At 40.6% G+C, this 121,896-nt stretch overlaps 2 protein-coding genes across 2 annotated transcripts; one reads left to right on the top strand and one right to left on the bottom strand.

Moving 5' to 3' along the window:
- Window positions 1-5,176: 5,176 nt before the first annotated feature.
- Window positions 5,177-82,505, top strand: Sim1 (SIM bHLH transcription factor 1). The gene is made up of 12 exons (XM_059272424.1): window positions 5,177-5,447; window positions 5,931-6,540; window positions 15,369-15,451; window positions 18,522-18,611; window positions 19,075-19,183; window positions 19,320-19,405; window positions 19,937-20,136; window positions 20,324-20,430; window positions 21,103-21,250; window positions 51,472-51,640; window positions 78,121-78,520; window positions 80,771-82,505. Exons 2-12 carry the CDS (start codon window positions 6,366-6,368, stop codon window positions 81,499-81,501), a joined length of 2,298 nt encoding a protein of 765 aa, XP_059128407.1. The 5' UTR covers window positions 5,177-5,447; window positions 5,931-6,365; the 3' UTR covers window positions 81,502-82,505.
- A 12,583-nt stretch (window positions 82,506-95,088) lies between these two features.
- LOC131918738 (uncharacterized) lies at window positions 95,089-100,577 on the bottom strand. Its single transcript, XM_059272946.1, is given in 1 exon segment — window positions 95,089-100,577. A coding segment is annotated over 1 exon segment (5,259 nt). The 5' UTR covers window positions 100,479-100,577; the 3' UTR covers window positions 95,089-95,219.
- Between the last annotated feature and the right edge of the window lie 21,319 nt (window positions 100,578-121,896).

Below are 121,896 nucleotides of genomic sequence, written 5' to 3'. Positions count from 1 at the left end.
TGAGCACAGCTCTGTTTTCCTGAGGCCAAGGTCCCCACAGAAGAGCAATCTGAGCTAGGGTTGTGGTGCACACCTTTAATCCCTGCACTGAGGAAGCAGAGTTAGGTGGTGTCTATGAGTTTGAAATTTACACAGTGAATTCCAGGCCAGCTGGTGCTACATAATAAGACCTTGTCTTGTTGGGAAGGAAGGAAAGAAGGAAGGAGGGAGGGAGAAAGGGAGGGAGGAAGGGAAGAAAGGGAATAAAGGAGGAAGGAAGGAGAAAAAAGTGATCTGAGTGGATGGCTTGGTACTTCTTTACCCTTGTTTGGGGGCTGTCCTCCTTTCTGAGGAAGCAGCACCCAAACAGCAGTGAGAACAGGAGCCATGTGCAGAGAACCTCTCCTTGCTCATGGGCCTAGATAGCCATATCACTTTATGCTCATGTATCCCTCAGCAGCAAGATCATCACTGGAAACCTCGACCCCTTAAGGCTTCTCAAGGAGTTTCCAAATGTAGTTCCTTTACTAGTCACAGCAGTGCACTTGGTAAGTGACAGTGATGATGGAAGTGGTCTTGGCATTCAATATTTGAATCAACCTGCCTGGAGACTCCCAGCGATGGCACTCCCAGGTCAGAGACAGGCAGTCCCTAGACCTAGGTTAGCAGTCAGGAAGGTTCTCTAGGGGACTAAGGCAACAGCTACTTGAGGTTCCTGAATTAGTGACAGTTTCCTAGTATCCAGACTGGTCCCAGAAGCCCTAAGTGCCAGGCTTGGAGCCGGTGGCCCTAGCTGAAGTCATTACCCAGTTTTTTCTGGCTATCAGACTTGCAGGGGGTCGTATTCTGCTGCCTGCCACAGGATTTCAGATTCTTATATCAGTGTGGGGTTAAAGGACCACGCTTAAACACTTCCTTCTGCCCCCAGCTCTGCCACAAGTTACCCAGACAATTGACTGGGTCTGGAAGTAGGCAATGGGCTTACTTATTAGAAGGGATCCACCACACCCTTACCTACACTTCTTAAAGTGCTCCCGGCTAGGCTGGCAATATAGTTTGGGGTGGGCTGGCACTAGCGGCTGGAAGAAAAACAACTGGGGCTTAGGGAAGGAGAAAACCTTCCAGAAGGCTAACCCAAAGACCCCCAAAGACCCCCAAAGCCCTGAGAGATTGACGTTAGAGTACTGGAGATGCCCAACCTCGGACCCTTCGCCTTTTCCCAGGCCACTGACTTCGCTCAGTCCCTCCCTGCCCGAAATTACTGGCTTGTCTCCGCCAATTTATCTAGAGATCTCACAGTTAAGAAAACAGTTAGTAACCACTTCTCTTGCTTCCCAGTGTCCCACTGAATTAGGTACGCGTCATTCCTAACTCAGTTTCTGGAAAGAGGCAATGCGGAAACGTGTCCACTCTCTGAGCAGTAGGCTCCCATCAGTGTACAGCTTCAGAATGCGCATAATCCCTTTTCATTGCAGCCATAGCTTTTAAACAAATGTTTTGTTTTAAAGCATAAAAGTTGTGCCTGCCTATACAACGATGAACAACCGAAGCAGCACTCACTAGTAAGCAGCCAATTCAAGGTTGTATTTTAGACTACAGTTTCAAAATGTGGATGGAAAATATCCAGAATGTTCAGAGAAACGATATAAAATCCTTACTTGCATTCATCATTCTTGTATTTCAAGTTGATATTTTTTCCAATGTGTAGCCACTGAAGCAAATATTTTTCTGATAATTCGAAGGTCAATTAAGGTAGATATGTGGGTAACAACTCAGAAAGCTGTCTATCTCTCTACCTTTCTCTGCCTCTCCTTCCCACCCTCCCTATCCACTTTCAGAGATTCCTGATTAGAGAAAAAACATTTATTGCAATTTCTAAAATATTAATTTTGACACTATTTTTGGAGGTTTCTTGTTTTTTTTATGACAGGCTCACCCCACAAGAGGGGCAAAGAGTCCTTCAATATCACAGCAACTTCAAAATCTACCTGTAGGTCCAAGATAGGATTAAAATCAGCATGTGTTTGTAGGAGAAAAATGTAACTATTTCTGAAGACCTTAGTATTTTTCTAAATTGTTCCATGGTAGAGAGTTAAGCACTGCATAGAACATATTTAGTTGCTTAACGCGGCCATCTTCAGGGTTTGTATCGATTATGCCTTTCATCCTGATCTTGCCATTAATTATAATCCTTTTGTATGTTCTTTGTACACCTGAGAAGTGCATGTGTATCTTTGGCAGCCTGACAGGAGTCGTTAGGATGTAGATCTAGGATGCGCAGATGATTGTAAATGGCACGAAGGCTTAAAGGAGGCATGAGAGAAGTCTGTGCCCGCTCAGGGGTCAGCACCACAATGCATGCTCGGGCTGCTGCGCTGAAACCCAGATCGGCTAATTGTCCTGGGATTCCCTTCAACGTTCACTTGTTCCTGTACAACCTCAGCTCGAGCGAGCGTCTCTAGCTTGGACTTTATCTGAGATCTGAGATCCAGAAAGGTCAGCCGGTCCTCCCGGTCGAGGCCCCGCCCCGGCTATCCCGACTGGGTAGTTCCCGAATCCACTCGGGGAACCTGCTGTGCCCGCGCGACCACAGCCCCTGGCGTCTGCAGACGAAGCCAGAGAGCCCGCCACGCCACCACGGGCTCCCGCTGGCCAGCTTCCGGGTGCCCTTGCGGAGAGGGACTCCTGGAAGAATGCTGTGGCCACCCCTCCTGGCTGTTAGTCCTACTGAGAGAGGGGAGGAGGGGCTTAGTACGTTTTGGTTTTGGGATCCTGCTCCTAAAATCTCTGTGCTTCGGGAAGCGACTAGATAGCGCAGACCTACGTTTGGCAGCAGTGGATCATGCATCCGCGGGGCTCTTTCTTCTTGCGTTGGGAAATAAGTGGATAGAGATAGCCCTCAGACTCAGGAAACTTGTTTAAAATTTCCCACGCTGGAGGCGAGCGCAAGCACGTGGGTGACACCTGAGGTGGGGGCTCCCAGCTGGTGTCCCTCGCTGTCAGCAGGCGGGGTCCAGGTGCCTGGCGTGGGAGCCAAGGAGGCCAGTTCCAGCTCAAAGATTAGAAAAACAGGTGGTACTTTGCCTGGCTAATTCAGTCTTTCGGTAAACGAAGCTCTGATAGTTGTGTGCTGAAGACTTAGCGAGGGGCGGTCACCTCTGGGTCGGGCATTGACTATATTAAAAGAGATCTCCTGGCTTAGTGGACAGCTGAGCTTCGGGGGGACCGTGGAGGGACTTGACCACATCCTAAGTACACTTGTTTTGCCGTCAAGACTCCCAATCTCATTTTGCCCCGCTTTCCCCTAAGGCAAAATACTAAGTTCCTCTTCAAAGGCGTCCTTTGGATAAGCCTGGCCTCGGCAGACTCCTCCGTCAACCCCCACAGAGGGTAGGTTCGGGTTTCAGACCCCAGAGAGGCACTTCCACAGCCTGCGCTTCGTTTGAAGTAGAGATGGGGTGTGAAGCAAAGGCCGGCTGCACAAATCTTGTCCAGAACACAGAGCAGAAAACCCGCTGCTTAGTTTGGTGGCTGGTCTCATCCTGAGTTCTGTGCAGGTTAGTAGAAAAGGAAGTCACCAAAGGTTTTTCACACACACACACACACACACACACACACACACACACCATCACACACACCATCACACACATCATACAGTAAGGAACTTGACATTATCTGGTCTTAATGGAATCTTGCATGAGAGCCACAGGACACCTCTACCTCTCTGCTCATTTCCCGTTGACAGTGTTTCTTTAGATGGACATGGTCCGAACCCACCCAGATTCCGGCCTCTGAGTGGCCACAGCCACTGAGGAAATGACTCCTCCTTCTGGATTATAGCCCTGTTATCTGGTTCCAGTTTTGAAACACCTACACAGTCTTAGTTTAGTTCTTTTTCTTTCTCCCCAAATCGTTCACATTTTTTTTTCAGGTGTCGCTCAGATGTGTAATTATTCTCCGAACATTGTCCTAGGAGCTTATTGCCACTGGGAGACAAGGAGATAGGAGATCTCTTATTTTTCAACGAACACTTTTAAAGGTGACTCTCACGACTCTCTTCGGAGAATTTATTTTTCTAAGAGGCACAAAGAGGAGCAGAGCCCACGCTTCCCACTGAGCCGCTGACTTCTAAGGCTTGTGAAACCTAGGATGGTGTCTGTGAGCTGCCTTGTCTTAAGGGAAACTTAGCATTTTTTTTTTCATTGCGATCTGTTGTCTTTTTTTGAGATGACCAAAAGAGAAGGCGCTTAAAACTGGAGGGTCTCTAAACTACAGGTTTTTTTGTTTTTTGTTTTCTTTTTCAGAAACAGATCTTGTAAGTTCGTTTGAGAATTGGTGGGAAATGTATACCTTTCAAGTTCACTCAGACTGTGCCCACTCTAGAAGGAATATTCAGATTTGTCTTTTGTTTCTTGAAATAAGACCCGCAGAGTTGCCCAACGGTTTAGATAACAACGCTGTAAGACGTCTATCTGTATGTCAGTCGTTCCAGCATTCTGGCCTCAAATATCACCTCCTTCCCCCGACAGCCCACTCTCTGCTTCCCATAGGAAACTGCCCAGTAGAGCTGTCCATCGCATCAGCCACAAACGCCAATCATTTCGAAAAAGAGGCCCTTTTTGAGAATTAAAGGCAGGTATTTATTTTATCTTGCGGTGAATTCTGTCACAGTGGTGTCGGTAAAAATGTCCAGCGTCGGTCTCCCGCACCATATCCTGCTGGCACTTGGGGCTCTGCCGTGGGCAAATCCTGGCCACCTTCTGGGTTACTGTCGCCTCTCTTCCCGGAGCCCGGGCCGGACAGCAGCCTCGGAACGCTCCCGGCCCAGGCAAGGCCGCGTACTGTGCAGACACCCTAATCCAGGGAGCGCGAGTGGCGCACGGTCCCCGGAAGGCCTCGGGGTTGGGAGCTGCGGCGGCAGCGGGGCAGCGGCGACCCCGTGCCCGGGGCTCATTAGGAGCGGAGCTGCCAGGAGCGTCGTAGGACCCGAGCCGCGAGCCCAGACGCGTCGGGGGTGGCGCGGGGAGCACTCGAGTCACTCAGCCCTATTGGCCAATGAGCGCCGCGCCTTGGGGCGCGCCTGACCAATAGGAAGAAGGAAGGCTTGAGAGTGGCATTGGAGAAGGGCGGGAGAAAGGGAGCCTGGGAGCGAAGTTGAAGCTAAACCCGGTAAGCTATAAAGAAGTTACAGGGGGGCGCTTTTGGCTCCCAATTAGGAACAGTACCGGCTCCTAAGCACGACGGAGGAGGAGGACTCGGAAAACACCTCGCCCGTCCCGAGCCCGTGTCCTCCTCCTCCTGCTACCTCCCCCTCCCCCATTCATGTCCCCGGGAAGGCCGCTCAGGCGCGCTCTGCGGGCTGCCGGTGACAGCAGGGAGGTTGGAGCCGAGACTCAGCCCGCGCGCCGGCATGAGCGCAGTTAGGGGGCGGGAGCCTCGGGAGCCTCCGCGGCGCGCGAGGGCGTAAGGTAAGTGAAGCTCCAGGCGCCAAGAGCGCCAAGAGCGATGCCCGCAAGGGGCCGTCGCGCGTGCCACCTGTTAACCCTGCTCTGCAGTGGCCGGAGTATGACTGCCGGACTCCCCCGGGGCTTGATGCGTAAGCGGCAATTCTCGAGGAACGCCTCAGACGTGAGCCCCGCGCGGGAGAGGCGGCCCAGGGTGGCGGGCAGTGGAGGAATTCTGCGCGGCGGAATCCCGCTTCCGCGGCCCGGGAGCTCGGCTTGGGGCGCGCGGCGGGCCGAGGGCTCTGCAGACGTGCGTTTAGCCGTCGGGGCTACGTTCCGGACGCCGCAAGCGTGACTTGCCGGCGGTCTCCGGGTCTTAAATACCCTGGGTAGCGACAAGCGGAGCGTGGGCGCCGAGGCCCTTTGGGGACGTTTTGAGGAATTGCAGTAGGTGTGAGTCTAGCCAAGCCAAAGATCTCTCATGCTCTGATGTTCTTGTTTTCGTAGTGATCTGAAAGAAGTTAGTTACCTGGGATTCCTGTTCTCCACAAAACGGCTCCGAACCGTCTCCAGCGCCAGAGGGAAGGAAAAGCAAACGTCGGGTATTATTATGTCGATTTTCCAAGGACAGGGGTTCTCACCACAGAACCGATGAAAAGGCTGCCTCTTCAGGAGTCCTGCCAGCATTTTCTACTTACAGCTCGTAGGATTGCCGGGATTTGCTGTGGACCAGCAACTTTCTTATACTTACATCTCACGACTTCAAGAAGGTATTTTGTTTGCTGCACTGTCCAGTTCCTACCACCATTCCGGTCTCCCTGAGCAAAGTTTAGCCTCTTCGTTCAAAGTTATGTGAATGTGATTGCTAATTGAAAGGTAACTTTTGGTTTTGGATGAGTCTGTGGAGTTTACGTTGTAAGAAGAAAGGGAGCCCGAGACACGATGAAAGAAAAGTCTAAAAATGCTGCCCGGACGAGGAGGGAGAAAGAAAACAGTGAATTTTATGAACTGGCTAAATTACTGCCTTTACCCTCAGCCATCACCTCGCAGCTGGACAAAGCATCCATAATCAGACTCACGACCAGCTATCTCAAAATGAGAGTGGTCTTCCCAGAAGGTAAGCGGCTGTGCCTAGATTGGATTTCAAAGAAGGGGTAAGCCTCCCTAGCCAGCACAGAAATGTCCTAGTGTTCGCCCTCGCGGGTTGTAGTCTCTACAAAGGGAAACTTAACCAAGCTATTTGAACAGTCAGCGCCAAACGCCTCGTCTTGCCCTTTTCAGTCCCTCTCTACCTCCCCATACGTTTCTCTCCACCCCACCCGATATGTTTGGTTGGGAAGAAGCCCAATAGCGCTTTTGTCAACACTTCAGATACTTGGCTCAGTTGAAAGCACTATTAATCCAAACATGACTTTCCTTTTTATTCCTCTTATCAGAAATATATGCAGTAGAAAGCAAGAGTACTGCCCTTTGCTTTTTTCTTTTCTTTCCTTTTTTCTTTCTTTCTTTTTTTTTCTAGGTATAGATTAGATTAGACCTATATACATGGAGCTAGGTGAGCCAGATAATAATTTCTCAAAAGGACCACAATTCTGCAAGAAGTGGGGCTTGTGCACGGACAGAATGTCCTGACTCTATCAGTCTCTTGGCTGTTTATAGTAAATTGGTTCTGAGTATTTAAGATGTTTACCAAACTGGAGCTCAGAATACCCAAGATTCAAGAAAAGCAGAGAGAACATGCAGAAATGTATCCTCAGTGTTGGGCTAGCAAAAGAATCCAAACAAATTCTTACACAGCCTAGAAGTTAGAATAACAGAGCATTAGATATGATTTCAAATTGAAATTTCAGTGACCAAGATTCATTGTGAGAAGGCAAAGCAGCCTTCACAGAACATGATTTGTGTGAAATCATCTCTCCTTACCAGGAAAAGGTAATACTCACTGGGGAAGGGACATTTAATCTCCCATTTGCCGGTCCTTACTTACATCCAAATAACAAATAGAGTAGAAAAATATTTTGTTAGGGGAGGAAGTTTTGAGAATGTAAAAGACTGATTACTAGACAAACAAAACTTCTAGAGAAAGATCCGTGTTTATTTACAAATGCGAACTTTTTGACGTGTTTGTTGGTTTTAGGTGTTCGCTGCGTGTTGTTTTTGATGGGGGAGTGGTTATTGCTAGGGGATGAAGTTCACTTCACTTGATCTTTGTTTAAAAGCTTGCAGAAACACTGGGAATTAGTCAGGGCCACCACACAACCTTCTGAGTAGTTGGTTTCCACCCCAACCCCATTAATGGAGTTATATAGTTGATTCTTTGAACATCTCTTTCACCCTGAAATCCAGGGAGGAGAGAAATCACAGGTTAGAATACCTAGAAAGTTTTTGGGTTTATTTTTCAAGAAGAAAGGAGAAAGGACATATACACTAAAAAAAAAAAAAAAAAATTACATTTCACATCCCAATTGTGCTGAGAGTTGCGATGGGAAAATCACCATTGTGCCACACAGCCTTCTGCCTAAAAAAGAGATCTCTTTGTCTTTTATACTGTCAGCGCCTACTTTATAAAAATAAAGCTATTTCAAACTCGGCTGGCTGCACTGTTCCTAACAGGATTATTAGCAGTGATTTGTCAGCTACTGTGGTCTCAGTGGGCTCTCTTTCTGCGTGATTTCTAGTGGGTCTCGTCAATTATCGGTGCCGATGTCGCTGGCTGTTTGATCAGAAGCAGCATATGGTGCTGCTTGTGGGGCAGCGAATAACCGCGGGAGAAGAATAGAGGGCTGACTTCCCCAGCAGTCACTCAACAGAACCCGGGAACCCACAGGCCAGAGACCTTAGTCTGCTCGGTGCAGACCGTGGTAGCTCAGAGAGGACCCGCCTGGTTATTTTTTTTGTTTTATTTTTGTATTTTAAAAGAGGGAGCTTTCTTCTGATGGCTCTAAGTCTTAAAAATTAAAAATTACATTGAAATAGAAGGACCCAAAGTAAATTCTCGTTATTTTTAACAGAGTGCCAGGAAAGATTTTCCATTGAGGTCCTCTCGGTGGCCAGGCCCCTTGGCTACTTTAACCTACAATTGTGCTTTCTACAGCCCCCTCTTCCTGAACCCGGCCCCTCCCACCTCCCCTCTCTTCTACTACGGGTGAGTGTGAGTTTATGAGGAGGAGGGGATGGACGATGTGTGAACTCTGGGCACATCATTTATTTCTCCAGCTTCTGTAGAGTTCATAACTCACCCGCAGCCTCCACCCGATGAGTTAGCCAGGATCATCAGAACAGCTGGCACCAAGGGATGAGGTTTTAATTTTGAGGTTGCTTGAGCTTCAAAAACCCCAAAGCGAAATACAGCCCCTTAAGGTAGTAAAGAAAACAACAAGAACAAACAATTAAAAAACTCAGCAGTTTTCAAAGAAGCAAAATAGTGACAAGCCGCAGAGCCAGGCACTACCTGCAGGGGGTGCCAAATTTGAGATTGGCCTTGACTTAGGGTTCAATCTAAGCATTGGGGAAACTGAACACTTTATATCGCTGTAATATTTTTAGTGATGCTAAATAGAATTCGAAGTTACTTTAACATCTTGAAGCGTTCCTGCTACACAGTAGGTCTTCAATAAAGTTTTATTTTAAGAATAAGAATGGTTATTTTATCATGGTGAATATCCTACCACATGGATTTTTATAGGTTGTCTAATCTCAAATGATTACAAATCTGATGGCGTGGCTACAGGCATAACAACGTCGTAAAACTTGTTTTCCATCTCACCGTTAATTTATAGAACCGTGTAATGTACAACGGTTATATTACGGTAAGTGGACAAACAAAATATGTTCCACACTCATCTGAAAAAAAAAAAAGAAAAAGAAAGGGGGGATAGAGAAAATAGGTCATTCCTGTACATTTACCCCCTTATCAGTATAGTAGCCTTTGTCTGGGTCCATGTTTCAGCATTAATTTGTTTATTCTGAGTGGGTCATACTCAACAGTTGAGTGCGGAATGAGGGAGTGAGGAGGAGATAATGATGCAGGAATAACCAAGCATTGGCATTAAACTGGGCGTGGTGGTGCACACCTGAAATCCGGAAGAGGGGGTGGAGGTGAAGGTAGAAGAAGAGGAAGAAGGGGGAGAAAAAGGCATTGGATCAGCATTAGAGATTTAATAAGAAAAAAGGAAGATCAAGGAAGGGTCCTGGGAGAGCACTGAAAGTGAATATCTTCTGACTAATCACATTTCATTCTAAAACAGTCTCAACAAAGAAAAATTGAGGAATGTAGAAATGTCTAAAACCTTGGTGCTATCAAATACAGAAAAATGGTATTAAGGTATTAAAACAAGGGGCTGGAGAGAGGACTCTGTGGTTAAGAGCACTGGCTGCTCTTCCAAAGGACCCTGGTTCAATTCTCAGCACCCATGTGGCAGCTCACAACTGTCTGTAACTCCAAGGTCTGACACCCTCATATAGACATACATGCAGGCAAAACACCAGTGCACATAAAATAAAAATAAATATTACAAAGGCATTAAAATAACAACAACATGATTTTATTTATGTGCGAAACAGGACAAATTCAATTCTAAAAGAAGTACATATTTGTTACCCAGCTCTAAAGTAATTTTGGCCAGGGGCATAGTGTCATGCAGAATAAACTGAAAGATCAGATATGGTTTCAAATCTCTGCTTATAATCTTGGTAATATCACTACAATTCATTGTCAATATGTCCATGAAAAATAAAAATAATCAGAGTTGAAATTAGTAAATACATAGGGACAAAATTCCCAAGACCTACAATATTCATCAAAAAATCCTGGAATCTTTAATCATTGTATCTTTGAGTCAAAAAACTAAAGAATAAAAAGATCTCAGTTTCTCACATGGAGCTGTGATTTAAGGATGTTTTTCTTGCTGCTCAGGGAAGTGATTGAGCATTGGGTTTCCATGTTTATTTTCTTACACAAGTTTTTCTCATTTAAAGCCTCTTTAAGCACAGTTTACGCTCAAGTCTGGCTTTCTCTGCTTAATTCCACTTTTAATGTTTTTTTAAGTGAGTGCAGAATTAAACTGTGTGCAAGGCAGATTTATGACTAGAACTTGTAGATTTGATCAACAAAAAGTAATTTCTAAGGGAAATTAAAAACGAACAACACCTTAAGCAATGGTGGGATGCTTTCAAACCGGACGCAACCACCCATCTAAAAGCTATATCCTTAAATATGTAAGGATAGATTTTATTTCGGGGGAGGGGGTTCAGTTCTGGGAAATCTTGGTAGCTTTGAATTTTTACAGTCAGATGCAAGCTTCGAATGCAAACTCCTGGATTCTTGCGGTATTCCCTTGTCAGTCAGTATTTCTCAAGAAAGGGAGATCAACAGTAACAATATCGATGGTTTGTTTGGGTGGGGCACATAGTGCCAGTATCTTGGACTGACAATTGTTTAGGATCAGTCCTGCTACTCAGAAAGTGCTAACGGAATGGGAAGAGTAGGGCAAACTTCTTTCGCAGTTTTGAAACGCTGACAGATTTGACACTCTGGCGGTTCCGTTCAGACCCCTGGTCACTTTTTATCTGAGACCCTACTGCGTTTTTTCCACAGCAGAAAGCACGCAGCCCACTAGGTCCGCGTAATATATTTTGTGGCATCTCCCCTTTTAGTCCGGGCATAGTTTCCAAACCAACTGGGTCTTAGGTCCACGCAGAATCGGCGAAGTCTCTACCTTTGGGACAGGCTTTGCTAGACACCAGAGTGTGACACACCCTTTGTTCTGCCCAGCCGCTGATGCCAGCCCTGAAAGTGGTTAAAAGCTCAGGGGAGATAGGATCATCGTGCCCTGTTCGCGGATGGGCTGGATCGGTAGATCGCCAGGTGCGGAGCCACCCTGCTACGAGGCGAGGGTCTTCGTACGGAGGTGACATTGCCAAGCCCCGGGCGTTTCCGAAGACTTCAGCCCTGGACCATTGCGCTTGACACCTTCAGCCTACTTGCAGGACACTGGTCTCGGGTTTTAAGCTAGACCCGGGGAAACCCTGCTGCCCCCAAGTTCTTGTAGTGTTCAGTGACGCGAAGCGGGTGCGGTCCAAGTTACACAGCCTGGTTGGCAGCCTCTGTTCCTCCACCGGAAGCGTGAACTCCGGGGCGGGATGAAGCATAAGAAACGCGACTAGTGAGTGACCTGCGGCCTTGGGCTGCGAAACACACACACACACACACACACACACACACACACACACACACACACAAGCACTAGAAGATTCCGGTCACAACCACCGTGGCTCTGGTCCGGGAGAGGCGAGCACTCAAGGGAAGGGCACCCGCTGTGGGTCCGCGCAGCGGTGCAGGACAGGCCTCGCCGAGGTGGGTCTCCGCAGCCTCCAAGAGCCCACTCTCCCGCAGTGGCCAGGGTCGATTCCTAGCGCTAGTGGAGACACTGGTGCGCTCTGGCGTTGGATAAAGTGCTTTGCCCTGGGACTGCACCAGGAACTGCCCGGAGCAACCATTCGGCAACCCTCTCTTCCCCCAGAGAGCTCTGCAGCCCAAGCGCGCCGAGCCAGAACCTGGAGTGAAAGCCGGGGCAGTCTTTCAGCCAGGGCGCCCTAGTCCTGCAGGGAAGAAGATGTAGTATTTAGGGGTTTGGCTTTCTTTGTCACACACTCCTCCCCAGTAGCAGCTACCAGCCTCTGGGGACCTGAAGTTAGGAGGAATATGCAAGAACTCACCCCCGTCCCCAGTGGTAGACGGGTCAAGGGACACCTCCTTGTTGCCTCAAAAGCATTCTAGGCATTGTGTGTGTGTGTGTGTGTGTGTGTGTGTGTGTGTGTGTGTGTGTGTGTGTGTTGGGGGGGCACATTTCTATGGAGTTGATGACGGAGGAAAGAAAGAAGGGGCCACTACAACAAGCTCTTCTCTTTCCGGCTAGCAAAGGCGGTAATGGTGCCTGGCCTGTAATCTGTATTTTGTCAAGGGCATGAAATTCATTCGAAGGAAAAGCCCGATCAATTTATTTTTGCTGCTTGCAATAACACAGCTGGATGATGCTTTGAGCGCGCGCTAGACTGGGGCTCATCATTCATTCACCAAGAACGGGCCTAAATGGTGCCTGTGGGATTAGGTCAATTTTAGTGGATCTACTTCGCCTCATTTGGTTACTAATTGGTTTCTTGTTTTATAAATCGAAATCTCATTTTCAGGAAATTACAAAACCCGCGCAGTCAGTCCATTGAGGTAATCCTTGGGTCAGGGGGTATTTAAATGGAAATGGCTCAACCGCGCACCAAGGGTAAAGCAACAGTGGAACTTGCTCGGGTTTTCACAGGAAATGTGAGCTAGCCCTTTAGATTCATAATAGAAACATCCTTTCTAATGCTACTTATGTAAATACGATAAACCAGACTTTAAGGGAAGAGAGAGGACTGAGAGAAGCAAAATTTATCTGCTGAGGTTAATGTGGCATATCTTGGAAATCTTCCAAAATAGATTATGTTTTCCTTTGTCTTCAGCCACTTTAGCTGGGGAAAATCCTTTTGTCTGAAACCTGATTTAGTTATCGCCTCCCTCACAGAGCGCCTTTTCTCCTTTGCAAAACCCTGTTCCCTCTGCCTCACCGAGTTACAAGGGAATCTTTAGATCTTGTTCTCACTGTAATCCCGCCGCAAAGAGAGCTGGTTCCTCCTCATTTTAAACAGACAATCAAAGGATTTGCGAATTTTCTGCGGTAGGTCAAGTGCAGAAACGAAATCTCAGCTACCCCCTTCCAACTGAAACCTGGTGCTGGGGAGCTTCACCGAAGAAAGAGGTGAGAGGGTCCGCGACAGCACTTTAAGACTTTGGGGATTGGGGACCTGGAACTGGTTGGAGGAAGTGTCCTCCACACTTTGGAGGGCGAGCTCCTTCCTTGTTGAGATCCACTGGTAGATCAGGGCAGTCATAAAACATTAACCCAGCCCCAACCGTGTGACAGGTTTCCTCTGCCGACAAAAAGAGAACGCAGCCTCTGTGAAACCAACTTTCCTCCCAGGTGTGCGCGTGGGGGGAGCGCAGAGGGGGGAGGGACTCTGTTAGCCCGCACCCGCACCCGCTCGGGCTGATTATTAACCTGTGGGCAAGTCTTATTTTCCCTTGTAGGCGCATGCTAATGAGGGCACAACCCGACAGAGCAAAACAGGCGCGGAGAGTTCTGAGGCAGGGTCCTTTTACACGCCCCCGACAACCCCGCGACCCCACCTGGTGATTTTTTTTCAGGTCTTTAGAGTACCAGGCGGTTCCAGGCGACCCTCAAATTTTTCTATTAAAGACGTTTGTTTGCCGAAAACGCAGGTTTTGCTAGCTCGTGGGGCTGCCGGAGCTAGTCTCTGACAACCGCAGCCTCAGCCCACTAGAGGACCGGCGGGAACGCCCTGCCCCTGATCCCACGAAGCTGCTGGTTTCCAGGGGTTCGCGGGGCCCAAGGTCTACGCCGCCCAGGTCCTCGGTACTCCGAGCAAGGAAGGACTTTTCTCGTTTCCTTAGTGTGGCCAACTCCTTTAAGTGGCCAAAACTCGAGAGGAGGAGAGGGGAGGGGGAGGCAAACCGAAGGGGTTTGTATGGGTGACTGTGACCAGGCCCTTCTGTACTGGTCCACGAGGATGACTGGGACTAGGATCACGGAGTCACTCGGGGAGGGAATCTTAGACGTGCTGGAGCGTCAGGAAGGATCACGCTGCACTTTTAACGGAGGAGGCGGTCGCAGAGTGGAGCCGCAGTATTTGCAGAGCAGTGCGGAAATCGTTAGATTTATTTAGGTGTGCAAACACCCAGAAAGACCCCATTTGAGCCTGAGGGGCGCTTACCGTTACTCGTTGTCAGGGTTTTGATCACTTGCTTAGGAAGCAGGTCCTAGCTAACGCCTTCAAAAAAGTCTACCCGGATGTTTTATTGTGAAAAACTCTTCCACTTTCTATACTACAATTTGAGCGTGTTTGTCACGGTGTACGTTTCAAAGTATTTGTCACTAACGAAATAGATCACCTTAAAAAGGAAAACGGTTAAATCTTGTTAGTGATGTGAAAACGAAAGGATTTAACTATTGAAATAATTTTATCAGCAACATTTAAAAGACACCCATAAATAGTTGAACATGCCTATGCACTTTTTTGGTTATTTTTATTTCATTCTTGATACAAGTAGTAGATCATATTTTATATTACAAATGGGGATTCTTACATAAATATTTCTTAAAGCATATTCAGGAAAAGTTTGTGCCAAAGGCTTGAAAGGTTAATGTGCTAAAACTAAGGGAAGGAACTGCCTGTCTTTGTTGATAGATGATACTAGAGAAGTTGGGAAACCGATTCTAAGTCCAGAATAGAGCGAAAATAGTGTCCAACGGCTGGCACCTCAACGTAACCGACCCCAAAAGAGTCGTTGGTGTTTTTGAGGGGTGCGGGGAGGGAGGGGAATGGGGTGCCGAGGATGAGGCAGAGGGAAGCTGGAAGTCAACCACAATTAGGGCTTTCTCCAAGAATACTCAGGTCAGGCTGAAGGAAACCAGCGTCCAGAAAGCCCGGCAGCCAATCAGAAAGGCCACCTGGGACTGAGCCTATGTGGTCTGTGGCCTCTGGTTTCTTTGGGTGGCAGTTGCATTGGCAAAGTGTGAGGGCTCTCTCGGGCTGCTTATCAGGAGGAGGATGAAAACTTGGGACGAAAAATACTCTTCCCACCAGCTAAACAGAACAGGAACCCACTTCGAAGATAGCGCTGGGATTGTCCAGGCCTGAGGCCACTAGAACTCCTGTAGGACAGAAGCTGCAAGCTGACCCAGTCTCCCACTCCCGCGGATCGGATCCCAAACGGGGCGAATGTAACCCGCGCTGCTTCGGCTCCCGGAGTGAGAGAAGCGTATTCGCACTCTAGTCCCCGACTGCCAGCAGGGCCCGGGTTCTTGTGCTGAAAGTTGTGTGTCTCCACAGGGCTTGGCGAGGCGTGGGGCCACACCAGTCGAACCAGTCCCTTGGACAACGTTGGTCGAGAACTGGGCTCTCATCTACTCCAGGTACAGGCACAAGATTCCCGATCACCTGGGCACCACCCGGGCTTTTGTTTTCTCAGGGGAAAAAAAAAGGGGGGGAGAGGGAGATCACAACAGCTCTCCTTAAATCTGAGTTCTTAATCTAGCTGGGTGAGGATGGGCCAGTGGTGCCTGGGAGGCTGAAGGGGAAGCAAAGTGACAACCAGGACCCTGAGGTTGCAAATCAGCCTGGCAAGGCCCCAGCAGGGCTCCGTCCAAGGGAGGGGATTCCGTTTGTCGCTTTTCGGCTAAGAAAACTGAAATGCGCTGCGCCAGGCCTGGGAGGCAGGACTGAAGAAGCATCTGAAATGAAGAATCTGCAAAGGAAATAACCGGAATCTGCTGTAAATGCCCTCGGTGCTTTAAGCTGGCGCATTCCGGATCCAGCTGCGTCTGCAACTCATTTCTTCTCTTCCCGGTAGTTCCCAGGCGTACTCCTTTTGCCAGCGCCCTTCACTTCAGGCTAGCCCAAGCTCTGTACAAATCCAGCAACACCATACATATGCACCCCCAAAGATGAGTTTAAACAATGTGAGGTGGCCATCACCTTGTTATTTGCAGTGCAGAGGATTTTTAACTGCCTGTTGGCGGCTTAAGTCACAGAGCAAATATTTTAAATAATAATGCTCCCAGTGGCATTTTTCAGTGTGACACTTGTCCCCCACCCTGCACCCTCTATTGTTATTCAGGTCCACTGGGGTCTCCTAGAGTGGTAGCCTGGAACCTGAGAAGCCCAGTGAAGCAACCAGCGGTGGCTGAGTCCTTCACTTCCCTTCTCAGTCCTAGAGACCAAATAGGTTTTAGTTTTCCTAACAAGGAGAGGACTTGGGTTTTTCCCCACTGATCTGGCCTCCACTTTGAATTCATCTAGAAAAGTCCATAGCTCCCTTCACTGAAACATCCTACCTCAGTACCAGCTGTTCCATGCCATCTCTCCTTGTTTCTATATATTTTTTTCCTAGCAATATGAGCAGGAAAACAAAACCTGAACAGCTTTTCCCTTTATACTTTTCTTGGGTTTCTTTCCACTCTTCACCAGGCTTCTGACAGTTGTTCTTTAACACTCTGAAGTTCAAGGGGTTCTTTGCTCTCCTCTCCATTGGCTCCCACTTCCCTGCAGTCTGATTTCCCCCCATTGGGCCCTACACAGTCGCCACACATCTGTTATCAAGGACTTAACTGAGCACATTCAACTAACAGGCACAGGAAGATGAGTGGTGTGCCACAGGAAAAGCCCTGTTTCCATTCTTAGGAGGGCTTTGGTGTTTCTGGTGGTGTGGGTATTACAGAGAAATACCAGAAAGGGAAAGAGGAGGCCTCCTTTCTAAATTGGAATGGGCCTAGTTAGAGAGGACTTGGTGAAAAAGCATCATTTGGGCAAAGAAGGAGGTGACCCTCGTGGCGACACTCTTCTTTCCTGTGTTTCAACAACAATCTCCTCCATTTGTCTTCTTTTCTGCCTGTCTCTTTTTTAAAATGCCATGCCATTGCCTGTGATGTCATTTGGAAAAGTCTTAACTCCTTTCTCCTCTCACAGCTCCAAAGACTCCTGCAAGTCGTAAACTAGCACTTGTCTCCTGAACTGTTTAGTCCCTGTAACTCCGGCTGGTCTCCCAACTAGACACATTTCAGACAAGACTGCATTATCTCCCTTCTTAGACTTCTACTTACGTAACACCCAGGTTTCCAGCTGGAGAGGTGACACAGGCTCACAACAAAATCTCAGTTTCTCTAAGTTTTCAGCCTAGTTAATGGTGCTGCCTTCTGCATAATCTTCTTTCTGAAGTCAGGAAATCAACCTTACTTTCTCTCTCTGCCACCAATTAATATAAAATTTGCATTCAGTGCCATCCTTAAATTAGACTCTTCCCTTTCCTAGATGCGAATTCAGGCCTGAAGCTATATGGGCTCCTCATCCAGACTCCTGTAGATGATTCTGCCAGGAAAAAGGAACACATAAAAACATATTATTCTCTTGCTTAGATTCTGTTAGAATCACAATGCCTGCCAGGGCAATTGCAGGGTCCTCAAATTGACATCTCAAACTCTAAAAATCCACTGAGTATGTAATTATGTAGCCCCATCTCATACCAGTTTCACCAGCTCTTAACACATCAGACCAGCTCTCCCCTCAGTCTTTGACTTTTATTACATCATTTCTTCTGCTTGAGATGCTCTTCTCTTCAGTCCTTGCTTCTTCCTCTTCAGCGGTCTACTGAACTCAAGTTCTTCAAGGCCTCTGTAATGCATAGTTTCTGGGTCTCTTGTCTATTCAGCTCTATCTACTTAATTGTGTGGTCAACACATTTATCTTCAGGCGAGTTGTCCCTCTGAGCTCCTTAAGAGCAGTCTGGTTTATTGTAGGTCTCCATTGCCTCATTCACAGAGATGAAGGGACAGGGAAAGTCTAAGAAGTTTCTTTACAAAGAGCCTGCCAGCTTGATGCATCAGTGTAAACATACACAAACATACAGTGTCACACTACTTTACAGACTGGCTGCTGAGCAAAGCCTCTCATCTCCTAAATCCCCCTCTCCTGACTCTTTCAGAGTCTTGGCCAGCTTCCTTCTGTCTATAACCTCAAATTGCCAGTTCTTCCATGTCAACCAGTGTCTGCTGTACTGGATATTTTTCAAGCCCAGCTATTACTCTCTTCACTGTTGATCACTGTCACCATGGAACCCTTCAATATTGACACAGGTTCTTACTGGAACCACTATCCTCAGGGCCTAACCTATTTCCTGTTCCTGTTGAAGGCTGTGATTCGACTCCCACACCCAGAACTTTTGTGTGCCACAGATTCTTTTTTTTTCCCCCAGTGGGTCTTGAGTCTTTGTAGGACACTAGCCTTGTCCATAGCCTCACTCTGACCTGTCAATGTGCTGCACACTTACGGGCCTGGGAAGTTCAAAGCAGGAGATTCTTGTGGCTGTTCTGTGTCCTGTTTCTGGACCCTCTGTCACAGCCCCATCTGTCTGCACTGACTGTGTCTAACTTCTGTTCCCCTTGCTCGCTTCATTCCTTCAGATCTCTCACTCTATTTCTGCCTCCCCAGACTCTGGATGGCTTCATCTTCGTGGTGGCCCCAGATGGAAAGATCATGTACATTTCAGAGACAGCTTCGGTTCACCTGGGCCTTTCTCAGGTAGGTGAGTGGTTCATCCTTCCAGCCTGCAATGTGCACAGCTGGAATTGTGGGGAGGGCTTCCCAATCATTTTACATCTGCATCTGGACACTGAAAGCCTCTCATGTGACAGGGGGACTCAATCACCCCTACCTGGATTTCCCTCCTCCTTTAGCTTCTCCTGCAGGTTTAAACAATTGCTACTTTTTAGAATTCTTACCATGAGCCAGGCATGGTGGGAGGAGTTTATGTTGTTTTACAAGCCTTACAAGGGATGTGACTGTGACTATCATTGTTCTCAGTGCTACTGATATTTATGATTATTTTACAGGTAAGGAAGCTGAGAGTTAGATAAGATGGACCAGGTAGCAAGCAGCAGAACCTATTCCATCTTTACGGCCCTACAGATGCCCTGATGCAAGTTCTCAGCTTCTTCTGGGGGCATTGTACGACCACAGAGATGGTGATCCCTCCTCTTTACAGGTGGAGCTGACTGGAAACAGCATCTATGAGTACATCCACCCGGCTGACCACGATGAGATGACAGCGGTGCTCACAGCCCACCAGCCCTACCACTCGCACTTTGTACAGGGTGAGTTAGACAGGCCTTAAGCACCTGCTCAAGCCTGTCAGCTTGGGGGCTTTCCCCCAGTTCATCTTGGCTGGGACACTGCTTCTTTTGGCTGCCTGTCTCTAGTCCTGAGCCTTCCTCCTCTTCTTTCTCACAGAGTATGAGATCGAACGTTCCTTCTTTCTGAGGATGAAGTGTGTTTTGGCCAAGCGGAATGCTGGCCTCACCTGCGGTGGCTACAAGGTGTGTGGTTGAGTTGGAAAGTCCACTCTAAGGGTGGCCAGGCAGGGCTTGAGGCTTCTGGGGGTAAGGGAGGTGGGTTCCTGCCCCAGGAACCACACTTGTGAACCACATTTGTAGTGCAGCCCTGAAAGGTCATTAAACTTTGTGGGCACCTGGGGGCCATTTAAAAGACTAAGCCAGGACAATGGGCTGTTTTTAAAGAGGAGCCTTTGGAACTGTAAAGCTTTTGAACCCCCAGTCATTTGGCTCTCAGTGAGTTAAGGACCAAAGTCTTAGCTGCAAGCTGGGGTTCTCTAGTTGAATCTTTGGAGAGCAGGATCCCTGCCCCAATTCATCTGTGGTAGGATTTGGTTTACAAAAAGCCGTTTACATCTCTCTCTTCATTTTCTGTTTTACAAGCTCCGTCACTCTTTTGGGGGCACCTTATGGTTTGAGACCAAGTAGAATCTTAACATGTTTCAAACTCCTCTGCATCCTTTAGGGAGCTCTTCCTGACCTCTGCTGAGTCTCGCCCCTCCCCCTCCAACACAGGTCATTCACTGTAGCGGCTACCTGAAGATCCGCCAGTACAGCCTGGATATGTCGCCCTTCGATGGGTGTTACCAGAATGTGGGCTTGGTGGCCGTGGGTCACTCCCTGCCTCCGAGCGCTGTCACAGAAATCAAACTACACAGCAACATGTTCATGTTCCGAGCCAGTCTGGACATGAAGCTTATTTTCCTGGACTCCAGGTGGGTGGGCAGTCAAGAAAGGGACTCTAAAGAATGACAGTGTTTAGAGAGGGAGAACATTCCCTTGACTTTACTAGCCCATTTTGCAGGTGGGGCATCTGACCAGGTTTTGAGAAATGGGGCCAGGAACCCAGGTAAGGGGTGATGAAAAGTCCTACATTTATCCCTAGGGGATTTTTTTCCCCAGGGTGGCGGAGCTGACTGGGTATGAACCTCAGGACTTGATTGAGAAGACCCTGTACCATCACGTGCACGGCTGCGACACCTTCCACCTACGCTGCGCACATCACTTACGTAAGGCCCCACCCTACTCTCAAGGGAGTGGCAGAGCTGGAGGCCTGAAGTCCAAGCAGATTGCTGGGGGTTCTCCCTAGAGAGGTAGGGGTGGTAGTAGTACGAGAGACTCGGGAAGGGACTGCTGCGGCGACCCAGTCTGGTATCTCGGACTTAATGGAGCTGCTGATACTAAGGGAGTGGGAGGGGCGTTCCTCCAGTGGGGTTTCATTCTTCACCTGCAAACATCACTAAAGACGAGAGAACTGTTTAAACAACCTAGGCTGCTTTCCTCATGCACATTAACTCACCTTGCTTTTGATATAGCTTTGCTGAGAGCTTAATCTCCCAGGATTGAGGATTTAGAGCTGGACTTCCCCCTTATGCAGTAGGAAAAGCTAGTCTGGAAAGTGGGAAACCGTTAACTTTTAGTGTATTCCCCATTGCTAGTGTGGAAGACAGCGGCCCCAGGAGGGACCATACCAACCATTAGCATATAATGGATATCTATTACTGGGGCTCCGGGCCTCAGTTTAGTTTAACCGGCAATCGATTGATTGGGAATTTGCCTGCCACCTCTCCCACCTGCATTGGCGCAGTTGTTACAGCATTGAGGGGCTTTGCACTCCAACCACCAGGCACTTGGACCTGTCTAGGACAGGCTGGTTCACTACCATCTGCCTCTCTTTCTAGTGTTGGTGAAGGGGCAGGTGACCACCAAGTACTACAGGTTCTTGGCGAAGCACGGCGGCTGGGTCTGGGTACAGAGTTATGCCACCATCGTTCACAACAGCCGCTCCTCCAGGCCGCACTGCATCGTCAGCGTCAACTACGTCCTCACGTGAGTGCCTGAGTGCCAGCCTGAGACCCCCTTCTCCAACTGAGCCGTGTGTTTTGTGTGCTCGGTCAGGCTCAGGTCTCCCAGGAGAGGCCTTTTGATGCGGGTTGAGGACTTTGAAGGCTCCCTTTGTCGTTTTCTAGGAAAAGATTTAGGAGTTTCCCCAATACTGTCCATATTTGCTCTCTTTTCAAAATAATCCTGTATTAAATAAAATTTAATGCGGCAGAGAGAGGGAGAGGGAGAGGGAGAGGGAGAGGGAGAGGGAGAGAGAGAGAGAGAGAGAGAGAGAGAGAGAGAGAGAGAGAGAGAGAGAGGCTGAGAGAGAGAGAGAGAAGGATCCGACGCACAGAGCCATTTACTATTAACAAACTGGACATCTGTTTCACTTTTTCAGATCTCGGGTTTGAAGTTCTTAATTTCAAACAGAGTCTCCAATCAAAGTTAGAATTCTGAAAGAGAGTTTTTTCTTTTCATTTTTCTTTTTCCTTGAATCAAAAAGGGGACCTGAGTGACCAAGAGAGTCTAACTTTAACCCCTAGAAAGCAAAGGCTGTAGGTTAGGCTACACGAATTTGTGGGTGCTAGATTGAAATATCTTCTGGATCTGCGGGGCGTGACAGACACGGCAGCTGCTGCATTGGAATCTTGTTCTTTCCAGAAACATACCTTGCAGCAGATGACACGGTCTAGTATGTGCCTGCTGAAGGAGCATATTCTGTGCAGTGTTTGTGAAAGTCAAGTTGCTTAGGGCTGAAGTCTTTATAAAGAAATCTTTTGTGTGTTCATTTATTATTCTTTTAAGAGGTTGAAAACTTGTGATTTTAGAGGACCTCAGAAATTCTTTACTTTGGAAGTATTGACACACCAGATACTTAGCAGAAATGCTATTTTGACATTAGGAAGTTGGTTAAAAGATGCTCTTTGGAATAGAGTATAAAATACAAGATGAGGTTTGGGTTCATTCCACATTGCTTTAAGTTGTCAAATAAAAAATGTAGTGGCTGGAAATATGAAATATGCTTAGCAGTAACATTCAGTGCTTTGTTTAATAAGAAAATTCGGTAGATTCAGAAAATAAATTTGAGTAAGGATTTTTAATTGCTTGATTAAAAATAATAGGTGGTTATTAAGAATATTTTAATTGCTCACTTTTTAGTAAACCATATTAAAAGAAAGATTCGATTTTTGTAATAGCAAGGAGGTAGTGTATTTTAATACAGAGTGAAAACATACCACATACCATTATTTTGGGTATCATGAAACAATCCATCTATCTAATGGGCACGGTCTTTCATATTATTAAAATAAACATGAGAAATTGGCAAGGCATAATTCATATAATAAACCCATGAAGCAGAAGTATTAAAGGGTGAAAAATTATGTCTGCTTACCATGGAAAAGAAAGGAACATTGTTAAGGAAGGTGCTTTGTGTGTCTGAGCCAAAACAAGCATTTTATATAACCTCTATTCTCTGATGGTGCCTGTAGTTAGTAATCATTCTTTATCAAACAACAGGGTATATAGCCACACAGACCCCTACAAATGATCTGAATGAAAGCTCGACCTCCCAATGGGTAAGCTTAATTGTTTGGAGTCATTTTGAAATATTCTGTTTTGTTTTTCCAGTGGGTAAGTGTTCTTTTTCCTTCTGCTGTCTGCACTTTTCTTTACACACTTCTTGAGAGCTGTGGAATTAGACCCTTAACTTTATATCTGATTAAAAAGGAAGTGATGGTAGAAGGTACATGATTTAAGGAAGGAAAAGTAACATTTACTGAACGTTTTGTACCTCAACTGAAAACAGAAGCACACACACACAGAAAGAAGCATGTATGCACAGGCGCACAAGATGGAAAGCTGACGTTGGTTACCCTTTTTATGAGTCTGTGCTCCAATTCTTTGTATAAAAATTCTCAGAACAATTTTTATAGCTGCAAATGTGAAAACTGCTTCAGATGAAATGTCATCAGTTGGTTCTGTGTGTGTTGACAGGATTTCCATAATGAACAGGTTGCCATTTGTTTGATGTGTATATCACACATCTGGCTGGAAGTTACTAATTTACATTGTCTTAGCAAATTAAATACATGGCTATTGATTCTCTATGGTAGTAGTGAATAACCACATTTGTTTTGGGGCTACTTCTTCATGCAGCCAGAGAGTGGTAAGTGAATCCTCAACAGTGCCCTTAAATACTAAGCAAGCTCCCAAATAACCTGAGAGACCAGATGTTTTCCAAATGTAAACTTTTATATATTGTACACTTTGAAGTGATTTTCATGACATGGAAGTGGAGGAAACATTTTAAGTAATCAATCATCAAATGAGAGTGTGATGTTTTGGTAGAAGCTATGTTTATAAGAAGTTTATTTTTCTAATTTTCTGATAGCAAATGTATTGTTAAAATACACTTAGGAAAAAAATCAGTCATTATTATCTAATAAAAGCACCAATAAACCTTGCTTTAATAAGTAGCTGCAATAGTGCATGTAGGGAAAATAGGATGGTTTTAGAACAAGTGATGTTCTTTACCTTGTACTTTACTGGCTTCAATATGAACACCGAATTTTGCAAATCTGGAGAGAAAAATGCAAAGACACCATAGCATAAAGAATCTTAGCTTCTCTGGTGTCTGTGGTGCAATGTAAGACCTACTGTGTTTCTGTTACATTACCACCACAATAAAACAAAAACATGACTAGTTTATGATTTTCTCTAAGACATGCATAATCAAAGAGAGTTTTCTTATACAGCGAGTGCTCACAGGCTTTGAAATGTGTGCTAATGTGAGAGACACCCTGTCTTTAGTATTAAGAGAATAGATAAATTGAGAAAGTAACTAACCACAGTGACTGCTGGAGAGAGGCCTGGGAGTGTAAAATACAAAAGGAAAGCACACTGTCTGAAGACTTGAGTCTGGAACTCATATGTACTTCAGTTTAATTGGTAGTAGTAATTATTCATAGCTAGTTCAGATGGAAAACATTAGTATTTAATGCAAAGAAAATTGAAAATGTGAAACACCCAATAAACTATGAAAAGTAATTTAAAGGAAAATGGAAAATACTGGTTCTCTTTATGATTATAGACATTGTATATTTTAAAATTAAGAAATACTCTTCTACTTTTAAGATAAATCAGTGGAGTCCAACTATCATTTAAAATATCAACATTTTTTCAGACCTATATGTTGAAAGAATAGTACACTGTTGACATTTCCCACATTTCTTTTATGCCCCTCTATGATTGTATGTGGTTGATTTTATGTGTATATTTCCTACTAAATAATTTCAAATAAAGTTATGGACATTGTAGTTATTGCATCCTTACATGTCCTGCCTAGCTACTGTATGTGATGGCACATTTATAGTATTCTGAATTACTGCCTATAGAAGTTAGTGAAGGTAGAGATTAGCATTGGTTTATATGTGCCATTAAAATCAGTCTACTACTACTATTTATTGTGTTCATTGATGGGTGACCTTAGCAAGGTTGAGAGACAGTATTTGCAGTATTTTGTAATGGCTCCTATAGCCCTAAAGGGTATCATATTTTAAACTCGATTTTTTAATAAGAATTATAGACTAATACTATTGTGATATTGTGCTTGGAAAACAAAAGAAAAATTAGATTTTGAATGGTCTGACAGATTAATATTTTCAGCTTTTTTTTTTCTGCTGGTAACGAGTTTGCCTCTGCTTGTTTACTGAATTTAGAATTTAAAACACCGTTTTTAGTGGAAAATCTCAAGTGGTGTTGGAGGGTGATTTATAGATCGTATAGAAGGAAGTAGTTTTCTGTGTAAAGACTTCAATTTCTATGTTACTAAAAACAACAAACAGAGACAATCCAGATTTGTGGCTATCTACTAAATATTTCCGTGATTTTGTAGAAAAGTTGGCCAATGCCGAAGGAGAAACACTTAACATCAGAGAAAAATGTGCTTCGCATTGTAATTAACGCAGACCCCAAGCTTCTCATTCTTTTTTGCACACGGTTCTCAGTTAAATATTGTGAGAAGCCTCATACTTTTCATAATTAAAAAGATTTTAAAATGTTAGCATATTTGGTGAGTAGAAAACTTTATACATTCTTACTTTAACCAATGAACGTTAAAACACTCTCAAATTCATTTCTTCTTTCAGATAGGTTAATGGTGCCAAATAATTTCAGGGTTAAGATTTACATTTTTAAGTTTATTTAAGGACCAATGATATTTCTATTGCTAATAAGATTTAAGCAATACATTTTAAAACTTGGTGAATAATATGTAATCATCAAAATCATTCCTCTTTTATGTTGCACACGATGTCAGATAAAGGAAGGCCTTGCTGACTTCCTGACCTACAGTAAATATCAAATAGTTCCCTCTTATGCCTCAGATTGGTGGAGTACTTGTATAGATTTAATCTCTTTGATGGTTCAAAAATAGTAACCATGGACAATATATACCCATAAAATAGAGCCCATCCTTAATTGTATTTAATATGTACCACAATAATATTGAACATCAACATTATCCACAGATGATCCTTTATGTATCTTAATAATTATAGAAACAGATTGAAGGCACACTGGTATTAATAGTAATTTGTAACTACCAAAATACTCTATTAAAAGGAAGACCTAGGAGAGCATCAGAGCTGTGAGGTTCAGTCCCCTTTTTATGTACACAGCACTAATATTCATTTTAATCTTAGTCTTTATAAAATTTTCTATTATATCTTAATTAAAATGATTATTTTGTTTGTTTTTTCAAAACAAGGTTTCTCTGTGTATCCCTGGCTGTCCTGGAACTTGCTCTGTAGATGAGGCTAACTTTGAACTCAGAGATCCACCTGCCTTTTCCTCCTGAGACTGGGATTAAAGGTGTGCACCACACCCAGCTATCTTTTTTTTCCTTTGAAAAAGTCTTACTTTGTAGCCCTCAAACTACAGTTCTGCTTAAACTTTATGAATGCTGGAATGTAAACATGCTCCTAGTCATATTTTATTTGAATTCATCTTTTTTAAACTTGAAAATTTAGTGTTCTCTGAAGTAACAAACTCTGAACACACATTTCTTTCAAAGTATGTCTTAGTTGCTTGATTGGTTTCTTGAGTGTTCTGTGTAGTGGTAGGATCAGAGATCTAAGTTCTCATTTGCTGAGTGAGGAAACTGGAACTCACATAGGATAAGTGATAGAATCAGGGATTAAGTTTTAATCTTTAAAATTGTTATCATTATTATTATTTTATTATCATGGACCATGTGCATGCAGTATGCAGTACCTGTGCAGGCCAGAAGAGGGCATTGTTTTTCCCTGGGACTCTAGATAGAGCCCGTTCTGAGCGGCTATGTGAGGGCTGAAACCAAATCCAGTTCTTCTGGAAGAAGAGCTGTGCCATTACTCCAGCCCTCAAAAACCAGGAATTAAGAAAGAAAGAAAGAAAGAAAAAAAAAAAGCACTCGTTCTTTGAGAATTTCTTTGGTTATATTCATCCCCATCTCCCAACTCCTCCCAAGTCTACCTTCTTTCCCTTGACTTTCCTATTCACCCAAAGTCTGGGTTTTTTTGTTTTGTTTTGTTAAAAAAATATATATATATATACCATTCAGCCCAATTGTGTTGCTCAACTGTAACATCTTAAAGAAAACTGTCCCTCTCCCAGCAGCATTTGCTATCAAATGCCAATCGTTTCTAAGCTAGTGGTGGGATTCCATGCCTACCTCCCTTCACTCACGCTGAGATTGTATCTGGCTTGAACTTGTGCAGTTCTTGTGTGTGCTGTCTCAACCGCCATGAGCTTATATGTGGAACTGTCTGGTTGTGTCTGAAAATACACTGTTTCCTTGAAGTTATTCATCATCTCTGGCGCTCAACAATCTTTTTGTACTATTTTCATAGAAGGGTGTGACATCTATGTCCCATTTAGGGTTGAATGCTTCATAGTCTTAGGGTTTCTGTGTCAATAGCCATCTACTGCAAGAACAAACTTCTCAGTTAAGGGTTGAGAGATGTTCTGATTTGTGGGTATAGCAGTAAGTCATTAGAAGTCATTTTAATACTATGTCCATTTAGTAGAATAAGAGTACTATGTTTTCCCCTATGGTCTATGACTTATCTTGCCATAGATTCTTGGCTTCAATAAAAATGAAAGATAGATAGGAGTTCCATCTGTTGGAGTAGACTGTAGATTCAATTAAAAAGTGGTTGGATACTCCCATAACATTTGTACCACAATTTCACAGTTGGAATATCTTGTCAGGCCCATCATTATTATAGCTTGCAGGGTTCTCAGCTAGATGAGCTATCTATTACCTCAAATACTTACTTTTTCTTTGTGGTGACACTATTAAAATCATACCTTAAAGAGTTTTTGAAATATAAGTTATATTGTTTTTTTTTCTTTTGGTTTTTCGAGACAGGGTTTCTCTGTAGTTTTGCGCCTTCCCTGGAACTCACTTTGTAGACCAGGCTGGCCTCGAACTCACAGAGATCTGCCTGCCTCTGCCTCCCGAGTGCTGGGATTAAAGGCGTGCACCACCACTGCCCCGCATAAGTTATATTGTTAACTGTGACTACCCTATCATGTAATTGAGCATCAGAATTTATTCTTCCTATCTTCTTATAACTTTATGCCCATAGACTAATCTGTCCTCATTCCTTTTATGACCGAAAGCTAGAATTAAAGGCTCTGTGTCAATGACAGCATTTCGCCTTTCTCTGTATGAGGGTGAGAGTGGAGCTGGTTTAGGGGAGGAAAAGTCAGAGGGGTAGAGTTGAGTTTAAGTAAGAAAGGCCTATAGTGGTCAGCCCATCCAACTTCAGAGTGGGCTTTAATGTGAATTCATGGTGGAAGATTAAAAAGCTGCCTTGACATTGCAGCTTCAGAACTGTGCATTCAGATATTAACATTTTTTGTTCCTAAAGCATAGTGATGACATCTTATCAGTGATATTTAATTAACAGCATAGAATTTCCCCCTCAAGTCTTATTAAGGATATTTTTAATATTACTATAATAGTAATGTAGGTCATAATTTTTTTTTATAATTTCTTGCATCTCTCTAGATTACAGATATGTTGTTGTTATTACTCATTTCATTTCTGCTACCAGGTTTAACATTTTATGTTCTTGTAAAACATGTTGAATCAGATGTTAGTGATTTGCTAATATAAGTAATCCTGTTTATCAGATTTAACACAAGTTATCTTTTGTGGTAGTGGGATATTTCAAGACGGACTATGTGTGCTTCCATTTCTTCCTTTGAGAGAAATGGTTCGATGATAGCAGTTGTCCCTTGTGGTTGTACTTGAGTGTTGGGAACGTCCACTCATTCCTTTCGTTACTGTGCTACTGTCTGATTGCTGGGAACTGCCTGATTCCTCCTTCCCTTCTGGACTCCACTCCTCCCTTTATTGCTGCTGTGACATAGAGGATATAGACTCACAGACCTCCCCTTCCTTTCTAGGTGATGACGGCTTGGTTATCTACAGGTGTGAGCAGCCTTACCTCTTCTCTGGCTTTCTCGTTTGTTGACGGGAAAGGGTTCTGGTCTTTGAGTCATATAATAGGAAAGCATGTGTCATTGCCTTATTTGGAGGCTGAGACATGCAGAAGTGGTTCAGAATTCAAAAGGAGCTTTATTTCAATTACAGGAAAGTGTGCTTTTGTTTCCTTACAGTCTCGTTTTGGGGAATACTGTTATATTTGGTATAAGCTCTGAGTCTGTAGCTGGACCTGGTGATATAAACCTGCAGTCATAGCTATCCCAGAAGCTCAGGCAGGAACATCACGAGTTCCAGGCCTGTCTGGGCTACAGGGTAAGTTCAAGTTTAGCCCTGGCAATTTAGTGCAATCTTATATCAAAATAAAATACAGCCTGGAAGTAAAGTGCTTGCCTAGTATGCCTGCAGCACTAAGTTCAACCTTCAGTGTGTGTGGCTCTGTGTACCTTAATAATTTACTAAAAAGCTGCTACTGCTCTTCTTAGTGTTTCTCTCTGTGCTTTATGCCCATTGGCTTATGATACTTGTCTTTCCAGATGAGCAGGTAGTGATAGAAAATTCCCTGGGTTAAAGTGCTGTGTGTTTACACTGTTATACAAAGATGACTTGGCTGGGGCTTAAATGAAATGTGGAAATTTCTGATGAAGACCTGTAATCAAGAACCTGCACCTTTTGTCTTGGTTGAAGGACACCGTTCTTCCTTTCCTGTGTTCTGGGCATTCCAAGTTCCAAGGATCTGGAAAGAAAAGGATTGTCTATGGTGATGGCAAAGCCCAGAGGGTTGAGAAGAGGCTTATTTTGTGTAGGACTCTGATAGTGTCTGGGGTTTTACTGGGTCTTGAATTTTTAAGTCCATAAATCCACAAAAAATTTGGGTATTTATAAACTTCTTCTTTCTACACAGTTCCTTAACTCTATAATATGAAGGCTGTGCCCCTGTGTGTGGTTTCTATGGTTCATTTTGGCTCAGCAGTTGTTGCTGTTGCCATCATGAGCAGGATGATATCTGCTGGGTGGGAGGGTAGCCAGGGTTTACTCAGGGCCTTCTCTGTACTAGGATGGCTGAGAGCACGGGGCAGAAGTTACTTTCCCAGAGAGAAGGAACATTTAGAGGAGTCAAGCTTTTACTATGTCTCTCATTTAATTGGAACCAGTGCTTTTTTAGTAACTGTAGCTCACTGCTGTTAGTAACTATAATTTCAAGTGCGTACAACGTGAAACATTTGCCTTTTTTTTTTTTAAAGATTTATTTATTTATTATATATACAGTGTTCTGTCTGCATGTATGCCTGCAGGCCAGAAGAGGGCACCAGATCCCATTACAGATGGTTGTGAGCCACCATGTGGTTGCTGGGAATTGAACTCAGGACCTCTGGAAGAGCAGTTGGTGCTCTTAACCTCTGAGCCATCTCTCCAGCCCCACATTTGCCTTTTTGATGGTGTTCAGTGGGGCCTTTTGACCTCATTGTTTTACATCACCTGTGCATGTTCTGGGCATCACGAAAGCTCAAGCAGTCTATAGCTGGTTTAGCCGAACCGAAGAGACCCACCTAGCCTGAGAAGTCGGGTTGGCCCAGTTTGAAATGGAGCTAGGAACACTTGTTGTTTGCTGAAGGCACAGAGTTCAAGGTGATGGCGAATTTCCAGGGAAAGGCATAGGATTTAAAGGGTTGGAAACAGCGTTGGGATCCTTTGAAACAGGGTTAGGATCTTTTGACATGGGCTAGTGAGTTGTGTCCATTTGCAGCATGGCTCTTCTCTGCTACTGATGAAAGTAAGCATTTCTGCCCTTCTCTCTGAACTATTGCTGAAGCTGGGCCTTTAGAAGTTATTTTTCTCAAGGATCTTGTTTTCTACAAATTATTAGTGGTATGTATTCAACATGAATTTAGTAATAATTAATAATAATTTTGTACCTATGCACAGAACATAGTTTTGAAAGTTTGAGATATCAGTATTCTAAATTGAATTTAAATATTATTGAAAAGAATGTATAGTACTGCCATATATAGTGGATTTATATTGAAATTGATTTTGAGAAAGAAACTGTGAGATTTGTATTGGGACAGGGAAGTAAGTGCAAAGTCAGTGTGGGACTTAATCTGAATTTGCAGGGCCAAAAGGCTGCATTTGCCTCTCAAATTCTGTTCTTATGAAACTATGGTGCAATCTAACCAGTAGGCTTCTTATTAGGATACTTCAAACCCTGGAAATTCCTGACAAGGCATTTGAAAAAACGTGTTATAAAATGAGCTTTCAGTATTACTGTCATTCAAGATAGTATAGTAGCCAAGAGTCTATTGATTATTCCCAGCAGATTATCACCAGCTCTGTGACCAGGCAAGTTGCTTTAATATGTAAAATGTGGGCACTTTACCTCCTAGAATCATTCTGAATATTAAAGGAAATGTGTGAGTGTATTAGCATTATGCTCAATTCAAAATAACATTGAGAAAATGTCTATTAATAGGATGCTTATTTTAATGAAATAAAAAGTATCGTTTAGCACACAAATGAGCCCCAAACAAATATATATGAGTCTTTGGGCTTTGAAAGAAGAAAAGCGTAAGTTTTAGGAAGGCTGAAGTTTGCTTAAGAATAACAAATCAGTAGTCATTTTGAAGCATTGTTAGGTCCTTCAGTTTTTAGGAGTCTTTACAAATGATTTAAATTATAAAATATTACAGAAGATTTGCTGGGTACCTGGTATATGACAGGTGCCACATCAAAATGAGTGACAAATGTCTTTGGGGGTCAGGGGTGGGAATGAAAAAAGTGTTAAGTACAACTTCCCTTTAGGCCTGCTGGTGAAGAAAAGGCTTTCCACAAGGCTAGTGCTTCTATCTACATAAGAAAGAGAGAGCCAGAGTGCCACAGCCCAGCTTAGTTCCTTCCTAGTCTGCACAGGGCTGCTCAGAGTCTTCCCTGGCCAGGTGGTGGGCAGGGAGGGGAGGGAGTGCTAGGAGCTGGGCTTATTTGGAGTGTTCCCTGCCCCCAACTCTGTGTGTGTGTGTGTGTGTGTGTGTGTGTGTGTGTGTGTGTGTGAGAGAGAGAGAGAGAGAGAGAGAGAGAGAGAGAGAGAGAGAGAGAGAGAGAGAGGGAGAGGGAGAGAGAAAGGGGTGGGGGTGGAGCTGAGGGGAGAATCCAATACAACAGACACCCTGGCTACAATTCTAATTCTCACATGAGCCTTTGTATCTCATTACTCAGCTGTACCTGAGTTGATTTTTGTCCTTCTGGACTGATGTTAGGACAATTTTTTTTCTTTTGTTTTAAATGGAATTTCACTATTTTAGGTTGATACCTAATAGAATTATTAATCACAATGAATTTTTACATTGAAAATCACTCTAGGCTACCTTTGTAGATTTATTGCACTTTCAGAATACTGTCAATAATTTTAGGTTTCCGTAATTTCCTTTTTTTTTTTTGACAGAGTCTCTATACATAGCCCAGAGATCCATCTGCCTCTGCCTACAGAATGCTGGGATTAAAACATGCACCATCATGTCTGTCTGGTTTCAGTAATAATTTAAAAATTATTTTCTTTATAAGGGATGTTTCCTAGGCACTGCTGGTGTCTCTGAGAATTGCTCTGTTAACTATCATGCTTGGGCAAGTTGAGGAGAAAGATGGAATCCTATTGTAACGGCTGATGCAAGGGCTCAGTGTGAACAGGTGTCTCAGTCAATGTGTTACAGCTAGCAGTGTAAGCAGTATACTGACCCAGATCCTGGACTGCATTGGATGGCATTTTTGGTATGCTCTTCATAAAATGGCGATGTATTAGGGTGAGAAAAACGAAGTAGCTACTCTACATTTAAATGCCCAACATTGGCATTTTATGAAGTAACTGGTGACATCTTGCAGATGTTTTGCCAAGATCTATAGAGTTATTCCTTCTTTTAATTTGAGGTCTTCACAGAGTGAGTTATTCCAATATAATTGTATGCATCTGGATTTAGTCAGCTCCCATGCAATAGTCTCATGCCTCATACCCAATCCCATCACCCCCTTTACCAATTTAAGCATCAAAATAATGATTTTTCAAAAAATAAGCAGTTGATAAATGTCTCTCGTTGAACATCATTTTGTTTAGAACATCTAGTATTTTGTCAGGATTCAAATGGGAGCTGCTGTCTTCACCAGAAGGATATTTTTTCCTGTGATTGATTGTAAAGTGGATAGAGCCCGGCAAAGGATCTTTCTTTCTCAGGGATTTCTTGTTCAAACAGAATTTGTTGTATCCACATCAGCAAAGCTGTGCTAATACAAGCTGCTAGCTAGATCTTGGAAATAGCCTCATTATATTGAACTGGATATCATAAAGGTATCCATTAAGGTAGGATTCTCTCAGTGTTTGTACTTTTTAACCCAAGTCCCTTGCCACTTTTTACATTTCATCGACAGCCTCATTCTCTGGTAATGTATCCTTAGAATGTGGCTCTCATATGTCTCCTAACCACTGCAGAAGTAGAATCTGTGGCTTTGGTATTCTTAGGGGTTTGGGGCTTGCTGTCCACTCACCATTTTACTTTACATGTTTCTGGAGACTGTAAGGTGTTTTGGTGACTGAAAGGTAAAAACCCAGGAAATTTACTTTCTTCAGCTCTTTATGTGGTTGCTATTGCTGTCCAAATATGTGGCAGGTAAAAAACTACCTTTTCCCCTCCAGATATAATGAAATTGAATTCAGAGTTCTGCATTTTAATTTTCCAAGCTATTAGAAGACTCGAAATGGTGGAAGTTACAGTATTTAGCTTCACTGTGGAAATCATTCTGCAGTTCTGCCAAAGGGAAGCACTCATTGTGTTGTGTTATATTTGGGTGCTGGACCCCATGGGGGTCAGGAGTACTGGAAGAATGAGGCACACAAAGGTAAGGGCAGAGTGGGAGCTGATTTCACTCCTTCAATTAGAGCATGTAAAGCACTAGCAGAGTGTGGTGTGGTGTTCTATTGTCAAAGCTAATTGAAAACGGGGAAATATTAGAGACGACGCAGGCATTTTACAATTTAATTTCTTTTCTGTTTGTGTGTCTTCTCAGTTGACTCAATAGGACTTTTATTATAAACAAATTTCTGTCATTAGAATCAGCTTAACTTCTGTTGTGATAATTAAAGGGATTGTAAGGGATGTTTTAGATTTAAGTTCTGTCTAAAGCAAGCTGGGAATGGTGTGAATACTCAACGAATATTTTCCCAGTGTCTGCTGCATGCCGGGCTGTCTGGTAGGGCTATGGTGTATTACAAGATGACAGCAGAAACTCCAGGCTTTCATCCAGTCAAGTTTCAGAGTGTCTGTTATAGGTGGACGAGAGGCAGCTTGCAGAAATATTAGATATGTTGTGAGAAAATGAGAGGAATCAAGAATACCTAGAGTTTTAGCCCGAGCAACGTGGATGATGTGGGACAAAGCAGTTTTGCAGGCAGTGGCAGCAAACAGAGTTGTGTGTTAGGGTTTGATGCCTGGAAAAGTCACATATTGGACTTCAGTTCTGGTAAAGTGGAAAGGTCTTAGACAGTGAATGGAGATCATCAAGGTATGGAACGTAAGGTCAGAGGAGTGGAACAGGATCACCAGTGATGAGAGAAGAGAAGCTCCTTGGGGACTGAGCTGCAGCTCTGCAGCCAGGTTCTGAGAAAATATCTCAGTGAGAGCTGCTTTCTTGGCCACCTGTTTTCCATCTTTCTGTACACCCCTTTCACATGATCGCTTTGATATTTTCATCCCAGATAACAACTGCTCTGTTTTTCAAAGTATGTCCCTGCTTCCAGCATCAGCACCATTGGAGAATAAGTCAAAATGTACATTTCTGGACTGCATCCTAGACCTGCTAGTAAATGGAAAAGGGTAGAGTCCAGCAGGCTGTGTTTTAACAAACTGATTAGATGCTTTCTGAGGTGTGCTGAAAGTTTGGGGGCTACTGTGTTCAGAGGAGGAGCACGAGTTGAATCAAAGAAAGTTAACAGATGGGAAATGCACTATCATCTCTTTCTGGACCAAATATCTAAGGCTAAAGAAATAAATGTATTTTAATGTTTGTCAGTAAACGACTTCTGAGTCGTTGTCGTAAATTATAACAATAGTCAGCTACCTATTCATCCATTGATGACCATGTACTTTGTATAGTATTATAATGGCTGATTTCAACTAGACAAAATGAAAATTTGTCATTTCAGTGGGCATCCCAAATTCTCTACCAATCATTGAAACTTTTCTTTAACAAGATCCTGGTCAGACAATTTAAAACGATTCCTGAGGCACACATTTGATGAATTATGAATTTTTATTCATAAAATACATCTCAAATTTATTTTAGCTGTTTAAATAATGGAGTTTAATGTATATTTAGTCAAGCATTACAGTAGTAAGGGCTTAAGGAGATTAGAAATAAATGAATCCAATTAAAGAACATGTCCCTGAGATTTGATATGTCATCGGCAGGAGTGAACTGTTTGCACAGCAACTGTAAAGAAATCATTAATGATTAACTATCCAGAAGAGGGTTAATCAAGAATAAATGTTACAGGACATACTTTAAAATATTTAAGTTAAACAAACAACGACTTGTGCATCCTAGCACATTGTATCATGCGTCATTTCTGCTGTCTTTTCCTGGATAGTTCAAAGTCTGAGCCTTTATGTGGCTGTGATATACAAATGTGAGCTTTGTAATGTGTAGAGCAGGGAGAACTTTCCAACAGTGTGAATCATTTGGCTTCTGGGCTTTCCTTACATAGGTTCTGGGGGTAGAATTTGGGGAGCCTATAGCGTTTAATATGGAATCAAGTTTCCTAGGGTAATGAGATGATTATGGTCTTTTGACTACAGATTTTTTTTTCCTGTTTCTGGAGCCAAAAATTGTTGTGCTATTTTTATGTGCTCTGCTAGGGGATACTTTTAGGGTTTAGAAATCAGTTTTGCTGAGGATCAGAAGAACTAGGTGAGAGAAGGTTCCTATGGGAATAGAGACTAAGCCAAATGCAAGGCAGTTGTTAACTCAAACAAAATAACTCTCCTCTCAAAGGGAATAAGATGTAATTTATTCTAGAGTCAAGAGTTGGCTTTGATCTCTAACACCACATAAGCCAGGTATAGTGGTACATGTCTGTAATCCCAGCACTGAGAAGGCAGAGGCAGGAGGATCAGAAGTTCAAGATCATCCTCAGCTGCATAGTGAGTTGAAGACAAACTGTGTTAACGATACATTATCTTTAAAAACAAAATGAAGAAACAAGAAACAAAGCAAACAAACGACAAATGATTAGCAATTTAGGAAGTGAAAAGGAAGATTATCTAGTTTTAATGTATTCCATTTTTGAAATGGAATTTTGTGTTTAATCTTTTTTTGATCTGTCTTATAAAAACCAAAATCTTCCTGTCTTCTAAGAAAATAAGAAACACAAAAGTTATAAGATCAACACAGTTTGGGTCTTATATTTTTGGTTGTGAGCCTAGCCTTTAACGGCTGAGCCATCTCTCCAGCCCCAGTTTGGGTCTTAAACCTAAAGGATGAACAGCTATACTTAAAACTCTAGCATCAAAATAGGGAATGCTTTTCTGAACATAAAAATTAAAAATTCCTCATAGCAAGAAACATGCCCCCAAATTAGTTCACTTCATTTGAACATTGAAATAGTTCACATGAAAACCTTCAGAGGCACACAATTACATAAGGTAACAAAGGTGAAAAATAGATCAGAACACAGTAAAATGTCTATGCACTAAGAAAACATATGTTTGTTTGAACACTTAAAAATCATAAATAGTATTACTAAGATGTTAAACTTATGAAAAAGAATTCAGTAGTGCTTTGTCTTTTGTATGTAATATGCACAAATAGAAAATCTTGGAAATAGAAGTTGGGGAACTACTCGGTGTATGGTAGGAGTACTTGAAATTTGACTCAATTAGTGTTTTTTAAAAGATATATTTGTTTTGATTTTAAAAGCCCAATATGCTCATTATAGAGAAAATATGATAGTACAGAGAACTATGAAATGACAAAAGACATTTTTGTCTGTTTTCTAGATATCTACGCTTAATACTTTAGTTCATTGCCTCTCATTATACATATATAGTACTTCTTAACCTAAAAAGAAAAAAAAATCCGTTTATTGTATTTTTCACATCATTGGAGTCAAAGGATTACCAGCTATATAAAATTTTATCACAAGGATATACCATAACTTAGTAATTCCTTTATATTTGGTTATTTCGTACTTCTAACTGAATATAAGAAATTATGCCAATAAACATCTTTATATATAGATATTTGATAATTATTTCTCATTATTTTCATAAAATTATTTTCTCTTTTCTAAGAACACATCTATATTGCTAGAGGTGAAGTGGCTGGACTTAAGAATGTGAACGTTCTCAAGACTCGGGAGGTGTGACTGCTCTGCTCTTTTAGCAGTAGCAATGTGAATGTCTGTTTCCTCCAGTGTGTGTCATTAGGACTTTCATTAAAAATATTTCTGCCAAATTAAAAGCAAAATTATCTTCTGTTGCCTGCTTTTTAATGTATATAGATTATTATTCATGAGACTAAACCTCTGGAATATTCCTAAACACTTTGTGCATCCTTTTATAACTTTTTATTGTGGAGATATTGCAGTCATTAACAGACTGTAAATTTATTTCTCTTGGGATTTAAAATGTTATTCCTCTTATCTTCTTCCATATAATTTCGGCAGTTAGAAAAAGTAGTTTAGGATGAAGTGACTTTAGTATTCTAGTTTTCCTAAATATTATATACGCTTGAATTACAATTTGATAAAATAACTGAATTTACTACAACAGTAAAATAAAATTTGACTCTTTGACTTATGATCTCATAGTATTTCAGAGTCATTATCAATTATAATCTGGGAATTTAAAAAGGTCTCACAGCAACTCATTCAAAGTTGTGGAGAAAGATGGTTTTTAGGTAAAGGCACTGTTTATAAAAGCAAAGAGTTTTGGGGAACGACTATGGTACAAACAAGAATCTACTTATTTGTATGAGATGATTTCATTTCCAAAGGTGCCTTAGCCTAATTTTCACCAGACTGTCTTCATCTGTGAGCTTCTCAGTACAGAATCCTCCTTATCATCTCTTTCTGCTGGGCTCCATAGGAGCCTGAATATGAAACATAAAGCAGGTCTCTCTGCTGCCAAGACTTACTGGTGGCGAGGCAGTAACTCTGCCAGAATACAAAGAAGATCATGCACTGTGTAAGAGTGACTCTAGAATCCAATTAAAAAGTTTAGTGTAGGCACATTCATCCCCACTTAATCTGATCATGGTTTACTGCAATCCTCTGCTTATTTCAATCAGTGCCTTTGGAGCCAAATCAGTTGTGTGTCTTTGTTTCCACGTTTTGCCTGGGTAATTTGATCAATTTCAGCTGTTTAAAAAAATAGTTCAGCTAGGAAATCTGGCAACATCTTTTAAGAATTGTCATGAAGCATAATGTATCCAAAGAAGCTCCAGGATGACATGCAGATCCAAAATTGTTATATCATAAACAAAAGTTCAGTTTTCTAAAAAGAAAATAGAATACAGTGTGGTGTCGGGAAGAAACACTTTTGTAAAGACTCTAGAAACAACCTGAGCAATGTTGTTGCTTGCTTCCTTGTGCACAAATTGCAAGGTTGTGAATCTTAAGCACTGTGCCCTGGTTGCAGTGATAGAGATGATGCTAATGTATATCTCTGAGGTGGAAAGTTACTTTCATTAGCTTTACAAGGGTGTCACAGAGAGTTTTTCACATGACAAGTTGGCATTGACTTAATGAATGGTTGTGGTGCATTGTTAAAGAAAGGCTGAGGAAGGCCAGTGAAGTGAGCGTGGAAATTTGAGTTATTCCAAATATGTACATGGCTATTATAAAGTTTAAAGTAAAATGGATGGCTAATTTTGAAAAATGGATGATTTTTGACTGTTTGTTATGGAATAAGATGATTATTTTGGTCTGCAAATATGGATGAGATTGAAACCGACAAGTCCAAGTGATTGCATGTTACTTATCTCTCATTGCTTTCAGAGTGAGAGGTACCCAAGAATGTCTGCAGCTCTTGTACAAATCATTAAAAGGAGAGAAAACCAAATGTAAATCATTCTTAATAGCCTTTTGAAGAATATATCAAGTACTATATACCAGTAGTTCTCCTTTCAATATGCCAATCATGTCTGGAGGCCAGTATGAGCTGCCCTTAAAAAGATAAATTGTGGAGGCCTGAATATATATTGTATCTCAAGAGAGCTTGAAGAACAAGACCATGTCTTTTTCGTTGTTGTTAAAAATCACCTGACTCATGTTCCCCAACCAACTCTTTGGAATCTAATGTCTGTGGAAGCTGAATATATTTTGGCCTTACACCAGGAGGGAAGTGTTAAATAAATGGCTTCACTAAGCATACATGTAATCTTGAGTACATGTGTGGTACCAGAATTGCTTCACTGAAGGACAAGGAGAGAAGTAGAGCCAGACTTCTCCTGGTGTCCGAGATTGGAGGAAGGAAATGAAACTTGTAATCCCCATGAGCATCTAGCCCTTTAAGCGATATAAATGAAATGCTCAATTTAATAGAAGTCTAAAAGTAAAACAAATGCTTTGTTCTTCCCAAATCTGCTACTCAGAGCTACTCTTGGCAGCACGTCAACTGCTTGAAATGTCTTTAAGTGGGTATTTTTCTCTATTATGCTTTTCATCCTAACAGATCTATGGAGCCGTTGGAGTTTTGAATAGAGAAAAAGGAAGGCTGAGTTACACTGCATGACTGTGTTGCTCTTATGATTCCATGTGCTTACTTAGCAAAAAAGAACTTATCTTAGTATTTTGACCACATGCACTAGAGCTTAAAACCCGAAATGTAACAGACCAAATTAAAATGCATTTGGGATGAAAAGAAAAATACAATGTAAGGAGTGTTTATTTTTTTTTTTAGAATTAAAACATTTTTCCATATAATCTGTTCTGATTATGTTTTCCTCCTTCCCCAACTCCTCCCTGATCCTCCCTGTCTCCCTACCCACCATGTTTATGTTGTTTCTCTCTTTCAAAAAAAATAGTATTTACAATGAAGTGCATTTAAAATGAGGTGGTGGAGTGAGAAGCTAGGAGATAACACTGTTGACTGAGTATTTGCTGTCCCAGGCACTGTGCTGCTGAATTTTCATGCATGATTTCCTGTAAACCTTACTATGTCTTTGTGAATCACAGACTAGAAATGGAAGCCTAGATGGCAGGTTGTTAGTAACAGACAGGATTGCCTTCACATTGATCTGCTTGATGTTGTGCTCATCTGTGGAACTTCAGCAATTTAGAAAATTAAAAATAATTTTTTATTTTATGTGTAAGAGTGTTTGCTTCATGTACATTTGTACACCACATGCATGCCTGGTGTCTACAGAGGCCAGAAGAGGGTATCAGATCCCCTGGAACTAGAGACAGTTGTGAGCTAACATGTCAGTGCTGGGAACCAAAGCTGGATTTTCTGGTTTTAAACTCCTGAGCCATCCCTTCAGCACCTGGGGTAGTTATTTAGTTTTTTTTGTTGTTGTTGAGGATCAGAACAACATTTTCATTAAATCATCAAGAGTATTTATATAATTCTTACATTTGACAATTATGTGAATGGGCACAATTTTGAACTGTTTATTAGATTTTAAATGTTATTTGGATTTATTTAATTTGTAGTATTTTTATTATTGAAAGCTATACAAGCCAGGTGTGGTGTTGCATGAATTTAATCCCAGCACTTTGGAGACAGATCTCTGTGAGTTTGAGACTAGCCCTGTCTACAGAGTGAGTTCCAGGACAACCAGAGCTACATAGTGAGACCCTATCTCAAAACAAACAAGCAAACATACAAACAAAAGTTTTACAAAGAATTTAAAAATATCTTAATTTTCCCATGTATTATATGATAATTATATACATTTCTGGGATACATCCTTATATTTCAACACATGAATGCAATGTGCAGTGGTATATTAACTAAAACCTTTATCTTTTCTTTTTTCATAATTTTGGAGATTTTGATCATTTTTCTTCTAGTTCTTTATAACTATATAATAGGCTACAAATTAGGCTACAAATATTAGTTACCCTCCTATGCTATGAAACACTAGGACTTATTTGATACCAAATTTCCAACTTCCCTCTCCCCATCCCTCCCCACTTCCTAGATTCAAGTACTGGCTGGTCTACTTTGAGAACATGTGGTATTTGTCTTTCTCTGTCTGGATTTTTTTTTTTTTAATGATAGGCTCTTGTATAGCCTAGGATGGCCTCAGACTTGACATGTACCCAAGAATGATGTTAAACTGATTCTCCTGCTTCTCCCTTCCAAGTGCTGGAATCACAGATATGTGCTATTATGGTTAGTTTACATGGTAACAGGGATCCGACCAGGACCTCCTCGTGCCTACTAGGCAAGCACTCTACTCATTAAGCTTCATCCCTGGCCCCATCATCTGGAATTTTCACTTAACAGAGTGTCTTTCAGTTCCATCCATGTTGCTTCAAATTACAGGATTTCATTCTTTATTATGGCAAAATGATACTTGTGTGTGTAGGTAGGTAGGGAAGGAGGGAGGGGAGAGAGAGAGAGAGAGAGAGAGAGAGAGAGAGAGAGAGAGAGAGAGAGAGAGAGAGAGAGAAAGAGAGAGAGAGATTGATTTTCTTCATGTGCTCATCTGCGCATGAACTCCAGTTGAATCCATTACTGTGATTAGTGCGCAGTAAGCATAGGAATTTAGCTATTTATTTTTATACACTGCTTTCATTTCTTTTTGACTTTTATTTAGAAGTATGATAGCTGTATTATAATGTATTATAAAGGAGCCATCATACTGTTCACTAATTTGCATTTTCATTCACAGTGTGGTGTGCAACTGTTCACGTTTCTCTGCACTTCTAGTAGTATTTCCTGTTTTTGTTGTTGTTTTGTTTTTAATAATTCTGACAGGAGTGAGATATATCTTTTTGTGATCTTAATGATTTTAAAATTTCCCTGATAGTGATATTGAGTTTTTTCCTGTGTGCTTGTTGATTATTTCTAGTTCTTTTGAGACCTCTTTATTGAGACCACTTGTCCATTTTTAAATTGTTATATTTGGGAGTTTCTGTCATTAAGGTTTTTGAGTTCTTCATATATTCCAGATAGTAATCATCTGTCAGCTGAATGATTAGCAAATATTTGCTTTTATTTGGTAGGTTCATTTTGCTGGCAGAAGCTTTTTAGGTTGATATGGTCCCATTTTTCAATTTTTGCTTTTGTTGACCATGCCCTTGAGATCTTATAAAAACAACACAAAACACCATTGTCTATCATGATGTCTTAAGGTGTTTCTTCTATATTTTCTTCCAGTTATCTCATAGTTTCCGCCTTCCATTTAAGTTTTTGATCCATCTTGAGTTGATTTTTTTTTTATATATATAGTGAGAGTAGGAATTTACAGTCTTCCATATGTAGATGCCCGTTTTCCCTTTGCTGTTTACTGAAGTGTTAAACTTTTCCCCCCATTGTATGTTTCTATGCTTTTGTGGTCTGGCTATTATGTCCCGTTGGCCTATGCTCATGTTTTTATTCCAGTACCATGATTTTTGGCTAGCATAGACTTGCAGTAGACTTTTCAGGTATAAAGAACTTTATTTTTTATTGCTTTAAAAATTTTTTATACAATGTTTTCTGATTACATTCTTTCTCCTCTCCCAAGTTCTCCCAGATCCTCCCCATCTCCTTTCCCACTCAACTTCATATCTTTTCCTGTTGAAAAATCCTCAAAAAACAAAAACTGAGAAAACAAAATAAAAAAGGCAAAGCCACCAAAACACCTCCACTACCACAACAAAAAGCACACATGGAGTTCATTCTGTCTTGGTTAGCAATTACTGAGCAGGAGGCCTGTCCTAGGGTATGGTTGATATATCTAGTATCACTCCATTGGAGAAAACAGATTTTTCCCTCTCCCAGCAGGTATCGATTGCCAGTTGCTTCTTGGTTAGGGGTGGTGTAGTATTTTAGAGATGAGGTATTTTGATACATTCAGCTTTGTTCTTGTGCTCAAGACTATTTTCTCTCTTTGTGTAGTGCACTTATGTGAATTTTAGGATTTTTTTGTATTTGTGTCAAGAATAGACTTTATATTTTTTTCTGTTAGGTGATAGAGACTGAACCCAGTGCCTCTTCCACGTATAGTAAGTGATCTATCCTTGATTTATACCCCCAGCCTGCTAATCGTATTTTTGGTGGTATTACACAAAATCTCTAAATTGCTTTAGGTAGTGTGGACATTATACAATACTAATTAATGCAATCGGTAAGCATCAGGAATTCTTGTCAGATTTTGTGTCTTTTTCAATCTGTTTGTTTAATGCCTTGTAATGTTTATTGCAGAGTACTTTCACTTCTCTGGTTAAGTTTACTCTTAAATATTTTACTTAAAAATATCTCTTGTCGATAGGGTTGCTTTATTTGACCTCTTTTTCAACAATTAGCTCTTTGTATATAAAATGCAAATTTTATTTTATTTGTTAAGACAGTGCCTTATCCTGTAGCCTAGGCTAGTCTTTAACTCATGGAGTCCTTCTGCTTCATCCTTCTAAGTACAGGGATTACAGGCACAAGCTACCATGCCCCAGTTAGATATTGGTTGTGTTATTTTCTTGTCTTTTGCCAAATCTGATGGAAGTAATTTAAGGGAGAAAAGTGAGTTTGGCTTTAGGTTTAGGGGAGCAGTCTGCTGTGATGGGAAGGCATGGTAGCTGGATTGTCTTTGTTTAAGTTTAGGGGAAGCAGTCTATTGTGATAGGAAGGCATGGTAGCTGGATTGTCTTTGTTTAAGTTTAGGGAAGCAGTCTGCTGTGATGGGAAGGCATGGTAGCTGGATTGTCTTTGTTTAGGTTTAGGGAAGCAGTCTACTGTGATAGGAAGGCATGGTAGCTAGATTGTCTTTGTCTCTAGGGGTAGGTATATGAAGTGGTAACTTCTTGGTTACTGGTAGATCAGGAAACAGAAAACTCAGGCCAGAATCAGAAGCTAGACATCACTTTCAAGGCCCATCTTCAGTGACACAGTTTTTTTAGGTAGGCCCTAGTTCAAAAGGTTCAGCAATCTCCAAAACAGTATCATCATTGGGAGACCAGCTATTCAAACACATGAGCCTATGCTATAAATTCTACATTTAAACTGTAACTTTGATTTTTAATCATATAACCTTACTGCATCTATTTACATTTCTATCAGTCTTTCCAGGGAGCCTTCACGTTTCATGTGGTCTGTAAACTGGGATAATTTGATTTTTCCCTCCCTACTTGTATGTCTTCTTTCGTTCCCTTGTCTTATTGCTCTGGCTGATATTTCCAGTATTCTGTTAAATAAGAGTATTGGAAGAGGACATCTGTCCTTTCCCCCAGCCCCCTGTCAGCTTGACACAAGCTAGGGTCATTAAAGAAGAGGAAACATAAACTGAGGAAATCCCTTCATAAGATTGGCCTGTAGGCAAACCTATGAGGCATTTTCTTGATTAATAATTGATGTGAGAGGGACCAGCCCATTGTAAGCTGTACCATCCCTGGCCAGGTGGTCCTGGGTTGTATAAGAAGCAAGCTGAGCAAGCTGTGAGGAGCAAGCCAGTAAGCGGTGTTCCTCCGTGGCTTCTGTATCAGTTCTTGCCTTGAGTTCTTGGCCTGAGTTCCTTTGATGACAGGCTGTGATGTAGAATTGTTAGCTGAAATAAGCCCTTCATACCTCCAAGATGCTTTTGGTGTTTTATTACAGCAATAGAGCCCCTAAGTCAATATCCGTTTTCTTTCTTTAGATCTTAGGGAAAATGACTTCAGCTTTCCTTCCAGAAGTATGGTTTGACTGTGAGTTTTTATATACAGTTTTTATAGTGTTGAGGAATGTTCCCTCTATACTTAATAAGTTGAAAGTTTATATAATAAAGTGGTGTTTAATGTCTTCAAATTATTTTTCTCCTTCTATTCAGGTGATTATATGGCTTTTGTCTTTTATTTTTTGGGTGGGATGAATTAAATTTATTGATTTACATATGCTAAACTATCTCTGCATTCTTAGAATACAGATTATGGTGTTTAATATTTTTTCTTATTGTGTTTTTTGAGATAATATCTTTCTTTTATGTTGCTGTACTGGAACTGCCTATGTAGATTAATCTGGCCTTGGATTCATAGAGATCCATCTGCCCTTCTGATGGGATTAAAGGCATATGATACCATGCCTGGCTTAATTTTTCTTCTTATTTTTTTTTTATTATCATTGTGTGGGAACATATGGGCCAAAACACATATGAAGGCCAGAGGACAACTTTTTGGGCTTGGTTCCCCACTTGCATCTTTACATGGCATCTGGGGTTGAACTCAGTTCATTAGGCTTGAGTGGCAGGTATCTTCACATGCCGCACCGTCTTGCCCACCCCTATGTGCGATCTTTTGTGCTGTTAGATTGGGTTGTTGGTATTTCTTTGAGGATTTCTAGGTATATATTCATCAGGAACAGTGGTATGCAGTTTTCTTTTTGTGTTGTTGCTGTGTCTTTATCTGATTTTACTATCAGGTTAACGTTGGTAGGGTAGGATGAGTTTGCAAGAGTTCCCTTATTCAGAAAGAACTTGTAGAACTAGATAATGCAGATATGGACCTTCTGGGATCTGAGAGTGTAGAAAAGAAAAATGAATCCTATTACTTCCTTTTATAGATATAAATTTCTTGTATAGAAATAGGCCACATTTGCAATGGTGAGTAATTTTTGCATGTGTTAATGCCAGGTACTGAATAGATCTTCTGTTTTCTGTGGACATAAGTGCATTTGATGGAGTGTTCAAAAGTAGAAGCTCTATCTCCTGTCAGAGTCCAATATGCTTGGCTTTCTATTTTCTAAAGGAAGGCAGGTCACACAGTTCATAACCCATCAGGATCATTTTCCCATTGAGAAAATCTACTGGTTTTAAGTTATTAGTATTCATTGTGTTTGGAAAAAGTATTTTAAAGTTGTGTCCTTGTCTTTCTCTTCCATTTATGTGATATACTATGCATTTGCCTTCAAAATACAACAAACTATCTCTTTGCTTATGTCTTCTAGAACTTTAGAATTTACAGGGGGAAATCATAATCATTTGAAAAGAAATGTTAGAGTAGGGAAATTTTCCTCATCTCCTCTGTACTTCGCTCAGTATCAGCCCTGATGCCTCCTTCCTGAGATATAGAGGACTTTTGTTCATTGATCCCTACACACCCTCTAGAACAGATCCCTACAGCAGAGACACTCAGTAATTATAAACTGAAGGATCTCAGAAGTCAGGAAGAGCCTTCTGACAAAGGGGACAAATGGGATGTAAGATGTTGGGGGAAAGAGAATGCCCAGAAACCAAAAGCTTAGTTTAGGGGTTACTGTTTGGATAAAGTGAGGGGCTAAAGAAGGAAAACTTTGATATATTGGAAGAACAACAATGTATTGTGGAACACATTACATTTCTGACTGAGGACTACCCGTCTCCACTGTCTTCAGAAGGAAGGCATTAGAGCAATACAGTAATATGATCAGATTTCCTGAGTTTAGAAGACAAGGTATATGTATGACTTCTTTTAAAATCTTTGTTGTCTTATAGAAGAATATTTTTGCTCTCATTAAATGATTTGAATAGTCATTGTCAGATTTCAAAGGGTGTTGGTTCCAGAATTTTCCTAAAGATACCGAAATCTATGAAGTCCCCTATATCAAATGTAGTATTTGAATATAATCTACATACACCTCCCTATATGCTTTAATGTTTTCTAGGTACTTATAATTCTTAAAATAATGTAAGTGCTGTGTAGTTATATAAGGAACAATGGGAAAAAAGCCTGTATATTGTTCAGGACATATGTAATTAAAAATATTCTCAATCCAATGTTATGTGGCTCCACAGATGTGGAGTTTGTAGATGAAGATGCTTGTAGCAGGCTTTTTTGAACGATTAACCCCAAAATTAACACAGAGACTTACTACTAATTATGAAAGCTCAGCCTTAGCTTAGGCTTGCTTCTAACTAGCTCTTATACCTTAACACACATTTTTAAATTTATATTCTTCCACATGCTTATTACCATTTTGCTCATCCTATTTCCTCCATATCTGGCTGGTGACCCAACCTTTCTTATTCTTAGAGCTTCCTCTGTCCAGAAGTCCTGGCTATACCTCCTTCCTAGCTATTAGCCATTTAGCTTTTTATTAAACCAATCACAGTGACATATGTTTACACAGTGCCATCAAATATCTCCCAACATTTTCCCCTTTTTGTCTAAATAAAAAGGAAAGGGTTTTAACTCTAACAATGCAAAACTATATACAATAAAAATAATTATCAAGTAAGAAATACATTCATAATGTCCAGTCCATTAGTATTTGACAAATTCAGAGAAAATGCTCTGTTATCTATCTTTTCTAGGTGAGTCCAAAGTTTTGTACCCAATTCAATTTCTATCATAACTTAGGCAAACTGTAACTATAATTTTTAACTATCTAATCTTCAGCCCCATCAGAGATCTGAGAAGGATATAATATTACCTGAGTAAACAGGAAGTGCAGAACAAGTAACTTCCCAAACTAAGAAACGACAGAGACATCTGGTTGTCTGAACAGTCACCCCAAGGTTCCTCTGTAATGTTGGGGCATCCATCTTCAGCTTAGAATGGGCTTAGAATATCTGACAGAGCTGGGCGGTGGTGGGACATGCCTTTAATGCCAGCACTCGGGAGGCAGAGCCAGGCGGATCTCTGTGAGTTTGAGGCCAGCATGGTTTACAGAACGAGATCCAGGACAGGCACCAAAACTACACAGAGAAACTCTGTCTCGAAAAACAAAAAACAGAACAAAACAATAAAAGAATATCTGACAGACTTTTCTGTGAAGCAGGATTTTTTGAAGGACTGTCCTACCCTGTCTTGGCAAAGTTCAAGTCACTTTCTTTTGTGTCCTGCTTGTAATTTGGACAGTGTACTTTCAGCAGTTAAGGCAAGGGCAGTTTCTTTTTCTGGTAGCTAACTTTGACACAATAAAAGTAAACTCTATATGAAGGTTCTTCAATGCCCATCATACTTTTTTGAAGTAGATTAGTGCTGTCAGGAGCAGACATGTCTCACTGTCTTGGAAAGCCTTATGTTACTAAAACATTTTAAATGTCATATTCTGTAGGTCTTTGAAGTGTTTGAAGATCATCTATATGTCTAAAAAATATCTCTGTAAGACCTTGAAAACATACCTAACATGACTATACGTTTGATTGTTATAATGACTTACTATTAACCTGTTCTTTATTTTCCTAAACAGTTTTCAAGGACTAAAACTTTAACATTATCTTTTTAAATGAAATGAGATGCATAGGTACAACACCTTAAACAAGAGTAGAAACACAGTATAACAAAAATAACCTTAAATTTGTACCAATATAGAAAAATCCATACCAATGTAAAATATTTGAGACTAGTTGTTGTTTAAAAGTAGACTCAACAATCTACTCTTTTATCCCATCATTTCTATAGTATATCCTCCTTTTTCCCTGCAGAAAGAGATCCCTGAATCTAATTTCCTTTGCTTAGTTTTTGTTTTCTGACCATTGCCAATAACAACTTGTAAGCAACCACCTAAATGATGACAAACATCTATAACTCACTGAATGCCCCAAAATCACCCACCCCACCTCTTGGGAATGTAGGCATTGTGTTCTCTAGACTGCTTCCTGTTGTCTGGGATGATGATATCTTTAGAGGACCTGAGAAAATTGAGATAATGGTTAAGCCCTGAAAAAAAAATAGCCATAACATTTGTTGTCCAGTCTCTGTGCAAAGGGAAAGCACAAGGCTCATCTGCAGTCTTGGATGGAGTAGTCTGTGAGGCTGGACCATATTAGCTAACCACCTTGAAGCTGTTCTGGATGTAGAATTTTGAGGAAACTGTAATAGAGGCACTCTGAGAGGCTAGATGATCTGGGCCACCTGTTTTTCATTGGTGTCTGGTCCTCTTGCTCTGTCTTGCAGTTTTTCTATGTTTATTTCTTTGTCTGTAGTCAAGATTTTCAGGGCATCTCCCCTGAACAAACCTGATCTCTACCAACCTTGAATGAATCCACAGCTTTTCGTTTTCTGTGGAAAAGAAAGTATAATCTCTTTCCCAAAGTAATACATTTTCTGACTTCCATTTTAAAGTTAAGGCATTCCTAAAGTATCTAGGCTGGTTTAATTTAGCAGTTCCTCTTAAAATCCTATGTCTCTCAGCAGCTGTCATTCACTCATCAGCAATCAAAAAATTCAAAGTCAACAAGATACCATATAAGATCCAGACTCTCTGTGTGTTTTCTATTTTTACATGGCTTATCCTTTTTATATTATTTTATTCTCTCTTTAAAGACTTTATCTTATCATTTATAAACTACTTTTTTCTATGACTGTTTATACCTATTTTCTTTTCTTTTTAAAGCCTACACACATTTTAAAAACATACTGTAACCTTTATAGAGATTTTTTCCCCATCTGTCCTATTTTTTTCCCACCTGCTGCATTCTCTGACCACCTGAGACCAATCTTAAACTGCCATGTCAAATGCCACATGGCTCAGCTTAGCACATGGTGCTGGTGGCTGGCTCTAGCAGCAGCAGTAGTGACACCTGTGTGTACCAGCCCACCTGAGAGACTGCAAGACTAGAAAGCCACATCCAGATCCTTATCCGGAACTTTTCTTAGCTTTCTCAGGCCCTATGTTTAGACATTCGAGCCCCCACATTGGACATCAAATGTAGCAGGATTTTTTTGGACTGCCAGCCTTATTATCAGTTATGAAAGCTTAGCCTTAGCTAAGGCTTGTTTCTAACTATCTCTTATAACTTAAATTAACTCATTTCTATTTGTCTGTATGCTGTCAGATGGCTCATTGCTTTTACCTCTCCTCTTTCATGTCCTGCTTTCTCTGCATCCGGCTGGCAACCCCGCTTTTCTTCTTCCCTGAGACCTCTCTGTCCCCAGGAGTCCCACCTGACCTCTTCTTGCCTAGCTATTGGTCATTCAACTCTTTATTAAACCAATCACAGTGACACATCTTCACACAGTGTAAAGGAATATTCTGAAATGTTTCCCCTTTTTTTGTCTAAGTAAAAAAGATTTTCACTCTAACAGATGCTGACTGTCTGATGGCATGCTATTGTAGTTTGCTGATCCGTGCCATTGCATGCCAGCAATAATACTGAAACTGGTTCATTGGGTTTCCATTCCTATTCACTTGAAAGACTCCTGGTCAGAATTATGCTTTTGCCTTTTTGAGTTGATAAGTAAATTGCATGTATTTATAGCATGTACTAGGGTTCTTGATATAGGTGTATATTGTGTAGTGGCTAAATTAAGCATATGTAGTTTATACACTAGCTAACGTACTTATAATGTTTGTTTTTCATAGTAAGAACACTTAAAAACATCTCTCACAGTAATTTTGAAGTAACTAATTATATTTTCCAATTTGCTTGATTTTGCTAGTCTTCTCAAAAGTGAAAATGATCATAGGATAAATGAAGAAAGTAAAAGTAAGATAAAAAAATAGAAGAAGCTGGTAAATTTGCACAAAATGCCTGTATGAATGCTTCATAAGTGTTCTAGGGGGGATTGCAAATTAGACTTAAGGCTTTTTTTTTAACCTCTAGTACAAAGCAGCAAAATATGATGAGATATATAGTTCATAGTGTTCTAGAGAGTAAAAAGAATCAGTCAGTTACCTTGGCACATTCCAATGAGTTCTGGAATTCTTAAGAGATTTCTCCAACAAGCAGTGATAAAGAAGACTATTTGAAAAAATTATTTTGAGAGACTAGAGGGAAGGGTTGATACTCTCTGAAGAAAATTAAAAGTTTCAAGAGATATCTGATGATGTCTGAAATGCCTTGGGGTTGCACCTGTGGTCAGAACCAAGGGGATTTCATAACATTAGCTCCTTGATCTCTTTATAGCAACCTGCAGTCAGTATGTATATTGTTTTTCTCCTGAATAGATTATAGTCTACTACACATTATAGTTATCATCTTCATTCTCTTATCTCTATGTAACACAACATCTGGTGTATAAGGAGCACAACAAATGTTTATTAGATAATGAAGGAATGGAAAAAATCTGGTGGTAAAATGTACTCTGAGAGGACTGACATCCTGTTGAAAGGGATTTTTAGCTAATTTGAAGCTAGCTAGCTATAAGAATGTTTAGAATGTTTATCACAAGAGTATTGTTGTTGATCCAGTAGCATTGGTTGTCTGTTGAGTTCATTCACATGAAAAACTTTAGAGTAGGTTTAATAATTCATATTGTACCATCCATGGCATGAAAACTCACTCTACCACTTAACACCCATCCTTTACAGGAGAAGGGCTGCGGGACTTCCTGAAGTTCACTGGGGTAACTCAGCAGATTTCTCTTGGGCTACTAGAAAGGTTACTGTTTAGGTTTTTTATTAAAAGTACTTATCTGAGTAATTAATAGAGAGGCTTATCTTCTATTTAATAAAATCAATGGAAGGCAGCCATATTCACACACATTTGTTGAATGTGAGGCTTTTCTGGGATAACCTGGCTGTTTGGGGCAAAACAGTTTGACAACTAACTTTTGCTTTCTTTTTATATATGGAGCACTGTCTCTTCCGATGATTTACATGACTCTATTCCCTGTGGTGGCTGACTAAAGACTTTGTTCTTCACCCTGCAGAGACACAGAATACAAAGGGCTGCAGCTCTCCCTGGACCAGATCTCAGCCTCTAAGCCCACCTTCTCCTATGCCAGCAGCTCCACACCTACCATCACTGACAACAGGAAGGGGGCTAAGTCTCGGCTCTCCAGCGCCAAGTCAAAATCCAGGACCTCCCCATATCCCCAAGTAAGTACATGGATGTTTCACAACTTTCTTTTCTTTTCTTTTTCTTTCTTTTTTTTTGACTTGATTTGAAGTTGAAGAAGTATGAAATCTAATTATTATATGTTGTTGATAGATAAAAAAGTGTTAAGAGGAGTTGTGAATTGGTTTTGTTGTTTGATGTGTTCATGGGAGGTTAGTTTTCATCATCACAATTTCTTTGATATTTTTATTGATTCTACTTCTTGCTCTCTCTAACTCCCAACAATGATTAGCTTGGAAGATTTAGTAAGCATAATAAAACATAGGAAATAAGGCCTCAACAGAAAAGTTAAATTAAGATGGGAACTTTGAAAGAGAAAGATAAGAGGTTAAAATTAAGAATGAAGAATAGCTTCAGCATGAGATTTGCCCACAGACTGCATATGGGGTAACTGGGAGAGACAGAACCCTCCAGATGACAGGGAGGAAACTCCTTAACAATGCAGTGAGATGATGACACCCAGAGGACGTATCCCAAAGTAGTGAAGCATACATTTATGAGAAATGGTTTTTGGAGAGAAAAGAATATTTTTGTGACCAGTGTGTGAGAAATAGAAACTAGATTTTTGGCAAGATGTGTCTGTGCAGCTTCCTGCCTGGAGGAGGTAGCACAGGATTGAGGCTTCCCCACTCCTTGTATCCTGTGTCCACTTTGCCTCCATTCTCTTCTGGAGACAGACTGCCAGACTACTTGCAGCTCACTGTGGGTAACTCAGCAGATTATTCTTGGGCCAATAGAAAACCAGTGAGCTTTCTGAGGCACTATTTTTACTGTTTATTATTATTAAAAATACCAATCTGGGGATACAGAAATGATTATTTTTGTTCTTTTCAGAGCCGTTATTTTGTCAAATGTATAAGTCTGAACTATTTGAAGAAATGTTTTTCATTGACTCGGTTGTCATAAAAAAGCTACCATTTGCTAGATTATTTTAGTGTCTAGATAATGAAGATAAGAAGATAGTGACTTCTACCACCAAGATGCTTAAGTCACATGGCTTGAAATCTTTCATAGAAGATTTCTTTACTCTGACAAAAGGGGGTGGGTAAGGCCTACATGCTTTACAGTGCACAGCTTCTTCCAGGATAGCTGAGTACTTTACTTGTGAAGAATAGAGATGATGAGAGACACCACCAATGGGAGCTGCTCCTTTTTCTAGAGAGTCTGTGAGGAGCTTTTTATATTACCATCTGGTGCTTTGGGAAGTAAGTTTTATTGCTTCCTTTTAGGAATGGATTATGCCTCTGAGTAGTCCTTTCCTCAAAAATAAATGAATGTTGAACATACACAGATGAAAGGATTTAAATGAGGAAATACTAAATTAAGAAGTTTGTTCTTTGTTATATAGGAATTAACATGTACACATGTGGGTACACACATGTGCACAAATGCACATGCACACATACACATGCATGCGTGCAGGCACACACATGTGAGTACTCACATGCACACACGCACACACACATGTACACACACACACACACACACACACACACACGTGCATACTTCTCTTATTGAACCTCTTAAATTTCATTGCATGGTCTGTTTTCCTTCCTGCTTCCTGTTGCGTCTGTCTTAGTCTCTAAAGTTTCTATCAGTTCACTCTAACAGTACATGCTGTCCCATTAGATGACTTCTTGTGTGTGTTTAGCTGATGAGGAATTAATTTGAAAGTTAAACATATTGTGTAGTTTAAAAAATAAAAGTGGAAAGTAGAAAATTCCTCTTTATTGTTTTCTTTAGAATTGTAAGCTCTTCTTTGATGTTTTGTAATGTTTAAAATCACAAGCATAAACAAAGCAAAACTCAAACACATATTGTTTACATAGGATTTCTCTTGTGTATTCGTTTTTATATTAATACTTGGAAATCAAGCTCTTACAATTTTGGCTGTATGCCTCCTTTTAAGCAGCACAGTTGACTATAAATTAAGTTTACCTAACATTCATGTGCCTACTAAAGGTTATTCTTAATTTTGTTTATTTTAGATAACCATGGTGATAGATAAATCATTATTTAAGTTTTCACTGTATGGGTACTAGCACACACATGCCAGGAAAGAGACATAAGTTTTCTGCTTACAAGGAGCCAGTGGTACAGACTGGCAAGTGAACAGACATTTGCAATTAATTGTGCTGGTGTGAGAGTATCCTTGGAGAAGTATCATTGGAAAAGTATGACAATCAAGGCAAACTCATAGTTTCTGCTGGAAGAGAACAACTTTGAAATCTGTCTATCTTAGATATATTTAAATCTTCAGAAATTTTAAAGTAAAAAAAAGCTCTTCAAAAATTTTTGGTTCAAATTATTCTTTAGGAATAGCTAGTCTTCAAATTTTATGCAGCATAGTTCTTTTTAATTTTTTTTTTTCAGATTTATTTATTTTTATTTTATGTGTACTGGTGTTTTGCCAGCATGTATGTTTGTGTGTCGTGTATTCAGTGCTCAATGGTTGCCAGCAAAGGGCATCAGATCCTCTGGAACTGGAGTTAAAGACAGTTGTTAGCCACATGTGGGTGCTGGGAATTGAACCCTGGTGTTTCAGAAGAGCAGTCAGGTCTCTTAACTCCTTAGTCATCTCTTTACCCCCCTTCCACCCACCCGGCATTGTTCTTGTAAGTTTTCAACTCAGCATGTGTGACCTGAGGATCTGTTTCAGAAAGATGTGACAGTGATCATTGTGAGATCTGGGGGTACAGACTGGGTAAAATATAAACAAGTGGTATAAGAAATATTCTTAAAATTTTCAGTAATGTTAAAGTAGTAAATTATACTATAGAGAAAGAAATGTAATGAGAAATGATATGTATACAGGGCTTTGTGAATTGTGTCTGAAAAGTGTGGGTGATCTAACTTTGGGGTAGGATCATGTATATCAAAGTGAAAAAGTCAGGAAAACCAAGACTGAGAGATGCAAGAGCATGTTATCAGTGTGACTGGGTCTAGAGATGTAGTGGAGGAAGGTTGGTGTTTCTGAATGAGTGAGTGATGGTTGAAAAATAGATTGATGCCAATATATACTAATTTTTTGTGGAGAATAAGTAAAGTTCTTTTGGGTAGGATGTAAGAATACTGATAAGGTAAAGCAAGGAAAATTATTCAGGGGACTAATTCATATAGTTCTGATGTGAGTTTATAAAGACTTGTTAAAGTTATTTACTGAAGTAGAAGGCAAAACAAAGAAAGAATGGTTAAATTTCTTTATCCTGGGCTTCTGTACCCCTTTTTGTTATAGATATATTTTGGTTATATTTTATATCACTATTTTGAGATTATACTTCTACAGCTTGTTTTCATTTTTTCAAATCAAACATATTGAATTCCTCCATGTGTATTAGGAGATGAATAATGATAATGAGGCTATGGCTTGAATTACATATTAGATACCTCTGCCCATTTTGGGGGTAATTTTTATTTTTACTTTTTGTTAAAACTTTATTATAAAGAACTTGCAAATAAAAGCACCACATGCTCATTTTCAAAGTATTCTTTTCTCTTTGTTATTTCTATCTGCAAGTTCTCATTTGATGTTTCAGAAGGCAAATGTCATAGCAAAATGTAGCCTACAAAGTAATGGTAGTTTAATGATTCTATATTATTTGTTGCTCTCTTTTATTGATGCATATTAGGCACATTAAAAATTTCTAGGAGATATCTAATGAATGGCAAACAGCAACTTTGCTTTTTTGAATTATTTATGTACTGTTCTATGAACATTCAAGATATGCACAAATTATAATTCATTCCCAGCCTCTAGTTTGGGTGCAGGAGTAGATGAATCTTCAAATCCTTCTCTGGTATTAGAAACCCTTGGGAATAATTTTAGACTTGATTACATTATGGCTGCTTAATGAATGACTGGATCACCCTTGAACCTCTGTGTATTACTTGAGTTGGGAAAGGTCAAAATAGAATTGTTTTGAATGGTTATAGAAAAACTGTGATAGGAAACATTGTGGTTAATTTTTTTCATTCCTCACAGTGTCAGGGCTGCAATCCTGTCACAGCGCTACAGTAGTCTATTGTTATTGATTTTGTGCATGTAAAAATAACAATGCAGTTTTCATAGTTCAAAGGAACTGGAGCTACTGAGTTTATAGAATTTATTTTTCAGAACTTATGTGTTATAGATTGCTACTATGTTTTCCACCTATTTTTTGTATCTAAGCCTGACTAATACCAGTTGAAAGTTATCTTGCAATGGTTCACTTATGTCAATCATGAGTAAATGCCTCCTGACTTCAGAGTTTCCTTTTAAACTTTTTACATTAGTATGTTTATAGTTGTGTTTAGTACAGTTAGTTCATGGCAGCTGAGTTTATTGCATCATCTCACTCTTCTCTCGTCTTCTCTCTAATCAGTAGTAATCAACACATGTGTCATCCCTACAAGGATGTATGTGTTACACTGTGGAAGCTTCTGAAATCTGAAAGTATTTAATCACTTGCTTCAGATACACTGTAACACTTGCGAGTTTTATTTGACATCTGTTCCTTCAAACAATCTCACAGAACCCTCTTAATTTTCATGGCCAGCAGTCTGGATTCCTTTTGGTGAAGGTAGAAATTCTCTTAGAAAAGGCTTTTTTTTTTCTGGCCTCAACTATACACTGGTGACTTACTGTACTGGGAACCTGACATTTTAAGTTACAGAAAAAAAAAGTACCAATAATTTTGCAAGAAAGTAATTCTATTACACAAAGTACTTTTATCATTACTATATAGCTATCTTTCATTTGATGTTTTATATACAGCATGAAAACATGGAATTCTTGACTAATTTTGAAAAATACTAATTTATTTTTATAAAAATGAAATCATCTTCCCAGAAAGTCTTATACTATGCAGGCTAGTTTATATTACCGGGGTTAGGCCACATATAAATTTAGGATATATCTTCAAATATCAGGAGATTATTAAAACAATTTTGACCCTTTTAGATTATCTCCATATACGAACTTCTGAGTATTATTTTAGAAAATATTTTGTTCAGTATAGTGAGACTTTGGGTTTCTGCTTTGTTTTCAATTAAGTTCTTCATTTACTTAAGAACACCTAAAGTAGGCATAAATTTTGAAAGATGAGTGCTTTAGGAACTATGTCCATGGTGCAGATGAGGGAGAAAAAAACAAACAAACTAGCCTGTTAGAGAGGAATTAGAAGATGTGGCCAGTCACGGGTTCTCAAGGCCACAGCTTCTGCCTTCTCATTCCCTTGGCAACTGTCTGGCAGAGGGGAAGACAGTTTATTCAGGAGTATTGGCTTCTGCCTACTCTTCCCTTAATATATTCAAGAAGTTTGGAATCATATCAAGTACATTTTCTGACCACAATGATATAAGACCAAAAGTCAATAACAGAAAGAAAATTGAGAAATTCACAAATATATAGAAATTAAATAACATATTCCTGAGCAGCTAATGAGTCAAAGGGAAACAAAGCCTAACGAAAATCCTGAGACAGATGAAAAACAAGACAGGGCAAGCCATACCAGATAAAGAAAATGCTAAGAGAAGGCTTATAGCTATGAAGAGTTCTGTGAAAAGAGTGGGCATCTGGAGTGTAGCCCCGGGCAGAGTGCTTGACACTGGGCTTCTTACCCAGCACCACAAAAACCAAAGCCAACAGAAACAAAAAGGATGGTTTCAATTTAACTTAAGCCTAAAGATGAAGTTCACAGAAAGAAGAAAGAAGAAAGTGAAGATTACAAGTAAATGAAACATGGAAAACTGTAGTTAAATCTTGTACTTTTATTTTTATTTATTGGCTTAAATTTTTTTCATACAATATACTTTGAAATTTTGATCATATTCTTTCCCCAACTCCTCCCAGATCTTCCGTACCTCCCTACCCACCTGACTTTGTGTTCTCTCTCTCTCTCTCTCTCTCTCTCTCTCTCTCTCTCTCTCTCTCTCTCTCTCTCTCTCTCTCTCTCTCAAAGGGGTGGAGAGACAGAACAGCAGTTAAGAACACTTATTCTTCTTCTAAAAGACTAGAGTTTGGTTCCCAGCACTCAGATCTGGTGACTCACAACTACCTATAACTCCAGCTTCAGGGGATCCAATGCCCTCTACTGGTCTCTGTGGGCCCTCAAGTGGCATTCACACAAAGAGCACACACACAAAACAATAAAAACCCAAACAACAACAATCCCCCCCAAAAAAAACTCCCCAGAAAGACAAGTTTGTGATCACATGGCTTCTCTACTAAATTCTACCAAACATTTACAGAAGAATTATAGGTGGCTCTTTTCAAAATTCTCTAAAAAAAATTGAAGACAAGTTCTCAAATTAATTTAAGGGCAGATTCTTACCTATACTACAGCCAGAAAAGGACACCCCAAGAAGAGAAGACAGTATTGTGAACAGAGAAGCAGGCTTTTCAGCTCTCCGAACAGACTGTTGATGAGCACATTAAAAGAATCAGACACGAACAGGTGGGACAAATCAGTGAATGTGATACACCACAGTGGAGTTTAGAATTTATATGATTATCAAACTAAAGGCAGAGAGATGATTTGACAAAATTTAGCATGATTTAATAAAAAACTCTATAAAATTGGTTATGGAACAAATGTGCTTCAATATAATGAAGACAACAAACTTGATAAAACCATAGCTAACATAGTGAAAAGCTGAAAGCTTTTCTTGGATATAATCAAAGTGCATGTATGAAAGTATCATAATGAAACCCATTATGTTGTGCAATTAATACATGTGAATAAAGAAGTAGAAAGAGAAGACATAAACAGAGAAAGTTTATGTGCTAATCTACAAAAATCCTGAAATCACTAGAGCGAGATTGAGCATCACACTGAGAAAGAAGAGCAAGCTGGAGGCATCATGCTTTCTGATTTCAAACTATATTACAAAGCTCCAGTAATCAAAACATTATATCAGCATAAGACAGAGTCTAGAAATAAATTCCTGCCTTCCTGATCAACTAATATTTGACTAGTACACAAGAGTGAGCAAACAGTGTTTGGAAAACTGGATTTGGATATCCAATTTCTGTTTTGGATTTCAAACAATGCATTAGATCTGTCTTCCACCAAATACAAGAATATCTTGATACTGATTATTTGACTTAAATGAAAGACCAGAGATTATAAAGTTTGTAGGAGAAGTGATATGAAATGTTGAAAATGTGATGTAAGGCAAAATACCTTGTGTGTCTCCAGAAGAATGCAAATTAATGAAGTTATTCTAGAAGATAGCATAGGAGTTCCTAAAAAAACAAAAAACAAAAAACAAAAAATTAAAACTGGAGCCACCACATCATCCAGCAAACCCATTTCCTGGTGTCTATGTATGGAAAAGTAAATCATTGTATCAACTGTAATGAAGCATTATTTACAATAGTGAAGAAATGGAATTGACCTGTGTCTACTGATGTATGAACAGCCCCCAAAATTATACATAATCCATTATCATGTAATGTAAAAAGAAGGAAATCTTTCCACTTATGAAATACAGCAGACAATGGAAAATACTGTATGTTTTCACTTGTATGTATCTAGACTAGTCTTAGTTATTGGAGTAGAATGGTAGTTGCCAGATACTGAGGGTGGGGAGTGTTAGTCAGAGTATAACTTTCAGTTTTAAGATGGATATGTCTGGGAGCCTAGTCTTAAATATAATGATTGTAGTTAACAACACTATAATGTGTGCTTGAAATCTGATGAAAGAAATTTAAAATTTTCATACAAGATATAATAATTATCCAAAGGAAATGTGTTAACAAGCTTGCTAATGGTAATAATTTTATAACATGAACTTACCATATTATATACCTTAAATATATGATGCTCAACTAAGATGTAGAAAGGTTCAATGCATTTGCTATCTCATCTATACTATTTGAGTTTTCTATACTTAGAAGAAGGAACTGTGGACTTGTCCTTCTGTTTAGTCTACAATGTAGAATGAGTTGACTCAGGAGAGGGTCTTTAAGTTTCTATTTCTTTTCACAAAGTCAGAAATATGATAAATTTTGTAGTGTGCAGAAGTTATTAATATGTTTACCAACACATCAGCATAAATTGATTGTGGATGACATGTCACAGAACACAGCCAAGAATAGCTTGGGCCTGTATACATCTGAACCCAACTGATCTGCCACCTACATGTGGAAGATTGGAGAGTCAGTACACAGTGCTATCAGGCTGTCAATGCCCTTTACCTCCTTAATTATCATTCAAATTAATGCTAGTCATTCTGGAAACCCAGGATTTACTCATTGGGCTGGAGCTACCAGAGCGAATTAGTGTATCCCTGATAATTACAGTTGGGGTTTCTGTGATTTAAAGACTTTAAACATTTATTCCATGTTTATTCCTATCTGTTTGAAATTCTCTGTGCAATGGAAATGCTTATACAAGTCCATAGGAACTCTCTTTTGAATTTGCAAAAGGGATGGATTGTGGATGTCATGTTTAGGAACAGCTCTGTCCATATGGAACCTGATGGGAGATGCTTTATAGAACGACACTAGAGGAAACTTAGCCCCTGTTCTGACATGCTGACTCATTTCCAGATGTATGTCAGTTTAACAGCTGATGAGTTGTCTACTATGGTTGCTTTTCTGTGAAGAAAATGAGTAAATGAAACCCAGGAACAGTTTTGTCTATAGGAGTATATTAAGAGAAGTGATGAGTGTGAGTGTATGTTTTGGCATCTGTAGGTGCTCTTATACTTTTTCTTTAACTTTTTTGTTTGTTTCTTTTGTCCTATTCTGGTTTCTTTGTTTTTATTTTATTTCTTTCTAGATGCCTGTTTGTTTCTTAATGAGAGAGGGGTGGGTGGGGAGGTAGGAAGGATCTGAGAGGAGCTGGGGGAGGAGAAACTGTAATCAGAATATGTTGTGTGAAAAAAATTATTTTTAATCAAAAAGAGTTCTATGATATTTCAAACTGTAGTTAAGGCATATTATAAAAATTTGCCGTTTCTATTTCATGACCTGTATCACAGAATTTCAGATATGAAAGACTTACTGCCAGAATAGTTTTTGAGCTGAACATAACTAAAATGTGAATTGAAGCTTTTAAAAAATTATAATAAATAACAGATTATACCATAAAGGGATCAAATAATTAAATAAATAATAAGTGAAAGTTTTCTTAGACCATTCCTAAATATTGATTTTGTGAAGTTGATAGTTGTACCATTCTCTAAAATAAGGAAGAAATAATCCGAACATTTAGCTTATAATACTTGAATTTTGTTATAGTATTTGCTTTCCAATCACTTGTAACATAACTGGGATTATTTACTTTCAAATTCAAGACTAATACCCCTTTTCCTTTAAAATATTTTCTCTGAACTGGTGATACACATCTGGGTGGCAGAATGCTTCTCCTAGCATGAGCAAGGACCTGGATTTCATACCTAAGATCATACACCAGAAAAGGAGAGAGAGAGAGAGGGAGGAAGGATGAAGGAGAAGGAGAAGGAGGAGGAGGAGGAGGAGGAGGAGGAGGAGGAGGAGGAGAAGGAAGAGGAGGAAGAATGTTTCCTATTATTTTTCAAAAAAATATTTTAAAAACTCTTTGGAACCATATGATAAGCTAAATAATTTCTCAGAGTGTTCTTTCTCAATGCTAAATATTAGTGACATTTTTATAGCAATCACACTACACTTAGCCTTTCTTAGTGTGTAGAATGTCATGCAGAATTCTTCTTGATGTTAATTCTTATTACAATAATTATAGTTAAAGCAGTGGCAGCAAGCTTTCTCTAGAAGATGAGGAGTGCAGAAAGTGATGTGCACTTAGTATTCTTCTCCAGTTGCAGTTAAGTTTTCAGAGCCCTAAATTCTTTCAAGTTAGAAAAGAACTCTATTATTTTTCTGTTGCTCAGTTATGTGATCATAGGCACGTGAGTTCAGTCATCCTCAAATTAGTACCTTGTGTTATTTTCATTTTAAAGATTGTTTGATTCTGCCATTAATTTTGTTGTTCACACCTGGGAAAACCTCTGGTCATTTCCAATGTGTATAAGCCACAGGCATTCCTTACAGTAAACAGGGCTCCTGGCTGAGGGGAGCATCCTAAGCAGTGGGCTTATTCTAATGGACATGCTGTACCACTTTAATCTAACTCTTTCACCATCTGTTCTTCCCATACAGTGAATGAAAAAAAAAAGAACATATTTTATGTTTCAGGGTTACATTAGCAAAAGTAAGATAAAAGTGATTTAAAAGCATGCATATGTTCGCAGTATAATACAGTCTGCATCTGTGATGTTTTTTCTCATGGTTCAGACACAAATCAAGAGGAAAGCTGCTCAAGCTTGATAGAGTGAAAGTTTTTCATGGAAAACAGGACTTCACCATCAGAGGGTCTCTTAATACGTTTTACAGCTAAAAATGATAAAACTGCAATGAGCTGCCAGAATAAAAATAGATAACTGTTACTGCTGTTGTTGGAACATCTGGCATTTTTCCTGAGTTAGATTGTTGCTGCCACATCCAGACGAATGCAGAACACCTGTCTGGAACATGCTGTTGAGGCAGACTGCATTCTAGCACTGTTAGCACAAAAGGGAGAATCTATGGGTGTAACTGTGTGAGAAGACTGCTTTAGCGATTGTAGGACACTACCCAAGGAGTGTGAAGGTGGCTTACTAGGTTGTCCCAGTTGGAAATAGTCCCCTCTGTATGAACATTAGAGGCAGGACTTTGTTGCTCCTTTCTTTTTTTATTTGTATATTTCTAAACCGAAGCGGGGTAGTGGAAAGATAGAGTGTTGTGGAATTGCCCCTTCCCTCTTAAGCTTCATAATCATGTCACTTTGGGCACATGTTTATTATTTTTCAAGCCATATTTTCTATGACTGTACATAGGTTAATAATATTAACCTTTAAGAGGTTAACATCTAATAAAACTGTGTCTGTGGAATCTTAATGAAGTGCTGGACAGATACCAACTGTTTCCTAAGGAAACAGTTGTAATAGCATCAGTTAACACATGTAAATCAGAGTATGTAATTCTAAATCAGTCAAAGTGCATCTACCTATTGCAGCAACTCCAAGTATTGAAGAGGAAACTCATATTTTCCTTCTTTCAACTCCTTTTTAATCCCTATTTGAGTGCTTATTGTTTTAGTCCATATTAAAGCTATTGTCTATGTATCATTGTATCCAAACGAAGGTGAACACTTTGAAAAGGGGAGTGTTACTCAATTTTTCTTATCAGCTGGCAGGCTGCATTGTAAATAGTTTACACTGGATGCACACAAGACTTAACTGGTGGCTGAGACCTTTAACCTTGTAAGAACAGTTTCTTCTAGAAGGAATGATTCTTTCATGAGCAGAATCCCAAAGGGGAGCTTGTGGTGGCATATGGTTTCCTGTTTTAAGAGAACAAGGGCATTCTTCATCTGATTTGTTTTAAAATGTGAAAACATGAATACTTTAATTTTTGAAAATTAAAATGAAAAGTCGGGTTAATTAAGGTGTAGTGTACCTAGACTGACAACATGTTTTCTAAGAAATGAACATAGAAATTCCAGTAAAATTAACCCAAAATTAATTCTCAGTGAACTTTCTTTGATGGATGTAAACTAATTAAAATAGGAAATTCAATCATTTAGTTTGTCAGATTTATGTTATAGGAGGACATAGTACAACTTTTCAAAGAAGAGCTATAGATACCCAGCAGCTCGTATATCATGCCTTTACTTGATAGTATAGATGCCAAGAACGGTGAGGGGAACCATCAACAAGCTAGTATATGACTCCATGGATGATTCTCTGTCCCTGCTGTGTTAGTCACTGTTCTACTGCTGTGAAGACACACCATGACCAAGACAACTCTTATAAAAGAAAGCATTTAATTGGGGGCTGGCTTACAGTTTCAAAGGCTAAGTCCATTATCATCATGGCAGGGAACATGGCAGTACACAGGCAGGCATGGTGCTGGAGAAACATCCAGGAGCTTTATATCCTTAGCTACAGGCATCAGGCAGAGAGAGAGAGAGAGACTCTGCCTGGGTGGGCTTTTGAAACCTCAAAACCCACCCCTAGTGACACACTTTCTCCAACAAGGCCGCAACCACTCCAGCAAGGCCACACCTTCTAATCCTACCCTGACAGCTCATCAACTGGGGACTAAGCATAAAAATATATGAGCCTATGGGGGCCAATCTTATTCAAACTGCTCCACCTGCCATGTCCCTTCTATATCCTTGGTATGTGTCTCTAGGCTTTTATCAGTGTATAAGCAAAGTACATTGTGGCAAGAAAAGTTGGAGTATTTGTAGGAAGACTTTTTGTGTGGGGATTGGGTAGTAGCCTAATTTCCTGTTGCAGTTGGGAATGCATATTTTAATTTCTTATATGTTTGTAATGTTCTTAGTACAATGAAAATAGTGCATTCTAAAGGACAAATCATTTTACAGAATGGTTTTATGGTAACTCTTCCTATCTACCTAAGTGAAAGTGACTAACTAATGATCTTTACATGGCAAGTACATGTCTATAATACGCATGCATTTTGAGGTTTGTCTTAGCCCTAGCTGAACTAGAATTCACTGTGTAGACCAGGCTGACGTGGAACTTACAGAGATTTTCCTGCCTCTCCCTCCTGAGTGCTGTAGTTAAAGGCGTGTCCCTCCATGCCTTGATTCTCACTGCAGTCCTGTGAAGCAGTCTGTTCCTTTTCTCCACACAGGAAACCAACACTCAGGAAGAGAGATCTTTTATCCAAGTCACATCACACTGGTATATCAACCCTTGTTTCTATTCAAATTCCCACCTGACAAGCTTGAATTGTCTTTTTATGATTAAAGACCATAGTTATGAGAATGAAGACATTTGAATATTTAAGTTTAAGCTTTGTTAGAACAAGTTTCTATTCAAGAAAAATGTTGTATTTTTACAAAGGGCTTCATTTCAAATCATTCTATAAATATAATTTATAAATTTAAAAGATTTTTGATTTTCAAATATTTATTTTGAAATTATTAAATATTTAAAGGAAAACCTACAGTGTTATTGCAGTGTATCTACCCACACTAAGTTTACATTCCCAGTGCTTAATTGTCTCCTCAAGTTTGCTCTATCATGATTTCTCTCTCATTTTTTCTCTTCTGTCATTATTTTTTTTTCTGGACCATTTGGGAGTAGATACATACATGATCACACCCTACCTAAACCTTAGTATTGTGTATTTCATCAGGATATGGATACTTTCTTAGACAACCTCAGCACAGTTATCAGTCTGAGGAAACTCACATTAGTAAAATATTTGGCCTCACATTACAGATGTAAGACAAGGCAGTGTTCTTCGTCACAGTATCTGCAGTTTTCCTGCAGTACACATTCCCACCCAGGATTTATGTTGCACATAGTTGTTGCATATTATAGTCTTCCTTCATTTGAATTGCTCCTTGTCTTGGCTACCTTTTTTCCACATCTCTGTCAGTTTTGGAGAATAAAGCCAAGTTTTATCTGTTTTTTGAGTTTGTGCTGCATCTCCATGGTTCAGTTCAATTACCTGCTACCTCTGGAGCACTCCCATAAGCACTATGGACAGAGTATGTTCATCTAAAGGCCCTGACATCTATCTAAGCTGTTTTGCGATGTCAGTGTTTATCACCTGCTTTCTCTACCAAGTAACCACTTCTTATCTTTTTCAAATAAAAAGCAATGTTTCGCAGTTAGAGTCTTGAAATCCTAAAACTAGGTTATTCCTCATAAACTCTTCCCTGGATTCCTCTGCGATCATTTATGTTTAAATAACTCTTTGTTAGGTCGGTTGCAGGTTTGTTTTTTTCTAACCCAAACCCTCCTTCCACACGTGGCTGACTGGTGTGCGCTCATTGATGTTTCTGTTTGTTGTACTGAAATCTTCTGATACTGCCTTTATTTGCCTTTAAGTTTTCTCTATTTTTCCAGTGGGAGTTCCTTAAAGCTGGCTCCTATGTCTTCTTGACACATCTCCATCATTTTATTTATTTATTTATTTTTGAGCACTTTCTTACTTTCTGGCTCTCCAAGATATTTCAGACTCCCTTCCTGCCCTAGTCCTAGAAAGAGTCATTTCTCTAATGAGTTCTGTTCCTTTTAGAGGAAAATGGTATTTAGAAACAAAGATACATATACTTAGTGTGATTATTCCCTGGAATATATCAGCGCTTCTAGGCCATTTCAGCAGATAGTGTTGGGAAACAGCTTCCTATTTCCCTTCTTGTTACCCCTTCTCCTTCTCCCTGGTAGAAACCAGTTTGCTTGTTCCTTAGTTGACACATCTTGTGTTTTTTATGCAAAAATTAGAAGATAAACATTTTTTACTTCTCATATTTTTGCATGAAAGGTAGCATTATATATAATATATGTATATATATGTATATATTAGATTCTTAATTCTCTCTCCCATGTTTTCCTTTGTTAAAAAACAGCTGTCTGTCTCTTCATTGGGTATACATACTGTTTATTTAACTAATATTTTGTGTTTGAACATTTAGATGATTTCTAATGTTTTACAAATACAGTTGTAGTTATAACATTGTTTGATACACAGCTATGTATTTTAATCTGTTTAGTTTTGTATTTTAGTCTTCCTCATGTTTTAAATGTATAAAAGTATTTGTCTTATACTGGGAGTGGTGTGTTGTTTTCACAGTATGAAACACTTCTCTGAGTTTCTTCTCACATCTCTGGTTTCTTCTTCATATGGATAGAACTCATGTGGTAGTTTGAATGTATTTAGCTCCCTTAAGTTCATAGGGAGTGGCATTATTAGGAGGTGTGGCCTCGTTGAAGTAGGGGTGGCCTTGTTGGATAAAGTGTGTCAGTGTCGGGGAGAGCTTTGAGGTCTCCTAAACTCAAGCAATGCCTAGTTCAGACCACTTCCTGTTGCCTGTGTATCAAGATGTAGGATTCTCAGCTGCTTCTCCAGCACCATGTCTGCCTGCATGCCACTGTGTTGATAAGCCAATTTCTACATTATTAAGATCTCAGCTCCTGAGTTTTTGTCTACATTGGCCTTGTTTGTGTTGTACCTCTTTACTTTTAGACTTTGAAACACAATCTCTTTTCTACTCTTTGTCTGTAAAAGAGGTGCACATGGTGTGTGACACATGTGTATGTAGGTGTGGATGCATATGTCCATATGAAAGTCAGTAGTGTGTTTGGTGTACTGTTTTGTTACTCTTTCTTATTCTCTTATTCTCACTGAAACTGGAGCTAGGCTGATGGCCAACAAGTCTCAGTGACCCTGCTGTCTCTTCCCCCATAGCCCTGGGTTAACAGGCACGTAGAACCAGGACCAGCTTTTATATAAGTTCTGAGGATTTGAATTCAGATTCTGACATTTGTACAAGACGCATTATGTTCCCAGCACATGAAATATTGTCTATTATCATGATAGATTGATATTTTGTTTTGTGAATCAGTTTAAAAATCTTGTTTTTTATTTATAATTTAAGCTGATTTATACTTATTGTCTTCATTGATATATTTTTCTCAACACTGTCATATTTTTTAAACCAACCTATATATTTTATTGATTTATTTATTTTTTATTTTTTTAAATTTTATAATTTAATTTAATTTTACATATCAGCCACGGATTCCCCTGTCCTCCCTTCTCCCGCCCGCACCCCCCACCCCTCACCCCTCATTCCCATCTCCTCCAGGGCAAGGACTCCCCTGGGGATTCAGCTCAACCTGGTAGATCCAGTCCCCTCCTCCCAGACTGAGCAAAGTGACTCTGTATAAGCCCCAGGTTCCAAACAGCCAGCTCATGCACTGAGGACAGGTCCCACTGCATGAGTGCCTCCCAAACAGTCCAAGCTAATCAACTGTCTCACTTATCCACAGGGTCTGATCCAGTTGGGGGCTCCTCAGCTAATGGTTCATAGTTCGTGTGTTTCCACTAGTTTGGCTATTTGTCCCTATGCTTTTTCCAATCATGGTCTCAACAATTCTCAATCATACAATCCCTCCTCTTTCTCGCCAATTGGACTCCTGGAGCTCCACTTGGGGCCTGGCCGAGGATTTCTGCATCCAGTTCCCTCAGTCATTGGATGGGGTTTCTAGCACAATTAGGGTGTTTGGCCATCCTATCACCAGAGTAGGTCAGTTCAGACTTTCTCTCGACCATTGCTAGTAGTCTATTGTGGAGGTATCTTTGTGGATTTTTGGGGACCTCTCTAGCACTTTGCTTCTTCCTATTCCTTTGGGGTCTTCATTCATCATGGTCTCTTTTTCCTTGTTCTCCCTCTCTGTTCTTGATTCAGCTGGTATCTTCCATTCCCCTAAACTCTCTTTCCCTCGATCCTTGCCCTTCATTGCCCCCCCCCCCCACATCCAGTTTGTTCATGTAGATCTCATCCATTTCTTTGTTGCTGGGTGATCCCTGTGTCTTTCTTAGGGTCCTGTTTTCTAGGTAGCCTCCCTGGAGTTGTGAGTAGCAGTCTAGTCATCCTTTGTTTTACATCTAGTATCCTCCTATGAGTGAGTACATACCATGTTTGTCCTTCTGAGTCTGGGTTACCTCACTCAGGATGATTTTTTCTAGGTCCATCCATTTGCCTGCAAACCTCATGATGTTATTGTTTTTTTCTGCTGAGTAGTACTCCATTGTGTATATGTACAACATTTTATTTATCCATTCTTCAGTTTTAGGGCATCTAGGTTGTTTCCAGGTTCTGGCTATTGCAAACAATGCTGCTATGAACATAGCTGAGCATGTGCCCTTGTGGTATGATTGAGCATTCTTTGGATATATGCCCAAGAGTGGTATAGCTGGGTCTTGGGGGAGATTGATTCGCAATTTTCTAAGAAATCGCCATATTGATTTCCAAAGTGGCTGTACAAGCTTGCTTTCCCACCAACAGTGGAGGAGAGTTCCCCTTGCTCCACATCCTCTCCAGCATAAGCTGTCTTCAGTGTTTTTGATCTTAGCCATTCTGATGGGTGTAAGGTGGTATCTCAGAATTATTTTGATTTGCATTTCGCTGATGATTAGGGATGTAGAGTGATTCCTTAAATGTCTTTCAGCCATTTGTGCTTCCTCTGTTGAGAATTCTCTGTTTAGCTCTATAGCCCATTTCTTAATTGGACTGTTGGACATTTTGATGTCTAATTTCTTGAGTTCTTTATATATTCTGGACATCAGCCCTCTGTCAGATGTGGGGTTGGTGATCTTTTCCCATTCTGTAGGTTGTCGCTGTGTCTTGTTGACTGTGTCCTTTGCTCTACAAACGCTTCTCTGTTTCAAGAGGTCCCATTGATTGATTGATTATTTCTCTCAGTGTCTGTGCTACTGGTGTTATATTTAGGAAGTGATCTCCTATGCCAATGCGTTCAAGACTGCTTCCTACTTTCTCTTCTATCAGGTTCAGAGTAACTGGATTTATGTTGAGGTCTTTGATCCACTTCGACTTAAGTTTTGTGCACGGTGACAGATATGGATCTATTTGCAGTCTTCTACATGTTGACGTCCAGTTATGCCAGCACCATTTGTTGAAGATGCTTTTTTTTCCATTGTACAGTTTTGGCTTCTTTGTCAAAAATTATATGCTCATAGGTGTGTGGATTAATGCCAGGGTCTTCAATTCGATTCCATTGGTCCACTTGTCAGTTTTTATGCCAGTACCAAGCCGTTTTTATTACTGTAGCTCTATAGTAGATCTTGAGGTCAGGGATTGTAATACCTCCAGAGGTTGTTTTATTGAACAGGATTCTTTTGGCTATTCTGGGTTTTTTGTTTTTCCATGTGAAGTTGAGTATTGTTCTTTCTAGGTCTGTGAAGAATTGTGTTGGTATTTTGATGGGGATTGCATTGAATCTGTAGATAACACTGTCATATTATTTTACATTATGGTTATTGAATGCCCTGTGGTATATTTATTTACGTTTTACCGATTTATTTTATTGCTACTTTAATAAAAATTTAATTTTGATACAAATATAAGTTCATATGAAATCGAAGCATGTAACTGATAAAATTGTAAACTTATGTATGATTTTAGCAGAATTATCACGCATACTTATAATTGTGGTAATATATTGTATACTGTAATAAACTTGCCTGAAGATCACATGACAGAGCCAGCCACTAAATTAGACATAGAGGTCAGGCAGTGGTGGCATACGACTTTAATCCTATTACTCAGTAGGCAGAGATCTGTCTGGATCTCTGTGAGTTTAATGACACACTGGGCGACAAGAGATTGATCCAGTATAGGAGAGAAACAGAGCCAGGCAGTGGTGGCACACACCTTTAATCCCAGTACTTGAAATCTCATACCTTTGCTTGGGAAGCTCACATACCTTTAATCCCAGGAAGTAATATGGCAGGGCAGAGAAAGGTATATAAGGTATGAGGAAACAGGAACTCATTCTCTTTAGGCTGAGGATTTCGTAGAGGTAAGAATTAGTGGCTGGCTTTTCTGCTACCTTGATCTTTCAACTTTCACCCTGATATCTGGCTATGGGTTTCTTATTAAAAAACCATCTAAGATCTGAACAACATATAATGATAAACTCTCACTAAATTGCAGTACATTATCATAACCATGATATTGCATTGTTATTGTCAAGGCATAGAAGGTTTTACTCCACAAGGATCTTAGAAGTTTCCATTTAATAGTCATAGCAATTTTTCTTCTGTACCTGGTTTTGTTCTTGAACCCTAACAAGCACCTATAGATTTCTATATCTATTTTTAATCATGTCATCAATAATGTTATATTGCTGTATCTATTGTCTCAGACCTATAACCTCAGCAGTTCAGGAAGCTGAAACAGGAGAATTGTAAGGTCAGGACCTACCTAGTCTAGAAAGTGAGCTCAAGACCAAACCAGGCAACATGATGAGAACTTGTCTTTTTAAAAAAAAGAGCAATAGAAGGGCTGGAGATATAGCTCCTGGAATGTAAACAACCCTGGATTCAATCTCCAGTTCTGAGAAAATAAAATAATACCAAAGAATGATATATAGTTGGAATTATACAATCTTCTAAGGTTGGCTCTCTCTGTCCTAAGCATAACTCTTTGGAGATCTATCTATGTTGTTGAATGTATTAATACTTCATTATCTTTTATTGTTGAATAATGTTTCATGGTAGAGATACACTACATTTTACTTAGCTATCTATAGTCTGAAGGATCACTAGTTTGTTTCTAGTTTTTGACTATTAAATTAGGGCTAGATTATCAATACAGCTCAGTCATAAAATGATTGTCTAGCATTCTGAAAAAAAAATAAAGAAAGAGAAACAAAGCTGGTATAAAAACTCCAAAAGAAAAACCAGACCATCATATAAATAGGCAAAGGATTTTAATAATAGTTCTTCAAAAAAGAGATACAGTGACCTATACTTTCATGGAAAATTTCAAGATCACCAATCTTACAGAAATGCTAATGAAAACCTCAATAAAATACTGCCTCACACATTCATTACAATGGCTACAATCAACACATGAGTGTGCATGTGTACATGTATATACATATACATGTGCACACATGCACACAGAGGAGGTAGCAAGTGTTGAATGTACAGAGATGTTAGTACTTTTGGGTTTGTGGTGTTGGCAGGAATGCATAATGTCTGTGCTGCTTTGGAAATTTAGTACGACAATTTCTTGGAAAATGAGAAGTAGAATTTTCATATAATCCAGTAGTTCCACTTTTGTCCTACCCCCCAATTGAAGTGAGGTCTATATAGGAGTTATTGGGCCCTAATCAGAGATCTCTGTATATATATGTTTATTATAACAGCTTATCAAAAAATGGGAACTGGCCAAGCCCTCAGTACAGGAATGGATTAGTAAAACATATCATATAAGCAAATATCAACCATTATACAGTTTTAAAATGTGATGTACTCTACATTATGGATAAACCTGAGGGCATAAAGTCAAATAAGCCAGTTAGAAAAAGACATGTTTGAGATACCTATACCTGTCAAATTCATAAAGGTAGAAAGTAGAATGTCAGTTGCCAAGGGCTGGTGGGAAGAAAGGAAGACTGATTTATCACTTAGTGGCTAAGGAGGCCAGCTTTCCAGGATGACCAGTCCAGAGATGCAGCTACTGACACAGCACTGTGAAAATTCACCTGAAGCATTCACCTAAAATTTGGTAATATAGTAAGTTCTATTCACTTAAAAATAATTTTAAATACAAGAGAATGATGAGAGAGAGCTTGGAAATTAGGGTAGAGTCACTGGTGTGGACTGTAGACGTTCATGTGCAGGCTTTTATATGAATATAGTTTTCATATTGTGGGGGAGGGGAATGCCCAGACTGCATATGGTAATTGTACATTTAGGTTTTTATAAAGCTTTAAAAACTGTTTTTTCACAATGGCTATCTCCTTTAACATTCCCATTAGCATTGTGTGTTTGACCTTGTTTCCCTTCATCTTTACCAGCATATGGTGTTATCATTATTGCAATTTAGCCAACCTGATGGACATATTATGATAAATCACTGTGGTTTTAACTCACATCTGCCTAGTCACTAATGTTGTTGAACATAATTTCATATAATTGTTTTCCACCTAAATATCCTATCTAGTAATTATCTTCTTTAAATGAATTAAATATAGGGATAGATGTAGAAAGTATGTTTCAACAGTAGAGAGGACACCAAATTAACTTTTGTACATGTAAAATAATGCAACTGAAAGAAACATTAGAGAAAACCTCATGTAATGCAATATATCATTTTACAGAAGAGGTTAGAGAAGAAGTCATTTAGGCAAGGTCACCCTGGAAGTTACAGTAGGAATGAGTGAGGAAATAAGTCTGTCTTCTCTACCAAATGCCTCTTCCATTAAGTGAGGCAACTCTGATTTAGCCTTTGGTAGAATACTGCTATCAGGTCCTTTTTCTTGTTAAAAGAAATTAAATCATCTGCCCAAGACCTTGTAAATGTAAGGAGATAGAAATGGAAAAGCAGAACTGAGGTAGACCAGAAGCTTTCTTCTACAGCACTCTCTGTACCCAGAACTTACTGCAGTCATTCTCTACATCCCTTTCTGTCTTTCCCCAAATATTTGACTTGAAATATTTCATATCACCAACGCAAGTGGTCAGCAACAAATTCATACACATACAAATAACATTATATGGAATCAGCAAGTTGTGTTTATATATTTAGGAGGTGTGTGTGTGTGTGTGTGTGTGTGTGTGTGTGTGTGTGTGTGTGTGTGTTTGTAAGAATAATTAAAGAAAAATAGTCCAGAGGCCATAAATCAAGGTGGAGGTGGGAAGGGGAAATGATGTAATTGTAGTAATCTCAAAAAATAAAAATAGTTCAAAAAGTTAAAAAATATTTCAAATCAAACAATGAGGTTTTTGTATTCACAACAATGGTTATATCCAGTACAATTCATTTTAAGAAGTAAGTGTGGCTAGGAATGGTAGTGCAAGCCATTAATCCTAGCACTAGGGAGGTAGAGGCAAATGGATCTATGTGAATTCAAGACCAGCCTGATTTATACAGTAACTTCTAGGACAATTTAGGCTATACAGTGAGACTCTATCTCACAAAACAAAACAAAACAAAGCAAAACAGCACATACACACATAAAAGCTAACCTAAACCAGAAAGAAGAGGAGTAACTATGGATCAGAGCTTTATTTTTTGTGTGCTGGTATAAGTTCACACATTTTCCTTAAAAAGCAAACATTTGTATCTGACTCCATCTTTAGTGTCAAAGCAGTTTAAGTTCATGGTCTGAGTGATCAGCCACCCTGCTCTGCCTGATTCAATGTCTCAGGGCAGTGTCTTTATTGTTTTGGTTTTCAGGCTATTGACAAGAGGCTTCCTTCAGATTCTTTTCCAGTGCTGTTGAAATATGTACCTCATGTATGCCCAGGTTGCCTCCTGTTGGATTTTCTTCATGAGCAATTCATAGACTATTCTCTGCTGTGATATTACTTTCCAATATACACTCAGGGAAAGCCTCTCCCACTCAACAGGGCTCAGAAGTCTTGACTGGAGCACTTCAAAAATAGGTCTAGTTTATACTTTTATAAAAACAAGTGATGAATGGACAGCTCCCTGCTTGGAACAGTACAGATAGCTGAACTTCTCTGAGGCAAGCACTGCTGAAGAAAACACAAATTCAGTTCCCCACTCAGTAAGACCAGGATGTGTTAAACTTGCTTTGCTGAAAGAGAACTTGCTGTCTTGTGGAAAGAGGCTGGCATGACTGGGAAAAAAGGCTTGTGGCAGGTGGCAGTTGTGATGTAGGAATTAGAACTGGGGGTGCTTTGGTGTCTTCCATCTACAGTCCTGCAAGGAGATTAAGTTGGACTTTTTTCTGTTGTTGTTAATGGATAATGCGGATAGCTCTTATGTGTATTTGGAAAATAATTGAAATAATAATTTAAGAATGGTCATGGGAAGAATTTTGAACTTGGAATTTGCATTTACGTTCGTCCTGAGTGTAACACCTATTAACATAGTTTTTGGTTGCTTGACAAGAACCTGGGCGCCTCATCTCTCTTCCCAAGCACCCTGGGTAGAGTTGCCTACTTGCATTCAAGTGGAAAGAGTCAAGCTCAGGGTAGGCCTGGTAGAAGGTGGAGTCTTTGCTTTGTCCTGTGAAAGGCCCAACACATGTGATTTGTTCAACCAACTAGTGACAAAGGTAGTAGAGCCCAGATTCCTTACCCCGTCATGTAGTAGGTAGGCTAAGAGAGAAAACATGTCATGGACTTGCTTTCAACATTGGTTTGTGTTTTCTCTTATCTCTTTCTATTCTCTTTTTGTTTGTGTATGGTGTGTGTGTGTGTGTGTGTGTGTGTGTGTGTGTGTGTGCATGTGTGTGTGTTCAGGTGTATGTGCAGGTATACATGTAGGGTAAGGGGACAGTCTTGGCTGTTGGGCCACACATTGCACCTACCTTGTTTGAGACAGAGTTGTGTTTGCTTCGGTGTGTGCTGAGATATCAGATACATACGGCTGCATGTCTAGTTACATGAGTTCTGGAGAATCCTAGCTCAGGTAGGATTTGTATCCTTGTATGACAAGCACTTTATCTACTGAGCCATCTCCCTAGCTCTCTCCTTTCTTTCTTGACAGTGTTTGATTTCAAGTGTAAAATTGTGCGTTGGAGTACAGGTTTTGAGAGCAGATAGACCATGAAGTGTCTGTGGTTCTTTGAAAACCAAAATGGAAACATTGGAGTAGTTTATTCACATATTAAACAGAGAAGTTTAACACCTGCATTAAAGTGGTTATAGAGACCACATGATAAATGTAGGTAGACGTTAGCACACAGCAAACACATAGCAAGTTTTCAATAAATTATCATAGATGATAATCTCTCCTACCTAAATCATGTTTGGTACTAGGGAATTCCAAATTGGCACAAATTAATATAATATCATTTTTTGTATGAGGTATCCCCCCATTTTTCTTTATTTATTTTTAATCAAAAATAAATTTATGTTTGTTTTTTTTTGACATAGGGTTTCTTTGGTGGGCTTGGCTGTCCTAGAACTCACTCTGTAGACTAGGCTGGCCTCTAACTCACAGAGATCTTCTGCCTCTGCCCCCTAAGTGTTGGAATTAAAAGTGTGCACCACAACTGCCTGAATGAAAATGAAAAATGTTTATACAATATATTCTGATCATACTTTCCCCCTCTCCCAACTCCTCCCAGACCTTCTCTTCCTTCTCAGTCACCCAACTCTGCACCCTTTCTTCCTTCTTTCTTTCAAAAACAAATGAACAAGAACAAACAAAATAAGAAACACACACACACACACACACACACACACACACACACACACACACACTGTAAAATGGAAACCAAAATATATAAGCAAAGCAAAAGATCAACAAGATGAAAATAAAGCATTATGAGACAAAAAAAGTCTACAAAAATGCCATTGAGTTTGTTTTGTATTGGCCAACTACTGGGCAGGGGGCCTATCCTTAAGTGTGATTAATAAATACACCCAGTAAGACTGCATTGTAGAAACTAATTTTTCCTTAGCAAGTGGATGTCAATTGCACATAGCTTCTTGGTTAGGGTTGGGAGCCTGTGTCCACTTTCTCCTCTCAGTACTGAGCCCCTGTCTGGCTTGAACATCTGCAGGCCCTGCATGTGCTGCCACAGTCTCTGTGAGTTCATATGTACCTGGAAGATGCTGTTTCCTTTACGTTACCCATTACCTCTGACTCTTGCAGTCTTTCCACTTCCTCATCTGCATAGATACCTGATCCTTGAGGGGAATGGTTTAATAAAGACATCCCATTTAGGATTGAGTGCTCCAAAGTCTCTTACTCTCTACACATTGTCTAGTTCTGTGTCTCTGCATTAGTTCCCATCTACTGAAAGAAGCTTCTTTGATGATGGCTGAGTGCGATATTGATCTACGGATATAGCAGAATGTCATCAGGAATCACTTTCTTATTGTGTTTCTTGCTATGGTTGCAAAATCATAGTTCTTGGTTTTCCCTTTGGCCTGGGCCTATGCAGTCTCAAGTTCTTAACTACCCCATTAGTGTCAGGCATTGGTTCCAGCTCATAGAATGGGCCTTAAATTCAATCAAAGAGTGGTTGGTTACTCCTACAACTTTTGTAACACTTTTGTGTAGCTGGAGTTTTCCTGTCTGGCCCACAGTCAGGACAAATCTCTCTCACCTGCCAGTCCCACAGCCGCTCAGACCCAAACAAGTAAACAGAGACTTATATTGGTTACAAACTGTATGGCCATGGCAGGCTTCTTGCTAACTGTTCTTACAGCTTAAATTAATCCATTTCTATAAATCTATACCTTGCCACAGCTTAAATTAATCCATTTCTATAAATCTATACTTTGCCACGTGGCTTGTGGCTTACTGGCATCTTCACATGCTGTTTCTCATCATGGCGGCTGGCAGTGTCTCTGACTCAGCCTTCCACTTCCCAGCTTTATTCTCCTCCTTGTCCCGCCTATACTTCCTGCCTGGCCACTGACCAATCAGTGATTTATTTATTGACCAATCAGCAACACACTTGACATACAGACCATCCCACAGCACTTTTGTACTACTATTGTACCAGCATATCTTGTATGCAGGTCACTGTTGTATGTTCCAGGAGTTGTGGTTGATGTGGGTAGATGAACAACTTTCTCCTCTGGTGGTATTCAGAGTACCTTCTTGTACCAATTTTAGTGGCTTAGGGGGACTCTGATACTGAGCACATTCCTTGGGAGGTTGTGAAACATTGTATATTATTTCTTTTTTACATCCAAATTTTTATTGTTGCATGCATGTTTTTGTGCGCTTATGTTTATAGGTGTGATATGCATGTGTGCGTGTGGATGTGCATTAGCTACATTGTATGTGTACCACCATGAACATGTGGAGGTTAGAAGGATAACATGTGGGAGTTGTCTTTCTTTTCCTGCTATGAGATTTGGGGACTGAATTCAGTTCTAGGCAGCAAATGATTTTACTCACTGAGCCATCCTGCTGGCTCAAGTTTTACATTTTGTTTCAATACCCAATGATATAGTTTGGAGAAGATGAGCAGCAGAATTCCAACAAAGATAGATGACCTGTGTTTCTCCCATATGATCCTGTGTGTAACTGAACTTCAGAAGCCTATCTATGAACAAGGTTTACATGGGGGCAAGACTTTCAAAGTTACCTTTCATTTGAGTTAGGGAAGCATTTAGTAGCTATTCTGTTATGTGCTCACCATGTACCTGGCACAGCTTTCACAGAGTTAATAATTTAGCAAAATTGTTCAGGGTGGAGAGAGGGCTCATTGGTCAAGAGCTGATATTGCTCTTGCTGACTGAAATTTAATCTCTAATACCCATGTTAGATGGCTAACAACCACCTGTAATTCCAGTTGCAGGGGATTCAAAGCCTCTGGCCTCTGTGGGCACTCACACTCACATCCATATACTCACACCTCCCCCCATATAGAATTAAAAATAAATAATTAAACAAATAGAATTTAACAAAATGATTAAAGCTCAGGACATTGGTACCTTAAGCTTTAGTTTTTATCTTGCTTTTCTAAGAAAAAACATGAAAAGCAAACTGATATAAGATAAGAAAATTTCTTGGACTCTTATTTAGGGAAGTTCATTTGGGTGGTGGTTAAGAATTTGGCTTTGAGTCTTGGTTTTGTTATTCAGTCCTCCCTTGTGGTCTTGGCCAATTATTTTACTCTGTGCCTTACCATCCTTATCCACATCACTGAGGACATTGATATTACATTGAAGGGTTATTAGAACTATCTGGGGTAATTCACTCCATTTAGTGCCTAGGACTTCGATGTTTGCTATTGTTTTTATCTCTTTCAACAGCCAGGAGGATTTTCTGTATGGGTATTAGCTAATTAAATTGTTCAAAGTTAATGGGTACCTTAGTGATACAGTGAGTCTTACTTTGACTGCCTCAGGCCTATGTGACCTTCAATAATTGCAGGATAAAGGTTTAAAAAAATTTTAATCTAATTTATTTATTATTGATATTGTCCCCTTTGGTTTCAGTATTCGGGATTCCACACTGAAAGATCGGAATCTGACCATGACAGCCAGTGGGGTGGAAGTCCCCTGACTGATACTGCCTCCCCACAGCTCCTGGACCCAGAGAGGCCTGTTTCTCAGCACGAAGTGTCATGTGCCTATAGGCAGTTCCCAGATCGCAGCTCTCTCTGCTATGGCTTTGCCCTGGACCACTCCAGGCTGGTGGAGGACAGGCACTTCCACACTCAAGCCTGTGAGGGGGGCCGCTGCGAGGCAGGCAGGTACTTCTTAGGAGCACCACCAACTGGGAGAGATCCCTGGTGGGGCTCTCGAGCAGCCTTGCCGCTTACCAAGGTTTCCCCGGAGAGCAGAGAAACCTATGAGAACAGCATGCCGCATATCACCTCTGTCCACAGAATCCATGGTAAGAGCTTGAGGGGTACCAGATCCTCAGCAGGAGGCTGTACACTGGAGAGACTGACCCCAGTGGTTTTCTACCTTTTACAGAAATCCACACCAGTGGGATTTTAAGAACTTAGTCCACTCAGCTTAAGTGTATTTATTTTGGTAGTGTTAGCATATTTATGACAGATGAGAAAAAAATTTCTTATTTTAAAAACCATAAAGAATAGAAATTAAACATCAGCAATTTATAAATCTGTTGAATTTGTAGCTGCATTTAGAGTTTGCAGTGTCTTCTCCTAGGTATCCTCTCAGCAGCTGTCTATCAGCAAGGGCACTGTTGCTGTGTTGGACAGGGCAGTCTTTGCTTAGTGGACTATGGCTTTGTGCAGACATGTATAGCTTCTCTGGGAATCAAGTCCCAGTACTGCCTCCCATCACCATGACAAGCAAAATACTACCTTTAAAAAGGTGGAGAGGGCAGTGGTGGTGCACGCCTTTAATTCTAGCACTCGGGAGGCAGAGGCAGGCAGATCTCTGTGAGGCCAGCCTGGTCTATGGAGCGAGTTCCAGGACAGCCAGGGCTGTTAAACAGAAAAACCAAAAACTAAAAAAAAAAAAAAAAAAAAGGAGAAACCATCTGGATTTTCACCTTGGGATAGTTACACAGCTTTACCAGCCCAGAGAAATGGACTAGTGTTAAAATTTTGAAAATGGGTAATACTTTCTTCAAACTAAATTATTCTGTAAATTACAAAGTAAATTAGTTTGGTAATTACTTCTTCTTCTTCAAAAAAATGAGTTAAGAGTCTGTCCTGATCATTCTAAGTATAGCTCTAGGCAGGTCTTTGATAATTTCCCTATTTTATTAAAAGTCAGTGACATTATGAAGGCCCTGTTAGTTTTCTCCCTGCTCTTAGTGTGAGAAATGTGCTAGATAGATCATGTCCTCATCACAACGTCCCCTGGCAGATACTTCCATGAGCAATTTTAACTTCTTTCCATTGTTGCATTTTATTTTTCTGCTTTTCTTTTGAGTAAACAAACTGTTAAGAACCAAGGAACATTTTGGTAGTCTGGTAATGGAAACCCAGGGCAAAGCACAATTACTTGCCAGATAAAGGTGAGAAACAAACCTATATGGCTTAATCTATATGGCTGAAAGAAAATGTTAGAAATAAAACAAGAAAAGAGGAAAGGAAGGAATGGTCTGTGTGATATAGGTCTCTTCTGCAAAATTAAGCAGTTTTTATGGCTCATATGTCCCTGCTTTCTTTTAGTTTCACACTTTGTATTTTTTCAGACTGAGAATAATTCAGTTTCTGAAATACATTTTGAATAAATTACTCTTCAGTGTTAGATCTGCCACCTTGGTTGAGAACAAGTTGTTATAAAAATGCCAATATTTGCCGGGCGGTGGTGGCACACGCCTTTAATCCCAGCACTTGGGAGGCAGAGGCAGGTGGATCTTTGTGAGTTTGAGGCCAGCCTGGTCTACAGAGCGAGATCCAGGAAAGGTGCAAAGCTACACAGAGAAACCCTGTCTCGAAAAACCAAAAAAAAAAAAAAAAATCAACAATAATAGGAATTCTATTTCAGAAATAACCAAAGTTTCCATTGTTACCTCCAAACTAATATGCTTACCCTACTGTTGATAACAAAGTACTTTTAGTTATGACAACATATCTCTACAGCTATATCATCTATCCATCCACACACCCATATACAAGCATTTGTATCAATTCCCAATTTTTTAAAAAGCTAACATTAGAGCTTTAGTGTAATCTCATTTAAAATAAACCAAGAATTATTAAAAATTTTCAATGACTTTTTAAAAAATATAATAGTTCAGCTTATACAATTGTCTTCTTTAAATGCAACTGAAAACATTCTAATAACAAAAACAAATTGTATTCACCTTCCTCGTATTATTTGTAGATGTGTATGTCCAATAACATACATACATAGGGAAATATGAATGTACTTTACTGTTTTACTAATTGACATTCACAACTCATGAATGAAGTTTATCTTCTAAGAAGCATTTTATAAATGTTATCTGCAATTGAAACCCATTGATTACATATGAATCCAACATATATCTGAATTCTTATACAAATGTCAATATTCTGTCATATAGGCCTGTTTCTATTTCCAATATTGCATTAAAATGAAAGATGTAAGTTTTTTTTTCTAGGAAAGAAATGCACTTGTGTGTGTGTGTGTGTGTGTGAACTTTGACAATATCTACTTTTTATTTTTTATGATGTAGGTCGAGGTCACTGGGATGAAGATAGCGTGGTCAGCTCTCCAGACCCTGGGTCAGCCAGTGAATCAGGTGACCGATACCGCACCGAACAGTATCAAAACAGCCCACATGAACCTAGCAAAATTGAAACTCTCATAAGAGCCACGCAGCAGATGATTAAAGAGGAGGAGAATAGATTACAGCTAAGGAAAGCTCCTCCAGACCAACTGGCGTCCATTAATGGAGCTGGGAAAAAACACTCCATCTGTTTTGCAAACTATCAACAGGCCCCACCGGCAGGGGAAGTCTGCCACAGCTCTGCTCTGGCCAGCACTTCACCATGTGACCATGTCCAGCAGAGAGAGGGGAAGATGCTCAGCCCTCATGACAACGACTATGACAACAGCCCCACTGCACTGTCTCGGATAAGTAGTCCCAGTTCTGATCGCATTACAAAGTCCAGTTTGATCTTGGCTAAAGACTACCTACATTCAGATATGTCTCCTCATCAGACAACAGGAGAGCATCCTGCCATTTCTCCAAACTGCTTTGGCTCCCACCGGCAGTATTTTGATAAGCATGCCTATACATTAACTGGATATGCCCTGGAGCATTTATATGACAGTGAAACTATTAGAAACTATTCCTTGGGCTGCAATGGCTCACACTTTGATGTAACTTCCCATCTGAGGATGCAGCCAGACCCAGCACAAGGACACAAGGGAACATCTGTTATAATAACCAATGGAAGCTGATGTTTTTCTAAGATATTTTGTTTTTTTTTCAAGGGTCTCTGAAACACATTTATAGTTTAATACCCCATTAGCAGCATTTACTATACCACAGATTGTTAGAAAGTCTAAATTAAAGTTTCTGGCTATTTGACACGAGTTCCTGTGGGGGGGGAATACAAAACAAAAACATTACCAACATTCAGGGTTATACACAGATAATTGAGCTAAAATGAATACAGAAATTGCCCACATATTATAGCAGAACCATAATAGATATATTTGGATTGAAAAATACTAATGCAAATTAAGCATATATGCCACTTGGAAGGGCTGATGAATGAAAACATTGTGTCGTGACAATCTAATAGAATTCATACACATAGACCTTATGCTACTTACAAACTGCTACGTACACTTCACATGCATAAATACACAAAATGGGTACTTTTTCTTACCTGTCACATAAAGCTTCTTAAGGAAACACCAGTTCTCAAAATAACTAAAGAAGAGAAGGATATGTCTTGTAAACTTGTTTCTTCTTCTTCATGGTTTTAAACTAGTCCACCCATTTGGTTCACTAGAGAAATGGTGCTGGTTACAGTACACAAGTGTGTTTTCACCTGGTATCCATTACAAGCAATCAGGAAGTAGTGATTTTCCACCTTACTTTTGAGTTAGACATGGACCAGGATTGGATTGACATAACAGTAAGGATCTTTCTAAGTCGTAGCATTGAAATGTTCGGAGACACGTAAAAAACGTAGCCTACTCAATTGTAAGTGGATTAGTGAAGGAAAGGGCAAAGCAGTGTAGAATGATACTAAATCTCAAAACAACTTTTGAGACTGAAACAGGTAAACAATATTTTGGGGGCTAGTGTACAAAATACACAAATAAGAAATTTAAACCAGTTTACCCAGACAAAATGCTGATAAGTGCAAAAGTAACTAAGGAAGCTCTGTAAAGTACTACAAGACAACAGGATAAGTGTTTTAAAACATTTGAAAACACAGATACGACAGTGTGTCATAGAGAGAGTCTAAGATAAAAGCTTAGGCAGATAGACAAGTGCTTCCAAAGGTGCATGGGAAATTCACATGGAAAAATGTTGACTTTCTTTGCTGTTTGTACACACTGAAAACAACATACTTGCTCCTATGTCCATATAAAAAGTTCAGTAAACTAGATGCTAAGATCTCTGGGTTTCCATTCTGCTCTTTCCTGTCACTTAATTTTGGGATCATAGATACATTACTCACAGTCCCTGCATCTTGGTTTTCTGGTCTGAAAGGCAGCTCTTGTCTATGGTTCTGTGATTCATTGGTGCAATGGAAGTAAACTTGTAAACAGTTAAATCTCTGCTATGAGATTTTAAGATTGGTAGCTGTGGATTTTCCATACATTCAGAGGTCTAGATACTTTGTTACTTAAGCAATGTGTGGTCTCTTTCAGGCAGGAGGAGTTATAGTCAATTCTCTCTTAGATCCAAATGTAGATGGTAGAAATTCATGAAGTGGAAGAAAAAAAAAAGGAAGATTTACTTAATGCACTATTCTCTACTATTCAAAGAAAAATGACATGTTTGGTTAGAAAAGTTTCATGGATAATATTTTTTTTGGGATTCCCATGCCTGTTACTTTTGCCATATTTAAGGGGGAGAATGTACTGGAAGGACTTGACGATTATGAAAACATTACATGGCATTGGACACTCAGGGATTAGTACTGTATTTTCATCACTCAACACAGTCATCTGGTGACAGTCTGTATGACAATAAACTTAGAGTTGAACATTGGGTTGTTTGTACATGAAGCTACATAAAATTAACTACTTTAGTATAACAGAATAATATTATCAATGAAAACGAAGACAGGTGCAAGTCAGTGAGAAAATAGCTTATGTTCTTAAATATACTTTCAAAAATGCTGAAAGGACAGTGAAAACTAAAATTTGAACTCCATAAGCGAAATATTCAGTAATTTTGAGAAAATTATTTCTGAGAAACACATAGGATAGATGATTTGTATAAAATTTCAACATGAGAAATGTTTTCCGAGTTGTGATGGTTTTGCAGAATTCTGTAGATCAGACACAAATATTTGATAAATATGTATTTTGGGCAGAAAATCTATACAAGTAAGTTCTATTGCTGTGTATCAGAGGTACCTTCTGTAAGAAATAGAAAGAAGAACCTAGGAATATGAACTAACACTAAAGAGAAGATTGTTACTAAAGGAATTCCAGTGGAGTTTTTAATGTGGAAGATAGTTTATACAAAAATAAATTGTGGACTCCACAGACAAAGCCTCATAAGGAGGAGCAATGCTTCCCAGAATGCCAGAACTAATATTTTTCAAAAAAAGACAGAATCTTCTAAATTATATTTTGGTTAACATTTTTGGTAGATTGATCCATTTAAAATACATTAGCCATTAATTTAATTAAACAAATGTCAATTTTGCAGTGGCAATTTTATAATATTGCATATAATGCCTCATAGACTCACTATATATATATATATATATATATATGGTATATATATATATATATATATATATATATATATATATATCTATCTTACATTGTTTTGCAGAATGGCATGATTATTTAAATGACTCAAAATTAATTGACCTTTTACAACTAGGTGACTTCTTACTGTTCATATAGATACATAAAATGTATTTGTAATCTACATTATTTTGTTCTCTACAGGAACATATTTGCTCATAAAGAATTATCTGTGTCTTAAAAATATGGGATGTAAAATAAACACATTCCCAATAACTTAAGCAATTAAAATTAAACTTAAATTAGTTTTATTTTTAATCCTTGATTTTTCCCATCTTTGCTAAAAATTGAAAGCCTGAGAAGCATGTTTCCTTCTATCACTTTGGGAATTCATAAAAATGTTACATCCGTTTATATCACTACAACATGCACAATTCATTAGTTTCTAAAAAGCCAATTTTATCTGGAAATAGTAAGACTATCTCTGATGCCCATTTACTTTCTTTACCAAGATAAAATTTAAAACTGTGTATGACCAATGAAATATCTATTTCCCCAATCTTCCTTGTGAAAATTCTGTTAAAATTATTATTGAGAACATATAGTTGATATATTCTTTTTGGATGTATTTTTAAGGTCAGAGACAGTGTAGATCAGACATTTATGTATGCTCTGGCCCCACAAATCTTTTGACATCACATGCAAAATCTAATGTGACAGCATTTCTAAATTGTACTTGCCTGTATAAGACACTATGTCAAAACTGATAGGACATTCAAAACCAGACAGGATGTAATAAACAATTTCTTCAGTGTTCATACAGAAAACTACTTATTATTTTCTGATTGTAGTTTATAGGGCTGGAGTATTCCCAGCAAATACTATTCTTAACGTCTGCACCCTGCTGCCACATGCTGCCTTTGGGCAGAGAATCCCACTTAAAATAAGCTTGAATGAGGTCTCCTTAAAAGGATAATATGTTCCATTTCCATTTCTTTTTTATGTGGACTTTAATTCTAATGCGAGATTATTTGGAAAGTATGAATAGATATTTTTAAATAAAATGAAAGCCTCCCACAAGATCTAGATCACGTGATAATATAGCTGGAAACACTCTGAATACAGACTTGCTGTTTTATAACTCTGTCTTTTGCTCAGTATCTCTCTGTCTGATTCTGTCTCTCAGAACCAGTTAATCACTAAGCTATTTGTATGATCTATTAGTGCTAGCAGTAATTGAGAGTAATAGAGTAAAAGCTGAAGATTTGACTGGGAATCACTTATCTTGCCAGGAATAGCTTACACTGTGGTACAGTCCTTCTTATTAAAAAAAAAAAATCGAATGTCTGGCTTTGGCTTCTTAGTTCACTCAAATGATAGATGTAGACACACATCCAGTTTTCTGAATGACTTAACAAAGAATGTAAGTCCTCCAGATAAGTAACTGAGTGTTCATGTAAATGTCAGGTTTTTGTGAGTAAGGATTTCACTGTAGGTAAAAATCTGTTGGCTAGCTCTTACTGTGAAAATATATGGTAAATAAGACATTCTAAATTTTAATTGAGTGACAGAACAGCTGTGGATACATGCAAGTGTATCATAAATAGGAAATGTTCTTGGGGGAAAGTTTTGTGTGGTGTTAATTTCTTGTGCACAAAGGTTGTACGGGTAGTGCTTACATTCAAAAGGTAAGATGACACTCAGTTCCATATAGACATTTGTTCAGCGTTCCTTCTCTAAAACTGTGCACTGTGCAGAAAATACCACACACACACACACACACACACACACACACACACACACACACACACACAAAATGACTTTTATATTACTTTGAGAATTTATAAATATTCTATCTCCAATGTGAATGTATGATGATTCACACAAGAAATTCTAGTTCATAATTTTAAGCTAATCATTGTAGTTTTATTTACTGGGATTTGCTGTGTAAAGTTTGCCTTCATAAACAAGGAAAGAGGTATGATAATCTTAGACACATCTGATCATATTAAATTTCTACCTAATAATTAAGGTGTGTTTACATTTCAAAAGAAATGAAATTGGCATGCACAAATTTTTCCAATAATTGTAACTTCTTTTCAAAAAAAGAAAAGAAACAAGAGGCACTTCAAGAAAGATAAAATATTTTATGCTTGTTTTTTGACTGACATGCTATAAAAAGGATTATATTTGTGAGAGAAGATACTGGTTCAAAATACCCTCTTTCAATGTATAGTTTTTAGTGATATTGTAGTATAAACTTGTAATTTGAACTTTTACTTTGGAATGTAAAGTAGAAAATAATAGCTATGTCAATGATATCTTGCAAAGTGTTTCCATTTATAATTATTTATATTGTAAATAGCTTTCTGAAGTAAAATTGAAGTTAATGTCCATAAAATGTATTTATTATGTGAGGAATTTTTGGTTTAAAATATAGTTACCAACATGCAGTTTGAGTCTGAATCATTCATTCAAAGAAGAATGTTTACTGGACAAAGCAGATTTGTCAGTCAGGCTGGTGCTCTACAGACAGCCATTTTAGCTTTTGATTGGGTTATGTTGCTCAACTCTCTACAAACACACCATGCACAGAGACCCAAGAGCAGAAGCTTGTGCACGAGCAGAAGCTTGTGCACATGCAGAAACTACTCCACAAGGGTTCTGTTTTGTTAGACCCCATGTTAGACCTCATGTGCTTTGAAGAAAATATAAATTCTTTAAATAATCATAAAATGGAATATTTCCTGCCCCATCCTAGGGTCTAGATTGGAACTACCATCTGGCTTTTGTCATTGTTACCAAGGAAGGTTTTCACAGCAAGGCAAGCTCTTGTGTATTTTAAGTGAACATCTCCCCACCCTGCCCTTTGCCCCCTCCCCAGAGGAAGTGGAAGAGATGACTCTATATTTTCTTTTTTTTTTTTTTTGTTTTTTTGTTTTTTTGTTTTTCGAGACAGGGTTTCTCTGTGTAGCTTTGCGCCTCTCCTGGAACTCACTTGGTAGCCCAGGCTGGCCTCGAACTCACAGAGATCCGCCTGTCTCTGCCTCCCGAGTGCTGGGATTAAAGGCGTGCGCCACCACCGCCCGGCGACTCTATATTTTCATTCCAAATAAAATTCTCTTTAAAAAGAGCCATCATGTGTTAGTCATAAACCAAACTCAGGTCATTATAAAAGAATGAAAGAAGATTACTTCCTACCAGAGAGGTAGATTCCAATGCTCCCCACTTTAGTATTGAAGGACTGAGATTCAGAATCCTTAAGTTGTTCAGTCACAAAGATAGGGTAGAGATGAAATTTGAACTTCCCACATTTGGTCTAGAACATTACCTTGATTTGTTCTGCTTTCCTTATGTAATAATAATCATAATACTACAGACAGGGAATGAAAGTGTTGTCTAAATGGTAGTTGCATAAAACAAATCAGTCCAGCAGCCCCCTGGCATTTTCTTTATGCTAGAGTTGCTGTTCTCCAGTTTCACTGATGCAAGAATACTAGCTTTAAGAGGACCAGGCCAACCCCGTGGGCCCCTTGAACACAATTCTACCTTTCTGCTCTGATGTCTGGAGTTGAATATGCCTGTAGTAAAGTTGTTCACACAGGTTTCCTATGATGTTTAATTTAAAAAAAATCGTCATACTATGTGGAGCTTTGTGTGTGCTCAGCAAGCACTACGCCACTGAACCGTGTTTCTTGTCCCTGATATTTGCCTGTGTTCTTAGAGGTAATTTCAATTAACAAAATATAATTAATTTAAGTAGTAATTAGGAATATACATTTTCAGATTATGAACTCAAGCATAACCTTTCATGATATCGTCACTGAAGAGTCTGCTTTGTTTCATGGAAAGCTTTCATTTTTCTTCGGATAAGAATTCAACAAAAGAGAAATGGCTCAGTGGTTAAATTTCTTCTCTCTCTCTCTCTCTCTCTCTCTCTCTCTCTCTCTCTCTCTCTCTCTGTCTCTCTGTCTCTGTCTCTCTCTGTCTCTGTCTCTCTGTCTGTCTGTCTTTCTGTCTGTCTCTCTGTCTCTCTGTCTCTCTCTCTCAATGGTTTTTTGAGACAGGGTTTCTCTGTGTAGCTTTGCGCCTTTCCTGGAACTTGATTTGTAGACCAGGCTGGCCTCGAACTCACAGAGATCCGCCTGCCTCTGCCTCCCGAGTGCTGGAATTAAAGGCATGCGCAGCCAACGCCCAGCTTAAATTGCTTCTCTTGCAGAGGACCTGAATTCAGGTCACGGTACCTCAGTACAGCTCACACCTGCTTGCAACTCCATCTCCAGGGTATCTAATGCCCTCTTCTGGCCTCCACAGACACTTGCACTCATGTACACAAACCTCAATACTGACACACATGCAAATGTATAATTGAAAATAATTTTAAAAATCTTTAAAAATCTAACCAAAGCTTACTAATTCAAGAACTAGGATAGGTGTGCAACAGATGCATTGTGTATGTGTGCACATACACACTCATATGTGTCTGTGAGCACATCTTTTGTCCAGAGGACAATGTTGGGAGTCATTCTTCAGGAGCCATCCACCTTATTCTTGTCAAGGTCCCTTGGCCTTTTAGCTTGGTCATTAGGCAGACTAGAGAGCTCCAGAGATCCTCCTGTCTCCACCTTCCCAAATGAAGGGCATACACATGAACACCAGCATCCCTGGCTTTTATGTGGATGCTGAGGGTCAAACTCAGGTCCTCATGCTTATATGACCAGCATTTTCCAAATGACCCGTTCCCCCAGCACCAGGCACTTGGCTTTAAGGGTATTCTGTAGATAGAGCAGTGGCTGGTGCAGCTATCACATTACATATGTTCTCAGTAGGCCTAGAAACTGCCTGTATGCTGCCTAGAGGAAGGCTGATCTACAAGCACAGACAGTTCCCATAAGGTGTCTTCGAGCAGTGGTGAGCATCTGCTGAGATCAGCCTGTGGCTGCTGTGGTAATTATTGCAGCCAGGGGTGTTAAGAACCTGGGCACTCTTCCAGGTCCATCTAGTCTGTTACGGTAAACTTCTTATAGTTCTTTCTTGGCCTTCTCGACAGTTATGTGTTATAACTTATGCGCTATATTCCCAAATGGAATGTTTGTCAGAGTAGAAGATATGTAAAATAGCCCTGATTTGAGGGTTTGTAAATTATCTCTGCTATCTTAGCTCTCCTCAGGCCAGATTCCTGTGTAAGGAGTAATTCCTATGAATCTGGCTTGAATGTCATCTAATTAAACCTTAAAGGGAATCTTGGTAGTAACTACAGAGCAATAAGGATCTCTTCTTGGTTTCTGGTGAGAACTATTCTGGTAGTTTTCTTTGGTATATATCCTTAAAAAAATAACCAAAAGAGTCTTATGGGTAAGACCAGAGTTCACATGGAAATGGGTAATTAGGATCTAATGTGAGAAGAAATAATCCAGGCAGTTACCAGGTTTACTATTCTATGCATTTCCACATCTCTAATTTCCATTTTTTTTGTCCTGTGTTAATCACATGCTCCATTAGTCAGGTTAGACAGGTCTTGTTCATGATGCCATGCTAAAACCTGCTTTTTTAATTTAAAAGGTCAGAGGCACAATTTTTCATATACACTTGCAATTTTGTCATATAGTTAAAAATTACCCATTGCTAAGAATTTTTTGGGGGTGGACAGGAAAAGAGATTTATTCCAGTAGGCTTATTTATATACTGCTTACAGACATCTGCTGGTCATACCTGTTCCTTGTTTAAACGCCTATATTTGCTATATAATTAACATTAATGGTTTTCTTACATGAAACTAAAATCAAAATTGTCTCCTTACTTTTTTTTAATTTAATTTTATTTTACAATACAATTCAGTTCTACATATCAGCCACGGATTCCCTTGTTCTCCCCCCTCCCGCCCCCCTCACCTTCCCCCCAGCCCACCCCCCATTGCCACCTCCTCCAGGGCAAAGCCTCCCCTGAGGACTGAGATCAGCCTGGTAGACTCAGTCCAGGCAGGTCCAGTCCCCTCCTCCCAGGCCGAGCCAAGCGACCCTGCATAGGCCCCAGGTTTCAAACAGCCAACTCATGCAATGAGCACAGGACCCGGTCCCACTGCCTGGATGCCTCCCAAACAGATCAAACCAATCAACTGTCTCACCTATTCAGAGGGCCTGATCCAGTTGGGGGCCCCTCAGCCATTGGTTCATAGTTCATGTGTTTCCATTCGTTTGGCTATTTGTCTCTGTGCTTTATCCAACCTTGATCTCAACAATTCTTGCTCATATAAACCCTCCTCTTTCTCGCTAATTGGACTCCTGGAGTCTCTTTACTTTATTTTGTATTATTTGTGTGTATACGCTCCTGTATGTGTGTACGGGTGCATGTGTATACGTGTGTGGAGTTCAGAAGTCGACACTGAGTGTCTTCCTCACTTGTTATCTACCTTATTTTATCTGTTTATTTTACATCCCAACCACAGTTTCCCCTCCCTCATCTCCTAGCAGTCCCTCTTCCCACTTTCCCTCTGCCCTCCCCGTCTACTTCTCTGTTTCTATTCAGAAAAGTGCAGGCCTCCCATGGATATTCATAAAATATGGCATTCACGTTGCAGTAAGACTAAACAGCCTTGTATTAAGGCTGGGCAAGGCTAACCAGTATGAGAAATAGATCCCAAAAGCCAGTAAAGGAGTCAGAGACAGCTCCTGTACCCACTGTTAGGAGTCCCACAAGAAGACCAAGCTACACAGCTGTCACACATATGTGGAGAATCTAGATCAGTCCCATGTAGACTCCTTGGATGTCAATTCGGTCTCTGTGAGCCTCTATGAGCCCAGGTTGGTTGATTCTGTGGGTTTTCTTGTGATGATATTGACCTCTCTGACCCCTACAATCCTTTCTCCCTCTCTTTAGCAGGATTCCTCTAGCTCAGCCTAATGTTTGGCTGTAGGTCTGCATCTGTTTCCATTAGTTGCTGGATGAAGCCTCTCTGATGGCAATTGGGCTAGGCACCAATCTATGAGTACAGCATACTGGTCCATACAGTCTCTGGGTCTTGGCACTCCAGGAAGTGTCAGGGGTGGACTCACTCTCATGGCATGGGTCTCAGGCTGGACCAGTTATTGGTTGGCCACTACCACAATCTCTGCACCACCCTTACTCCAGCATATCCCGTAGGCAGATCAAAGGTTATGTGGCTGGACTGGTGTTTCAGTCCCTCCACTGGAAGTCTTGCATGATCACAGGAGATGGTCAGCTCAGGCTACATTATCGGCAATTGCTAGGAGTTGTAGCTGGGGTCATCATTGTAGATTCCTGGGAGTTTCCTTTGCACCAGATTTCTACCTGACCCCAAAATGCCCCCTCCTTCCAGTTGGCTTTCAATACTCTCAACCCCCACCCAACCTCCACCTGAACACTCATGTAACCCATCCCTACTCGCTCGCAGTCCACCAATGAAATCTATTCTATTTCCCCTTCCCAGGGAGATCAGAGTGTCCTCCTTGGACCCTCCTTGTTACCTAGCCTCTCTGGGTGTGGATTGTAGCATGGTTATCCTTTACAGTATAGCTAAAATCCACTTATAAGTGAGTAAGTACATACCTTGTTTGTCTTTCTGGTTCTGGGTTACCTCACTCAGGATGATTTTTTTTCTATTTCCATCCATTTCATGATGTCATTGTTTTTAACAGCTGAGTAATATTCCATTGTGTACATGTGCCACATTTTCTTTATCCATTCTTCTGTTGGGGACTGAAGGACATTCAGTGGGACATCTAGGTTGTTTCCAGGTTCTGGCTATTATGAATAAAGCTTCCATGAACATAGTTGAGCAAGTGTCCTTGTGGTATGATTGAGCATCCTTTGGGTATATGTCCAAGATTGCTAACCACCTTATTTTTTGAGACTGTGTCTCTCACTAAACCTGGAGCTCACAGATTGGCTGGCCTGTCACAGGAGTCTTGTGCCACAAATAGTTTTACATGGAATCTGGGGATCCATGAACTCCAGTCTTCTTGCTTTTCAGCAACCACTTTACTCACTTATTTATGACATCACCTCCAAATATGTTTTTTTTTTAAAGTAAAACGTAGACTTTACTTTTGGAATTTGTTTCCCTTTCATAGATACTACTAGTATATTGCTAAATGTTAGCAAAATATAAGATGGCATCATAAAAAAGAAAAATAAAAAGTCATAAGAATTCTGTTACTCTATCCATACCCCCAGTCCCCTTTAACGTTTATTTATCTATTTATTTATTATGTGTGTGCATGTCTATGCATGTTTATGTACCACAACACACATGTGGAGGTCATAGGACAACTTTCAGAAGTCAGTTCTCTCCTTTCACTATGTGATTTCTGAACATTGAAATTAGGTCATCAGGCTAGGTCGCAAGTACCTTTACATACTGGACAATTTTGCCACCCCCTTCCTATTACTTTAGATAGCTTTCTGGCTATCTATCCTTCTTTAGAGATTTTGTGTCCTTTGCATTGCTGCAATTTTTTATTCTTTTCCATGTATATACATACACATACATACATCATGCTATCCTCACACTGACCAAATTAAAAATAACTTGTAATCTAATCCATAATACTTTTTGGTGTTTTTCCATAATATGAATTCTGCCTAATCTGATTTCCTGTTTCAATTATTTTTATTGGAGTATATTTTAATTGAACAAAGTTTCAACATAACTTTTTCATACATGCATATAATGTACTCTGATAACATTCGCTTTTATCTTATTCCCTGTCCCCCTTATCGCCTTTTATAGCCCAAGTGGTTTCTTATGTCCTTTATTTTCCTTCTAAATTCAGCATGTGGAAGTGAAAGACCCCCGAAGGCAGTCTTCCCTCAGGAGAGACCCTCGCCCAAGGAACACACCGAAACCACGAATCAGATGCAAACAGCAAGAGGCTTTATTCCGGAACACGGGTACCCGGGGCAACACAGTCTCTCAAGAAGCTCAAGTGACTGGCGCGCCCACGGGCTGGAGCAGAGGGTTTTTATAGGGTCGGGCACGGGTACAGAAACAAGAAGCCTGGTTACAGAGTTTTGATTGGATGATGCAAATGAGGCCAGTTCTGATTGGATGAGGCCAGGTTCAAACCCAGGTCAGCTCGTGGTTTCTCCCCGAGCTTCTGTCTAGGGTACAGGGTGTTTTCCCGACCTTTTTCTGACCTTTTAGTTCCTCGCTCTGGGGCTAGGTGGCTAACTGAGCTCCTCAGTACCTCTCAGGCTTTATTCAAAAGCAGCTGAGCCAAGCTATGTTAGGCGGGGAGGCTGGGTGTCTTTCATTCCCCCATTTTCTTATTTAGGGAATGGAATCCTCCATTCATGGGGAAGATTGGTGACGTGGCTCGAGTTCCATCTGGTTAAGCCTTTGGTACTGCTGGGTTAATACCAAAGCCTGAACAATAGAGACGCGTTCCCTGATAAATTGGACAAGTCTACTTAGGATACAGGGCCCGAATGTCAGGAGGAGTAATAGAATCAGAAGGGGTCCCAGAAGGGTGGAAACAAGGGTGGTGAGCCAGGGGGACCTTCTGAACCATCCTTCAAACCATCCCTGTTGCTCTTCAAAGAATTTTTGTCTCTGTTCTAGTCTCTTTCTTAATTTTGCCATACTATCTCATACTACCCCAGTGTGGTCGGCATAGAAGCAGCATTCTTCCTTGAGGGCGGCGCATAATCCCCCTTCCTGTAAAAACAGAATGTCTAGGCCTCTTCTATTTTGTAGTACTACTTCAGAAAGGGAAGTTAAGGATTTTTCTAGAGCACTTATTGACTCCTCCAAGGCCTGTAAATCTTGGTTCATGGCCATTTGGAGCTGCCTAAATTGCTGGGTTTCCAGCAGGGCTGTGGTACCGGTCCCTATTCCGGCCGCTATCCCTCCCATAGTCAGCCCTCCTAGTAATAATGCCAGGGTAAGGGACACCGGTTCTCTTTTATATCGATGGAGGTCCCTTCCCAGTTCGAAGTGTGAGTAAATCTCCTCTGGGGTATGGTAAACTATCCTCGGGTACAATTCGATGAGCACACAAAAATCAGAGGTAGCATTGAGGGTTGAGGCTGAAACGCAGGGGGTGAGCCCAGTATTACATGCCCAATAGGTATCATTAGGGCCAGTGACATAACCAGAGACATCGCTTATGGATAGGATACACAGGTGTTGGTGGGTGCGGGGGACGCTCCCTAGGCATAGTCCTTGTCCTGACACCTCTGAGATTGTGAGCTTAGGTTGGGCTGTCCCTAGGCATTGGCTTGGAGGGGAACTGTGGCCGTTAGTATAATTACCCTGGGTTGCTACCCCCTCGTAGTAGGGAGGTTGGGAAACCAGGCATAGCCAACATTCTTGCGTTCTATTTGGGTAGGTTACATTTAAGGCCTGGTAAGCCCCTGCTAGCAGACCCAAGAGCCGATCTCCAGTTCCTGGCCGGGGTGGTTTGGCAGTGGCCGGAATTATACCTGGGCTGGTAATCAAACCGGGTCGAGGGGTAATTTTCGGGGGTGCTGGAACAGGTAAGGAGGGGCGCTTCGGATCAGAGAGAACCTGATTGGGGCCTATGGGGGCAGAGGCCTCCTCAATCTTAAGTTTGATGGTGAATCTTACGCCCCGATCATATCCGTTTTCGTATAACCTGAGCCCCCAAGTGCGCCCCCGTTGCCAGTTTCTATCAGCCTTCCCCGGGCCAGTGAAAGTTATATTTAGGGGGAGTGAGAGCCCGGGCTCGAATCGGCTGACCTCGGTGGACCCATCTGAGCAAGACCCCCTGCCTGTAACCTTCCTGAAACCTCTATCGGTCTGAATCAGGTCCCAGCTTGAGCTAGGACTCCAATATGCTGCACCAGTGGTCTCGCAGCCCCATTGGGCGCAAAAGAAATCTCCTTCCCCCCCCCCCCGCATTTCTTGGCGAGGGCCCAGCCCCTCCCATCCCCCGGACAGACATAAAAGTCCGACTGGGCGAATTTACACCTTGCTTGAGGGTGACGGCATCCCGGATCTGGCCAATGCACCCCCTCCGGGTGGGTGGAGGAGTTTAAGACATCAAGCTTAATGCCCTCAACCCCCCAGAGTCCTGAATTCAATGCCAACTGACAGAAGTCAGGGGTTAGGGGGGGCCACCATGTAAAAGGGGTACGAAGGGCGGTCGTCTGCCAGACCGTTTCCCCAGTTTGTGAGATGACCTGCCAAGTGAGTTTCTTGACTAGGTGCAGGCTCTCTGCCGCCCCAGTCCCCTGGGGGTAGACAGAGCTCAAGAAGAGGAGGAGGAGGAGGCGCTGCGGGCCAACCTTATTTTTAGGGGGTTCTGTGAGCGGTACACTGTCCATGTTGATTCTCTGGATCCTGCTGGGTCGGTCTCCCCGGCAGCCTTCACATGAGAGGCGTGGATCCATGCAGCAATCCCATCGACCTTGAGTGCAGTGGGGGTGGTCAACAGGACAGTGTAGGGCCCCTTCCACCGCGACTCTAGATTCTTAGTCTGGTGGCGCCGGACCCAAACAGAGTCCCCAACCTGGAAAGGGTGGGGGACCACCGGCTTGTCCAGCTGCTCTCGGTAGGCTTTAGCCAAGGGTTTCCAGATCTCCTTCTGCACCAGCTGGAGGGCCTGTAGATGTGCCTCTAAAGTGGGGCTGGTGGCAAAAGATGAGATATCAGGATAAAGAAATTTCACGACTGGAGGTGGGGCCCCATATAGAATTTCAAAAGGGGTTAGGCCGTGTGGCCCAGGAGTATTCCGGGCTCGGTAAAGAGCCAAGGGAAGTAGGAGCACCCAATCTCTAGTGCCAGTTGCAAGCGTTAATTTAGTTAAAGTCTCCTTAATTGTCCTATTAGCTCGCTCTACCTGTCCTGAACTCTGGGGGTGGTATGCGCAATGGAGTTTCCAATTAACCCCCAATAATTTGGCCACTTTCTGACTTACCAGAGAGACGAAGGCCGGCCCATTGTCCGACCCCAATGTATGAGGCATCCCATACCTGGGGAAGATCTCTTCCAACAGTTTCTTTGTTACCACGTTAGCCGTTTCATTCTTGGTTGGAAATGCCTCAATCCATCCTGAAAAGGTGTCCACAAAGACCAGGAGGTACCGGTACCCATAGAGTCCGGGTTTTACTTCTGTGAAGTCTGTCTCCCAGTGTACACCGGGACGGTGGCCCCTCAGACGGGCTCCTTTGGCTGGGTGTGTTTTACCTGCATTGACCTGGGCACATGCGGGGCAGGTAGAAGTCACCCGTCGGAGCACCTGATTTTGGTTTAGCAGAATTGTTCCGGTGTTTTCTCTGTCTATCAAAGTCTTTATTTTTGCCTCACTTAAATGAGTTAAGGCATGGAGGAATTGTAACATACACTGGGTGTGGGAGGTGGGCATGACCATTCGGTCCCCCAGCATGTAGGCTTGCCTCTGCGGGTCCCAGTCCGCCCCCATTTTCTTTGCTAGCTCATGGTCCTCGGGGCTGTATGGCATGGGCTCTCTCCCGGGCGGAGGAGGCTCCGGGGTGTCCTGTATAGCCATTAGCTGGCTACTCCCTGTTGGCTGGGATGCCACTGTCCGGGCGGTCAAATCCGCCAGCTGGTTTCCCTTGGCTATTTTGGAGTTGTCTCTTTGGTGCCCTGGGCAGTGGACAATACTAAGCTGGAGCGGGAGAAACAGGGCCTTCAGGAGGTCCAGGATTTCTTTCTTGTTCTTGATCTCCTTACCTGCGGATGTTAGCAGGCCTCTCCGCCGGTAGATTTCACCATGGACATGTGCAGTGGCAAAGGCGTATCTGCTATCTGTATACACGGTGAGCTTCTTACCTTCTGCCATCCGAAGGGCCTGGGTGAGGGCGATCAGTTCCGCCCGCTGGGCCGAAGTCCCAGGCGGGAGGGCCGATGCCCATACCACTTCGGACTCAGTGGTGACAGCTGCCCCAGCCCTGCGTTCTCCTCCTTCCAGGAAGCTGCTCCCATCTGTGTACCAAACGACGTCTGAGTTCTTAAGCGGCTGATCCGTCAGGTCAGGGCGGGTGCCATGTGCCTCGGCCAAAATCTGGAGGCAATCATGCTCTATAGATGGGCTAGGCAGCGGCAGCAAGGTGGCAGGGTTAAGGGAGACTATGGGTCCGAACGTGACCCGGTCTGAGTCCAGGAGTAAGGCCTGGTAATAAGTCATCCTGGTGTTGGAAAGCCATCTGTCTGGCGGTTGTCGGACCAAGGCCTCCACGGCATGGGAGGCCAGTACAGTCATGGGCTGGCCTAGGGTCAGCTTCCCGGCATCCTTGAGTAGAACTGCAATGGCTGCCACCATGCGGAGGCAGGGAGGCCATCCTGTGGCCACGGGGTCTAACTTCTTAGACAAGTATGCTACAGGTCTCTTCCAAGGTCCCAGTTTTTGCACCAGTACCCCTTTAGCATAACCCGAGTTCTCATCTACAAACAGTTCAAACGGCTTGGTAATATCTGGCAGACCCAGAGCCGGGGCCTCAAGTAAGGCCTGTTTGATCCGTTGGAATGCCTCCTGCTGTTCCTCTCCCCATTGGAACATTACTCCTGGTCTAGTGAGGGGATATAGGGGGGCGGCCAATTCAGCGAACCCGGGGATCCATAAGCGGCAGTACCCAGCCGTACCCAGGAATTCCCGTACTTGGCGGGGGCTACGAGGAGGGAGAATGGAGAGTATTGTCTCTTTCCTTGCCTCCGTCAACCATCTCTGCCCCCCAGTCAGGGTGTAGCCCAGGTAAGTAACCTTGTCTCGGCAAATTTGTGCCTTTTTGGCCGAGGCTCTGTAGCCCTTCTGTCCAAGCCTGGCCAGTAAAGCCCTAGTGCCCTCTAGGCACTCGACCCGACTCCTGGCTGCCAGGAGTAAGTCATCTACGTACTGGAGCAAGGTCAGGGTTGGATGCTCGACTCGAAACCCGGCCAGATCTGCATGCAGGGCCTCATCAAAGAGGGTTGGGCTATTTTTGAAGCCTTGAGGGAGCCGGGTCCAAGTCAGCTGTCCCGAGAGTCCCTGCTCTGGGTCTCTCCATTCAAAAGCAAACAGTAGTTGGCTTTTAGGGTGCAGTCTCAAGCAGAAGAAGGCATCTTTCAGGTCTAATACCGTGTACCAGACGTGCGTCGGTGGGAGGGTACTCAGGAGGTTGTAAGGGTTAGGCACGGTGGGGTGTATGTCCTCCACTCGCTTATTGACCTCCCTCAAATCCTGGACTGGCCTATAGTCCCCTGTCCCTGGTTTCCTAACAGGCAAGAGAGGGGTGTTCCATGGGGACTGACAGGGCTTCAGTACCCCTTGGTCCAGGAGCCTCCGGATATGGGGTTGGATTCCCTCATGAGCTTCCCGTGACATTGGGTATTGTCGGATTGAAACGGGAGTCACGGAGGCCTTTAATGAGATCATCAGCGGTGGCTGATCGCGTGCCAACCCCAGGCCCCCAGTCTCTGCCCAGGCGCGAGGAAACTCTCTCAACCAGTTCTGTAGCTCCTCAGGTGATTTCTCCGGGGGTTCTGACTCAAACAAACGGTATTCTTCCTCTAAATTGAGGGCAAGGATTTGTAGAGGGTCTCCTCTAGGACCCGTGACCCTCGGTCCCTTTTCATCAAAATAGATTTGCGCTTTTAATTTGGTTAATAGGTCCCGTCCTAACAGCGGATGGGGGCATTCAGGTATGTGCAGAAAGGAGTGAGTTACTTGCCCTGAAGCCAGTTAGACTTTTCTCTCGACAGTCCAATAATATCTCTTGTTTCCGGTTGCCCCCTGCACCAGTGCAGAATGCCGGCTAAGAGGCACTCCGACATGGGTTAGGACTGAATGTTCGGCACCAGTATCAACCAGAAAGGTCACGGGCTGCCCCCCGATCTTGAGGGTTATCCTAGGCTCAGGGGGGGGCTCCTGGCCTCGACCCCCCTAGTCCCCCAGACTAAGGAGGTCCACGGTCTTGGGCTTGGGCCGGCGGGGTCCTTGTGGCTTCTTGGGGCATTCTCGGGCCCAATGTCCCTTCTCCTTGCAGCAAGCACATTGATCTTTATCTAGGGGTGGCCTCCTTCGTTCTCTCGACCTGTCTCCCTCTCTCCGCTGTCTCTGAGATACAACGGCGGTCAGAATTTTCTTTATCTCCCTATGCTGTTTCCTATCCCTTTCCTCTTGTTTCTGCCATCTCTTTTCCTCACGTTCTTCAGGAGTTTCTCTCTTATTGAATACTTTCTCTGCCTCCTTCATTAGGTCTGGCAACCCTAACGCCTGTAAACCTTCCAACCGCTGCAATTTGGCTCTGATGTCTGGACTAGACTGATAGATAAATGACAGAATAATACCTGGAGCCTGACCTGGATCTTCCGGATCATACGGAGTATACATCCTATAAGCTTCCTTCAATCTTTCTAGAAATGCAGCGGGTGTCTCTTCCTTTCCCTGTATCACATTCCTCACCTGAGCCAAATTGGTAGGCCTTCTAGCGGCCGCTCGGAGACCCGCTAAGAGCAACTGGCGATAGAGACGTAGATGCTCCCTACCTTCAGGTGTATTGAAGTCCCAGTTAGGGCGAGTCAAGGGAAAAGCCGCATCGATGATGTTCGGGAGTTGGGTTGGCCTCCCGTCATCGCCCGGAACCTGCTTCCGGGCCTCCAGGAAAACTCTCTGCTTTTCCTCTACTGTTAAGAGGGTCTGCAGGAGCTGCTGACAGTCGTCCCAAGTCGGCCTGTGAGTCATTAGGATGGACTCAATTAGGTTAGTTAAAGCCACGGGGTCCCTGGAAAAAGGGGGGTTATGTTGCTTCCAATTGTAAAGGTCTGACGCAGAGAAAGGCCAATATTGAAGTTGTTGGTTCGGCCCTTCTCTGAGTGGGAAAGCTTGGGACTCAGTAGGGGGCCCCTCCCGGCGGCCGCGGAGGCGGCCGGCAATGGGGGACGACATCTCATCTTCCTTGTCTCCATCCGAGGTCCTGCTGTTTGAGGAAACCTTAGCATCTGCCAACGGCCGGATTGCAGCCGCTAATGTGGCCGCCGCCGCCGCCTCTTCCGCGGCGGCGGAAGCCGCCCCCTCGGCGGCGGAAGCCGCCCCCGCGGATCCAGCCTGATAGGGAGGGGGCTCCTCTACCAGGAGATCTATGAGAGGGGAGTTAGGGTCCGAGGGGAGGACAGGGGGCTTGGGAGTCTCCTTGTGAGAGAGCACAGGGAAAAGGGAAGAGCCCGGGTTGAGGGGTGCAGAGGGCCCAGAGACTGGAGGGGGCTGTGAAAGGAAAGGCTTGACCCATGAAAATGGGTTTTCTACCAGAGACCTCCAGATGGCGATATATGGGGCCTGGTCGGGGTGTCCATGGGGATTAGGGGCAAAGACTTTGCCCTCCACCTGTGAAATGAGAGAGAGATTAAAGGATCCTTCTCGCGGCCAGCCAACATTCATCATGACCCATTCGGCCTCGCAGAGGGTGATCCATTTTTTCTTTCTAACAACGACACCTTCATTGTTTCCTCGGGCCTTAACATCGGACCAGTGGTCCGTGGTTAGGCTCAATGGGGTGGTGACGGTCTGCCCCATGGTGGTCTCTAGATAAAGAAGTGTTAGACAAGTAACAATAAACAAAAAGACAAGACCGACGACAGAAATTCGCGCTGCGCGGCTTCGGCGTAAAACCGAAAGCAGAAATTAAATTACCTGAACCTGAAACGGAGGAACCTCGATCTCCGTAGATGGGGAAACGGAGGAACCTCGATCTCCGTTCTCTTACCAGCACCACGTATCCTTCTGATACGGGAGTGGCCCCGAAAAACCATGACCCCTGGAACGTCTTCCAGGGGACTTCCCGTGACCCGTGGAACGTCTTCCAGGGTTTCGGTGGGCGAGATTCGAGCTCATCAGCTCCTCCAGCCCCCACCGACTCAGCTGACCTGTACCTGACCTGACCTGAATTACCTGAACCTGAGTTAGGGCGCCCGACGAAAACAGAAAACAAGTAGACAGACTGGGACAAGACAGACAGTGGCCGGCCAACTTACCTCCTGACAGTGGGTCGGTGGTCCCGAGGCAGGGGGTCTCTTTTCCCGGCCAACGCACCAAATGAAAGACCCCCGAAGGCAGTCTTCCCTCAGGAGAGACCCTCGCCCAAGGAACACACCGAAACCACGAATCAGATGCAAAGAGCAAGAGGCTTTATTCCGGAACACGGGTACCCGGGGCGACACAGTCTCTCAAGAAGCTCAAGTGACTGGCGCGCCCACGGGCTGGAGCAGAGGGTTTTTATAGGGTCGGGCACGGGTACAGAAACAAGAAGCCTGGTTACAGAGTTTTGATTGGATGATGCAAATGAGGCCAGTTCTGATTGGATGAGGCCAGGTTCAAACCCAGGTCAGCTCGTGGTTTCTCCCCGAGCTTCTGTCTAGGGTACAGGGTGTTTTCCCGACCTTTTTCTGACCTTTTAGTTCCTCGCTCTGGGGCTAGGTGGCTAACTGAGCTCCTCAGTACCTCTCAGGCTTTATTCAAAAGCAGCTGAGCCAAGCTATGTTAGGCGGGGAGGCTGGGTGTCTTTCAGAAGAAAACACGCGATCCATTCTTCTGTAAATAATTCATTCCTCTTTATTGCTGAATAAAACTCCACTGTGTGTCAATACTTATGTGATACTATTCCTGAGGAGACCTGAACAACCGTTTATAGATACAGAACTGGCAACAGACGAAAATATGGCTATCACCAAAGTCCAACTTGGTGAACTAATGAGTCTTGTTGGGGTTACTTATAGGAATCTGGGTGAGGGATTACTTACAAGAGCAGAAATGACTCAAAGACAGATATATCACCAAAGTCCACCCAAAATATGGGTGACCGTTTACCAAAGCTGGAAACCTGTAGCACACTGCATAGCCTGGGGGCAGCTCAGCAGGCTGGAGTGTCCTTTCCTGGTGGCTCAGTTGGTTTTAACCTCTTCCAGGCAGCTTAGCTAGTTTCTGAGTCTCCCAGGCAGCTAGGTTTATACACTCTCGTGGAAGAAGGGGCCTAGTGTAATCTGGTCAGTTTCAGTGACTTCCTGAAGCTATTTTGTTTCACCTCCCCTTAGAACATCCTTTGTTTCACTTTCTGATAAACATTCTGTCCTAATATATCCTGTTGTTTCACTTCCCTTTTCCTACCCTATGTCTTAAAGAGTTCTCTCCAAGATGAAAGTTTTTAACCTTGAAGGAAACTGCCATACAACATCATAATTTCATTCATTATTTATTCATGCATATGTTGATGAACAACTAAAAAAGAGGGCATTCAGATCAAGCATGAAACTCTCCAACCCCTTGTTTAGGATCTTATAGGACTGGGGATATCTGTACATAATACCTGCCTACCATGCAGAAGGTTCTAGGTTCCACCTCCAGTACCTCCCCCACACACACCCTCCCAAAAAGGAGGAGAGATGGTCCTTCATGTTCCTGCTTCTCAGAGGAGACTGCCAGATATTCTATAGGACACAGAAAAGTGACTGAGACTAGGCCTAAGGGCTAAAGATGGATGCTCCAACACTACAGAGGAACTTTGGATGACTGTCCGGGCAGAGAGCTGCCTCTGTCATTCCAGATTTTTGGAAGTTGCTTACAATGCTTTTCCTGTTTACTTAGGTAATATTATATCCTTCTGGGGTCTTTGATGTAGTTAAAGACTAGATAGTTATAATTTTCCTTGGTTATGATAAAAGATAAATTAGATATAAAATTTTAAACTCATAAATATAAGATGATAAAATATTTTCTTTAATTTTTGCCAAATACTAATAGACTAGATATTGTAACTGTGATTCTTGCTTGATAACTGTTCTATTACATGTAATTTTACTATGTTAAAGTCAAAACCTTTAAAAAAAAGAAAAGGAGAAGAGCTATGGATGTATGTATGGATTTCTGTATGCTGTGAATATGTGTTGCTGATTGGTTGATAAATAAAGCTGTTTGGCCTATGACAAGGCAGCTTAGAGGCAGGTGGGAAATCCAAACAGATAGACAGGAAGAGAAAGGAGAGGCAAGGCAGATGCTGTGAGCCGCTGCCAAGAGAAGCAAGATGTAAAGATACCGGTAAGCCACAAGCTACATGGTAAAGTATAGATTTATAGAAATGGTTTTAATTTAAGATGTAAGATCTAGCTAGGGAGAAGCCTGAGCCAATAGGCCATACAGTTCATAATTAATATAAGCCTCTGTGTGTTCATCTGGGTCTGAACGGCAGCGGGACTGTGAAGCCACAGGCACCGAATGAACACAGAAAAACTCTGGCTACAGTTCTCCTTATGACATAAAGTCCTGGTGCCTCTCTTTGAACTCTCCCTCTGTGGTGTGTGTGTGTGTGTGTGTGTGTGTGTGTGTGTGTGTGTGTGTAAGACAGAAGTTAACTATGGGTTTTGTACCTCCTCAGGAGCTCTCCACTTTGTTCTTTTGAGACAGAGTTTCAAAAGACATGAAAAGTTCATCAATTTGGCTGGACTGGTCTGGTCAGTCTTCAGCCACTGAAGCTCGTTGGTGAGCTTCTAGATTCAACCTTAGACCAGCCCTTTTAAATTCCAAGAGCAACATGATTCCCTTAGGATTCTCCATGCTTTACAGCTCTTATCTTCCTAAAATAATTTAGCATCTCATTATTTATAAAATTTAAAATTATCCAGATAGACTGGCTGTCATCCTATAACATCCTATTACTAACAAAGTTTGTTTTAGTATAACACATTATATTCTCTATTTATGTTTTTACACATTCTCTCAATTTTCTAAGCTACAATTTTTTAAAACATTATTTTATTAGATATGTGCTTACATAAAAGCCATGAACTTTGTTGATAATAATAAGGCAAATACAGAACAACACTCAAACTACTTGGATTTAAATTTGTTTTAAAAATATTGTGATGCCAAATTATTTCAGGAAGACAAGAAGTGTAAAGCAACATTATGTCTTTATTTGTGTATGTGGATTGTGTGTGTGTGAGAAGAATGTTGGAGCTGTTTTCAACCTTCTGATTTTAAGACCCAAATAGTAGGTATTCTGTTACTAGCCCATGTTAATGATTTCACCTGCTATTTGTATAATAAAGGACATGAAGCATGTGATATTTTTGCAGTTCCTGACTTTTGGTGAATTGGAACATCTCTTCTCCCTTCTGAAATCCCTTTTCTGTAATTTTTCTCACAAAAATCAGAATTTTTGATATACATCCTGTATTTCTATAAGGTGTATTATTTGATAGAGCTTTTAAAAATAGTTTAAAAACAAATTTTCCCAAATCTTTCTATAATTTTATGAGCTAAAACTACAAATTCAACTTTCTTTCCTTCTCCCTCTAATTTTCTTCCTCCAATTACCTACTCTGCATGGCATCTCCAACACTATTAACAGGGTACTCTTCTTAAAAAAATTCTGTAATTATTTTGCTTAGAATGCTATGAAAAAGATTTGATGACTTACGCTAACTGTCTCAACACATAGAGGTGGAGGCACTGCTAGTTTGAGGCTACTCTGGACTTGCCTCCACTTGTCTGTCTGGACACACTAGCCCTGTGCTATATGTGAGCCTTATAATCTGCCAAACCCATCTTTGCACAATCTATTCCCTGTTTGCAGTGATTAATGACCATTCTTTGAAGGGAAAACTCTGCTGCCTGCAAGGCACACAGTTCCCATAAAAATGTCTAAGTTAACCCAAGAAAATTTTCTATTTCCTTTTGAGTCATCACACTATATGTTTCATAGACTATATATAATATATGTATATATATACATATATATATAATATTTCTGTTAAAATATTTGGTAAGTATGCTGTGAATTGTGAGATTCTTAAAACCTTAGGTTACAGATACAGGCTGGGTAGGGTGCTTGCCCAGCATGTGTAAGACCCTGGGTTTAATCTCCAACACGGCAAAAACAAACAAGACAAATTGCAAGAACAATTTTTTTAATATTTTTGAGACAGGGTTTCTCTGTGTAACTTTGGAGCCTGTCCTGGATCTTGTTCTGTAGACCAGGCTGGCCTCGAACTCACAGAGATCCTCCTGCCTCTGCCTCCTGAGTGCTGGCATTAGAGGTGTGTGCCACCACCACCTGGCGCAAGAACAATAAAAAGTGGTAAAATACATATATATTTATTAAAGTAAAAAGAAATGTATACAAACTTTACAGCCCTTCTTTTTTCATTTAACATTATATCATGGGTTTCACTGCTTCTTGTTTCTACATCCCTGCTTAGTTTTCTTTAAGCTGCTTGGTAAGGTAGAAGTGCCATAATTTACTTATTTATTAAGTCATTTTGTTTAGATAGCTACTTTTTTCCACTTTTAATTTATTTTTTTTATTTTTCACATGTGTGTAACAAATATCTTAGCAAATAGATTGTTTTCCATCTGTGACAAATTCTTTTTTGATAGGTTGCCTTAATTTTATTACTTTTTTTACTTTATATAGTTTAAAATTTTATTACTAATTTGAGAATTTCAATGTATTTTGACCATGCTTCCTTATTCCTCCCTCTAACTTCTTTCAGGTCTACCTGAACCTTCCTACCTCCTGTCACTTTATGTTTTCTTTTTAAGAAATAATTCTTTTTCTTTGAAAATTTCATATAGTATATTCGGATCACATTCAACCCCTTCACCAACTTCTTCCGGGTCCATCCCCCCTTTAATTAAAAAAATCAAGTCCAATTTGTGCTGCTCACATGCTCTTGAATGTGGGGCCATCCCACTGCATAGTGATTGTGTATAGTACAAGGGGCTACGTTTTCAAGGAAACCTCTCTCTCTCTCTCTCTCTCTCTCTCTCTCTCTCTCTCTCTCTCTCCCAGCTGCTGTCAATTGACTATAGTTCCTCAGCTAGAGGTGGGAATTTGTGACCACCTCCTCACTTCATGCTAAGAGTTTGTCTGTTTTGTACATGTGCCACCACCACTGAGTGCAACTGCCCTGCTGTGTCCAGAAAACATCACTTTGTTGTATCTGCCATATCCTCTGACTTTTACAATCTTTCTGCCTGATATTCCTGGATGATTCCTCAGGGTTTTGGAGGGAGAATAATATAGATGTCCTATTTAGGGGTAAGCATTGTGCAGTATAGATGAATTTCTAAATGGTCTTATTAAATAAAAAACATAGAGCCAAATATAGGGGTGAGAGACTTAGAGAGATCAGAGAAATAGGGAAAGCCACTAGCCAACCTTACCTCACCAACTCTGCAGCTTTCAAATGTGAGTTACTTCCTGTCTACCCACGTCTATATGCCTTGCTGTTCTGCCATCTGATTTGCTCTCTGTCCAGCTGCATCACTTCCTCTTCCTACACAGCTCTGTCACTTTCTGTCTGTCTGTACAGACCTCCAGACGTCAATGGTTAACTAGTGTAGAAATTAAGGTGTGTGCCACCACACTTGGCTCTATTTCCATTTTGGCCTTGAATATGCAGAGATCCTGCCTGCTAAGTGATAGGATTAAGGGTGTGTGCTACTGTTGCCCAACTTCTTTGTTTATTTAAAATGGCTTGCTATTTCCTCTGATCTCCAGGCAAGCTTTATTTATTAAAGCACAAATAAATATCACCACATTTCAGCACAAATAAAATATCACCATACTGAAGTCTCTTATTCTCTACATGTTGAATAGTTTTGGGTCTGTGTGTTAATTGCCATCTACTTCAAAAGGAAGCCTCTCTAATGAGGATTGAGATGTGCCTATGGGTTTAAGGATAAGACATTAGTAGTTGGTTTAATACAATATCCATTTAGTAGAGTAATAGTAGTAGGTTCCCGTCTAGGGCCTCTGACCTAGGTAGCAATAGATTCTTGGGTTGACAACAGTGCCAAGTATGAGTCCCATCTTATGAAGAAGGAGTTAAATCCAATCAGAAAAATTGGAATTTAGAGGGAAGTTTGAAGAAAACTCTTGTGATGGGTGATATGGTTTCTTGTGTTGGTTCATGTGTGTGTATTTAAAATTAAATTTAAAATTTTTTATTTTGTGTGTATAAGTGCTTGCTGGCTGTATGCATATGCATCTCACAAGCCTCATGCTTGCAGAGGTCAGAATAGGGTGTTGGATCCCCTAGAACTGGAGTTATGGAAGGTTATGGGCTGCCATGTAGTTCTGGGATCCGAACCCAGGACCTTGACAAGAACACCAAGAGTCATCAAGTCACAAGATGCTGAATCATCTTCCCAGTTTCTGTATTATTAAATTTCTTCTAAGGTATTTACTAAGATCACAGAGATCTTTTCCTGTCCTGAGTTTTTTGTTTGTTTGCTTGTTTGTTTAATTTGGAATTAATAATATGCAGAAAGTGCTCTTTTTTGCATAATGGACTTATACCAATCATACCTGTTAAAGCATTATGATTTCTAATAGTTTTAACTCATTTATTGATTTTCTCTGTAAACAGTGGTGCTTATTTCACAATTTTTGAACTTATTCCTTAATATTTTTTAAATTATAATTTTTTTTAGATTAGTGATGGATGCTTAATTTTATGAAATCCCTTTTGGCATTCAGAACAGTTGTGTCTTCTTCTTAATTTGAAACATTTTTTCCCCTAAGTTGAAACATCTTTGCTTTGTGGCCCAAAGCTCCTTGTATTCATAAATATATGAATATTTCTCCATTTGGCAAAGTAAAGCTTCACTATATTTTCCATTATATTGTTCGTTGTAACTCAGTTTCTTTTTATTGACATATGGACAGGAACCTTACACCTATCACTCAGCCACCAAAGCCTCACACCATGGATAATGCCAAGAAACAGTAGATGCTAAATTTGTGATTATATTAGTACTCTGAAGAAAGACCTGGGTTCAAAACCCATTTTAGCCAGTTGTGGTGGTGTACACCGGCAGGATTTGCTGAAGGAGGTGGCGGTGGGAGGATCACGAGGCTAGTTTGGGCTACACAGTTAAGCTAGGGCAGTGTCACAGGCCTTTAATTCCAGCACTAGGGAGGTGGAAGTAGGTGAATCATCTCTGGGTTCAAGGCGAGCCTGGTCTACAGAGTGAGTTCCTGAACAGTCAGGGATACACAGAGAAACTCTGTCTTGGAAATAAAAAAAAAAAAATTCAGTTCCTTACTAGCAGGTCATTTAATTATGTGTAAATTGTTACCTTTTCAAAGGGTATATAGCAGGAAAAATATATAAAGTATTTATTATGAGATTCATAGGATATAGAAAGCATTTACATTGGCTCCTTTCCTTTAAATAGAAAAACAGTTTGAATTTTCTGTTACCAGAAAATTATTGTTAGAAAAGCAATACAAGAATTTTCATAGGTAAGACAATAGGTGACGTTGAACCTCTGCAATCCCTTGGTAAAAGTCTGTGAGTGTGCTTTTCACCATTGTCATCAAATGAAGTTTTGTTGGGTAGTTTATAATTACAACTTCAGAAAATGGTATAGATACAATGACCAATAAGAAAAAAGATATATTGAAATTATTATGTTTCTTACTTAGAGCACATGGGCAGGGACAGAAAGACAGACAGGCACACACACACACACACACACACACACACACACACACACACACACACACACTATTTTTTGCTTTTCTTCTTAAACATCATTTATATGTCACAAAGAGATAAAACTGACAGGACTTGCCATCACCAGGTAAGCAGCAAGCTTGCAGGTTTTATTACTGTAGTCTAATTCTGACATTGTATTTTTGTAAGCGAAAAAATATCTCTTATGTTAAATCTCAAACCTTCCTCCACTAAACTTAAATATAAACATTTTCTCATATACAGGAGAGTAAATTTTATTATTCATGTATGATTCACACTCAATCAATGCCTCAGTAAAAGCCTCTGGTGTCATCTCACAAAATGGTTTCAAACAGGAACACAAAGCCCAGATGAAGCAAAGATGAGATAGTAGAATTGTGACAGGGCTATTTTTGAAATGATGCTCTTAGGAAAAGCTGCTGATTGAAATCAATACCTCAAGACCCGGAATTTGAAAAGACCATTTCTGAGACCTGAGAGGGTCACTGACTAGAAGTGTCAGTTGATGGTATTCAGACCATGCAATTGCTTTCACCAAGGTGCCCATGTGTTTACTTAAGTGACTTGCAGTAGCTGGTGGCTGAGCATACATTGAGAGAGTCTCTCTGGATTCAGGCTCCAGGGAGGAGGAGACTAGAGGGGACTTTATCTGTGGTTTTAAATCAGCCAGTCCAAGTGGGCTATATTGGAGGAAATGAATTGAACTGGATTTTCTCTTTCATTTCTCTGTGAAAAATCTGTGATGAATTTAAATCTTTTAAATATTAAAGAATTAGAGTATCCCAAACCTTGTAATATTAATTTCAAACCAAATCCCATTTAATAAGTTATAATTCATCAGAAAAACATTCATTTGCACAGATCTGTGCTAATGTTTCCAATTTCCTCCAAGGCACATGGAGTAATTTTCTTTTTGTTAAGTGTGAGATTTTGTTTGTGGTGATGTCCTGGGGTGTGGGATAACATAAGGGCTATTCATGCAATTTCAGGTTTCTTTATATAGAAGTTGCCAGATCACTTAATTATATCAAATAAGATTTAAGATTATTTTTGTGGGGCTAAATGTAGTTTTTAATGATGCTATTAGCCTTTCAATTTTTTACTGCACCAGATTTAAAATTTTAAATTATAGAGAAATATGATTTTCCCTTTTTTAGTATATGATAAATAACAGTTACACCCTAGCATATGCAGTATATCATAATTTCTAATGTGTTTAGGCTCACTTGAGTAAAACTGAATCTCTTCCTCTGATTTGATACCAGTACTGACATCCCTGTCAACTGATAAGACTGCCAAAATTTGGTGGTCTTACTACAGGTGACTGTCCTGAAACAGGAGTGACAATCCTATCTTCCATTCCACATGCTCCATAGGCTACAGGTCCAGCTATGTTCTTTAGAGTGGTACACTCTGTCAAATTTCATGTCAATTAAGCTTTGGAAGCTGAATTAAGGTTTTAAAATGCCAGAATACTTTGGACAACAAAGTGGCCCATTGGTTGCTCTAGTCATGAAAGACCATGTTTAGAGGGTAAACTTTGTTGGGTCCATTACCTTTCTAAGAAACCTTTCAACAGTAACATTGTGGCCTTAGTGGCTGACAGTGGGGTAAGGAAGGGCTGGGGTTAACTCTATTAGATCTTGCAGGTGGCTTTTCTGTTGCTTCTTCAGAGCAGAGCAACTGACTAGACTAGATCATGAAGTTAACATAAGGATTCTGACTATAAAATCCTATGTAACTTTACCTATTAGGTCTTTCTGGCTCGTATGTGTACAGTAAAAAGTTGATAGGCAGACAGGCTAGGAGCCTAACCATGGAAACTGTCTTCCATTTCTGTTTTTGGAGCTTTTGGTATCTGAGAAACTAGGTTTCACACTTTAAGTACATGTGATCTCAAGATCTTTTCAATTCACTTTGTCATACCAGCCCAGCAAAATACTTAGAACTCTTAAAGTCGGTATCCCCAACCTTAATATAGGGAAAAGTATACTTATTTTAAGAGTTGATGAAAGATGTCATCAAGAAATGGAAGAATATTACCTGAGAGATTATAAGCTCATCATTCAATAAACAGCATCTATTGCAACTACTATTTTAATCATTAGAAATATCATTTTGACATTTTCCTTTGGTCTAAATTCTGTAATGTCTGTTTCTAGTGTTGCCCTGAAAGAATGGAAATTTGTGAGTTTGTTAGTTTAGGAGAGTTTGGAGGACACTGTATTTTATTGAAAGCATTTTTTTTTTTTTGTAAAAAGGAAAATGACATTGGAATGTATGTGATAGCTTTATTTTTATTGAAGTTCTCTAGTGGGATTCCAGTATTATTCAGCATGTTTTATGCTTACAGAATTATTTAGGGTATAATCAAGAATACCATAATACTGTCTTCATAAATGGGGACTGTTTTAAAAACTAGGCATAATTAGCAGGAAGATATTCATAGTGTAGGTCTGACATTATTATGACTGCAATATAAATTCCATGAGGTGGAGAGGACACAGAGACAGAAGCCTACAGATTTATCATAGCATGATGGATTTGCAATATGATTGTACTTATCTTTTTATTTGCCACAGACAATGTAAATTAGCAAGATCTGAAGAAGGATTCAAATAATTTAGCATCTGTGGCTCACTATAAAATATGCTTCTCTGGTGCCTAGAGAGAAAACAGAAATATATTGTTTTCCCAGAGGAAGCCTCATACCCAAACCCCCACAAAAGGGAAATGGGAAAATGGCAGTGGGGTACAAGATTATTTCTTCCAGGCTTCATTGCAAGAGTCCTCTGAAGGACACATTGTTGTTTTAGCTAAGATGTCACCAGTGAATAAAATCTTTTCGGGGGAGTGAAGTTTGAAGGAATGATGTCATTAAACTATTTTCAAACTTCACTTGACTTATGTCTTTCTTGCTGGAACCATGAACTTTTAGAAGGATTAATGATCGTTTAGGTCCAAATAGGTAGCCAAGATTTGGTCAATGTCTTTAATGGTACTGAGCATTCTGGCTGGATACATTTACCAGCATATATGAACTCCACAGTGTTCAATGGACAAAGGGACAGGGCCTGAGACACTTTTAACGTTTGCTCTTCCCCTACTTGTTATTATCCTTTTTGGGCTGATGGGGACACTGAAGCTTGAATACTTGTAAACTACTAACATTAGGCTATCTGAGTCATGAGTCAGACTTTTCATTGGGTAATAAAGATGTCAGGTAATTGGGGGGTAAGGCTCTGGGCATAGATAAAGTGGCAGGCTTCTGCCTGAATGCAGTGGGATTCTGTTTGTCACAACAGCTGTGGGCCAAGGAGCATATGTAAGGCATGCAACTACCATAAGGACAATATCAACACTGGAGCTGTTAGGGGGATGGCCAGAGAACTTTCAGGGAGAGAGGATAGATGAGACAAATTCAAAAGTTCACATGTTGTGTTGGAAGGTAGCCCACTCAGAAGGTAGCCCGCTCCAGCTACAGTAAGGAAAAAGCACCCAGTTTTTCCAGGAAGCTCAGTGGAAGTGGAAGTTGTGTGTCTATGTGCATGTTTGAAGCAGCCCTCCACATTTTTTCGTTACCCAGCACCCAGGAAAACTTAAGTAAAAGCTGAAAGCTCGCTGAGGCCTAGGAGAGCATATCACTATTTGTCTAATCGGCAGGCTGATTGAGGCTTTCCCCTAACTGTCTGATAGTTCCACTGGGGCAGAAGGTCCTTTCCTTCCTGTACCCATTTAGCAACGAACACAGCTGGGTAGTGTTGATCCAATTATAGGCACTAATTTGCAAGTGGCTCTAAGCAGACCTGAGGAAGCCCACGACTTTCTCTTAGCTCTGTGTGTGTGTGTGTGTGTGTGTGTGTGTGTGTGTGTGTGTTGAGTTCAGAAAGTGGAAACATGACATCCCTCTGGCCTCCCAGGATACCACGAGAGCCTCAGCTTAATGCGGAACTGATTTCTTTCTTTGAGCAATAATAGCAAACCAAGCACTTCAAAAAGACCAATCCATCTTCTCTCCATAAAACGTTAATACCCTTCAGCGGACTAAAAAAAGAACAAGTTTCTCACCCTTTGCATGGCAAACACTAACTGAGAAAAGTAAAAAGAACCAAGAACATTTGAATATCCTCTTTTGCCATCCATCCGTTATTCATTTATCCTATACTGCAAGAAAGCACATCCTCTCTGCAGCTTGCCTGTGAGCTGGAGTTTTGCTGACATTTAGGGCTCAGGGAAGGGACAGAGTTGGCACTGAGGCAGCCACTCAGCCTTCCCTGCTCCTGGGTGCTCATTATGCTCCCCACAGCCCCTGTCAAGTGGAGCCAGACCAGGCATTTGGGACTGGGGTGCCTATAATCAGGGTGTATATGAGACTGAATTTCTGAAGTGATTGTTACACTGCTGTCCTGTCAGCTTAGGGTGACTTGTCTTCCTTTCTCTGTGATCTAACCAACCTGCTCTACAGTTCAGGGTTTGTCAGTGAGCAGGGGTGTCAGAAAAGTACTCATGAACACCTTTTCACTCTTTTTTTCCTTTCACAGTCTGAGAGGATCAAGGACAAGGTATTTTGTTTTGCTTAGCATCTCAGCAAGGACAGCAATAGTTGTAGCATCCAGAAGATATTTGAATGTTCTTTGGAGAATAACAAAAAGGCAGTCACATTACAGACGCTGGACAAAAATGTTTGAAATAAATTGAAGATTTTTAAATGTTTGAAATAGACTTTAAGAAACAGAAATAATAGTGACATGATAATTTCATCATAGACTTCTAGTGGAGGAAGGCACTTTGATAATTTAGTCTAAACCTCTATGTAATAAAAATGATGAATAATTATCAGATGCTTACTGTGTAGAAAACTCTGTGGTAAGAACTTCACATGCAGTGTTCTCAGATCCTCACTATGGGCCTGTGAATTAAGTTCCACTGTTACTGGCATTGTGCAGACCAAACACACTAAGTATGTGAGGCTAGATTCTTGCTTGAATTGTTGCAGTAGTCAGAGATGTGGTTGAGATTCTAGAGCTGATGACCTGAACCACCATTTTGCAGAAACCAAGGCCAGAAGTTTCCTATAACCACATACCAATCTGTATAAAATTCTAAATTGCCTCCTATACTTCAGTGTGAGAGAACTGCTAGAGTTTGTCAATGACATATAATAATGTTAATGGTACATTCTGTCAAAGAAAAAATAAGTTGAATTGTCTGCCTGTATTATGAGACAGAGCATTCTATCTTGCCTGGCTTCCTGTTTTTAAAATTTATCTTGCTCTGCATGCTGATGCACATGTATAATCCAGCACTAGGGAGGCAAGAGGCAAAGACAACGGCAAATACCACAAGGCCAGCAAGGCCATGCCCTAAAAGTCTAAGGGCTGGGATATAGTTCAGTGGTAGAATAATTGCTTAGTATACAAAGAAACCAGTGTTCTACTCTTAGTGCTGGGGAGAAAAAGGCTAATTACATTTGCTTGGACATTTATAATTAAAATTATTCACATAGTGTATGTGTGGGACATAGTTGAGGGGTGGGGAAAAGCAATGGGCTCATTTTGGAGTGTTTTGAGGAGGTGTGTGGAGTAAGAAAGCATGAGGTCTGTGCAATAGGCCTTAGAAGAGCTAGACAGGCATTCTACCCTTCTTATTGTCACAGGGGCCTTAGGAACTATTACAGCAGGAAACCACAGCCTAGCCAAGCATATGTCCCTGAGGAAGAACTAGTTCACACTTTGCTTTCCTTTCCATGGAATAGTTTGATGACCTTAGGAAGTAGGAACATGTACTAGAAACAGCAAATGAAGGAAACAAATGCCTGAGTACTCATGTAGATCTGTTTGTGCTGGGGAATTTCTGAGGCCTGTTTTGCTTTGAAAGGTCTGGAGTTGTGAAATTGGACCTCTTCCTAGAATTTGAACTGGTCTTTGGGTGAGCTTTGCAATAACAGAAAACTGTTTGCTTCTAATCTCATCTAATACAATCAGCTTTGAGACCATATCTTTCCTTTTACCAACTGTGTGAGCAGTTACTTTAAGATTACTAATAAAAACACTGAATGTCTCCACTTTTACAAGGCAGCAACACTTTCAAACCCTGAGTAGAGATCCAAGGTGTGATTTAATGTGTTACAAAATGGTGGCTTTTAAACTTCATTCAGTAGGCAGAATTGAATATGTGGATCTAACATTAAAATCTCCATCTACTAGTTACTCAAACAAATCCACATTCTGCTGTGAAAGAGATTTTGTAGATGTAATTACAAGTCAGTTGATGTTCACATGATGGAGAGTTTAGTGGTCTGGACACACCCAGACCACCCCTTTAAAATCAGGGGTTCTCTCTAGCTGCTGCCAGAAGAGGAAGGCAGAGATTCAAAGCACAAGTGAAGTTTTGTGTTTCATAGCTAGTTTGAAGGTGGGCAGAGCTGCATGCCAAAGAATGAGAGCAGATTTTAGGGGTGAACAGAAACTATACTGAAAGCCAGAAATCAAAACATGAACTTTAATTTTATAACTACAAGGAACTGAGTTGGACCAATAATGATACTGGATTCCAGAAGTAAATCATGGGATGCAGTGAGCTTCAGTCACTTTTTAGCTTAGTCATTTAAAGTCTTGAGATAAGTAGTTACAGCTACTATAATTTTCATAACTGAAAATATTTTAGGTAATTTGGTAATTATTACATCCCTGACAACAATGTAAATACACATCAGATGAAGCTGTGGGGGCTGGGCCAACCCAGCCTGGAAACAGCCTCTCAAGATTACCTATTTGCTTGTTTGATTTGTCTGGATTATCTTCTCTATTACGCTCATTTACATCATTCACCTTTCTTTCTGAATTCCGGTTGTCAGAGGAGATGGCCTTCCATATACAAAGATGTCAGTCATTGTACTAGAGATAGACTGTGTGAATCTGCGTGAGTGCCACAAGTGCCAGTGAGGTACAGCCATTCTATAGACAAAACACACCCCTCTACATTGTTGTTTCACAGGAATTTTTTCTTCACACTTAATGTTTGTTAATTCTCTTGACAATAATTATTTATTTCCTAAATAAAAATGTACTTACCACAATGTCATTGATCTTAGGGAATTTTAAATATGACTGTTATATGGCCCTTATAGAAAAACTATCTTTAAAATGGAAAAAGGAAAAGGGTTTTTTCCAATTTTTATTTATTTTTTTATTTAAGAAAAGCTAAGTTAGAAACAAAAGATATGAAAACCCTGGAACCTATACTTGTAGAAATAGTTGGCCAGGACATATGTTTTTCTTTGTAACACAAATGTGTCAAAAGACCAAATATCTGCAAAAATCAACTACAAAGAAAACCATATGAGTTAATGCATATCAAACCATCCAGTCATGAGAAAAATTTGGAGAAGCCAGCAGAAGGCCTGTCCAGATACATTCTCTGCTGTGGTGATTAAATCCCAGATGCTGTGCCAGCTTCCTGTGTAGAGGCCTCTGGATAGAGGCACTCCTGGGATGTGTGTGCATGGGGAGAGGGGCAGGTCCAGCTCAGCTTCACCATTTGAAAGTTTTACACAGAGTGCTTAGAATGATAATGGGTTATTAGAGCCTCCCTTTTCCCCACAATGTTTAGTCTATCAAATTCTGTTAGTTTCCTTTCTTGAGTTACTTTCACATTCTAACTTAGCAAATATGTCCCCCAATCCATAGGAATATAAGAAAGGCATAAAAAGGAGTGCTGCCAAAGTTAAAAAGCAGCAAGATGACAAAGTGCTAAAGGTAACTTAACCTGTTGGAACAGAGGGAGGGAGGGAGGGAGAGAAAGTGGAATGTGGTGAGTGTCATCTGTGTAGGTCTGCCACATGGAATTCCTAACACATAATGGACCTTTGCCTAATAATATGATAATGGCAATATTAGCTGCGGTTTGGACTTCTGTCATAATATGTTAATTTATAGAGAGAGCACATATTGCAAACAATGGAAGCTGGGTTTTCATATGACAGACTGTCAAAGGGAATTCTGTTAACTAGCAATTTCACACATCTTCAACCAAATGATAAATGGTGCTAAATGATGTTGTGCCTGCCACAGAATGAGATCCTCAGGGGCCTCCCACACAAGTAAGAGAAAGAAAAATGTAGTCTATTTAATGCACATAATGCGTGCATGTGAAGAAGGTTTGAAACAGTTTGTGCCAACTCATGTTTAAGAATATTCATTCATATATTTGAAAACTTGTAACATTCAGCATATATAATAACCAGAGTATTTTGTTAGCCAGGACTAATTTATCAATTTTATTTCTAATAAATAAATAAATAAATAAATAAATAAATAATGGATAATTTTTACTCAATGAACTTTGCGTTTCTGACTTACATTCCTCATCTCTAAGTAGAACTTTTTGGCAAAGTTAGTTGTGATGTCTAAGGAGGATGTCAAGGCTCCTTTACTGACTTCAGAGAGAAAAAACATATTTTAGGATTTCCCACTGTGTATTCTTCTCCCTCAAATTCCAGGCATCCTCTTCCCTTAGGAAGCCTTATGATAATCACATTCAGATTTCTCTTCTACCAAATGCTTCTGTTCAGCCCTACAGGATTTCTCTTGAGTTTGTTTCCAGTTCCAGTTTACCCTAATTTCTGAACTTGTTTCCCATTTTTGACACTTTTGTGACCTTTGCAGTTCCATATAGAGTAGGTTCTATATCCAAGAGAAGAACCACCTCTTTGGAAATTGTATGTATGATTTGAGAGCATTTTGAGGCCCCATCCAAGTCATGGGGAAGTGTATCTTGAAATGACACAGTGACTTTGCAAGGCACAGGGCAGCTCACTAGTACCATCATGGAACTATGCAAACTCCCAAAGCTGGGGGAAACTGGTAATGGTTCAATGTTGAAAGGCTGGTGCCTATCAGAGCTGACCAGAATGTCTTATAAACTTACTTTGGGAAATCTCTTGGTCCTACACTTACATCAGACCTGGAACTAAGCCACTATCACGCAACTGAAGCGTTTGATTTTTCAAGACAATTTTATATCACTTCCAGACTTTAAAACTTTTTCCATTTTACTGAACTCTTGGTTTACTTGTTGGCAGATCAAACGCTGTTCTTAAGTGCACTTATTTTAAAATTAACTGTTCCCTAACTTCAGTGAGCAAAACCTGCATGGAAAGCTTTTTCCTCTGACAAAAACTCTTTTAACTCTTCCTTAACTTACACAAACCAAAGAAGAATTTAATTCCTAGGACCTGTGTATCAAGTGTGTCTCTCAGATGGTGTAAAGCACACGTGCTTGGCTGCCTTCAGGGGTCATTCTTTTTTGCCTTGAATTGTTGAATTTTGTGTTTTGTAGCTTTTGTTGGCATACTGATTAAGTTATAGCCTCTGTCTCTGTGTGTGTGTGCACTTGTGTGTGTGTGTGCATGTGTTTATGTATGTGTGTGTATATGTGTTTATGTATGTGTGTGTTTGTGTGTGTGTGTGTGTGTGTGTGTGTGTGTATGTGTGTGTGTGTGTTTGTGTGTAGGCCAGAGCAAGATGTTGGATATTTTCCTCATTTGTTCTCTGCTATTTTGCCTGGAAAGAGTCTCTCACTGGAATAAAGCTCACTATTTCAGCTAGGTTTAGCTGGCCAGTCAGCCTTAGGAATCTGCCTGTCTCCATCCCCCAGTGCTATGGGAATAGGCACATGCACCTCGATGCTGAGGATTCAAATCCAGGCCTTCGCTGGTTAAAGAGCAAGAAGGCATTCTTACTATGCTATCTCTCCAGCCCCTTAAGTTTCACTTTCAAAGCCTAACATATTTACTTTATCTTACAAGGAAGGTAAGAACTATGGACCTCACTTGAATTTCTCAGCCATGTGTGAGGATCTGGCATCAGGCAGCACCACTCTCTCTTTTCCTGAATGCTAGTTTAGACAGACTAAGCACACTGTGGTTGCCAATGTGTTTCCTTTGGTTGAAACCTGGTTTTGCCATTTTTAGCTGTGTTGTACTTGAAAATATACTTTGCTTCTCTAAGCCTCATTTGACATCATTTGTAACTTGGAAGTGAAATGGGTACTGAATCCAGGTCTGCTGGATCCAGCTACTAGTAAAAGCTTAAATTGACAATTATGATTATGTTAAAGAGTATCTGAAAGATATCTGAAAGTGAGGGACTGTAACTGTCACCTCTGGGTGACACCTTAGTATCCCAAAGACCACTGCAATTTTGCTACCAGTAGAAATGTGCTTAGAACTTTTCAATATTAGTGTTAGCAATAGCAAAGGCCAGTCCCCCTACATCACGGGATGTAATGCATGCCCTGTTTTCTGAAGAAGAAAAATTTCTGAATCACAGCCATTACACCTGAGTGGACACCTGTGAAGAGACACACCCCACCCCACCCCAGTCAAGGCTTTTTTTAACAACTGACTTTAGCTGAAATGATCATTTACAATTTGGCATTGAGTCTAAGGTCTCAAGATAGTGTCTGAGGCTGGAAATGTATTTTGTAACCAGGTAAACCTGGGAGTCATTAAACCTCCATATTATACTATGGATGGAGAAAAGTAGAGACATCTTGTCTGTAGAGGAAGAAATGAATGTGCTGTGGGATGTTCTGTATGGCAAATGTTTTGCTCTGATTGGTTAATAAATAAAACACTGATTGGCCAGTAGTCAGGCAGGAGGAAGTATAGGCAGGACAAGGAGGAGAAGAATTCTGGGAAGTGGAAGGCTGAGGAGAGAGACACTGCCAGCCGCCGCCCTGACAAGCAGCATGTGAAGATGCCAGTAAGCCACGAGCCACATGGCAAGGTATAGATGTATAGAAATGGATTAATTTAAGATATAAGAACAGTTAGCAAGAAGCCTGCTACGGCCATACAGTTTGTAAGCAATATAAGTCTCTGTGTTTACTTGGTTGGGTCTGAGCAGCTGTGGGACTGGCGGTAGACAGAGATTTGTCCCGACTGTGGGCCAGGCAGGAAAACTCTAGCTACATGAATGGATCAAGTAGCAGACAGAAACAACGTTACAATGTTAAGAACTTTAAAGTGAGTAGACCTCCAGAGTTCTTGACATGGCATTTCCAGCCATTCTTGCCGTTCAGTTTCATGAAGTATTTCTCCATGTATATAATTAATTCTTTGTGTATTTAATATATCTAGAAGCAACTAAATACCTCTACTTCTGGTTCTCATTAGTCTTCATCAGAAATCAGGACACAAGTTCATCCACCCCTGAATACATCCATTTGTCTTTGTGTTGTTGTTTAGTTTCTATGTAGTCAAACTTGGTCTCCTTGTGATTTAAACAGTTAATTGTTTTAGCCTCCAAAATACAGAATATTTCTACTTTAGTTATACAAATTTAGAATTTGTCTAATTTTATAATTGCCTTGCAAGATTAAGAAATAATAGCTAATTAAATTCATTTATCCTTGATGTAGTTTTTTTGAGGGCTGTTGCAGATTTCTCTATTCTCAGAGAGTTTGTCTTGTGGGCAAGGGCTGAGCCACAAGAACAGGAATAAATCAAGTAGTTAATAAGTTAAAGACTAAAGAGAGAAAGCTCCTGGATGATACAGAGAGGTCCCAAGAGAACTTCTCAATCTCAGAGTGGAGTTTCAGAGGTTATATATATTTACAGGTATAGAAATAGGCTGGCCATGCATGGCATCGAGGTAAAAAAAAAACTAGGAGGTTCTTGGTAAAATAAGAGTCTGGGTGATGCCTAGCCATTTAGAAACCACTGTGTGTAATGCCTGTTGTACATAGGAATGGATAAGTTCAATGTAAGGAAGTAGTTATAGAATTTAAATTGGTCCATATGGCAGAATGTTTGCTGATACAATTCTGTTGGGTGAATGGATGGTGCCATTCCATGAAGAGATGTCTTTTTTTTCTCTCTCTCTCTGCCTATTGTTAGAATATGCCTATTTCCTGTGTCAGTGCTTATTTGAATATTTTAAATACTTTGCACCAACTCATGCTTGAGAAATAGCATGCTTAATGTTTTTGATATAAATTGAAATTGAACCTCAGAGGTAAAGAATCTCTACTTTGGTCCATCTTAGCACTCTATCTCTGAGGAATTCATCCACAGTAGAATTTCCTAGGGGGATTGCTTAGAACTGTTGTTTTCAGGTATACTAATACTGTAGCAAATTAACCAATTAATATCGAGGCCTCATACTCAAATCTGCTGTAAAACACTCAATTTAAGCAGAGTTTAGATCTTTCTCTTAGTGAAGAGACATTTAAGTGGATACTTTATACAATAATACACAGTGTGATCTTATAACGGTGTATGGTTATAGTTATTTCTAACAGAATTGATGGTAGAACCTTTGTGTGTGTGTGTGTGTGTGTGTGTGTGTGTGTGTGTGTAGAACATCTTCTAGGCTAGTGTACCATAGAACATGGTGTGGGTATATTATCTTAAAGGAAGTCTCTGGGGAAGGCTGGCATTTTCTGGTGTCCAAGGTTTGCTCTGCTTTCATACTATTTGTGTATGGCTTGTTCACTGGTACATGGTGTTGAAATGCCTTAGGAATATGTAGATTTTAAAATATTTTTACTGTTGTTTATGGCAGTAGAATAATTGTACTGTCATTGAAAAAACTGTTTTTCTGTTCACATCATTTCTGAGATAAAAATCTGTGTGGTTTTCTTATCCTGAGCCATTCTCCAATTCTCTGTGACAAAAACAGGGTATTGTACAGTTAAATTCAATGCTGATATGGTCTACCTAGAGTTAGTATGAAATCACACAACTCAAAGGGCTCGGTCTTACAAGACTGCTTCCACTTCACATACTAGGCTGATACACAGACTTCAGACCAATTGCCTATTCTGAAAGTTTCTGCTTAAAATTCTGTCAGTTGTTAGTGTGGCTCACGGAACTTAGGAAGATACTTTATTTATATCTATAGTTTACAACAGAGAACTCAAGAACAGCCAAATGAACAAAATGCATAGGGCAAATGCTGTGGGATGTTCTGTATGGCAAATGTGTTGCTAATTAGTCAATAAATAAAACACTGCTTGGCCAGTGGCTAGGCAGGAAGTATAGGCGGGACAAAGAGGAGAATAAAGCTGGGAAGTGGAAGGCTGAGTCAGAGAGACACTGCCAGCTTCCATGATGACAAACAGCATGTGAAGATGCCAGTAAGCCACGAACCATGTGGCAAGGTATAGATTTATAGAAATGGATTAATTTAAGCTATAAGAACAGTTAGCAAGAAGCCTGCTACGGCCATACAGTTTGTAACCAATATAAGTCTCTGTTTACTTGGTCGCGTCTGAGCGGCTGTGGGACTGGCAGGTGAGAGAGATTTGTACTGACTGTGGGCCAGGCAGGAAAACTCTAGCTACAGGCAAAGTATGGGAGGAAGTTTCTTTTCCTTTACCCGTGCCTCAGAGTTTTTGCTCATCAAATCTTACTCATGAGCCAAGAGATTTTAGAGTTTGCTCTCTAG

This window comes from Peromyscus eremicus, chromosome 8b (assembly GCF_949786415.1).
Source record: "Peromyscus eremicus chromosome 8b, PerEre_H2_v1, whole genome shotgun sequence".
In the NCBI taxonomy this organism is placed as follows: Eukaryota; Metazoa; Chordata; class Mammalia; order Rodentia; family Cricetidae; genus Peromyscus; species Peromyscus eremicus.
This window is presented reverse-complemented; position numbering and strand designations above follow the sequence as displayed.

Bases quoted from the DNA above. Each gene is read 5' to 3' on its own strand.
- Sim1 (XM_059272424.1), top strand. From the start codon at position 6,366: ATGAAAGAAAAGTCTAAAAATGCTGCCCGGACGAGGAGGGAGAAAGAA. The intron at 6,541-15,368 runs GTAAGCGGCTGT...GTGTCTCCACAG, and splicing joins GAGAGTGGTCTTCCCAGAAG to GGCTTGGCGAGGCGTGGGGC. The intron at 15,452-18,521 runs GTACAGGCACAA...CTGCCTCCCCAG, and splicing joins TGGGCTCTCATCTACTCCAG to ACTCTGGATGGCTTCATCTT.